The sequence below is a fragment of the Corvus cornix genome, chromosome 4, assembly GCF_000738735.6.
Source record: "Corvus cornix cornix isolate S_Up_H32 chromosome 4, ASM73873v5, whole genome shotgun sequence".
Classification (NCBI taxonomy): Eukaryota; Metazoa; Chordata; class Aves; order Passeriformes; family Corvidae; genus Corvus; species Corvus cornix.
The window spans coordinates 37520561-37664739 of record NC_046334.1 but is presented as its reverse complement, the minus strand read 5'-3'; the positions used below and the strand labels follow the sequence as shown (position 1 = coordinate 37664739).

Sequence of the window (144179 nt, the reverse complement as noted above, 5' to 3'; positions counted from 1 at the left end):
GAAATTAAAAATTAAATATATTGTGAAGACTTTTGGTAAACTTTGAAATTATGGAGTGAAGACCAGTAAAAAAGGTGAGACAGTCAATCTAGTTAAAGGCAAATCAGTACACATTCAAAAAAAAAAAAAAAAAGAGAAGGGCTATCCACTCTGAGGGCAAAACATTGAAGCTATGAGAGTGAGAATTGTATGGAAACATCAGGTCACACCTCAGGAGCAATCCCAAAAACATAATCAAAAGTTAGAAAGCAAGTAAAAGGGAGCACATTCACTATATGCTCCAGTACAGGATCAGGGAATATTGATTAAATTGTCAGGAAGCAGGTGACTTTTTCACTTATCATTTGGAATGTCAAAATTTTGTGGAGGTTCAAAAAGCAAAGAGATGCATTAATGAAAGAATATGTATTAATTGAATAGGAAATCTGACATATTAGCTTTGCAGCAGTTCCAGTTGTGTGATGAGGTCTTTTAGTAGAGTCCTTCTGCAAGGACTGAAGTGTCATGGATTCTGCTTGGACACTGTGCTGAAGACCAATCAGTAGTTCTTTATTATATTTGCCTTATTTTTTTTCTTCTCTATCCTATCCAAATGACCACTCAGGACAGAAGGAATTCAAATGCCTCTCACCTCTGATATTTGAACTTTGTATCTTAAATATGAGACAAAAATGCAGTCACACAGAGGTAAGTTAAAATTAGATATGTATTATCAAAATACTCTAAGTTTTGCTTCACCCAGTAAGAAAGTTGGTAAAAAATTTATTTCAGCTAATGAGTTCTTGGCTAAGTTAGAGGCCAAGTTAAAGCTTTTTCAGCTCTTTATCTTTTACTGCTTTTCAGTTAAAGAATTTAGGTGGATAATCCTGTTTTTTTTCATTTTTATATACTTTGTCAGGCTCCCAACAGTTCACTCTCACAGTCTATATATGATAGAACAACCCACAAGAGAAATAGTCCTGTATCAAATTAGTGACTTTCACTCAAAATTGATTCACAGTGGTAAGAAATATTGTGTCATTCTCTAAATATTTCTGAAATAATACTCTTAAACTTCAGCCTGTTACTTCAGCTGCTTAAGACATTCAATTTAAGTAAAAAGTTTGTCTTTGTCCTCAGCGCAAGTGCAGCTTATTGGCATGAATCATCTCTAAAACAGTTTGGGAACATGTTAATATTTTTCTCCTAAGAAAATGTCATTTTGGCAAAAATAAAACCTTTTTGGAAGAACATTTTCATTGGAAAAGTATTTCTTAGATCCAGACGACAATTTCTAGCCAAATCTGTGGAAAAATAGATCCATCTCACACTTCATAATTGTCCATAAGACTCCATTGAGGTTGGTAAAACACTGGATTTCTGCATTGTAGTAAACACCACAAATACTGAGGAGTGATCCAAGCAATGTCAGATACATTCTTCATAGGTGTGATCTACCATATGGGTCTTCAGAAGGAACTATTAACAGCACTGCAAGTAATATGAGGTCTTCAGCATATAAATATAAAATGCAAATATACATTAACAGAATCTATAAATTATTACTTAACCAATACTTGTTGGAAAAGAAGTTCCCTCTGTTATTCACTTCACTGAGATCAGAATTTCAGCTTTCTGGAGGAAATAGCTAAATCAAACATGTAATGGAATTTGTGTTCAATATTTGGTAGAAAATGTAGCTGCTTTCTTTCCTCTAAACATTGGGTTCTTTAGTAAAACTATCTTTGATTTACCATAGTTTGCTCTTGTAAAGTAATTTACTCAAAAATTAATTGTCTGAGAGCAGTGCTTTCTACATAAGGAAGAATGGTAAAAGAGGAAATTAAACTACATCTTTCATCAATCTGTACAATAGCTTATAACCACAAGAATACTCTGAAATGTATTTATTTTTAACAAAATAAAAGTTTTGTTTTTCAACAGCTCAAAGTTTCCATCAAGCAAAAATACTTTAGGAAATAATTTTGCTGTTGTCAAAATCTATTTTCCATCAACAATCAATGTTGAGAAAAATATTTAATTAATCTGTTTGTAAAAATAATATTAGAATAACCTGACATTTTAATACTAGAAGAACCTAATTTTTTTTCCCAATAGTTAATTCAGGCCTTTGTCTTTGAAAAGTTTGCTTTCAAGACATGAAAAATAATTCGGGTACTTGTATCAATACAGTGTTTCATGTCACAAGATTCAACAGGTTAATGTATTTCAACCAACTACTTGAACAGAAACAGTCTATGTATAGCAGTAGAGTAGCAGCTGCTCTTCTATATATTTTCTATCTTTTTCATCCTTTCTTTAATGAATCGCTGTCTGTAAACCTTCAGTTTTTAAAAATGTGTCCTAATGATTACTTATCCCAGTATGAGCACCTACATTCATAGTTACTGGGTTGCTTAGTTATCTTAATAACTTGCTATGCTAAAGAGAAGTGTTCAGTTTGGCCTTGATCCTGCTTCCTGATTCTTTTATTTTGCCTAATATCCTCATGATATGCAAAAAAATGATAAAAGGGGAATTTTCATATAGCCTTTAATGTTTGCCTCCTGCTTGAACTAGAATATTTCTACAAAACATAAAATAATCATTTATACTGAAAGTATTTATGCCAGTTAAAATAAAATACACAGCTGCCGTGGCAAAGAAACCTATTTTCATAGAACTTGGAATCTACAGGTCTTCTCAGTCAGAATATTAATTTCAGTGTTTCTGTTTAGCTTCACTGCTTCTGCTAGGAGACTTTTCAGTGAAGTACAAAGGATCAGTGATAAACTATAAAATCACCATTGGTTTCAACCTGTGCAAAGTGAGACAAAACTCAAACAGATCACTGATCAGCCTTTTAGTGACCAGGCAGCTGGGGTTTATTTTGTAAGCTTTATTCAATCAGTGCCAAACGTGGGATCAGTACAAATAATAATCCCTCCCACGTGAATGTTGCTTCCACTGGCATTCTCATCAAGGTCTGTGTTGAAACTTGTCCTTGGAGTATCTCTAGTTCAAACTACCAAATCATAATTTAGAAATATAGAATCATATAATTATCAGAATTGTAGATAACACTTGACAGTGTAAAAGAATGGATTGCTGATATTTTCCAAAGGGAAGCAGAAAAAGAATGTATAACTATGTGAACTGTTCCATATAAAATATACTGGAAAAAAAATTGTCGACATGGCAACCTTTTTCCATTGACAGGAAGGAAAGATGAGGATGAGAAACATATGCAGAAAAAGATACAAGACTTAGAGTAGGTACAACAGAAATGTAAAAATGGCCAGGATGTTTCACACAACTAATCAGGAAAGTTGCCAGGTTAATATTTCTTTCCCTATTTGTGCCTTAATGAAATCTCATTTGTTTTTGGGAGAAAATAGCTTTATAAAACAGTTTCACATCCAGACAGAAACAAAGCCAAGGGTGAATACAAAGCTTTAGACATAAAATACAGATGAAGGAAAGTTCTGTTTTAGAAATTCCAGCCAACATCCTTCTCGCCAACCTTCTCCCTTCAGTCTTGCTCTATGACTTTCATATTGTCTGGAAAGAAAAGTAACATTTTGTCTTTATTCTTTCTGTTCATACTGAGTCAGGGTTACCAAGCATCTGTTGCAGAAGTGGGGCACATTTCTAGAATTGAGAGATGTTTCTAACTTGTTAGAATTTCTGACGGTGTTGCCTTCAGTTAAGTTGTGAAATCTGTGACTTTATGCCTTTCCAGTCTCACTGAGTTTCACCTTGATGAAGTTTCACATAAACCTCAGTTGAAAATCTATTGTGTCATTTTAGGGCACTTACTAGTAAATAAGACCAGGCATTCTCACACTTGATACAAACATAACTAATAAATTGGAGAAATATATGGTAATTTAAGGCATATTCAGCATTAAAAATATCTATATTAAAATGAGAATAAATGTTTTCCCACTTGAGGAGCTGAGGTTATTTAATTACTCTCTGTTTTTTTGGAAAGAAATGAAAAGAAGTTACTTATAAGACTTTTGCCTCTACCTAACTACATAATGTGCAAAACAGGAAAGACTTGTCATTGAAGTTGTTAAAGCTGTTGTTGAAGCACTGGGCTGGGATTAAGCACATAGACTACTTATCCATAGCTCAGATGGCCTCTGATCAACACCCTAACTGTTCTGAATTCCATTCTAATTCTTCCTAGACTATATTTAAGTGTATACACTTGGCTTGCTAATTAATGGCTGCAGTGTTTGCATGGAATTTTAAAAGCCAAGTGTTGCATCTCAAAAATGCAATGTGTCTGTGTATGCAATCTGTAGATTCTGTCTTTTAAAAAAGGGGATTAATAATGATATCTACTTCAAAGGTATGTTGGAAGAGTGAATACAATAAAGATGAAGAAATGTCCAGACATTTACTATCATTGGATTCATACATAAACCTGACCTGTACAGGTTGTTTTAAAATAATTGCTGTAGTTGAATTAGCACTAGACATGTTCTAAAAATGAGCAAGTGCAAAGAACAGTTTAGGTTAAAGAGTTGGGTAGCTGTACCAAACAGACACAAGTCCCTTTCTTTTTTTTTTTTTAATTACTTAGATGGAGACTGAAAAAGGTCATATATGGACATAAAAAATTATTTATTTATCATTTCCTGACCTACTTCGTGAGGGGTGCCTGAAAGAGATCGATGGTGCTAGTGACAGGTTAATGTGAACAAAACTGCAGTGCTATTATTGTTAAAATAATAAGCAGCTGTAAGCTGCTGAACTCCTCCAGACTCTACTCGTTGGGGTTTTTTCTTACTGTTGAAAAGCTCAAGAAAAATGTCAGAAACCAAGAATTCATAATCCTGTGATCAAGAATTGCAAAGTGTAATGGTAGTGTTGGAACATGAATAAGACAGAAATAGAAGTTACATAAACAGAGCTGACCTCTTTTTATCAGCGCTTACTAGAACAAATACCATGCCTGAGAAAAGAACAGATAAAGTCAAAATATGACCAAAATAAAACTGCTATGCTTTAGTTAGAAGATACCTGGAGATAGACCTATGGTTGGATTTTCACTCAGGTTCCTCAAAAGTACTTTAGTGATAATGCAGACCACTTTAGGCACTTAAGTACCCATTTAGGCTACACTGATAGCACAGACTGCCACCTTTCTCCAAAGCCCAGTACATTCTCTCTGTATTTCAGTTTCTGTCTATGAATTTGTGTTCACATCAGTTCTCATTGCAGCCCGCTATTGTCTTAGCTGAAGTTCAGTCCCAAAGGAAGACTCCTAACCTAAGCTTAGTAGACTCAATTTTGAAGGCATGTTCTGACCACAAATATGAAAACAGATTAGAATAAAATTGTTCTAGGTATTGATCAACAATTTTTACTTTTAGCCATACTGCATGTGCGGGACACCTAGAAAGTTTTACAGTAAAAACACTTTCTGTAGGATAAGTGACGTCAGATGAAATTCCTTTGTCAAATTAGGCAAAGTATGGATTTGAAGCTATGTCCTGAGTATTTAATCTCATCCATTTGTTACACAAGAGCTCTATGTTTCTGCTTATTCCCTGCCTTGGGTTCCCCTTCTGCCTATATAAACAAGTAAAACTGTAATCTATCACCTTGCTTCCAGGGAAGGAGTATATGGTTTAGGACTGCATCATAGTTCTTGGTCAGTCCAAGAGACAATTTTTATGATCCTTCTTTATGCGTATAATTAGGTAAAATGTAGCTGTTATTGATTTCACTAGGTAATATTTGCATCAAAGTTAGTGGACAACTGTATAAGTATTTCAGAGCAACTTTAAATTAAAATAATCAGATTTGTATCTGTCTGCTTTTAGAAGCAAATATAATAGATCAAGATTAAAGATAGACATGGTGAATTAGTAAGGGAATGTGAGAGGAATGAGAAAGCAAGATGAGCATAGATATTGGATTCAAAGCCATCAGCTCATTCCTTATAGGACCAGAACTAAAATTAGAATTAGCTATGCTGTGTTTTGATGGATGCCTCTCTTGATGAATATTAAAAAGATAATGACCATGCTTTCAAAAATGACTAATTTTCAAATAATTTTGGTTAAAATACTATGGGAATGGTTTGGGTACCTAAACAGAGATGTCTGCTGCCACTGACACTATTCTTGTCCTTGTCTATAAGGGCATTCACCAGTTAGCCATAGCCTCCATATCAAATCTAGTCACCTTTTAGAGACCACACTCTTCCAAAGTTAATAACTCTATGTAGTGATGGGCACATTTTCCTTCAATTATCTCTGTGGTGTTTCCCTCTCCCTCCATATACCACTCCCTCAATCTGGACATATTTCTCTTTGATGCTCTCTCAACTGTAATAGTAGTTTAGTATTAATCTGGAAATTAGAAACATTGCTTTCTAGAAATTGCACATGTTGATAATTTGTTCTGTTTATAACTTCTACATTTCAATTTTTTAATTTTTTTTTTTCCTTATTCTCTGTCCAGTGTGTTCTATAATGAAGCCTTCATTCATAAATAGATATTTTGGTGTTAGATAGTAATAAATAACCAGGCTATGCACCCATAGTGCTGTCACATATATTATCTATTATAATAAAGTTATTCTTAAATACTGAAGAATAATTTGAATAATATGCATCTCCTGGAGCTGCTCTAAACTAGGATTCCAGGGAGAGCAGAGAATGGCACTTAACACCATTTGCCTGGCATCAAGCATAGTTTAAATCCACTGAAATCACACTTCCACAAAGTTCAATCTCTCGATGACCTTCTTTCTATCTAATGTCTTTCCTCTTCAGGTCACCCTCCTTCCTTCAGGAGGGGATGAGCTCCAACAAAACAAACAGCTTCTCAGAGCAGCTCACAGAGAAAACCACTTATAGTGACCTTTTCCGGACTTTACTAGTATTCACTGGAAATACAAAATATCTGGAGAGAAACTTGATGTGAGATTTTTCTCTGTTTAGGATAGAATTTTGGCTAGAAGAGCTCCCAAACTTTGTAAGGGAAGATCCTGTAACATTGCCCGAAGTACTGAAAAAAACTGGCTTTGCATTTACTACCCAGACAGAAAGAAAAAAATCATTAAAAAATGTCATGCTGAGTAAAAATTTGAAGTACTTCATATTTCTGTCATTAACTTTTATGTCATTTCTGGTATTGTCCTATTCTAACAACATGCAGAATACCTCCTAACACAGACTGAAGTTTAGTATGTCTGCATTTCCCAGCTGATAACCAAATTCCATACTGGTGTACTGGTAAGAGTCAGATATGGATGTGACAGGAAATTATTTAGATGTCCTTGAGAAGATCTTATTTTAGAAACAGCTGATGCTTTGGAAGGAGCATGGACATAGGCTAGACTATAGGAAAAGGCTCTTATTTTGTTTAAAATCACTAAATATTCAGATATTTAGACATGCTAAACAGAAGTGTTTTAAGACAGCAGTATCTACTCTAAAATAATTTTCTGAATTCTAATGCCCAGATCCCACAAGTGATTCCTGAAGTAAAATGAAAAAGCCATTTTTTAATGGAAAAATGCAAACCATGCATTTGCATTGCCTAATGGAGGACAGTGTGAAGGACAAATGAGGCACATGGAGTCTTATGTGTTACTGCATTTACAGTTCAAAGAAACATTTGAATTTTTTTCCTTTTTTTTTTTTTTTTTAAGGTACTGTTGGCTGTTGCATTAACATCAAGACACAGTTTCAGCCTTACTTACAATTTGTTATAGTGTTGGACACAAGCCTTGTTCCACCACATTTCATGTATTACATTGTTTCAGAGAGCATGGACATGTTTTGATATTCTGTGACAAGTTTCAATGATTCAGTAATATTTGCTAGAGATAAATACAAAATTAATTTTCAGTCCAGTTTTTATTACTAATCCACAAATAATGGAGATATGTTGGCTAATCCAAGCAGCTCTCGTTCAGATTCAGATACCTTTGGAAAAGGAATTCTTTTCCATTTTTAGCTTAGTATTATGTTCTCTAAACTGATTATTTTCCATGGAAAATATTCATCGATTAGCACAATGACTGAAAAACACACATAGCTGTTCTCTGATGTTCTCTTTAGTGAATGAGGGCAAAACAGCATTTTAGGTCAAACAAAACATGCTGACATCAAAATCTCTCTGCAAAAAATTTTACAGCAATACTTTTCATTAGTTGAGATTATCAGCTATTTACTTTGGGTTTTATCCACAAAATCTCTCCATTAGTATTTGAAGAAGCAAATTGGCTACTGCAAAATGCTGCCAAAGACTTCTTATTGCAGAAGTTGGTTTGAAATTAAAGGCAGGAAATGAGATAAAAAAACCTTTGAAACATGCCAAGTACTAACACAAGTTTTATTTGTGAAAGTTATACTTCAAACCCTCATGTAAAATGAAGAAAATGGAAGAAAAATTAAAACACAATTTTAAAAGATATAACTTCCAAATATAATTGTGATTTAATTTTCTCAACTAGAAATAGCATGAGTTCTTCCATGAGAAGTAGTCCAACAATAGTTACTTTGTTTAGACTTTTATTGGTCTTTTCAATAAAATAACAAATATCTTGTTAGAAAACGAAGTGTTTTAATATAATCTAGAAATATAATATATTTTAAAGAAAAATCTGTTTGAAGAGGCAATAGTTGTTTCTTTTTCTCATTCAACTTCTCTACTCCAAAGTTAAAAATGTATTAAATACAAGCAATGTTATTATCTGTCAAAAGAAATTCCCTTGTGTCTAAAAAACCCTAACTACAGCTAATTGCACGGGCTTTGTGCCACTGATAGATCTTGACTTCAACATTTTTATAAAGTGGACATTGAGCAAAATGACAGAAACCTCATCCTAATGATGTGCAAACTTGGTCAGACACAGAATTACAAGAACACTGATAGAGCTGAGCTAGAAGTCCTAGAAGGTTTTTTCTGTCTGTAATACTGGGGACCTCCTGCTGAGAGGTGAGATTTTTTTCTGGCTCCAAGAAAAGTAAGTGAGGTCTCTGGAAGCTAACCCGTTTTGTAAATTAAATACTATTATGAAATATCTGATCCTTTAACACTTTAATTCCTACTTTAGGATTTTTGTGTAGTTAATTTGGAGTATCTTTGTCTAAAATAATTACTGAAGCACACCAGAGCTTCCTTATTTCTGTCTTTTTCTCCTCATTTCATTCAGTACCCAGTAAATACAGTGTTAACTTAGAGATAATCCCCTTTGCACTGGATCTTTTATATCCAGTATTCAAAAATCACTTATATATATATTCTTTTGCTATAAAATGGCTTCACTCTGTTTTAGAAGCCCAGTATTTGTAACCTCTCCTTCTGTACACTCCTCTGAAAATTGAAAAACTTGTGGCATTTTGCACCCAAGGAAACTCCCATACATGTGGAAAGTGCCTTAGCAGTTTTGTTAACCACAATGAGCAAATAAAGGCAGGTGAAAACAAACCCAAAACTTAAAAAAGAGATAGGCAAATAGAAGATTATACTTTCTGAAGAGTCAGCTTTCACTTTCCCTAACTCCATGAGTTGTCTGTATGTATGTGAATAGTAGTATCCAATATAGAGTATATAGATTATTGCTGTAGACAGCTGTATATCTATAATTAATAGGCACATTTTGAAGTTTGACCATAATAATTTACAAGTAGATACTCATCATATTGTGCTAAATAACACTAAGCCTAAATTTATTATATTTCTTGCAGAAAAGCAACATGTAGTAAGTAATATTAAAATTGATAAGCAGCAAAAAATCCCCAATCTGATATCAAAATAAAATTAGCAAAAAAAAGTTGTAGTCCTTAATTTTTGTAATGTCAACTGATCTCAGTAAGGACCATGAACTACAGTACAGAAAGACACTCCAGCCTTTTTCCTGAGATAGCAGTAATGTAAACAGGCCCATATACAGCCTTGGGAAAAAAGTAAATGCCAACTTCCCACTGAATACCTGGCAAGAACTGCCAGCAACAGTGTCACTTAGCCTTTCAAAATGTACAGCTATGAAAACATCTCCAAGCCATCCCCAAAATATTGTAAACTTAAGGATTTTCAGTGATTACACATCTAGAATTAGACTCTCAATCTCCACTGGATACTAGTAGAAATTAAAATATGAATTGAATTGGGCTTTTGGATGAAAAAACCCACACTTTGGCATCAATTTTGGAAGGTATGTGTTTATACCCATTCATGTTTTCATACTGTATCAAAAACCAAAAAAGAACTCTGTACTTGCTTCTGTTTCAACAGCTACCTTAAGATGAGACATAATATTATGCTCAAACTCTTCTAATTTTTGCTTAAAGAGAATCTCTCTTCCCAGCATGTAGCAGGCATCTTGTTTCTAGAGAAAGATGATTTTTCAGACCATCTTGTCAAATCCAGTCTTTTCATGAGGCAGAATAAAGACCCATTCATTACTTTCAAGACTTTATAGTTCACTCTTGAAAACTTTAGAACAGTAGAATTGTCTGAATTTAGGGATTACTAATATATGGATTAAGCAATTTTGTCTTTCTTTTCCAGAAATGATAAGTATTATGCATTAAAATAAAATAAACATTATTTTACAATATTGACACCATTAAAAATTACTGTACTAAATGACAAATAACTGTACTATGTTAAAAATATCACAAGATATAAAATTCAATCTGGAGGTTCCTAGAAACTTTAAAATCACTACAGTCTTTAAAAATAAGTTTTATATGAAGTATTCTTTTCCGAGATGAATTAGGTATAGAATTATACCTAGCTTATATAGTCTTTCATATGAAAGAATACTTCTCTGTCTGATTAAATGCACCACTGTCATCTTGGAATGCCTAACACACAAGAAATTGTTCCTCATATCTAAGTTTTCTGATAGATGTGTCATAGAAGATTCATAATTTAGGGAAATTGGGATGTTGTCTTATATTAGCAACTTTGCTTTAGTGAAATGAGAGTTATGAGTGGTGTAAAATCTTTGGAACTATCATTTAGCTTTTTCTCATACTCTTCACATGTTTTGTTGTCATGTAATATTTACATAAATAACAAGGTAGTTTTAGCAGAATGTTCAAGATTCATCAGTACAGTTAATGGTTAAATTTAAGCAGTAATTTTAAGCACACACAGGAAAGATCTGGAGGGTTTTTTTGTAAAAATATATTGCTATGTTTGTCTTTTAGGGAAATACTTTTATCAAAAATTATGAGTGCAATTTCAGTTGCACATGAAGATACTTAGTTTACATATAATTTGTCACTTTATGTTAATTAAGATTTTATTCCAGTTTTAAAATTCTCTTTAGCATCAGATCACATACTCTAAGATAGCTAAAATGGAGCGTGTACTTGCTCCTGTTTTAACAGATACCATGGACTGGGTCATTATGTCATACTAGTCAGAGTTATTCTAATTTTTGCTTAAAGAAAATCAGTCTTCCCAGGAGGATTTTCTTAGGTGACAGACATCTTGTTGTTTATCTAGAGAAAGCTAATTCTTCAGGTCATTTTGCCAAATCCAGTCCTTTCATGAGACATAAGGAGACAAACTGTTAAATTTTATAAATAAACTTCTGGACTACTTCTAGCTTCTGAAAAAAAGCCAAAAGGCAATGCACTCAGACATTAAAATATTTTGAGAGAAAAAATAAGTAGATACAGGAAGTAATTAGAGTGTCTGATAAACTTCAATATCTGCAAAAATATCCAGCCTGTTCAGGTTGATATTTTCAAGAGTAGGTGATTAAAGAACTTGTCAGTCTTCAATACTAACAGCATTCAGTCAAGTCCCTTTTCTTTGTGTATTAAATATATTCAGCAAATTTGTTTACTGATCCCGACGTTTTATTTTATATGCATATAGATGTCATGTCAAGTATGAAGTGGACAACCCTTTGTAAGTAACATAAGAGAGAGATGATGAATCAACTCTCTGAACAGACTGAGGTTTCTAAACAGGCCAGTGGATAATTATGTGGGATATGCATCACATAATTAATGTGAAGCTCACAGATTTGGCACCCTAACAGTCACACTATCAAAAATACCCATTTTGCTTTCAGGAAAGTAATCATTAAGATACATTTTGTCCAGATTCAGAGTCTGATAAAATGTGCATTAATATTAACAAAATCTGTCAGTTGACTTAACTGATTGTCTATCAGGTTGCTAAGTTAGAGTTTGCATCTACAGTAGTGAAAGTCGGGTTTGAGGTGCAATCTCACCCTATAAAACATTCTATTTGCTTTGTTCATCACCATGTACATGACCTAATATAGCAGAAGCTGCTTGATTTCCTCCAAGAAAATTCTCCTTGTTGGAAAGTAGAAAATGACAGGTATACTGAAAAGGAATCACTGCAACACTGTGCGTTCTTACTCACTTAACACAATGGTTGGGTTTGCAGCAGTAACAAAACATTTTGGAGTTCCCCCCACTACAGAATGTTTTTTAGATGGAATGATGTAGTGATGTTAAACCAGGCCAGATAATGTTTCTAAGAAATAGTGATTCTTTCTCAGAATAAGAAGAGCTGATATTTTCAGCACTAAAATTTAAGAGAATAATTTTCAGGAAGTTCCTTATCTAGAAGTAATAATTTAGATTCTGCTTTCCCTTTTTTTAATTTGCGATTTGATTAACTGAGATTTGGATGACTTTGGTATAATTGAGAGTAGAGTTTGACCTAGCTGGTTTTTTTCTACATTGCTGAAATTTTGGCTAGTCTCTTATAAACAACAAGAAAAATCTAGGGAGTAATAATACAGATAGGAACACTGAAAGTTTCATAAATCATGCAACTTCAGTCTGTATTTTAAATTTGTTACTTCAGATACTGCTTCTCACTCAGATAAATTGTTCTCTTCCCACAAAGTTAAATTTAAAAATTATGGTTAGTACAATATACAGTCATTATCAAAAAAGCGCATACTATAATGAGATCTAGAGGTCCAAGAAATTATGTCATCAAATTACTGAAGATATTAAACATCTGTGTTAGCTATGCAAAGTTTATCAAGAAGCAGTCTCTAAATAGAAAATGGAAATAGATCGGATTCAGGAGAACATGTACAGAAAACTTTTAAAACCTATGTTCCCAATAGGAAGGTAAGATATTTAGGCACATTGCTAAAAAGCAAATTATGTGTCTAGATAGGATTTAGGTACCTAATTAATTCTGAGAATCTAAATATTCTTCTGTGGAAATAAATCATAAGGCTAAAGATACAGACATTTTTAATTTAAAATATTAAAATCCCATGGTGTTTAAGTTAAATGAGTCATAATCTGTATACTGTTTTGGGGAATCTTGGTAAAATAATATGAAATTTTTGGGCACTGTCAGGATGAGAAGTATGTCAGAGTTTAAACAAAATTAGGCCATAATCTTTGGAAGTAAGCTTAGACTTTGTTTTTTCCTTCATTCCTCCATCTCTTTTTACAGTTTATTAGTATACTGCATTCCTGGTGTGTATTGGGCTGAAAAAAATTTTAGTGCTAGATCTTACAGATCTTTTTCAACTTCAGAATGTTTCCTTTTCTCATGATGAAGTAATATCTACTTACAGATCGATCAAAGACCACTCTGTTTTCCATCACTACACTGGTTTAGCTGACTGCTCCCTTTTTATGTGTGGAGCACATATTGCTTCTAGTGCCTGTTTTTCTTTTATCATAAATCCAAGTCCCTATAGGATAGGAAGATATTTGTTCACATTACTTATGTTTTCAAGTAGGAACATGAAGTTCAAATTCTGAAATATGTTTGAAAAGAAAAGTCAGAGCTGTTGTTTTTAGAAGGAATTCAAACTTCTTGTAACACTGACATGAAACATTGCACTGATTGTTATGGGAGAAGGTCAGTAGTTCAGATAGAATCTGTATTACAGACATTTCCAAAAATGAAACTAAAGGAGCACTGATAATATACTTCTAAAGCACCTTTCCCTATGCTCACTTACATGTTATTCATAAAAGCGTGGTGGCCTTGCATCACAGAGACAATCAAGGCAATGATTTATAGAACATCCTTATCATAACATGTATTAAGGAGTGAGACGAATATGTAGTCCAAGATTTCATGTCACTCCTGGTTTTTTAGGAAGTGTGTAAAACAGAAAGCGGCTATTAATGGAGGCATATTTTTCTTTTAATGGATGGGGTCCTAACAGGAGAGGATGGGCACTTACTGAAAAGCACTCAAGTGTTACAGACAAAATTATACCAATGGAATCCTAGTAACAAGAGAGTGTGCAATATCTCTGCAGTGACTGGATTACAAATGTGATTTGATCATATTATTAAATAATAAAATGAATTAATGATGGTTGGCCTTTCTTCTTAGGAATATGAAACAACTGTTAAAGTTATAAGATCATTGCAGTTCTTGAACCAACAGAGAATATTTGAATTTTTCATTCTCAAAGGCCATATGAATTTTTAAATATCTACACTAGGTTAAATGTTTTGTCTTCTATTTGCCAGGGAATTATTTTGAACAAGAAGAGTAATGCATATTGCAGTGTGCTCGACACAGGCAATTGCTATAATGTTTTGTTGATTTAGGGTATTCATCACATGTGAACATTTAATTATGCCTGATGTAAACGTCTCTGTCATAACGAGTGGTGAGACAGAGGCCAAGATTTCCTAAACAGTCAAGCCAAACAGCTCTTGTTTGCTTACCTGACATTATGACATCATAACATACATCATAGGCTGCCCTCCGGTGCGTGTGCAGTGATGTGGTGCACTGTCAGTTTTCTGAGTACCAGCCAGTCACCTCCCCTTGGGTAAAATTATTGTGTTGGCAACATTTTTTGTCAAACAATAAAAAGATATTATGTTTGATATCATGCTATAAAATAGTAACTATTTTTATGAGAGCTGTAATTCATGTTACATCAACCAACATAATTGTGTGGACATGTAGTTGAGGTACAGTAATTGTATACATGACTAAGCTAGTTTTAGTAGCAGCTGAAAAGTCATATTAATTACTACCAAGAACCAAACTGGTGGATAACATAAGTATGACATTAATGTCTCTATGTTCCAAGATTAATTTAAACAGAAAGATTATCACTCACATTCTTTAAAACCCCACTACAAAACTTGAACCCAATTACCCAAGCATCAGACAGCTCTAGGCTCATGTTTTCATTTCTGTATACTAAATGTTGAATTCTTTTACTGATAAAATACATTCATTGTAATTTATCAAAATCCTAAGTTCACAATATTTTTATTAATTTTTGGCAAGTGGATAAAACAAAATGAAATTTAACTAAGAAGCTTTTACACTAGTTAAATGTGACTAACCAGTCACTAGGAAGTGACTGGGTTTTTTGTCTTGAAATTGATGAAATGGATCTCACTGCTAAACACTGATTGCTTGGATTTACATGTGGCTTGGAATGTTTGATGGTGCACACTCAGTGCATGAGCAACACAGTCGTGGAGCTAAGTCAGGATCCAGAAAATTTTAAGCATTTCTTCCTTTACTGTCAAAAGACCCAGCTGTTACAGACTCTGTTACACATCCAATATTACTTAATGATGCAGAATTGGGTGAAAAACTGTAGGCAGATAGTTGAATGAAGTTGGGGAGATACTCTATCATATCTAGCTACTGTGACTAGCAATAACAGTAAAGAGAGAGCAGCATATGCTTCTTCTTATTCCAGCAGCCATTGTACACTCTTTTCAGAGCCTTAGTTTGCTGGTTTCTTGCATGTCCTACAGCTTGAGTTGCTGGTGTTTTGTGTTCTGCTACCTCTATGAGGCTAGCTCAGATGTATATCAGAGTCATGACATCCCATGGTCTTGTAGATGCCATAACAGGCCTGTTATAGCACATTCACTGGATAGGGGACTACAGAACGCAGAATGGCTACACCAGAGACCCCTCCATCAGGCTGCTTTCACCCTGAAAGCGTTTTCTCCCGGATGTAGACTCATACCTGAAGGAGGATATTCATTTCAGTCCCATAATTTACCCAAAAATCCAAACTAATTAAGTCAGGTTCTGAGCTAGTCCCAACACTATACTGTTGCTTCTGACATGCAAATTAATAACTCTGCAAGGCACTGCACATTCATACATGCAAAGCCTAGAAGACATCTCTCTCTTATCCTGTCAATAATTTAGGTGCTGGTTTAGAAGAGAGTCCAGAGCCCTGCAGTTAGGTGGGCCTGAGCTTTTCTCAGTTAAAAGGGAATTTGTGCCTAATGCTCAAAAACTCAGTGAGATTACGCATCAGAGACTTAACAGTGAAGTCAAAACATGCTCACAAACTTCTTTTTCAACTGCTTGTTAGCCAAAGAAGGTCTTTCCTGGAGATTAAATACATGTTTACTGATATCTTTTCCCAGCTCCTAAGATATGGCTTCCTCAATTAAATTTTGGCCATTTCTCAGTTTCCCAAAGCCCTAATTTCCCACTGCATAACTATCTTCATTCACGGAAGCTTAAATAGTCAGTGATTTTAGGCACCCTCAGGGTTAGGCCCTGAGACTGAAATTTTGGAGTAAAATTCAGCCAAAAGAAGTTTAAATACACAGCTAGGTCATCTGTGATCTTTTTGTATCCTTTCTGTGAATCTAGCCCATAAATAACATTTTATCTTTCCGTAATTAATAAATCTCATAATGAGTTGGAAGCTACTGACCTCACTCTAGTTATTTCTTTTACTGTTTTGCTTATTTATCTTTTTCCAATTAGTCTTAAGTGCAGGAAAGAGTAGGAGCATTGAAAATCCATAAGCTTTCATTCATTTGGGCCATTTCATTACCAATCGTAGTTGTCAAAGCCATTTTCTTTGTTATTGGTAGAATGATTTTTTTCAGATTAGAGTTTGCTTTCTATTTTATTAAGAATTTTCTTGTATTCTAAAGCAAGTACCAGAAATATTCAGCTAAGGTATGAAATTTATTAAAAATTTATGTGGTATTAAATGACCTTTACTCAAAGATAATACATGACCAGATTAACAGGCCTTTAGAAGGTGACATTGGGAGTTGCACATTTGCTTCCTGCTACTGCAGGACTCTGACCAGCAGAGGTCATAGTGAGTCAGTGGGATTTATATTCCCACTTTCCTGAATATCTCTGAAGGTAAAGTTTCCAGTAGAAACCGAAATAATGCTTCCAACAAAAATATCTCATGGCTGTGAGAATATTCCTAGCATGAACTGAACACTTCCACAGCTGCACGTTGCCAGTTATTAGTCTGCATTCTGACAGTAGTACCTTGTGATTGTGGCAAAATCCATTTGTTAGTCTTTGCTTGACTCCATTATTAATGTCAAGCTCTTCTCCATAGCTGTCCATCCACGCAGCTCAAATGACCTCACTGGCAGGTGCCAGTCCTACAGCTCGCAGAACACAAGTCCATGGCAATGAAGACTTTCTCATGGCAACACAAAGGCAAGAGACACAACCAGGAGTAGAACTTTGCCTGTTGAACCATAAATGGACATGTAAATCACCTACCCATACAAGTTTTCATCAGACTGCACAGCCTGGGTAGTTTGCCTCAAGCGCCCAAAGAAAGAAATAATCTGGGACTGCACAGGCATTAGAAGCTGTTATTCCTTTCACAGCAATAGCAGAGAATGCACTGGGGGAGGGATGGATTGATCAAATGCATGGAACTGTACCAAAACCAAAACACTTATGCAAATTATTTCACAGTGGAGCAAAGGCAGGGATAGTGTTATTGCAAATTTCTCTTCACAATTCTAGAGCAGCACTCAGGAGACAAGGCCAAAGCAAAGGTACCTGCTAGATCATTAATTCCAAGAGGCAGCTAGCAGGAGCTATGTCAGAAACTGAGAGAAAAGATGAGTACATGAGCTGATAAAAGAAAAGGAAAAAGAGGCATCTGTGACCACTCCTGACTGGTAATCAGGGGAAAATCACCTGGAGGTATTTTGGACAGCAAAGTAAGAAACAAATAAAGGCTGGAATGGAGGGGCAGACGTGTCTCCTACTTGTTTTTAAAAGTAAATCAGTAGATACTATACTTATTTGTCCAATCACATTTAAATCTTGCTACTTATATTAGGTGCTGCACCATCTCTGAAGACTCAAAATGTTTTTTTGAATATATGCAACAGCAAGCTTTATTGTGGTTAACTTAGCTCACCAGGCTGACTTGTGGCTGCAAGATGTGTTTACTATTTCTTCAACCTGTGAGAGAATTCACATGGCAGTAGAGCAGCCTAGTTACTCAGAAACAGGCAATGAAGGATGAAGAAGTTTTAAATTGTTATGGTTCTAATTCTCTTTGATAGAATGCATTGTGTATACAGGAAAAGAGAAAAACTACTTTTTCTACCCGATTTCTGATTTTTTAAACTTTTTTTTTAAATTGTTTTTGGAGAACCTTTGCTTTCATTCCTTCCCTGCTGCCTAATGTTAATAATATTTTTGCTCTCTTTTCTTGCACGTCACATGTGGGCTATAGCATGCGTTAAATACTTCTGGATTTTGACTAATATAAAAGATATGGATCTCAGAAAATGTCATTTATGGTTGGAATTTAGTCTGGTATTAACTGGTTGAAACCCATACCAATATCAAGGATTTCTTATGAACATGAAGTCCCCCCTTTCCTCTCATCTGTTGACCCTCAAAGCATCATTCACACCTTGTCTATCTAAGACCTTGAATCAAGTTTGTTTACAGAAGCTTCATTTAGGAACTATTACCTTCAAGTGATATGAACCAACCTATATACTATTTATTCTTACTATATGGTCTATATACTATTTATTCTTACTATATGGTCTATATACTATATACTGTGCACTGTAAACTATATACTGTATTCTGTACACTTTATGTCACATACACATTATGCAGTTAATAATTAAACTTTTATATATGTATCTGTAGTGTTAATGACATACACAGTATGTCAATAAAACAGTGGCTTTTTGGTATTAGAAATTTAGAAATGCATGTGAATCATCTTGCATGCAAAGGCTTCCATTGAGTGCTGTAATCAACAGAATCCAGACTTAGGCTCCCCCAGCAAAGAAATCACTTTCTCCAGTGTAGAATTTTCACTGTAAGAACCTGCTAGGTTCAGAACATAACGCCAAGGGATGACATTTTATATCCTGGTTTTTTTTATACTATAGGACATATTCTCTTATTACAAGAAAAGAAAATACACAAACTTATATTTAAAGAACATAAATCTGTAAATGGATAACACAATCAATTCAACAAATAACAGTCCAGTACAAATTGTTTCATGTTTGGTGTACAGCCAAAATACGCTGAAAGTATGTACATTATTTTTGGCAAAGCTTGAATTCAACTTGGAGCATGCTACTGGTTGCTTACTTTTCCCTTACCACAGTTCACATAACTACTGCTTGCACTGAGTATAGTAGATAACATAATGAACTGTAAACTGTATTACTTGCTTGTGCCCCTGCTAGAGAAAAAAAAAGGGATCTGAGAGCACTTGGAATGTGTGGGGTTTAAACTTCTCAGTCATTTTTGTGCAGTGCTGGCCTTTGTGGTATTCTGGGACATGTTAGGGTTCAATTTACAGGAGTCTGCTTTGTTTTCATTTTTAATATAATGCAGAAGCATGACGCTATCTAAATAAAAATTTAGTAAAAAAATAACCTCTTTCATAGTCAAATGCTATGAACATTGGAGAAGAGTAAACAAAAGGAAAGAAAGGAAAGGATACTGAACATACAGAATAACTTCAGGATACTCACTTCTACAGTATGGAATCATTTTTGTTTCTATTGTGCATATTAGGTCACTTCTGAAATGTGTGTTCTTTTCCTCTGGATAGTAAAATTATTTGAAGTAGAGAAAATACACTTTATTTCTACAGATGGCATTGTACATCAGAGCCCTGCTCAGACTGGGACTGAAAAATATTTCTGAAACAAAAAAATGGATTTCTACTGAGGATGACTTCTAACTATATAGAAACTAATTATCTTTAAGTAGTCTTTTGGATTTCCTTCTTGAAAAACAGACATTTATTTGTAGCCTGAAACATCATTTGAGTAGCAAGCTCTTGGATAGATTTTTAAATTTCACTAAACTTATTTTCCATGTTTCATTTCCTTCTGAGATTCAATATGGTCTTTACTAGAAGAAATTACGAGGCATTTGAGGGTAATCTCTAAAGTGTTTTTAAAGAGGTACCAGTGTACCTTTGTATCAGTTTGACCTACCACAGTTTTTAGTATCATTAGTCAGCAATGATTCTAAAGCAATCAGGAAAAATAAAAGGGCAAAAGGACAGGCTTCTCTGGCACTTCTTGTAGATTACATAGCTGTAAAGACATTCCATTAAAGATTACTGATAATATGTAAGAGCCACTTAAAAATTCCTGCTTTGGTTAGCAAGAGAATTAAAGATGTTTGCTTACAAGCAAACTCAATTAACTCAGAATATATTTTCAGTATGGACTATACTCAGCTGTGTTTCTACTGTGCTAAAAGTGCCTAGTGGTCAGCTATCTCTACTTATAAAAACACCCATTTCCCAACAGTTACCACATTGTGGGGCGTAAGATAATGCCTTTTACCCTTTCATTATTTCAGATACCACTGTGTACTGACTTGGTAAACTCAGACTTTTGGTGTTCAGCTGAGCTGTCCAAATATTTAACTGATCAAAAATTCATGTCTGTTTTCTTAGTTTAGTGGGGACTCTCAGTGGTGTTTATGTGGTACTAATAAATGAGCACCTAGGAAATTTCTCCAAGAATTTTGTGTTTGGAAAACCTGCCATCTTCAAAATGGGAAGAAAAATTACAAACTGTAGAGCATAGTTGTCAGCATCAGTAAATGAACAAAACATGTATTCATTTTGGGTCACTGATAACTTGTCTAACTTGTGAGATGCAGACTTCAGAAGTCACTTCATCTAGCCAAACTGTATGCATGCTGTAAGTATTCAACATCTATTTTAAAAACATTTTAAAAATAGTATTCTTGCAAAAGGCTACTCGCATCTATATGCTTTATGAAATATTGGTAATATTTTTGAAATATCGTAATGATGAAGTTTAAAGGTTAACATAAGAAATGTAAGAAATTGCTTTGTTTATTTCTGGATGTGCTATATACAATTTATAAGAAATATCTTTTTCTTGAAATAGAACTTTTCTAGCAGCTTCACTGAAACAAACAAAATTAAGGAAAAGACATAAGCTGAATATAAAAAATTATTCAAAAGTAAAAATTAGCATAAGTACAATGTGACAATTATTAAATGAGAAGGTAAAACGTTACTTTGCAGTACCACAGTCACAGTGACTCATGTCTGTTGTAGCTCCTCACTAGGAACGTTGGTCTTGTGGTTATGGTAGGGAACTGTGACTCAGCAGATACACATTCTTTCTCTGGTGCTACTAGTTATCCTGTGTAATATCTAGAATGGAATGTAAGGCTAGATTAACAAAACCAGGAAAACACAAACACACTTGATGCTGCAGTGCTGAGCAGCTTTGTGCTTGACTCACTTCATTGCCCCCAGTTTCTACACCGTGCACAGGAAATGTTCAGCCGCACTTTGAGCAGAGGCACTTCTTGCAGGCCCAGCATAATCCTGAAAACAGGAATGTGGTTTAATTTAAACCTTTATCCTGTATTTAGATGTTTTTCTTATTATTGCAAAGAGATTCCTCCTCCCATTCCAACATTACAGTCCAAATTCTACTCTTCAGATAGCTCCCTGTAGCCTTTCTTTCAAAACCTGCGTACAGGTGGTGATAGTGATGCCCTCTCTTTTGCTTTTATACAGTACCTTACCAGTTAAAGCACTCTCTTAAGATAACAAAGACCCAGAATCAATACACTACTTTGACTGAGCAAATTAAAACAAAGTTCCTTTAGCCTTTCAATCTCCCTCCTAATGGCCAACATAAAATTCATGAAAAGATAAGTACAGTTGCTACCCCACATGTTTTAACTATTCTGTTGTGGGGGAAAAAAGAAAAAGTTGTTAACTAGATCAGAGAACATCACTAAGGCAAGCAGGCCTTCTAGCCTAGTGGTAAAGGTCTTTAGCTAAAGGCAGCAAGATAATAAAAGCCTTTATATTAAGACTTGATCCCTTGTTCTGTTGTCTGTGAAGAGATTTCTTTCCCTATTTCCATTAAACTGACCAATTTTGACAGGAAAGTCTACTGCCTATAATGGGAGCGCAGAGGCTACAGTAGTGCACAGCGCAAGCTACTGGGCTTATCACAGTTCTGCAGTCACATGTGCCCCTACAGAATATGGGTAGAAATCACAGATAGAAACTGCATTTACATTGCATCTTGAAAATAAGTCAGAATACATGATTCTTGATAGATTCAAACTGTCTCTTCAGGGTCTAGTGACAATGCTTTATCAAATTGTTATGGATCTCTTAAGTTTATTCTACAAAACATATGAGCTCATCAATGAGAAGCTTAAGGGTGGAAAAACAGAAAATTTTTCAGACAGCAGTCTTAAGGTAAAAAGATAAGAACGTCAAATTCTTACTCCTTAAGTCTTTCTAACTTGGAAATATTTGGTACTTTATATTAGATGTTTCTTAAAAGCTTGCAAAATATCTTTTAATCACATTATTTTGATTCATGCTGTCTTTAGCATGGAGCAGTATTTATATTTCTATGTTTTTTCTCTTCTTTCTCTACTAATATTTTTTCAATAAATGCTCGCTTACTTTGTACTGATAACTAATAATCTTCAGTTGAGCATATCTTTGCTGTTAGCAACAGTGAATTAATCTGACAGATAAAGAGTGCTATCAATAATACTTCATTAGCAGCATGGGAATAGACTTAAGTGTCTTAAGTCTTTTACCAAAAGAATTTTGACAATTCTTTATTGAATCTGAATTCTTCCATCAGAGACTCAATTTCAAAAGGTAGGTTTGAGTAATGAAGGACACTCCACAGAACTGAACTATATCTGGTCCATAAAACTGAAAATTTATTATATCCATTGACACATCTGTGTTTTCTTTCCTAAGGACAATTTTTCTGACATTGTGCATTAAGCTGTCTGCCACACTTCTTTCCTTATGTCTTAGTCAAATAACTGAATATCCTTAGACACCACAGGAGCCAGTGGGAATGGGGATTGTGTTCTTTGAACTTCACAGAATTGCATCAGATTCTTTTAAAACTGAGCTCATTGTTTTCATTGTTTATTACATCCAACTTAAGTGCAAAGTGAAGTGCAAAAAAAAAAAAAGAATAAATATAACCTATTTATTTATTTTGAAGTTTCCAAAGGTTGTTATTGATGAAGGGAAGAGGTGGCTGCAACACTGAGTTTATTGAACCTCTGTATTTTACTTCTCTATACTTTTTTTACATGATAACATTGTATATAAACTCCAACTTTACTAAATTTACCTATGCTTATGGTTGTATGTTTCCTTCTTTGCTGCAAAACAAGCTTTTTTTTCCCCAAGCTGTTAATTTGTAGATTTTTATCTCCACTCAGCATTATCTCACACATGTATCTTTTTTAAAAAAACAAACCACCTTTGTCATGAGAGCTATGCTATATCTAACAGTGATAAGCTTCTTGTTGTTTAACACATGATCTGTTAATGAGGAAGTACAGGTCTATAGATGACAGACAGAAAGGATCTGCAACTTTATTTAAGTATTGAAGACATGGGAAAGCATAATAATCTTATCCAGTACTGTGGAGCTGTTACTGTATTAAAAGTTTCCTTGCTACCCAGATTATTCAATCTGTTCTTATCTTTTTTGGGTTGTTTCAGGCACACACCTTATAATTTGGAGGGGGGAAAAGGGCATTTTTGTTCCCACTTCTTTCTATATATCTATCAAAGTAAGAATGCCACAAAGACAGAGATATGTTTTCTGCTATTGCAAACAAACATTGCAAGGTTTAAAGATTCAAGACAGCTCTTTTTGTCCAACTGAATACTGTTCCCATCTAGGCCATGGTTTATAAGAGTACAGTAAAACACAAAGAACATATTTCTCCTTAAAAATCTACTTGGCAAATTAATACTTTTATAATTTTATATCAGCATTTAAAGTATTATGAAAACCTAAACCCCAAATAATATGAAACAAAATAATACCATGCAGTTTGTTGACTCTTCATAGCATTTATCATTTTCACAGGCGGTTGCTTTGCATTGCATTTGAAAACTGAACACCAAAAAGTTCTTGTAAAGCTTGAAGGTTAATGGCATTAGTCTGCCCCTTGACTATAGGAAGCTGTCTATCTAATTTAAACTGACAGATGTGCTTTTACAGCTGGAGCAATACAGAGATCTTTGAGTTTTGGCCTTCTGGGAGAAAGCAGTGGGTAAAATAGCAAGAAATGCCACTGAGCAATTTTTCCAGAAAAGATTGATCAAAGTTTGGAATGTGTCCTGTCCTGAGAAGCCCCAAGAAATCACAGGAGTCTCTCTAAAACAACCTTTTTTGTTGACTGAAAACTCAGTTAAACCAAAAAGAGTAGTGGAACTTTATGATTATTGTAGTATATTAATTCATCCAAACAATAATTATTAGTTTGATGGCTTTAGTGTATTTGACAAACCCAGTGAATAATTTCATCCCTATATAATCTTTTTCAAAATTTTTTTCTTAATTTAGAATGGTTAAATATATGGGCAAAGCTTTCTTTTATGAAATTTTTATGTTAGTAGAAGGGTAAGCAATACGCAAGTTTTGTTGGGAAGAATTTGAAGTCTCAAGAAATGTCAAAGCATGCATTTTTCTGTCCAAGTTTGTTTCCATGAAAGAGCTGTTATTTCTGCAAGGCTTTCTAATTGTGTTTCTTCTAAGAATCCTGAGATGAGTTTTATCTGATAATGGCTCACATGAATTAAGAAAATGACTATTTAAAAACCACTTTTAAGAAATAATTTCTTACATTTTTGAAAGAAATTATACAAGAGAAATGGTCTTGGTGACCCAGAAAATCTATTTCAGTCCCATCATATCCTAAATATGCACAAAACTGGCTCTGGCTTCAGAATTATTCATATCATAATTACTGAAATATTGCACATTTTATCTTCTCAAAAATAATTGTCAATATAGAATTTATTTCTAACTAGGGCTATTCTGAGAGAACCAATGATTACAACATACTTGGAACTTAATGGATTTGAGAGTCATTTCCTCATTCTCTGTAGAAAGTGAAGAAAGTGGTACAAAAAGTGCTACTGTTGATCTCTAAGGGCTAGCACTGAATTCCCCAGAGATAATACATAGATAGCATCTAAAAGTTTGTTTGGAGTAGAATTGCACTGAGGTCACTGTTCAAGACAACAAACTGTCTGCTGCATTCTCTGACCCTGAAAGGTTAGAGTTTAGGAATTTCCTGGAGAGATTCTGTTTGGTCTAACATTTTTATGAAAGTATCAAGGGGATAGTTAAGAGCAATAGTGAGGTTATTTTCCCCAGAGCTGTAAAACTCTTTTATCTAGCCAAAAATACTTTCAAGGAGATGCCTGTTAGGTCTGTGTGGATGCAGAGGAGAAATCAGAAAAAGGAAACTGTTTTTTGCAGGAGTCTAAGAACACACTAATTTTTTAAAAAATAGTTTTATGTTTACTTTAAGTAAATATATTAAGTATATTTACTTCAGTAACATAGCAGTCTTTTATGTTTATGTTCCGTAACACATGGAAAAAAAGTTATTTAACACTTATTCTTTTTTTTAACCTATTTTCATGTACAAAACTCTTTAAAACATGGAAGAAAACGGATACATTTTTTCATTGATGTAATGAATTTGCTAATGATGTGTCCTGAAGAAACAGCTGGACACAGCTGACTGGACCCTTGAAGATACAACTATATTCGCGATAACTAAGAGGAAGTCAGAGGAAAGTTAACTTTGTCATAATTGCATTTGTTCAGTTTTCTTCTACTTGATTTGTGGAATATTTCAGTTTGAAATGTGTACTGCACATCATGCCATGATGATAGAAAAACATCTTAGTGAAGAAAGGAAATTAGCGTAACTTTGTACAGCCCATAACACTGGTAGTTTTACAGCAGAAAAACTAATTTTGTCTTCCAAAGCATCCAAAAAGATACATTTTCAGCAAACTCAACATGTGTTCTTCATCAGGGTCTAATTTAGGGTGTCTGTAATAGCTCATTAGTACATCTCCAGGCAGAAAGTCAGTGCAAATACTGACAAGTCGAGGCAGACAAGTCCTCTGGAACAGGACAGTGCTGGAGCCAAATACCAGCATGGTGGCTAACAGTTGATAGTGTGACTGCTGGTAGCACTGTATAGACAACACTCTGGAGTTTCACATGGACACACCACAGGTGAGCTGGTGATAAACAGGGATGCAGCATGGACTTTCAAAGAGCAAGCTGGCAGTAGATCCTTTAATGGGGACAGCTATTCAGGAGCATCCTAATAACAAAGTCAGGATAGGTGATACCATGTTGTCTATTACATTGACTGTGACTGTTAGTCACCAGTCACCTAACCTATCCCACTGCTACATTCTCCATCTCCACTTCACTGAGGCACCTATGGCTTGAGTTATACTCACATTTAATGCTCACTTATTGATTAACTTGCAGCATGCTCTTGTTTTCTTTGATAACTTATTCTTTATTGCTAAGGGTCCATTCAAGGTTAGCTCAATATGTAACTCTATTCTTGTTCACCTGTGTGCTTCCTTGTCACCCTCATTCCATCAACCAGTTTTCTTTTTTCCATCCCTTTCTCTCACACTTCACCTTTCAGGGCCTTACTGAAGGCTGTTCTTAGAACTGGAATAGTTTCTTCAACCTTACTGTTTCATATGAATTCTCACATTTTGATTTTTTATGAGTCCTAGAAATACAAAAAATTAACAGCAATAGGGTTATCCTCCATATAGGTTTAACACTGAATATTAATGAAATTGCCTTTCATATAGGTTTATTATTATTTCATTGCTTTCTTGTGAGGGTTTCATAGGAGGTCACTTTCAATAAAAATTTTCTTTGGAGGAGGAGGACTGCTTTATTTTTCAGTATCTTGGAGATATCTATAAGAAGATCTTCAAGACAGACACTATGTCTGCTTTCTGTGTTTTCAAGCAAATTATAATAACCTCAATCTTACAGCCATGCAAAAAGCAGTCCAGATTTCATACAACATATCAGAAAGAACATTTTGCTAGTTAGATCCAATTTTGGTCATCAGAACTAAAACCAAAACAAATGGTTTTGGTCCATCATGATTCTTCTCATTCCCTGTGAACAAGGGGTGATTAGATCAAACACATCTGAATGTGACACAACCCAAAGGAGTCAGTTAAGGCAACACTGAAGATCTAAGGTGTATCTTACACAAGGAGAATCACTAAGCTTGAGCAATAGGTTCATTTATGTGTCTGTTTATTCCAAATAATACACTCATATCTTACTATCTTACTATAAATGTAACAGATCTTCTTGATATTTCTAGGCTTCTTATGTTAACAGTATAATACAGCTTTCAGCTCACCAGTTGTAAGATGTTTGTGTAGCTTCTAATAACGTGCTATTTACTGGCAAAACCTAATAGTAAAATTTAGCACTTTGTGTGCAGTTCGGATCTTTATATACAGAAAGTCAAGGTCTGGATTCTGTATTTTCACTCAACTGCTAAATTAATTAGTTTTATAAACCTTTTTCAGAACCCTTTTTTGTATAAACCTGTTTGTAGAAGCAGCATGTATCCTGAAAATGAGTTCACTGATTCAGAAAAGAATCAAGAATTTGTGAAAATAAGATCTGATACTGAATTTCCAAAACTAATTTACTTTGGAATAAATTTTTTGTAGATTTTTTTTTTCTCTCACCATTGTGTATCTACCAGAAAGGAGAATATTTATGCTAGCCACTTGTATTGATGAGCTCGTTAGAGTAGAGTTAGGTAAAAACTTTTAATTTGCAGAAAGAAGAAAATACAATAGCTCCCTAAGTGTTTACTAGTTGGGTTTGGGAGATGGTTACTAAGAGGCAGATGAAGGTAACCCTTAAAAATAGTAACAGGCAGGGTGAAAATTATGACAGTCTTCTTACTAAGGACTGTTCATGAATTTTCTTCTAGCCCCAGTGCCTCTTGAGAGCTGGATGAGTGTTACTGTCTGCTAGCAACTGCTCAATGAAATCAGACATTTTCTGCAATTGTGATTAAAAATTGAGGTAATTGCCACTTGTGTACCCAACTAAATTTGGTAAGAAGGGAATCGTGGCCTGTTACAGAGTTCTCAGAGGAACTGATGAATTTGAGTAATTGAATCATCAATTCTGAATTTTAGAAAATCATGTTCTTTCTACTCTTACCATATTGCTTTTCTGTCTGTCATTGAGATTCCATTGTGCCATTAAATCAATACTAACACACTAAATTTTGGGGTTTGGCTGCTGCCTCTAAGATGTCATGGCTCTTAAAACACATTTTTAAAGATACCTTTCCCAACAGGAGGCACAACAACTAACTGGGAAATTTCAGGTTTTCCTAATGACCTTGCACTTGAATAGCTACCTTTATCCCTAGAGGGTTTAGTGGCTCTTAAACTTAATTGCAAAGTGCTTTAGAACAAGATGAAAAGAATCCTTCACCAGTTGAAACTGCATGGTAGAAAAAGCAGTTAAGTTCTGTTATTTAATTATTCTCATTATTCATTATTTCAACAATTTGGAGAGGCATTCTATAAAGTAAATGGAACAGAAAAGGAGACTTTTTGTGTTCCTAAAATGTGCCTGAGGAACTATGAATTTTAGCTGTAGTTGTCAATATATGTTTTGTAACTGAGGTTTTGTAACTGATCCTTGCTTAGGTGAATTTTTATTCTAAAGAAAATAAAAACAATCTGCTAAATTCAAAATCATCAGCCTCAAAGACATAAATTAAAATTTTAAAATTTTGTCTTCAAAAATATGTACTATGAGATCATAAATCTGAAATAGGTATGAACATCTTTCCCACGCTGCATATCCAATCAGAACGAGCACTAGATTTTCAGTTAGAAGGATTATATGTACATTCTCTGTGAAATAAAAAGAAGTTCCTTTTAAACCTGAAATTTGACTTCCAGCAGTACACACATAGATGAAAAGTCTTCACTTTTCTGATGCTGCTGAATAGCCATTTAATGGGCAATAAAGCTTGGTCCCTAAATGCACTGTACTGTGTAGTTTGTCCTTGAACTCTCAAGTGTTGCATTGGCCTCCAGGTGTTGGCAATGCACCACACTAATATTAGTAAGAGGTATCATTAGTACTTCCAAATGTGAAGAGTATTTAAGTTACCATGATCTGGAACATAAATAAACTGTTACTTTGTATCCTCTATTCAACTACTCTCTGTGGCAGTGTTTGCATCTTCCTGCTGGGACGTATTATGGCATGCACTACAGTCCAAATTAGACATGTGTTCAGGGATTGTCATGGTTCTCATCCAAATCAGAAGTCTGTGAAGAATAAAAACCAGGTCATGAGAAAAAAAAAGAAAAATCAATCTTCTTGGATGTTTCTTCAAAAACCATGGCTGCAGTAACTCATAGGCATCCCAGTTCCTAAATTCTCTTATCTTTTTATTTCTTTTTTACTTCAGTACTTTGAGAAATAACAATTCTACATCATTTTAATTTTTTTGTCATGGAAAAAATAATTCTAATTTAAAAAATTACTATAATTTTATTTGCACCAAAAATGTAACTTTTTACATAGCATAAATTAAGAAATGTGTTTATTCTCTTTATTATTTATTAATCAATCTACTCATTATCTCATAACTTTTTTAAAAATTTTGCAATAGGAGCTTAATGTAGCAAGAGGGAAGACAGACTTTATTTTTGAACACTCCCTGGTTCCAAGAAGCAGTCTTGCACTCTGTATCTTTGTCTGCTTTGAGCTATGGCTGTTAAGTGAAAGTTATGATACGCTGCCTGATTTCACTGTTCCCACCAATATGGCATAACTCTGGAAACTTGGGAAAGAAAGAAGACGTGGATAAAAAGTCTTGCATTCCAGAATAAGGGAGTATACTCAAGAAGGAGGGGAGCAGTAGGGAGAGGAAAACTAGGGCTTTGTCTTCCAAAGCATAACAGCATGTTTATAATAGAGGAAACACATACCCTTTAAAAACTGACTTGACTGGAAGAAAATTACTTTTCACCAGCTACTGAAATCCCTTAGAACATGCTGCTTTGTTTAATGGGAACCGATTTTGAAAGCATTTATGGAATGTATAGAGGGATCCTGTCTGAAAACATATACAAGGAAGGCATACCAGCTGCAGTTATTCCCTTCATCCTCTCTGACATTAGCAATTTAAGATTTAGCCAAGCACAAAACACCCATGACCTTCTGAGCCATGCACTCCCAAAGAAAGCAGTCGAGCTCTGCAGTTAGGCAAGCCATCATGAAGAAACATCACTGTACCACAGAAGACCTAAAATAAATCAGCAGCAGTATTGGGAACTGTGGGACAGTCAAATAAGAAAAGTCATAAATCTGTGTTGTCCCTTGTCTGTTGCAATACTCTGTACTCAGGATCTTTATCCCTGTAAAGCTAGCCAGAGAACAAGACTGAAGAGGACTATAACTCAGCATGTTTGGTTCCTATTGTTTTCCCTGACATCAATTTTTCTAGCTTTAAAAGTCATCCAAAAGCAAATGTTGAATCATGCTTCTACCTGGCTTCTGCCTTAAAAAATAATCCATGATTTACAGAGAAATCTTTCTGCCGTATGAATCTGAATACTGCGTGATGTAAATACTAGATAGTTCCTTACGTGGCCAATCAGAAACTTGGAAAAGTAGTGCCATTGCCATTCCAGCCTTCTAGGCTGCCCATTTTTGAGAAGTATCTGCTCATTATAGAAAAATGTATTTGCCTGAGTATAGTACTTTTTTCTCCAAATTTAGAGCAGAATAACTCAAAATATACATAAAGGAGGGGGTTTTATTACTGAATTAAAGTTCCTTTTTAGTAGTTATCTTTGTTGTTGTTAATCAGAGCTTTTTCAGTGATCTAGTTTACAGCATGACTCTCCAAGCAGGGGCATCAGCATTTAATGAGGGTAGAAGTGAACAGAGCAAGGGAGAAAATGAGCTGGTGGAGACAAAATGGGTGTGGGAAATTTCTAAGTTAAATCAGTAATTTACAGTTCTAAAACCTACTCTAAACACATTAGAGTGGGACATTTCATTACAACTTGCTTAGTTATTTTCTCAGATCATCTCAGAAGGATGTCAACAGAAGAAATTGAGAAAAACTCCCAAAGGAGATTTTGGCCTTTTACTTTTGAAAGGGAAAGCACCGTCTAGGAAGAGAGCATTCCTATGGGCTCCTAGGTCCCAGATAAATTACTTTCTCCCTCAGATATCCCAAGGAATATCACAACATGCCAAAATGTTGACTTAGGGTATAAAGTACTCACCTATTCCAATTACAAGTAAAAAAACCACCTTTGGAATTAATGAAATTATTGTTCACAACAGAGAAAAGAAAAATATCCACCTAAACACTTGAATTAAAATTTCTAGACAAAGATTGCCTCATGGAAATAAAAAATTTGTATGCTTTGCAAATATAGACTGGGGGGTGAAAATAGCTTTATGATACTTAAAGCCCTGCAAAAGTTCTAGGCAACATCCATGTTCATAATAAAAAGAAATTTTTTCCTGAAAAAAAAAAAGGATGGGAACTTGCCCAAATAGTTCTTGTGAGCCCTCAGAATATTTTTTCTGTCCTTCAATAGGTAAAGTAGAAGGAATAATGATTAATGTTGCCAGCATTCTTTGCAGAATTGTAACATATATTTAGCCACTGAGTTCACAGTTCTAAATAATATAACAAATGTGCTTCATTAGTGCTGTACATAAAGTTATAAGACCTTTGCAGGCATTACAAAAGTTCAAAAATGCCCAAGGCACACTGAACATGGGGGATTGGGGGATGATTTTTCACTCTTATTTTAACAAGAAGTGTTCTTAATTAATATATAATGAAAAACTCTTTCTCACAACATTATTAAATGCATTTTAATTGATTGACTGCTACAGTTTTAAGTTAATTCTCTTAGTGTGATTAAATTCACATCCCTTGCACTACATTACATATTTATTTATTATTTCCCTAATTTTCTAAGGCATGACTGAGAAATAAAGACTTCTAGCCTTTTGCTATTGGCTTAAATATTTAAGTATTTTACAACTTCATAGCCTGAGAAAATTGTATTTCAGACGGAGAATGGGAAAAAAACCCTGTCATTAATAAAAATACCATGCCCCCTCCTATCATCTCTCTAGTAGACAATCATGTTCTATGTTGATAACTTCTAATACAAAGGTTTCTTCGTGCTCCTAGCCATTCTCCTGGGCTTTGACTAACTCTATCCTGTGATTTTACTGTTTTTAATTTGAGTAAGTGAGGCTTTATCTTAGCTAAGCAGCAGATCAGTCAGGTCTTATTTTGTACCCTTATTCCAGAACTAAATTGATACATATTCTCTAACATGTTGCTAATAAGAAAAGCATTCTACTGTGGTTGACGTATTAGAACAGCAGTAATTTCCCTTAGCAAATCTCTTTCACTGAATGAAAAGCAATCTTACTATAGGTATTGCTTCAGAAATGATTTCAGATGATCTCTCAGCCGTGTGGTTAGGTCAATCTAAAGCTAAGGTTTTGTAAGCACAGGTAAAGCCCACCTCCAAGGAGGATCAGCAGAGATTACAGTTATCTAACTCAAAGTACACAAAATAATAAAATGCTCTGTTGAATAGTTTTGGTCTGATAGCTGGTATTCATTGAGTAGAAGTTTTCTCTGAATCTTCCATTATTATCTTTGTAATCATCTTTCTTCCCTGAAGGATTAGCTACTTCAGATCACATATAATGTGGACAACATATGGTACAATATAAACAGAAAAAACCAATCTAAACAGAAAATTCCTGAATGCGAAAATAAAATAGCAAAAAGCTGGAACTTTTAGGGAATATGGAGAATATTCAAAAATTGCCTTTATTTTTCATAGTAACTGACTAAGGTGAATAACTTAAGGTGTTTATCCAATTTACCGAAAACTGTTAGAGTAAGGCACAGGTATGGAAGCAATGGACCTTAGAAGCTCACCAGGCTCAACCACTCTCCATAAACAGGGTCAGCTAATCCTGTGTGATTCCTGAGTGGTGCTTGTCTAGCCTTAAACATCCCCAGACAGGTACACCATATATCTTCACATTCCAACCTGTTTCAGTCCTTAATTATGACCTACCACTGGATTCTTCTAATGACAAATGAAAATCTCTACTTTCTTCCTTGTTTTTTGACTACATTGGGAATATATTAATCCCTTCCTCTTTTATGTATCTAAATACTGTTTCCATGCCCACCATTGTTTTTCTCCTCTTCAGCCTAACAATCACATTTTTGCAGTTCTTTCTTTCAAGTCATGTTTCCAAAGTATCTGATAGACTCCTGCTGCAGCAAGAGTTATGTACAGAAAGCTGCATTGTACATTACTCCCCATGTAAATAAAATAGGCAATCCATTGCATTTTCAAGCAGCTACCACAGCAAGATAAAAATAAGGAAGAACTTAAGCTTTTTCTAGATGAAGCTACTATACACTATCCTTATAAAATGCTAATTCTGTTATGTCAGGGGGGCAGGCAAAATGGTCAAAAGTACCCATTTTTACATTAAAAACTTGTCCATTTCATGAATTCAATAGGAATTGCATGTGCTGCTCAGATAGAAGACAGGAAACATTTATAATGAGGCTCTAAAGAAAGCTGAAGGAGTCTGAGTGCCCCCAGGAAAGCTGCTTTTGACCTATGACAGAGGCTGAGCAATTTTATTGCCCTTTAAATTATAGATTGGCTAGAAGAACATAAAGAGCAGATATGCTAGCTGGTTGCTTTAAAGAAACATGAAAAACATTTCTGTTGTATGGGCCCAGAGACATTTATGAAGCAGTCAACAACTTTTTTGACTAATTGAGAATTAAGAAGAGAGATGTACTGGAGAGTTATGTTGCCAAACGTTTTTCACCACTTGACATGTCAGCAGCAGGATTTGGGCAGGTGCTATGAGAAAAACAAAGTACGTGTTTATGCACATTCAACACCCTTCTGGAGGCACTCTTGCCTCACACTGTCACACTGGGCTGCTTTCAGCACTTAATGTGCTTCACAGGGGTAAAAATAGCACAGATACATGATTTTGCAGAACACAGCAATGTTTAACAGGGAAAACGGAATAGTTTTGGAAAGAGCTATGATACCTGGGCTAATGATCAGAGAACGGGAGGAGATGAATATCCATCCTCTACAACTGAGAGAGCTCTTTTCCTAGGTCTGCCAATATGAAGGTAAATTACTCTATGGTGTATGCTATTGCCGGTATGTCTGCTTCAACAAACAAGAAATAGATTAAAAATATTTAAAGAGCAAATACCCATAAAGAAATTGATTTTTAGGTGCTCAGCAGTAGCTGAAGCAGCAGTTCTGAGATTTTATAATAAGACATTTGAGAGTTTTTCTACAGGTCTCAAGGAAAATTTGCTTTTTCCTAACTGAATTTTAAATAAAACTCATGTTTCCCAAAAGGAATTGGCAAATATATATGTGAGATTACGATTCATCTCTTTGTTTGTTATTTGGTCCCATTTTGGTTTTGTTGTTTTGAGGGGTGGATTTGGGTTGTTTTTTGTTTGGGTTGGTTTTTGTTTGTTGGGGGTTTTTTTTGGGTTTTTGCTTTGGGGGTTTTTTGTTTGGTTGGTTCTTGGGGGGAGTTGGGGTTTTTTTGGGTGGGTTACTTTTTTGGTTTTGGGTGTTTTTTTGGTGGTGGCGGTGGTATTTTGTTTTAATTCTGTAACAGCATCATTTGCAAACTGAAGGAAGTAGATGTGATTTTACACTCACTCCATGCAGTTAAGGAAAATACAGAGATATCCAAACCTAGACACAGACCAATTTATTTACTAAAAAGCTTTCTAAATCAGAAGTGATAGTCAGCTCCATTGCAAAACCTGAAACCACAGAGAAATTAAGAAAGGCTATTGATACAAGAACTGTCAGCATACCCTTCCTTTTGGAATCTAATGTTATTTCTATAGTGCTAACAGATATATAAGGTCACTACTTCAAGAAAGAAAGACCTAAAAAATAAAAGTATTACCAAGGTCCTTTCTCAAATGAAGGAGGGGCAATTTGATTATGTGATTTATCAAAAGATCTCAGGAACACGTTGAAATACGTGTTTAACCTTATACAAGTAAATTATCAGGGACTGAAAAAGTATGCACTTGGTGATCTTAAATAAAAAGTGACACTGAAGATACTACTGGTTCTTGCCATCCATGCTGAAGATTGAAGTCCAATCAAGTAAAAGAGTCCAACTAATTAAAAAGCAATGATGGAGGTGTTTATTGGTGCCTACATAAATATGAATATACTCTTTTTGTAGACTGGTCTTAATTCCTTAGTATAACTTTAATAGAAATAATAAAAAAAAAAAAAAGCAAGGCCATGGTATTTTTAGTGGCAAGAACCCTTCTGTTTTTTACTTAAAGTTTGGACCTATCTCCACAAAAATATGATTACATATGTCTTCTTTATCACCTCCTGACTCTCCAGCAGATAAAGGCAAACAAATGTTACTCATTAGAAACTAATCTGCAATTACTCTGCTCAGATAAGGGAAGAGATAAAGAAAAGTATCAATGTTTGCATCTTGGATATGTAAAAGATTAAGAGAAAAATACCAACATGTTATAGTCATTACTAACAGACACATAACAGTACAAGGTCACTACCCTAAGAAAGATACCTCAAAATATTTAGATGTTATTGATGGGTTTAGGTCAGCTCCTTTTTTGCCTTGACTCCTCAAAAGGCTCCCAGTTTCCTTATTGATTGTGCAAAGTTTTGTGTGCAAGTTGCTCAGGGGCTTAAATTTTTTAAGTCCATGTGAAATATGCCAAGAGCATGAAACCAAGGCTGAAGGTCTTTCCATGGAAGAGGGAAAGTTTTGCGCTTTGCATATTTTTTTTTCCAGGTAATGAAATTTAGAAAATCACCATCAGATGACGGGCAATAGTTCCAAGGAAAAAAAACCCAATGAAACAATTAGAAAATCAAAGTAAGAAAACCATAAATATGTGTGCCAAAAAAATTCTGCTGAAGTGTCACGTAAAAATACATAGCTGATCTGCAGAAAACCACTGTATCTGGTATTGACCAAGGTATTAATTGTCTTGTGTCACAAGTCTCATATTAACTTTGAAGGAGGGAAAGCTGTGCAGAAACTCTGGAGCTACCCAAAACTGAGAAGCTAATTAACATGACTGGGGCAAGGACAGTGACTGCTCCTTTTGTGACTTGGTCTCATAGCTTCAGTTTGAACCTTGTAGATTCATACAGACTTAGCCTGAGGGTTTAGATAAAATTTACTGGACTTTACTGCAAAGCTGCTGAAACACAGTTCTGTAGCCCTTTTAAGTCATCTAACGAGAAGTCCAAGTTGACTTTTTTGGTCTTTAATATGTACTAATCACTTACAAAAAGCTTTTTTTTTTTTTTTTTGCTAAGGTGACAGGTCTCTGTTTGAACAGGAAGGGTAATGTAATAAAGCAGCATTGTAAAGTACATTATTTTTATTTAACCTAGAAAAGCTGGCGATCAAGTTGCTGAAGGTTTATAGTTTTGAGGTAGAAATATTCAAGTTTCATTGCTGGACAGCCATACTCAGCCAGACTCCAGTCCAGCCTAGTTCCTAGGTATGACTGCAATTTACTAGAATATATCTAGTAAAGCAAACAACACTAGATAACTGATAAAGTTATGTATGTGCTTACACGTCTTTTGAAGCAAAACCCAGTGAAATACTGCTTGTGGCTTGCTGGGGGATAGAGTTACTCTCCTAATGAAAAAAGTGCATTATAGAGAGGATCTAATACAGCATGGGAAGAACTCTCCCCACATCATGGAAATTGGACCCTCACTATTTTGGCATAAATTTTTCTGTTAGGAAATTCCTCAGCATTATCAAACAGTATAGGAAGTCCTTATACTCCTCCAGCTTAATAAAAAGAAAATAGTAGCTTTGATGATATGTATTATTCAACCTTGTTTCAATGCAGAGTTATTAGCTTCATTGCATTCTGGAAGGAATTAAGAACCATCTGTCTTTAATCTTCTCTCCTGTTCTAGTCAATCACGGTTCTCCTGGGCAGCAGGGAAAGGCAGATTCAGGTGTTGACACTTGCTCCTGATTCCTGTGTGCTGATGAAGCACAGCTGCACAGAGGAGGTGCAAGTAAAGTGCTTCTTCAAGTTTGTGTTTTTCTGTTGGGTATCATATCCATTGGTTAGTTTCTTGATTAGTACAACAAGCTTGGTGTCGGTTTGCTTGTTTCTGACAGTCTATACATGTGTAAGGATAGATTAATATCTATCTAAGGCTGGATTAAAGGATTATTGCTTTGTATAAAAGCTTGTTGGTGTTGTTTGACCTCAAGAATAGTAGTCACATAGGTGAATTTATATTTCCTGAAAACCAGCTTAATTTAGCAGCGCCTTTTGTCACTGTGTTCAGTTAAAATTCACTTCCTTTTATATTACAGTGCTACATAGAAGCTGTAGGGAGTAAGTAGAAGTGAGGTAAGGAAGTAAAGAATTTTAGTAGCTGTTTCACTTTAAATGTGCTTCAGTATTGGCATTCTCATATCTCTGTAGTAGAGGAATTTGAATGACAGAATCTCTTTTATTGTAATGGTTTAATGTTTCAGTACTCTAGGAAAAAAGATTGAGATTAAAGGTAACAAGTCAACACTCTCTGTGAGACAAATTATGGTGCCAGAAATGGCTGACATTTATACTAGTTTTAAATTAAAATACAGCCAGAAAACATGGATTAAACTCTGGGGACAAAAACAAAAGAAGTTTGGGCAGTATTTTCTTTTTTCCAAAAGGAACTTGATTTGGTCCTTGGAAGAATATCAAATTGTACTCAATCTATATTAAACTGTTTTAAACTAGATGACTTTTAATCATTAATGTAATATTACTTAATGTTATAAACAAATGTGGATAATATTTCTTTTGATGACACAATTTCTACTGTAATGAGTATGAAGGGAGTTTAGAAAAGCTTACAAGGAATTAGTCCATGGGTTGTTAAGGAAGTACTTCCTCACATATGCTTGTGCTTTTAGCACCTGATTTTTATTATCCTCTTTGGTAAAGCTCTTATTTGACTAGGAGTAACTCTTAGGATGTAAAATACATTATTGAATACTTGTTTTCTCATTTAAGTGCTTTGTTGCCTTCATATAACCTTTAGGTGGGGAAGTAAGGGAACAGCATGAAATAGAAAAATCAAGGAAAAAAATAGCATTAAGATCACAAACAAGAAATATGTTTATGTTAAAAAGAAATTAACTCAGTATTTCTGAAGAAATAATGTTTCAGTAATATCAAAGAGATCAACATGAGTAAATATGTTGTTATTTATATACCACAAATTGCAAGCAAAATCAGTACAGCTCTGCTGTTGTTATGACAAGTGCTCTGTTTTACAGTCTGGCCTATGTTTTTTCTTCCTAACTATTGAAATCAGTCAAGCTTATTACCTTGTCTAGCTTCTTAGCCAGGCAGCTGTTACTGAAACCACCTCAGTGAATGAGTCTTCCTATTTTCTTGTGTCTAGCCCTACATAATTTACTAATGGGGTTTGTTCTCACAGAAATAAGATTTTACAAATGGAAACCAGTTTTAAATAGGTGCCATACAGAGACTGTGAAAGTAATTTTTTAGTTGCCTTTTGATGAATTTTTAATTGATGGATATATTTCTGAAATTAGGAGGGAGATAGAATGAGATCCAGGGTAATTTCTGGAAGTGTGAAAAGTTATGTTAATCCTTTGGGATTTGATGATTGGGTCAAAATGCAGGCAATCATACTACTTTGATACTCTTTTTCTTTTAAAGCACTTCTTATAGGTGTAGCAGATGTTTTCCAATGCAATCTGAGTGCCCCAATTAGTTTTAGTTAGTGGGTTGCTTTTTTTAAAGTGAGACAAATTGGATGGGCAAATGAAAGAAACTATACCTCAGCAGACAATCCATAACTGAGGGAAAACTAATGGAGTAAGTGAAGGGAAAAAATTAAATGAAATGAGATCTTCCTGTGAAAACTGTTCTTTTTTTCTTCTCAGAGTAGAAATATGGCATTAGAAAGGTGTTTTTCTTCTTTGAGATTGTAGTGTTGATAATTCATTTTAGGTTGTTATCATGTTTTCTACTCTTACTAAAAATTTGTGACAAATTTAAATGTGTAAAACGTACTAATTTGTAACCTGTAATTTGACTTTTCTCTTTCTTTTCTCGTGAGTAAAGTTTAAACATAGGGAAAGAATACACAGATATGAGTACTTTGATTTCCCTCCCCACCCCTTCACCACATCTGGCTGGTTAGCATCTAATTAATAAACATCACTGGGGCTGTTAAACTTTTATTTTTAATCTATTTTGATGTGCCATTTTATACTGAATTTTCTTCTGTGCAATCAGATTTCTGATAAGTAACTATTCCTGATTGCTGGAAAAGCTCAATGGAAGAGATCACAAGACCCAAAAATGTTATATCTTACTTCATCAGGCTTTGTGCTGTTTTTATTGGATCCTGTACAGCCCTGTAGTCTGGGATGTGTATGTGTAGGCAAAATTTTGGCCAAAAACATTAACCAGAAAAAAGTTACCAAAACAGTTGGTCCAAATGTATTTGCACTTGCATTTAGGAGAGAGGAACTTGGTATTAAATACAATAAAGAGGAAGCTGTTTCTCAATCTTAAAATGTTGTTATATCATTAAGCTGTTCTGATATTCTCCAAAAAAAAAAAAAAGTCAAGTGTTTTTTAAGTAAGAATTAATGGTAACTTAACTAATTTTGTATTACCTGTCCAAGGAGAAGACAGGGTTTCTGTTGTCTAAACCTTGAAAATAAGAAAATTATGCCAGTTTCCCACCTCCTAAATGAGTTTTCCATTTGGTACATCTTAAATGTGTTTTTAAATTCTGTTCCCTGTTTTTGATACAATAAACATTTAGTTGCTGTTGCAGGAGCTCTTTCGGCTGTAGACAAACAGTTAAAAATAAAGTCTGAATTTGGTTACTTACTACTGTCCTGAGGGGAAGGACAAATCTTGTGACTTTTGCATCTCGGGTAAGTGACCACAACTCTACATATATCGATGTGCTTAATATGGCTGGAGCATACCTAAATGTTTGTTATTGCTAGTGGTCTAACAGCCTGGATCACATACCAAGCATTAAAACAGCAGAAGAAAAGGAAAATTCTCACTCTTTCTAAGTCACCAAAGCGAAGTGGTAACTTTGAGAAAAGTGCTACTGAATCATGGGCAGTTGTGCTCTGACTTAATTCTGCGTATCCCACTGAATATAGAGTACTGGATGTTGACATATCTCTTAATTCTTGGGGCTTTAAGGTGTTTCCTAAAGAAGCTGAATTGAAGGAGAAATAAATAAGAGATAATGCAACTTACAGGGTGAAAGTCATCATTCCAACAGGAATGATCGCATTTCTCACTCTAACATCTACTGCAACATAACAAAGTTATATATGGATGTTTTTTGTTGGAGAAAAGTGAAATAATTAGAACTTCTCTTCCTTTCTTGTGGTGGAAATGTGGGCATCTAGTTGCCCCTTAAAAAATGGGATTTTTTTGGTTTACGCTCCAAATACATAAAACTAAGAAATGGTATGGAACTCGCTGGCAACATGAATTGGACATACCTAGAAAAACTGCTATTCTAATTTGCATTTTTCTGCTGTTTCCACATCATATCTTAAGTACTTATTTATGAAGATATAAGGGAAAGCAGTAAAATACTGAATTCATCTAAAGCAAAAATCATTCAAATAAATTAGAAATTGATAACGGAAGTATTTTCCTTTTCATCTATTGTGTAATATTTCTAATTTAAAAAAAATCGGAATTGAATATTTATGCTGACTCATATCAGCTAAGTTCCTAAAATAGTAAAGCAGCATCATTATCTACAATTCTAAAACTAAATTGCCACGCCATTGATCAGGCATTATTTAAAAGGCTTAAGCAGACTTCCCAGGGAGGCTCATTTCCATCCAAATCAAATCTATCTCGAGTGTAACCCCACCTTATTTGTAATGCCTGGTGGGACACATGGGGCTTCTGTTGTTTATGAAGTATTGCAGTGTAAGTAATTTGCCTGCGTAAGAGATCTATAGCTTGAAGGTCAAAGGTCTTGATCGCCTGCGACCCAGAAACAAGAAATGTTTAGCCTTTCTGTGTACATAAAGTTTGGCCACTTCAAAACCTTTTGAATGTGCCTGTGCTGTGCCCCTGCAGCTTTATGTGACTCTTCTCTCAACAGTAATTGTTTCAAAAATTCTTTAAAAAATCGTACCTTGCAGGAACTGCTTGGCCTCCCAGACTGTGAATAAAAAATACATTTGCTGTCACATTTGAGCTCTTGGGAGTGAATGATATACTTTACTAAATATTTGTTGCCTTAGGTTACTGTGCAAACAGTAGCTTAAATTGTGATTTCAAAGACAGTATTTATCTCCATGGTTTCAACTACCTGTGCAGCTCTGGGTATGATTATTAACCTTGTTGGTTTTTTCATGTTCCATAAAATCTCAGTTTACAATAATGCATTAGGTATAAATAACACGTTAGCTAAGAAAAGAACTTAGTTTGGTCAATTTCAGGTATCTCTCCGATGAAGAAAGGATTTTGCCAAATGATCTGGAATTTATCACTGCAGCTGCTGGATCTGGCAGCAAGGGAAATGAATCCAAAAATATGATAAAAATTTGAACAAAATCAGGGATTTTAGTGCAGTCTCTCTCCCAGTCTTCAGCAACATTTTACCTCTTTTTATTTAAAGTTAGCTAGCCACAGTGTGATGGTCTCTTCAGGGCCTTGACAATGAGATTTTTATAGTGAGTTGAATGTCCCTCCAGCCTTGGGCTGAGTGTTTTCAAAACATTCCTTTTTTTGGTTTAGTACTCCTATGCCACTAAGAGTCCTGTTAGAAATAGCCTAAATCTATTTTTGGGCAAAATATTTCTGACCATCAATCAAATATCCATAGGTCTCCAATTTATAGATCTTTTCACTAATAAATGGAGGCTGGTAACAAAGTAGGGTTTTAAGAGCAAAAACCTGATTAATCTGTAGAGTAGCAAATTGTGGGTTAATGTGAAGAGCAAGGCTCTTTATTCAACAATTGTTCAGGATACAAATTTACTTTCAGTGCTGAGTAGAAATGTTGTCCCTGACATTACCCCAGCAAAGAGCTTCTCTTACGCAGCTGTACTGGTCTCTAGCTATGTGCAGGTGAAACATCGGACATGCAGTCGGCAAGTGGTGGCAGAGTGCAAGTAGGATGAGAGTTTACACCTGAGAGCTTGTAGCAAGCCTAGATTAAGTCACCCAGACTTGGTGGTTAATAGATATTTTGCTGGGATAGTGTCTATATTGCTTCAGTTACATGCTTATTTAGCTGATTTAAGGTATAAGCCAGTTAAATTATTCAGTTTGACTTAAGTTTTCATGTAGGTTTAATCTCTGAGCTACTGCTTCCTCAAATTTTCACATGCTTCCCTTTTTTTTTTTTTGCAACCATTTCTTATGGAAAGAATGACTAGAGAAAAACATGTTTTGACTATTTAAGCTTCTACGGTTTCTTCTCAGGGGCTGGGGCAGGAGTAGAGAGAAAAAGCATCACTATTAAATTTGTCTGTAAACAATTAACAGTAGTCTATGTAAAGCAAATATGTTGAATTCTTGACTAAACCTTGTAAATTAGTTATTAGTGGTTCAGTTCTTTTTTTGCTCCTGTTATCTCAAGTAAACTTTAGAAAAAATATTCCAATTAATTTCATTATTCTAATTATCTTTTCTTATTGTGTAAAGACCTGTGATTGGACAGATGTTTATGAAGTTAAACAACTAATTCAAACAGTGGGATTGAATGTACTTTTTTAGGGTGTTTTAAAAGATCTCTGTCCCCTTGAAGCGTTTGTTATGTCTGAGATGGTTAAATGTAGGATGACAACAGAAAACTAGATGGACAGAAAAACTAGGATACAGTTCTGTATGCGGTTTATAAATATTTGCATTGCAATTTCATTTGTTTTCATTATATCATTAAGAAAACTGCTGAAAGTAGGAATATAATATGTCTTTTTAACTACATCTCTTTTGCATCTCATATCACATTTTGGCAGTGGATACCAGTGTGGTCTTACATTGAAAATATAAGTTATTCAGGATAAGCAGGGTGAGATATGGCATTCCTGCCTTTACTGATTGTCACAACTTTAATTTTTATAGCTGACAATGTTTTATTTCTTTTATACATGGGTCTCTGTCCCTCACAGATTAGATCCCACTATTAATTTTCCTTGAAGGAATGGGGACTTACAGGTCAGTGTGGACTTTAAATTACCATTTATTTTTAAAGGAACTCAAGTAGTCAGTAGACCACATGGGCTGCTTTTCACTTCGGAAGATACCCATTTTTGTAATGCTATTTGTCATTGTAAGACTAGGAATACGACCTAAATTCCCAGGCCCACACAGCAAATAAACACTCCTTGTCTCCTGGGAGAAGTACTATTGCTCTACTACTAACTTGGGCTCATTATACTGAGCTGAACATTTAGCCCTCTCAATGTACTGTGTATGTGATATATGAGAATGAGTGAGTGGGTGTTGCTGCTTGCAAATGTCCTCTGTTCATCCATAATATAAACAGGCCATCCTTACTGGTCTTTAGGTAACCAGTTTCTGGCTCAGTGTTTAAGCTGCAGTCTCCTGGAAAGATTGTGTCTTGGACCTGGTTCTGTTTGTATTAGAAAATTATCTAGGGTTTGTAGAAATTCTAATGATTTACTGTAAATGATTCTAGCACATATAAACTAATTTGAATGCCCTGATAACTCCTTTACACTATATATCATAGATGCTTGAGTAATAAATCATTCTAATCCTTGGGTTTGACCCCTACAACATCTTTTCTTTGTCTTTTAAAGGTTATAGCCAGCAAACTGAAGTTCATTAACTCATGGCCTAACAGTGCCATCTCCTTGATGTTGTTACCATCACTTTTAAAAATTTTATTAATGATTCATATAGAGTAAATAAACTCACTATAATAATTTGAAAAATGTTTCTTCCTATTTTCTTATCTGAGATGCCTAGCATTAGAAAACAGAAAATGAGAAGGGAATATGAGAGTCTGTGCTTCACTAACTGTAATTTTGTCATTATGCTTACTTGTATTGCACTTACCACCTCTTGCACTGAGGTTGTGACTTGTTTCTAGCTGTTCTCCTTTGTATCCAAATGACAAATTATCACTCTTAGTACAATGGAGCTTTCATCTTACACTTTCTTTTCCATGAGAATTTGGAAAAAATGGTCAAGCACTCAGGAGAAACCAATTCCTATTTGATTAGGATTTTTTGGTTTGATTTGGGTTTTTTTTGGCATTTGCAGAAAGAAGATTTTCAAGATGAATTTTAGGACTTCCCTCTTACACTAAGTTCTTAAGGTGTCTTCATCTGTAAAGTCCCTCTAGCTGATGCGTGTGATGTGCTCCAGCAGAGATGTGGCAGGCAACTTCAGAGTCTCGGAGTCTTGTCTACTCTTGTAGTCAGTTCTCTCTTCTATTTTATTTACTGCAGACCGTACGCTGCAGTAACCAGCTGCAGTGGTGTTTATCAAACAAAAGCATTCTTTTCACCATGGAATCAACCATGACAGTTGCTTTCCTCTCTTACAGTTGCAATATTGTCTTTTGTATTAGACCAGTGCTTCATCCATTAAAAAAACAATACCATAATTTCCTATCCTGCTCTAGCAGAGATAGATGATTTTCTGAATATAGTTGTGTAATGTTTCCTTATTTTTAGTAGGAGTGAATACCTCCTGTTTCTCTGCACCCCAGCCACCCCGTGAGCACCATGTTGCACCAGCAATCACATCCCTGTAACAGGAATTCCTCTGGAGCAACACTTAACAATGTGCAAGCAGAATGCAATGCACAGTAATCTGGGATTTGGTTGTGACATGAATTTTTGGAAGACCACACTACTCAGACATTTTCATTCTATAACAGCTGTTCATTACTCTTACATGGTTATATTAGAATAAATGAGTGGAAAAAAACTTAATAAATTTCAGCCATGACCACAGATATAATTACTATCATAAAACATTTTACATAGCGGTCAATATGGCATAAGGTATAGTTCAACATATGTTAACATGTATTAGCACCTTATGCCACAGTACTCCAAAAAGCTAATAGAACTTCTTGACTCTTCTTTTTAATTATATTTCATTTCTATAAAATTCACAGTTTTAGTATTTATTTCAGAACTCTTCTTGCTAGGTAGTGCCTCAGAGGCACTTCAAATACTAACCAAGAAGTAAAAAATTGCAAAAAGTGAGGCTTATGACTTGCTTTTTGGCTACTATTCACTTGGACAAATTAGCTTGTGAGTTCACCAGTGCATATGGATCCATTTATGTCATTTGAACTGCACTCATATGGATGTTCCATGCTGGGAAACTGAAAAGGAGAAGCAGAGAAGTGGAAATACAGGAAGCCACAACTGGCAGTTTGATAATTCACATCACAGGAGCTCTTACCTGAAATGCACAGGACTTGTAAGATAAACACAGTTAAAAGCATACTGATATTTCAGAGACCTTACTACTTACAAATTTCAGTGCTGTGAGCTTGAACAGTAACAAGTGTTTTCTGGTTTATAGCCTCTCTTGCCAAGTATTTCTGATGCCAAACAGTACTAATAAATACGACATATTCATACCTATACCTTCTGAAAAAAGGCTAACAGGCCTTTTAGATCCTTGCCACACATTTTGTATTTTGTGTGCTAGGAGAGAAAGGTCATCTGATTAAAAAATGCACACAGCACTGATGTGCAAATACTCTGTTTTACTAGGAAGCATTACTGGGAGTTGGAAGAGGGAAAGGAATAAAATAAATTTTTTGGTTTTCCACATTTAAAGCTGATCAGACCAGCATAACACCATACGTAAGAATTTTTTATCTTGAGTTTTGTAACCTTGAACATGTCTTCAAAAATATCTAGATCTAACTACAGGACTTGTAGTAATGGTTTGTTTTGATGAGTGCCAAGTTCACTGATTGCAAATTGATCTCTTATTTTTATTAGTACTTGCTTTAGTTTGTAGGTTGTCTTATATTTCTGCTACATTAAATGTTCTCATTTCTACCACTGGTTTTTCATTAGTTTTAAGCTTTCTGGACCCAAAAGTCTGAAGTAAAGGCAACATTGGGCTTGCAACAAGACTCCATTTTACTTGGCCTCTTAGGATTTTCTGCTCTTTAACTAGCCCTAAATTCAAAGTAAAGACCACTTAAAATTATCTTTTATGGTATAATAGAAAACCCAAACTGAAAACTGTAAGTCTTTTGAGAGCTGGCAGCAGGAAACATCTTGACCACAACCCAACTGAATATTTTATCTCCTATATACACATCTTTTCCTATGAATGTAATTCTCCAGCAGTGACTGTCACTTGAATGACTGTGGCAGATGGCACTGCCAGCTGCTCTTTGGGCAAAACGGCCTCTGAAACACTGACTGATACAACAACAGCAGCCCTTGCAGAAGATGACTCTGCTGCTGCAAGCCTTGGCTCTTACAGGGCATTAATATAAGTTACTCTCCATTACACAGCAAAATGCTACAGGGTCCATGTGGGGTGACAGTAACAGCAGTGCCTGATCCTAGTCTAGCAGCAATAGAACTGGTAGTCCCTTTCAGGTGCTACAGTGCATTGTTGAGCCTTTTCTTGTCCACAGAATGAAAGCCTAAAGTATTAGTGTGAATTTATTTCTGAAGAAGATTCTGGATGGTCTGTATGAATCAGATAAGACTTTAGGGAGAGCAAGCTATTGCAGCATTTGTATCCTGTCCTGGAAATACCAACACTACTTCTTAGCAAGGGCAGATTTTGTGATATTAGCAAACAGTACTTTTTTCAAACATTGCTTGATTTCTACTTTAGATCTTTAGTAAAGCATCTGTAACTTTAAAATTGAGTCATAGGCTTGGCACAAAGAGCCAATCAACTAGCAATATCATATTTAATATCAACATCATTAATATCTATATAATATATATTTAATATCAATACCAAACTTTTGTTTGTTTATATTTCTCTTCAGGAGCAAATTTTAGCAACTATATAGGGAATATTTCTTGACTTAATGATTACTAATAAAGGAAGAAATCAATGTTAAAAATTATTAGGAATGTAATAAAGAAATTAGATAGAAAACACCACTGTGATTATTTTTATCTGTAACAAACATACAAGAACTGTATAGAATTCTTTTTTATTAATTTCAGTTATGCATGAAAAAAGGTTTAGAGAAGGATGACAAAGGTGATAAAATGTATTAAAACATCATCTGCATGAGCAAAAAGCATACTGACTAGGACCCTTCTCAAAAAAGAAAACTAAAGAATATATGTAAAGAATTTTACGAAATGAGGTGTGGAGGAAAAGGTGGATATGGATTTATTTCAGTTCCTTTATAAGAATAAGTGGTGTAAAATAAAACTAATAGTATTCAGAGCAAACCAAGGAAGCTGTTTCTTCACACAACTTTTTGAGCTGCCACATGGTGTTATGGATAGTAAAAATCTACATGATCTCAAAGTATGACAGTTCAGATTCCTGGAAGAAAACTAAGAACTGTTCCATAAAAAAATAGATAATGCTTCTGCTCAAGAACTTTTTAAGCTGCATCTTTCTGAGGTTTAGATAATATTCTGAGAAAGCATAGCTCTGTGCTTGCTTTCAGCTTCCTCAGGTTCCTGCTGTTGGTCACTGTATGGGTCAAGATAGCAGGCTAGAGAGACCGACTTTCCCCAGTATTTCCACTCAACATACAAGCTGCATCTGTTCCAGAGATATCTGAGGGTACCTAACAAGGAAACTGAAAGTAGGAAAGTATTTTGTATAATATGTCAGAGTTTACCTCTAGAAAAATGTCTTACTTCCCTGAAAAAGAAACACTTCTGTGAGGATACAGCTGCCTGAAAAAGTCTTTATGATTTTCATTTTTATTGCTTCTCAGTCACTTTTGGTTCAAATAAGTTATTTCTCACTTAACCCATACAAACAATACATTGCATCAGAGAGAATTTTGCATCTTCTAAAAAATTTGTGTTCGGATTCTTTCAGGTCCTCTCTGGTTTCCTTTATTGGTATTTTACATAGTTTTTATAGTTATTCTGGTTGGACAACAATATATTTCATATTCAGTAGTTTAAAGTAGAAAATAAAAAAGAAAATTCTGGTACTGTCTGTTACACATGAGCAAAATAATTCATCTAATTTGATACATGCTGCCTAATCCAGTACTGTTATTATTCTTGTCTCTTGATTACTTATTTCTCATTCTGTAGTTATTTAAGTTAAAATACTATGGTAATAAGAGAGGTAAAAGAGCTGCTTTATTTATTTTTAATGGGGAAAGTAAAGATATTTTCATCTGTTAACTGCTTGGGTTTTTCTATTTACTTTTTTTTGTCTTAACTGAGATCACTATTTATTTAGTAGTTTATTAGGTCTCTTTATTCTGATGAATGCTTTTGTTTGTTTGTTTGTTTCTGGCATTTTCCCTATTTTCACAGCCAGAAAGTTGGGATTTTTTTTCCCAAATGCAAATTCCTTTCAAATAATTCAATTTCAGAGTCACACAAAAAAGTCCTTGGCGAGGATTGCATTTTCTTTGCAACACTAAATGGTACATTTCACAATTTTTCTCTGCCTGGTCAAAGCAATGTTTTTAAAATGACTTAATACGCAATCTTAAAATTAAATGTTCAGTCTTGTAAACTTCTGTACCTTCAGTTTATGGGCTGAGGTAGTACACTGTCCATTAACCCTGAAAATAATAGACTCCCATCTTTCTCAATTTGTACTTATTACATTTTATGTGATACCAAGGAAAAGAAACTTGGTAATATGTGGTTTTGGTTTTTGGCTCATGCTCTATCGTGGTTTGCTGTGGGTTCCCAGTAGTCATCTTTAACAGTATTGTTGGAGTTTTACAGAGGCTGGCAAGAATTCCCTGCTTCTGATGGACTTTTATGGTTTTGCAAACCCTGCTAAATCACTTTTACAATTTTTATTCATATGAAGTTCAAAAAGGAATAATTACATTTCTTTTAACAGAAAAAAAATATCTAATGCTAGGTATCTGAACAGAAAAATCCTGAGGTTTTTAGCAAATTTCCCATATTGTATAGTGTTTGTTTTTACTATTCCTCCTCTTTGAAATTGCAAAACATTAATTTACATGTTTTATTTAAGGGAGGAGGAATATTTTGGTGGTTTTCTTATTTTACTTTCAGAACTAGGTAGAAATATGTCCAGAGGCATACAGTGGTATATGAGGAATTCCCTGCTCCATCGATTGGGACTGTGGGGGGAAAATATAGAAAAAAAGTCCTTTTTTAAGAGAAGGAAAACAACCAGTTAAGCCTTGCCTTCCACTTCTGAATGCACGCACCTGTAAGTTTCCACAGTTAAAAAAGAAATATTTTTGTGGGAGCTGTTGGTTAAAATAGTAATAATTGTCAAGATTCTTGGCTTGTTTTCTTCTTCAAAATAAGTACTAATTTTAAAATGGGAAAGAAAGCACTTTTGTAATGGCAGAATCAGCTTACTTTAAGCCTCCTCTTGTCCTTAAATTACATTTTCATTCGTATAGAATGAAGAAATAGAAAGGTATGTTGCTGAGTATGCCAAGTTGGAAAAGGAGCACTTCCCTTGCTTTCAATACAGGACCAAACTTGATGGAGAATCAGAGACTGGTTTTGCAACACAAAACACCAGTGCTATGTTGCTATCAATTTAGTCAAGGCCAACACATTTGTAAAACCAAAATGTCTCTAGATTTCTTCATCATGCACTGTTCTGCCTAAAAAGCAAAACACTAGGCATGAAACTTTCTCACTGAGGATAGTGGAAAATTTTGTTATTAATTTGTAGTAAATTTTGGATTTTATTATTATGGGAATATTGCCTTCCCCCTCATCCCCATCCTCAAGGCAAATAATGAACACAGGGCTCTAAATTATATCCAAAGTGTAACATATAAACACTGTGACTTGGGTCAGATTTGCAGGTAAATACTTGATAAATTTTTCTGCTAATTAAGTACAACATAGGTCTTACTTCCTTTTAACACTTTGGTCTTTGAATTGAAAATGAAATCTTACTGAAGGGAAATGGGAAAAATCATGGAAATGGACACTGCAAATCTTTAGGGTAGAACAAAGCAAGTCTTTGGGAGTTAAATACTGGATGCCAAAATGGAAAATCCCTATTTAAATCCCATATTTGCAGGATCTTTACAGTTTTTCTGTAGGTAACAAATCTTAAGCAACACTTTAGCTGCATGGTTTATTCATCTCATTTTAACTATTATGGTAGCATGCATGTGACTGAGCAGCAGGATATCTTTCATGTACAAAACACCAAGTATGAGTAAATTGCATTCCTGTCAATCTATTATTTAAACAAAAGCAAAAAGAAGTTAAAGGCCCTAGAAAAAAACTATTAAAGGTTTGTGTTGCTTTCTACCAATACAGGATGATTACAAGTGTGGGAAATATCAAGTTGAAAACTTCTGATATGCAAGTATAAATAATTATTTTAATAAAATATAAATGTACTGTAAGAGTGTTAGCAACATGCTTTCTACTTTCCATAGATGTCTTGTGGCCCTCTGCCTGATGTTTGGAAACAATAACTGTGACACTGATGTATTCAGTGCTATTGTGCCTGTTGTATTAGGAAAAAAAAACCCACTTCAGAATAAGATATTCTGATTTAGGCACATTTGGATGAACCTTGGGTAAATCTGCCTGGGAAAATGGGATTTAAGTGTCTAGAAAACAAGATTAGCCTTTTCCATTTGATCTTTGGTGAAATCATGTTGAACTGAGATGTTTTAGAGCTGACAGCTCCTAGTGAATTCACTTTTTCTTCACATTATGGAATTGGAGAGCAGAGGCCACAGGCCCTGCTGCCCTTTATTGTCTTATTGCTCTGTTGTGTCAATTCTCATGCAAGAACTTGTGTTGTACGTATTGAGTAGCTAAAGCTTCACTAATAGTATTTGACATTCTAATAGATGTCTAGCCAAAATTATAGAAAAAGATTAGATGGATTCAAATCTCTGTGATTAATAGGATATGTTACTTCACGCAATTTTTTCTTCTTTGAAGTAAGAATACAAAATGAATGTCATAACGTAATTATAAATTTCACAACTTCCTAGAATTGTTACCTCAAATAGGTGGCAAAGAAAGGTAAAGATAACGACCTCTTCCTTGTTTTAATAAAAGTCAAGCAGAAGCCTCTGTAGTTAATAAAAGAGAAAGTTATGTGCTACTTTTTTTTTAAATTATGTAATGCTGAAGGCTATATACATGGTACCATTTAAAAAAAAAATACTATGTGGCAGACCAGCTGGGTTCAGGAGAAAAATTGCAGTGGAATTATTATCTGTTCACAATTTTGAAAAAGACAATCAGCACTCTATATAAGAGATAAAAAGTACAGTGCTTCTGAAGAACAGATCTCTCGTGGAAATCATACTTTGGTTGTCACTCTCTTTCTAGTCTGCTATTAATTCAGTTGAGAAGTTTGGATTTATTGCACAAGCTTACTGTGAATAAGTATAGAATTTCCTCATTCCTAGGTAAGCATTTACCATTTGCAATGAGAGTGCCTATAGAGGTATTGGGCACAATTTTCTGAGTCTCAAATATTAGAGACACCAAGTGTTGTATTCAGATAAACCAAATTTAGTAGTTCATAAAACATGATACTTCTGAAAATCAGACCACTTATATAGAATGATTGATATTTAGCTATAAATAAGAGAATACCTGAATAACTGGAACACAGTTGTCTTGTTTCCATTGATCTGGACATATCATCAGTCCTGCAGAACTGGATGAGGATCTCTTATGATCAGAGCTATGCTTTGAATCAGAGGAGTTCCTTTGTAATGAGATAGACAAAGGTCAGCAGTTTTTCTCAGGTTCTCTCTAATTCAGAAGATTACATAATTATAGGTAATAATTCATGTTTCTCCCCTTCTCAAATAGGGTTGGGGGTTTTTTTTCAGTTTTGGGGGTTTTTAACCTTTCTCATTTGTTTTGGGATAAGAATTCTAAATCTAGTCTGGAAGAGAGGAAATGAAGTGATGTTGGATTTTAATGCTTAATATTAGGTACGTTAGTTATCCATGATAAAATCTAAGAGACTTTGTGGGGGATTTTGTTAAATGGCGTTTTTTATCTACAATAAAATCAGACTTTTAAAATACCTGCCCACTTTTTTACATGGCAAGGTTAGTATGTTTTGTATATATTATGTGATGCACATAGCAATTCCAGGAATTAACGTACTCTATAAAAACATAAAAGTTCTATAGAAGTCTCTCCAGGTTCACTACCAAAAAAAAAAAAAAATCAATATGCTTATTATCATACAGAGTCCAGGAAGGCACTTTGCTGTGTTAAATTAAAATCCTCATAAAGTGCTGATTATCAATAATACTTGTTGTAAAAACTTGTAGTTGCAGTGCAATGAAAAAAGGGAAGAAAAATGGTGTGCTCTCTCTAACGGCAAAAAACAATGAATCTATAAATATTGTTTCTCTGTGCTAAAATTGTAACCTTTACTTGTTGAGCTGTATCTGTTCGCTCTTCTAACCAGAGTACTTTGAATGCATTACTCCTGAAATACCAAAGGAGCCCTGAAAGGGCCAGTTCCACCTATGTATAACAGATTAATCAGATCACCAAAACTGTTAACAAGTTTGTCTCACAAGGTAGACTTTTATAAGAGATGTTCTTTAACTAGAAAGAGACAAATTGGTTTTTAGTTTCCAGAGTTTACAAGATTGACAGGAAGAAAATGTGGAGGGGGAGATGTCAGGGTTTTCTGAGCCTAGGGGTATTAAATGAGCAGCTTTTGACTCAGTGAAATTATTACTCTAGTTAGGGCTACTTTAAAAAGATTTCATACTGAGCAGATGAAATATAGGGTTTTTTTCTTTTTGGACCTGGAATTTTCTTAATCTGTATTTTGCTCTACTTCAACTTTTTAAGCTTTTTCCACGCCTGCTATGTCTCAAATGCAGTTTCCTTCATTTAATCTGTAGTCTGCTTTCACACTTTGTAGATCACATAGCCTTTTTTATGGCATATTTCCCAAGAGATTACTGCATCCCAAAATTCAATCAGAATGTCAGATCATCTAGCAATATCCTGTTTCGATATGGCTTGATTTTGACAGTCCAAATGTCTCAGATAGAAATCAAAGTACTTTAATAGAAATCATTCCATGAGCAAGATGAGGGCATTAAGGACCTAACAACTTTTTAGACTGACTTAATCAATTGCAATGTGAATTTTTTTCATTCACTCATTTGATAATTCTCCAGTAAAACCTACTGACGTGTCTAATCACCTTTTGTCACACCTTCCAATTTTTGTTCAATAGAGAGCTAAAAAGATGAGCAATACGCTAATTTTAATGAGAAAGCATTATCAGTCAACAATCAAATACTCCTCTTATCAATTAATCCACTATAATGTTTGCTCCATTTTGATAATCAAATGGCCATGTTGGAGACTAAGTTCCTGTCCCTCTTTCCACCTGTATTTATTGGGCATCCCCTTATGTCATTGGATCTCCCCAGGGTCAGATATTCTAATGTAGATTCTCTACATGAGATTTCTTTTCTGTAACTTTAGGGATCTCAAAGTCTCCTTCTGTCACTAACTGAGAGAAAACATATTTTAGCACATATCCCAAAGAAAGTGTCAAAGAAAGGGAGAACTACTTCCTCCTTGGAAGGAGCCTGTTTTGTTTTTCAATGACTGTAATGGGCCATCAGACACTTGGCTTTAGGCTAGAGCCTTAATTCTGGGATGACAGAAGGGGCATGAGATCCTCTCCTATTTGTTTTACTATTTCTGTGTACAGCTAGTTTTGATGAGTATCTGCCCACACATGACTACTGTTGAAAATAATTGTAGTTCTCCGTTTGGATTTCACATTCTTTGGTCAGTAAATGTTGGCATGATGCAAGAGGAATATCAAGGCAACAATGCCCTTGAGGCATCCTGGCATTTGCATGGATTTGAAGATCTCTATGTATTCTAAATGCTAGAACAAATACTGTTCAACTGATGACCTAAAGAAAAAGTCAAGAAAGCAGAAACATTTTTTTTTTATCCTTGCATGATAAAAATTAGTAGAAATAGCCTGTAAATGTCTATTTTAAAGATAAACTATCTTTTTAATGAAAGAAAGCATTTAAACATGCTTTGAAATGTCAAACTGACAGCTCTGTTTTGTTAAAACCAAATGGTTTGGCTTTGCATCTTAGGAAGGGGGGGAGAAAGGAGTTTGCTTATAAGGTCAAGTGTTCAAGCCAACCTGAAAAAACGAGTTGTGTTACAATTACTCCCACTGCTGCGCAAACATGAAGCTGACTGATGAAATGAGTCTTCTTAATTATGAACTTTGATATTGTATATTTAGGGTAAGCTTTTGAAAACTCACTGAGTTTGATCCCAGCTCTTTTTGACCTTGACTGAGAGTAGATTGAACTCAAAATTGTTTTATTCCTACTGGCACTCAGCATTATTATTTAACAAGGGATATGCTACACAGTTTAACTAAACAATAGCTCACACAATGTGCAGAAAATCCTTTGAAACTACTGTATATCTAGACTTTGAAGTTCTGTTTAAAAAAAAAGGGAATACACTTTTCTCATATCGTTTTAAAAATCAAATGACTTTTCAAGATCTCCTATGAATATTAACAGCCTTGCTGTGAATATCACTACACGAATACATCTCTTTCTCATTTGAGTCTTACACCTTTTGGCATAGATGATCAACATATGTGGATAAGGTCAAGAAAAAGAATAGGGACTTAGAAAATCAGATGTGATTTGAAAGAAAGCTATTACAGTGTAAAAGGATATTATTACAATTAATTATGGCTCCTAATTCCCTCTGGTTGCCTTAAAGATTTCAGTGCAAAACTGGGCTATAAACATTAGCCTGTCAGGTGAATAGCTTCAGAATTGTGTGGAGACAAACATTCCTTTGGACTGTTTTGATTTTGATACTGTTTTACCAACTAGAATACTAGAACTCTAGAGATCCACTAATAAACACCTATTTCATTATAAAGTATTAGAAGCTTGCTAGGAGTAACCCAAGAACAAAAAGGGTGTGGTGAAGCCATCTACCATCTGCAATGCTTTGGAAGCAGAAAAATGCTTTTAAAACTATAGCATGACTTGTCTCATCTCTTTTGTGTCTGTCTTCGTAGTCTCAGCAGCAGCACCATGTAGTTAGGGCTCTCTGAGCTTCACCAGGTTACTTACCTGACATGGCCAGTTCCCAGAAAAAAAATCCTGTCTCTCTTGTTTCTTCTCTTTTCTGTATCTGAGCTCATGGGCTTGGAGAGGTTGTCCTTGACTAGTCCATAAAAGAGATTAAAGTTAACATCAGGTTGTCTGACAGTCCGACCTCCTCTGCAGCTCCTCAGCTGGGGCAACCCAGAACCCGGTACCACACTGGCATGTTCCCTCATCCCACAGCCCTTCCACAGTAGCGGGGCTGCCCCTGACTGGTCACATCTCAAGGGAGCCGAAAAATAAGATGGAAGGATGACCACCTCTACCCTGCTTAAGTGAGATATCTGATGGCCATACAGTTACATAAAAGGTAATTTTTAACCACTCAGAATTATAAGGCAGAAAAAGTAAGCAAAGGTAATGTCTGTGCATCTCTAAAAATTATTTTAATGTAATAATCCGTGGTTGGGAACATATCTTTTTTTTTTTTTTTAATAAAATATTAGCAATTTTTAGCTTTTTTAAATTTACATGCTTGGATCTCTACCTCCTCCTTCTCTCTCCAGATCAGCTGGTTACCCTGGGAAGATGCCATCACTGCAGGGAGTCTTACTAAGAAGCTGGGGTTAGTTTTAGTTTTGAATACACTCGGGCTTATATTCATTATCAATAGAGAAGATTAGGTTGAGTTCCACAGTTGGAACCTGCTCCTGAAAGTGGTCTGTTGATCCACCCTTTGCACTTAAGAATTTATGCTGGGACAGATTAGTTGAAGAGTCCCTGTGGAGTATAGCTGTAGGTTCATGATGGGATAGGAATTCAAAAAATAGATTAGGCCCAGCATGCTACCTGCTTTTTAGGTCAGTAGTAGCTGCTTAAATTCAAGTTAGAAAGAGACAAGCTACCAGAAGCACTATGGCTGTGCTCTACTGCAGCCTGCTTTGCCCAGTGTACCATGTTGCATGCATCAGTTGCCTAGTTTAGCCTGAGGTGTTGAACACCAAGACACTGCAGAGACAGATTAACAGGTTGTACTGAAAATAAGAAGCAGTCAAGAGATGGTCTAAGCGTGTCTCTTATTACATAAATTCATTAATGATAATGGGGGGAATTAGCATGGCATACACTATATCACAGGGAACTAGGACCTCTGCCACCCAGTGTTGAGTGTATAGGAAAATGATATTTTCTGGCAAGACAGTGAAGGAAGGAATTATTTGTGGCCTCTGATGCAATCTCCATATCAGTGCATCTTTGTTCTTTAATTTGTTTTCATTGCTTTTTTTGTTTGTTTGTTTCTTATCAGCTTTTGAAAAGTGAAAAGTCAGGGATTGAACTTTGAATACTTAGAGGTGGTGTTTCCTCATCCTTCTAGGTCTGTGTCCAGGATGTATCCTGAGGTCTGATAGCAACAATAACACTCTTGATTCAGCACAAAACATACAACTTTTTGAAGGGAACATGTTAATGGGTTTTGTTAACCATTTGTTTAACAGAGAACAAAACCTTTTTAGTAATCAAGTTAAGCATGCTGCAAATTCAAAATGTTAGTAATGGTAACTTCCTGACTGGAAGTTGGTATGCAAGTTTCTTGTTTTGCTTTGTCTTATTTATTGTTTAAAAAAAACCCAAACAACCCAAAAGAGATAAAATATCTGAAACTGCTGCATTATTGTTTTTCTGTGAGATGTAGCCAAAAAGCTGATACATGGGGTTTGGTTCAGGTTTTTTGCACTCTTTATTCATTTCATTGAAAATTATAAAGACTATTTTACACATTTGATTTCCTGTGTACTTCCTTTCAGCCATATCTGTTGGACTGACTTTTGGTGAAATAATGATGTGCAAAAAAAAGTATTTTTGTTATGACTAAGTATAGTGGTCTGAACATGAGACTATAAGACAAGAATAAACTTACTCTGTGGTTTGGACCTGAATCAGTGAGAAATTGATTCAGTTTCCCTCAAAAAATAAGATATGTCCTATTGGCTCAGACAAACCATCTGTCTAGACTGTTTATCTATTTTTTTTGTCTCCACCAGTTGCAACTGAATATGCTATTTACGGAGAGCACACAGAGTGTCTGCTACTGCAGTCCATTTTCTTCACACTTTTCCAGCATCTGTATTCATTGAATAAAGTATCCGACATTGGACTACTCCTATATTTCACCCCTCCAACTCTCTTTTATTTAAAAAATCATTTTATGGTCCTGCTCCCCAGAATTATGCCTGATCCATTTTTAGACCTCACAGTTTAAACCTCTTGTAACAACAAATTCCAGAGGTTCACTACCTGGTGTATCAAGGAAAAAAACAAAACCTCAACAAACCCAAACCAGGACTCAACCCAAACCACAAATCTCTTTCATAATTTTTAAATTTATCTCCCAACTATTTTCAGCTATGTGAAAAATGAAGTTTGACCTAAGCAAGAACCTCAGACCTAAAGTTTCCCCCATTTTTGAATTCTGAATCAGTATGATGGGCTGAAGCAAACCCTGCAGTCTGGATCAGCAAGTCAGGAGGGAATTTTCAATCTTTAACTAAACTTTGCAATAGATCAATAATACCATTCTGACCACAAGTAAGCAAGGGCAGCACAGGTGCAATACAACTCTACTTTGTTATATGTACAGATGAGACCTAGGGAACAAGGACAGCAAAGACAGATAGACTTACAATCGGAAATAACTTTCATAAAGTGAAAAAATTACTAGAAAAAAATAAATAATGGACACCTTTCTCTTGGGAAATGCGAGTATTCCACTTAAGTTGGAAGAGTCAGCTCTACAGGAAAGGGAACGTCTGGCTGGATAGAGAATCCTCAAAAATATACAGGAATTACACCCTATTGCAAACTTAAAATTAATCTGCCTAAAAGGCAAATACCACATGGGGATGTACATGCAGAAGAATGGGTTGGGGTATTTTCCTCTGCACAACACAGGTCAGTTTTGAGGTACCTTTTTTCAGTGTTGAGCATCATCTTTCAATGAACCCCTGAATAAATGTTATTCAAATTATAGTTGCACTTATAACTTTGCAAAACAAAAATTTATAAAGACTTTGAAAACACTGATCTTATTTAGCTTAAAACAAGAAGATTAAGTAAGGAAGGGTAAGTGTTTAAATATGTAAAAGGCCATTTGAAGTAGGAGAAAAGAATTTACTTTGGCAAAGAAAACCTATTAAGAAAAAATGAAGATCATTGCAATAATGCATTTACACTAATCTGGGTTTGGAAGTGAATTTGTCTCAATACTGTTTGACCATTTTTTTAAGGTTTTAATACTTCATCATTTTATATTTGTAGGGTTAACATACTCCTAATTTCTAAAATAGGCAAAATATTGAACAGAAAGTTTGAAGCACTGAAGAGAAGGAATGCAGCAGACAGATGAGTGGAGAGGAGGTATGCAGGAGCAAAGTTAGGGAAAAACTGCATTTCTTTAAAGAAATAATTATTTCTGCCATGGTTTTAGCAATTACATAGAAATGTCTCTTGGATTGATTTGGAACTGTTTCGCCCTGTTATATTACCAAATTTTGTAAGTATAACTGGGGAAAAAAAGACTTTTAATATGCTATCTCATAGCTTGTCACTAGGAAAACTACTGCAGGAAGATGGTAAGTGTTTGTATATTTTGTGGTCATGTGCTGTTAGCTCCTAATATTTTTTTGTTGAATCTAAGATTGTTTATTTAGTGACATGGCTTCAGCTAAACACAGTTTAGATTGTGCACAGCTTTCAGTTAAGAGGCAGCATAAATTTGCAATCAGTCATTTTATTGTTTATAGTCAGAGGTTATAACGATGAACAACACCAGTTTACAGGATGTTAAATTAACATGATAACTATGCATACCTGTTGTTTTGTGAGACCTTACATCACAAGAGGGAAGAAAAACTACAGTAAAGAGAAGAATCCTCATGTAAGTCAGCTGAATAAAATGTGTGCTAGGGTTTTCTCCATCCTAAGTTTAGGACAACTTTAGAGATACGTAATTTACTTTGGGTAATACAAACACTTTTCTTGAGATGCAGCCTGGTGCTGTCCATTTTTACATCATACTAACTCCTTATTTTAGCAAATTGGAAGGATTTTACATTATTGCAGTCATTTAGTCTGTAGCACAGAGAAATTCTAATGTTAGACGCCAATGGTTTTGATTTTAACAGTTTAAAAAGGGAATCCCTGAGAACAAAGAAATCCCAATAATCCTGTAATCCTTGAATATCAAGTGGTGTCAAAAAGCTGAATTCTAAGGATTCTTGTCCTGTTAATTAATTTTCAAAAGGGACCAACTTTTATACTAAACAAAAGAGAAATATCTAGATAGAAAAGTGCAGGCTGCTAGGTCAAGCATTGCAGAAAATGATTTTGCAGCAATGATGTCTTTCTCATTGAACTGAAGTTATTTGTCCTGGCAATAATGCAAATGAATGGATAAAACTACATTTCAGGAGTCCTAGCTGGAAGTTTGGTGCAGAACACTTTCCCATGGGGTAAGTTTTACCTGATCAAAGTCAAGGAAAATATTTCAGTGGCTATTGATGATCTCCAAGCCACCATGCTTAGATCTTTTTCTAGGATTATAAAAGGAAATACTAAATGAGGGCCCGTACCAAGAAAAAGATAGGTTTTTAAATGTGCTTTCAATGAGTGAGGAAGGACATTACTCTCATAATCAGTAAAACTTGCAGTACTCCTAATTATTTCCATGAAATTATGTTTCATAAAAATAAGAAATTTAGAGAAGTGGACTACAGCCTCAAACCCACTGTACCCCCCTTTTTCAGTAGCTAAATATTTTGTAAATAAGCAATATGATAAGAAAAGTGTAATAAAACTTTAGATTGAATGATTCAATGGCAGAAAACGCATCAGCGAGCTGTTCTGTTTGACACTGAATCTGAATTACCTTTTCTTTTTATTTTCGTTTTTTCCCTAAACATTTACAGCTAATTTGTGATATCTACACCAGACATTGATATTTTAGACATTGATCAATACCCAATTTATATTTTTTAAGCCTGAGAGGAAGTATGATAGAGTCCTATCTGTAAAGGAACTAAGGAAACTTGCTTAGTGCCTTCATCTTTTGGGATGACTCCAGAATGGCACTTCCACAGTCTTTTGAGTTGCTGCACAGAAGGAGCAGAGTTTTCTACCTTTGAGATTTACATTAAACATAAGTTCCACTGAAATTTACCAGTAAGACTATGCATTTTAAAACAAAACCAAACTATGGTATCCGATTTTAACTCTTGGGTATGCCTCTGTCTGTTTAATAGGAGAATGAAAAGGACATTGCTTTGAACCAAGCACAATAATTTAAATATAAAGAGAATGGAAATTACATTCTGTGAAAAGAAAACATTTGTTAGCATTTAATTCTTCATTAAGCAAGTAGACCTCATTACAAAAGAATGTTGCAGATTTTTCTTGCTGCTTTTAACTCTCTTCTATTTCCAAGTCTCAGCTCACATTTCTTGTAGTGAGTTTTCATACTGCTAACAAATGGATAGGAAAGAGGCACTGAAATGCATCAGTGTTTCAGAAGCAGAATGTATCTGAAAGAAAGACTTCAGGTATGTCTACATACAGGAGAGGAGTGTGCTTGGCAGATGTATGTTACACCAACTTGAACAAGGAATTGGGGCCTGTATTTTTAAAACTCATTCCTAAAACAATATCAAAAGAATTCATTTGGAGGAATCTTCTGGCATAAAAAAAAATTCTTCATTTTTCAACAGTAGCTATTGTTGTCATGGAAGCACATAGGACAGTAAGACCCAGACCTGTGTCTTTACACTATTAGGATATCTCTTTAGTCATTTGTGTAAGGTCAGCTCACTGTTAGTGTACTCAGTGTCACTTAGAATTTTAAATTAATTGTCCTGTAGGCTGATTTCTACTTAATTTGAAGAAAAGAGGAGAAATATTAGCCATTAAGTGGTGTAGAAAGGACAAAAATATATTTCCATTTGTAAACCTTTAAATTAGCCATCTTTTATGGGATGGAGAGAAGTACAGTCTAGATTGAGGAAAACTTTGGTGTCCCAGAGCCAATGGAATATTTATATGTTTGTGCTCAGAATATATAAAGTATCATAGATTTCAACCACTTTCTTTTTAGAACTTTCTGGTTAGACTGAGGCTTGAGCCACCATGACTATGATTACTAGCTTTCAATTATGATGCTTTAAACTTGCTATACAGGGCAGTTGGTGGAAATGCTCTATTCCATAAAAGCCTTTGATCCCATGATGGATGTTCTATGAATTGTGGGGGAAAGAATAAAAGTGCAGGAGAACTGGGAAAATAAATAATGAAGCCAGCTGATATTATGATGGCACAGCGGGAGTGGTATGTTTCATCCTGTTTTGTGATTTAGTTACGCAGCTTCTCCTTGCATGGCACTCGGTTATTGAAATAATATTATCTGTGCATGATTAGACTGGGAGGTTTTAATAAAGGGCTGCAAAAGGTCTTTCTTTCTATACCAGTCTCTGGTACTTTTGAGAGATTTTAATATGTTTAAACTGAAACTGGTAATGCTGTATTTCTATTTAGGTGGATTTTGCATCCTGGACTATGCTCTCTTTAGGCTTTAATCCTATGCTTTGATCTGGAGCGCTGTAAGGGTCCAGTGAAGAACAATGGGCTTTTTAATTTATGAATGCTATTTTGTATCTTCATAGCTGTTCTACTTAACTTCTACCCCATCTTAATTTCATTGCTTTACTCCATTGTGAAGGTATTTAAAAAATTAGTTCTTCAGTAATTTTCTAATTACTATACAACCTCTTAAAATACAGCTCTATTTAAACTTTAGATTTCATTCTGATTGCAAATTAAGTGATTACTTTTTAGAATCAAAATATTTGTGTGCATGCTGAAATACCATCTTGGAAATAATAAAAAATAAATTAAAAATAAAACCCCAAACCAAAACAAACAAAAAAACCCCAACAGAGTTACCTGAGAGCCTGCTAGAGACACCTTTATGTATGACTCCCAGAATAGTAACATAATGGGATTCCCAAAGAATAAGAGCAGGGTAAAGTGAGCAGACTACCAGCATCCAGTCAAGGCAGTCAGGGATCTGCCCCCACAGTTGGTTCTTATACAGTCTGATTACCAAAAGATGTACACAAGTGATGCAGAAGGCAAATTAAAAGCTTTTAAAATATTTACATAAGATTCAATAATCAAGAAAAAAATAAGAGTATAGAGAATATAACATTTTCCTTTTGCATAGCTGAGATTTGAGCAGGCTGTAATGTGTTACTTTGATAGCAATGTACATTTTTAAAAAACTTTTAATCACAGTGTAGCTGCAACACAGGATCTGTGCTCAGTTTTATTTAGGACTCTGAATGGGGTGTTACTTCTCTTCGAAGACAGCTCCAAGATGTGCTTGATAGGAAGGCTACAAATAATTATGGTGCTCTTTGGATTACTGTTTCTAACATGGCAAAATCTTTTTTTCTCCTGCCAAAAATAACTGCATACTGTCTTAAGTGAAGCTGCCAACGCTGCTCAACAAGTAAGTGATTAGGATTCACAAACATTTTCTTGCATGATTTCTCTGTGTGAGTTTTACAGAACTTCACCCCTTGGCTTCCGAGCCAAATGAAACGAGCCGGACACTTTGCTTTGTCCTCGGGGCTGGAACCTACCGCGGGCTTCATCTTCCCGGAGCCGAAGCTCGGGGCCGGACGCGGCCAGCTCTGCGGGACCGGGAGCGCTAGCCGCCCCTTCCCGGCAGAGCCGTGCCGCGCCCCGGGCGGCCTCTTGCCCGCGGTGCGGGGCGCTCGCTGCCCGGGGCGCCAGCGGCCGGCGGCGCCGCCGGGGTGCAGAAGCGGCTGGAGGAGGAGGCAGCGGCGGTGGAGGAGGAGGAGGAAGGCGGCCGCCGGCCCCTCTCGGCGCGCAGAGGCGCAGGCAGAGGGCGCTTTCGCCATGCGCGGCCGCCGCCGCCGCGCAGCCCCAGGCGCCGCGCACCCCCCGGCCGCGCCGCCGCTGACAGGCGTCCGCACAGCGCGGCGGGCGGAGCGGAGCGCAGCGCAGCGGAGAGGGGCCCCTCGGCACCGAGCCCCCGGCCCGGCCCGGCCCGGCCCGGCCCGCGTGAAAGGATCTCCCCGGGAGCGACCGGCCGCTCGGTCCCGCTCTGCTGCTCCCTGGCTCTCTCCCTCCTTCCCTTCCCTTCCCTCCTCCTCCTCCTCTCTGAGCTTTCCACCTCCCCTGATCCTGAGTGAGCGCAGCCTCGGATGTCCGGTTTCCTGGTGGGTTTTTTACCTGGCAAACTCTGGATAACTTTGGTGAGAATTTGCAAAGCGCCTGGGAAAGTCGGGAACTCCCCTGCAGGCGCATAGGAGCTGCTGCTACCGCATCTTTTCCATCCCACGGATTTTACTGCCTTGGATATTGTGAGGGGAGGGAGGGGGGGAGAGGACAGCGAAAGAAGGGAGGGAGAGGAAAAGAAGGAGCCTCATAATTTCGGCTGCATTCCTCCGACTGCCCAGCCGTCCCGCTCCGCGCCCGCTCTGCCATCCCTGCACCATGCACTTGCTGGAGGTGCTCTCCCTGAGCTGCTGCCTGGCTGCCGGTGCCGTGCTCCTGGGACCCCGGCAGCCGGCAGCTGCCGCCGCCTACGAGTCCGGCCAGGGCTACTACGAGGAGGAGCCCGACGCGGGGGAGGCAAAGGTAAGCCCGTGCCCCCGCTGTAGATGCCAGTTCGCTCCTCTGGGCATGTGGCTGCGAGTCCTTTTGAACGGACAGCTTGGGGATTCCACCAAGGAAGAGATGTGGGAGAAGCCTTTTGAAAAGGGGGGTTCCTTAAAAGTGGGGGAAGGAATTTTTTTAAGTGTCTTAAGAGTTTTCAGGGTTGCTGGAGGGCGGGTTGCACGGGGGACAACTGCATTTACAGAGAGACGCGAAACACCTGATGAGCAGAGGCAGCCCACGGGCTGCGCTCCTGCCGTGGAGCGGGGACCGGCCGGCGGGAAGCGGTCCCGGCTCCGGCTCAGCCGCTGGAGCGGCGCTGGGACGGGGCAGCGGCCCTTGGGCCGCGGCTGATGCCGGCTCTGGCGGCGGGGGCGCGCCCCGCAGGAGCCTCCGAGCGGTGTCCTGCTCTGGGAAGCGCGGACGGGGGGCGGGCTGAGAAACGCTCAGGGAAGCAGCTGGGCACAGGAACGAAACGGCGAGGGAGGCGTGGGGGGACGATGACAACAAAACCCTAGACTTTGCATTTGTTGAAAAGTCTCTCGGAGTTACGCTTTGGGTGAGCTGCTGCTGCGTGACAGAGTTGACGGGAGATGTAAGGTGACACTCCAGTCTGAAAATCTTAGTTCTGCCCAGACGCATGGTGAAGGTTGGGCTTAAACTCTCGAGTTCCAAACACAAATACTTACAGTTCTCGGTTAATTTTTGTTTGCATATGAAGTTTCGTAACATAAAACTCAAGTACCTTTGGTACTTTGGTACTTGTGGTTATGCAGTTCCTGGTAAGCTGATGCATAAAAAAGATGCATAGTATGTGGTTGTATAAGCATGTGGCATTGTTAGAAAGACCTTTGATGTCTGCCTTACCCTCATCTCATTGTTTTGAAGATTTCTGACATACTTATTGAAAGCAATCATGACCTAGCTCATTCATTATTCATTTCAGTATGGGGCAGGGAGGGAATCGTGTGGATTAAAATTTAAACTAATATTCTGATTTTTTTTTTCCCCCTATGCTGTTTACTTTACTGATTAAAAGTTGGGGAGATTTTACTGTAACTACATGGGAAGTTAAGTTTTGATAGTATACATTAGCTGCACTTCAGGTATTCAAACTCTTGTAGACCATACATTGAACACAGAAGTCATACTTTTCAAATAATAATCTGCATGGAAAAGTTTACTGATTATACTGTAGTCTCTCTTAAAATATGTTGACTACAGCTGAATGCCTACATTGCAATATTCTGAGTGCTAGTATGCTATCAGTGATCATAAAGAGTTTTTCACGCTTAAGTATTTAAAAGTAGGAACGCAAAATCAATTCAGCGAGCCACTCTTGCCACTTAGACTATTTATAAAAATTAAAAAAAAAATCAAGACTTAGTGGAGGGTAAAAATACCTCAACTCCTTCCAACCCATGACTGTAAGTCAGTTATTTACTGGGTGAAACTGGCATTTGAGTTGTAAAGTCTCCGAATAGCTTATGCTGGAAAGGTAGAAAGAATCCAAACTGGAGCACAGCACGTATTTTGTATACTTAAACTGCTGAGGTAGAACAGCTGATAGTGAAGGTACTCTCCTCAGTGATACTTTGTGTTCCCCTTAATATGGTGTGGAAAGTTACTCTGTTTCTTGAAGAAACCTCCATGTCTTTGGGAGCTGCCGCTGTAGCGCACAGTGTGTAAGTGCAAGTGCTCCCTGGAAAAAGAGGAACTGTCAGTAAACCAAAGGAAGGAAAGGTCAAGAGACCGGGAAGTGAGCGGGATAGCATGTGTTCAGCGATTACGTTAATAGGAAAACATTTTTGTGCCTGACTACTGCTGAGTAGTAAGTAGGGAAAGATTCTGGATCCAAGCAGACTTAGTCATGCTGGAAGGCTTTAGCTGTGAGTTGCTTTTGCTGGAACTGTTTGAGTGAGTACAGCACGTGTTTGTTTCTGTGAATGTTGAGATGAATATCTGAAGTAATTATGAAAGGATTAAATAAGTAAACTGCAAATAATTGTTTCAAGGAAAATATGATTGTGTTGTCAGTATAAAGTCATCTGCCTCCTGAACTTTGTTAACTTCAAAGAAGTTCATAGATGTTATGTTTTTACTTCCCATCAAGATGCCATGCTGCTGCATGTTAAACTGATGTCTAAGTACAGGTCATACAGGCCTTTGGGTCAACTCTTTACGCAATATATTTCTTTCTCTCCACTCCAATTTTAAGAGCTTTAGCTTTAGAAAACACTTTAAAAAGTGTGAATGAAGTTGAAATTCCTCCAACATAAGAGGAAGAACTGGCCAGAAAATAAGGGTATTGTGTTTCTAAGCAGGTAATTTTCACGTATTAAACTTATCTAGTGATTTGCAGCAACTTGAAAGTGTTACAGATATAAATAGTATTAGTTCTTCATACACAGCTCTTGCAAGGGCGTGTTCTGCAGCAAGTGGGCACTGATAAGCTTGTGCAACACTGCCTCATCCCCCTCCTAGCCCCCACCCCTGCCTTTTTTTCTGGGTTGGTTTTTTTTTTGTTTTTGTTTTTTTTTTTTTTGTTTTGGTTTAGTTTAGGGTTTTTTTTTTTTTTCGGCCTAAGGGTAAAGTTCGTTATTTAACTAGCTTTCAGGGCTCAGAATAATACTTTTCAAGCTGAACTGTCAGCTCAGTGGGATGGGAATGAACCCTGCCCGTAAATCACCTCTTGCGGATTTCCTGCAGCACAGGGGGTTGTCCCGACGAGCTGACCCCCTCGCAGCCACACCCCGCCCCTCCCGGCGGGGCAGGAGGGCGGCCCTGGCCCCCTCTCTCCTGGGGTGGCTTGCTGCGAAAGGCAACCTGGTGCTTCAGTTCCCTCTCTGCTCAGGGCGGGCCCGGGGGAATCAGCCCTCCTGCCCCAAATTTCACGCCGTATGACAGGGACCCGCCGCCCCGCAGGGATGCTCGGAGCAGCTGCAGCAAGGGGAGGGTGAGCTGTTTAGCCACGCCGGTGGCTTGAAACTTTAGCTCCTTGTACTGTCTTTGAGTGTTTTATTAACTCTTATAACGTGTTTAGTCTCTGGATTTTGTTCTTTAGGTAATTTTGAATAGGAAAATGGAGTGAGTATACACTGTCTATCTGGGAGAGTGCTATGTATAGAAATAAATAGCTCTTTATTGTTTGTTTGCTGAAAGTTTAAAAATGAACTGAAGGAACTACATGGGCATTCTGTGCAGGAATGAAACTTCTTAGATTATTGAAATGAAGGTGCAGCATGTACCTGGACTTCATTAATGGCAATGAAGTAACAATAGCAGGAATAGTTTATTACGGTAACAGTAACTGGAACGAAACCACACAGCTGTGAGGGTTTGCCATAGCTGCACCATCATTTTGTTGTGTAGTCTAACCTTTAGAGTTATGTGTCTATGCAAAAGCAATATTGGTCAATTGTCCCATGTAGTTTGAAAAGGTTTGAAACTATATCTATGCAAAGGTTCTTAGTTTTGTGTTAAAACGGGAATAGCAAATGAAAATGTATTTGCCTGTTCTAAAGCTTATCCCTGAAAATTTTATTGGGGCCTCTTTACACAGACAGCAATAAAGTACAGAACAGTTTGTGCTGTGATTCTGTGATTTGTGTTTTTTGCAATGAAAATACATGTGCATACTTGAGCTGCATTTTTCTTGGATGCTACCTGAGATACACCTATTTAGTTTTATTATTATAAAATTATTTAAAATCTGACCTAATTGTACAGTGCCACCCATTGACAGCTAACAGAGTTTAAATACTGTTAGCTAGTGGGAGGTAAAGCAGTGTGTCAGTTTCCAGGGTTTCCTGCTGTCACTGTATCTCCATGGGCTAACCTCAAACCCATCAGTTTCATGGTCACCCATAAGTTTATGAAGTGCCTTACTCTATGTTACATGCACAGGTGAGAGGTGAGGCTGCATTGTCTGTTCTGAAAACAAGCTTACACCTCACTCCCAATACTTAAGCAGTGCTAAATCGAGCATGTAGGGAGAATGTTATTTTTTCCTGCTGCTGTTTAGTCTGCTGCAAATTTTCTTTTATGTGTGTGTGTGCGTAGCCACTCTCTTTCCAGACACATGCACACAAAAAGATGCTGGCTTTTTTTAGAAGCATGATTTGTAGCAGAGGGAATGGGATGAACACTGCTGGTAGGACCTGTTTTAAAGACTAAGCAATGCTTCTGCAAACGTAGATATTAAACCTTGGTCTAGCCTTTTGCGTGAGTACAGTACTAGCTCGAAGAGCCCACTGCGCTTTCTAGTGCTTGAAGTGCATTCCTGGGTGTCTAGTGTAAGCATGCTGGAGGGCCTGGGAGGGACTTCAGCTGTTTGTCAGCAGCAATCCCATGCATTTATGAAGGTCATAAAAAAAGCTTTGGAGGTCATTTTAACTGCAGTGTTTAGAGGCATACAGAAGCAGTCCATCAAAAACATTATTTTTATGCTCACATAGGTTCTGTGTGTATTCAAACTCTTGCCTGTTTTTCAAGGGTGTGTGTCCGCTTATTTTAGTAGAAATAAACCAGGGTTTATACTTCAGACCATTGTAGCTGAGGGTGATGGCAATAATACCCTCCCATTGATACCCTGCATCCAGGATAGAAAGTCTGTCGAGAACCTTGTGTTCAGCTGCTGCTTTTTTGAATGTGGCCAGTGATTCATTAAAAGAAAATCCTTGGAACAAAGGGAATCCAACTAAAGTCACACTGGTTTCCTATCAAATGTAATATCCTGTTTAATGTAAAAAAAAAATACGTTACAGCTGTTTGTAGAATGAATTATAAGAAATTCCAAGCAAGATTGTCACTTGAAAGTTGCAAGGTCCTCCAAAATCTAAGTCATGTCTTAAGAGTTTTGTTTGGTAAAGTACTGAATTTTGCTTAGTGAGTAGGATAGGTATGATTGCTTTCCTTATATATTATAAATATTCATTACATTTAAATTTCACCTTGCTTCTATTCAGAATGATAATGTAATACCAAATTCCCCTCCATGTAAATGTGTATCCACTTTAAAGACACTAATGGCTGCATGAAGTGCACCAGAATTTTAAACATTGATAACTTACAAGAGCATGGACAATTGTTTTTTGAATTCCTATTATGTATCAATTTGTCAACTTGTTTGTCTTGTTTTGTGTTTATCTATCTCCAGAAGTTCTTTTGGTGACAGTTTTTGTGTTGCTCTCCCTCTTTGTTGCATTTCTAACTTTGTTGCATTTTCCTAACTTTAGTTAGGAAATAGCTACACTGTAAGTCATTTATTCTTCTCTTCTTCCACTCTAATCATCATAAATCAATCCCTTTAGCTCTGTAGTAGTTTGTGGGGTTTTTTCTTTTTACATTTCTTGACTTGTCTAAGATAGCTATAACTCTTAACAAGTATTTAGAGACAGCAGTTGCCAGTGGAAGGAGTCAATACTATGGTAAGAAGCTCCTTTTTAGCAAAGTAACCAAGAGAACGGTGTTCTTTGGGGGAGGAGGAGAAAACACAGGGTAAAACTTGTGATAAGGAGAAGGAAAAAAATAGCAGTTGGTGTATTTTGACTATATTGTAGTCTTTACTGAGTATAGACGAGCATGTAATCCTCTTACATGGAGTTACTAAGGCCATATATCTGCAGCAAACTTTTGGGATCATAATTACGGTTAACTTCAATGAAAAATGATTGGTTGCTTGGGGAAGTTAATAGCATTAGTTACCTGATACTGCTGTCACCCTGAACTCTGTAGTACTCCATACTGTTCACATAATGACTTCACCTACTCAGTGATAGTTTTCCGATAGCTTGACCTTGAGAATGCATCTTAAAAACTGTGGAAGGCATTTTATATCCTGTTCATTACTGAATTAAGCAGGAGTTTTTATATTGGACAAGGGAAAATTCTGGCAAAGAAATGGACAGTTCTTGGAAGAAGATGCCAGAAGGCTGCTGGGGAACAAATGGCACATGTTTTTCTGTCTAGTGTCAAGTGTGACATCACCTGTGTTGCTCCTCCTACCTTCTTGTGGCAGCACTGAGAAATAAGTCATTTCAGGAATCATATAGAACAAAATCTTTTACACTATTATATGGTTTAATTCTTTGACTTTCCTTACTTAATAATTGTATTCTCTTGAGAAAGAGAGGAGAGGAATTCAGCAGAAGGGTTAACTTCTCACAGAACAGATGCAACAATTGGCTGTTTCCTAATATTTTTCCCCAAAGGTGACCCACAGTAACTCCTCCAACACCCCACATGCATGTGTGAAAATTTCTAGTATTTCTAAAGATTTTTAGAAACAGTAGGTACCCTGCTCTCCTGCTGTATTTAGCATTGTGGTGGCCTCACCCTGAGTTCTGTGTGCAGTTCTGAGCCCCAGAATTCAAGAAGGATGTGAAGGTCCCTGGATGCAGCCAGAGGAGGGCAACAAAGCTGGTGACAGGGCTGAAAGGAATGCCCTATGAAGAGCAGCTCAGGACTCTGTCCATCTAGCTTGCAGAGAAGAAGTCTTGAGGGGTAACTTCACTCCTCGCTCCTGCTTTCTGGGGAGAGGAAGTGGAGAGAGACGTGCTGATCTCTTCTCCCTCAGGTCCAGTGGTTGGATGCATGGGAGCAGTTAAAACTGCACAAGTGGAACTTTAGACTGGACATTAAGGAGCATTTCTTTACTGAGAGGATGATCAAACACTGGAACAATCTTCTTAGAGGGGTGGTTGATGCCCCAAGCCTGTCAATATTTTGGAGGCATTTGGACAATGCCTGTTAACAACGTGCTCTAGGTTTTGGTCAGCCCTGAAGTGGTCAGGCAGCTGGACAAGATGATTGGTGGAGGTCTCTTCAAACCAAAATATTATGTTCTATTTGAGATTGTTTAAAAGAAGCAAAACTACTATTGTTGTCCTTCAACTTACTTCAACTGCCAAATTCAGCTGGCCAAATGTATTTGTGGTGAACTGCTCCAGCTGTCCAGAATGTACTTGTGGCATCCGTTACAATATTTAGAGCCAAGAGAAAAACTGGCCAAGCAAAGCTTTGCACCTTATCTGCTCTTGACTTATTCATGTTTGTGTAGACAAAGAAATGTTTGGAGGGCTAGTAAGTTTGTTTCATGGGTGTATTTTTTTCAGAGGGGGAGAGAGAAGGTTACAGCTGGTGAATAAACTCTCCAGTCTGCTTAAGGAAAAGTCCCTTTGGTTTTGTTTGTTCCCTAAGAAGAAAGAGAAGGGAAAGCATTTCTTGCCTCAAGTGTTGGAATTCATCCTGAGAGGGTTTTCATTTTATTGTTTTGGTTTTTTTTGTTTGTTTGTTTTTGTTTTTTGGGGTTTTTTTAAATAATCTATTTTCTTTGAAAGTGTTGCCTTTGGAGCCCTGTGAATTTACCAGTCTTGACCTGTCATTCTTCTTGACTAACAGCTGCTAGGTGTTGCAGATTATGTGACAGCTTTGCGACTGCTGTGAATTGGAGACTATGGGAATACCGTAATAGTAGGTTTCACTGGAAGTCAAAGACAGTGCTTGTATTTTTTACCTCTAAAAGGATCACTCTTCATTTGGTGTGCTGCTGAGGAGAGAATCTCTGCTTAGTTGCACACTCACTATTACTTAGAATACACCCCTCCTATTTCTTCTTAGAAATAAGGAACTTCAGTCATTCCAGTTCTATGTATTTGTAACTGCCCACAGATACTCTTGATAGAAACATAATTTGCATGTAAAAGTAATAGTATCGAGAGTCTTGGTGGAGATAATTGTATAATGTTTATAGAATTGCTACTTATGGTTGGATCAGCAGTGCAATTAACCATGAAAAGGAAATACAAAATAAGCTTGAGATGATGCCTTATTGATGTTTTTCCCTTCCCTAGGGAGACAGATGTTTCCAAATTAAAACAGAGCCTAGGACTTCCTCTTCACCCCACCCCACGCTCCAGCACATCTTGCTTAATGGGGAGAGTGCTGCTGCAGTACAAATATGAGCATTTACTTTGTTTCATTTGATTTATAAATGTCAAAATATTCATGTTAAGTGTTCAGTATCTCTTTGCCAAAAGTATATTTTTTAATTTTACTTCCTTTAAATCATTAGTACTGAAATATTCTGTGATTTGGAGGAAATGAGATGATCTTGATAATAAGCAGGCTTGCACAGTAGGTTCAGTAAATATGGAGAATTGTTTTTTCCAGGAAGGACAATTACTTTGAGTTTCCAGTTGGATGTTTTTCTGGCTGGTTAGAGAAGGGCAAAATATTGGTTCGTTTAAAAATACCAAGAATCCTGTTGTGCAGCCCACAGGGCACAGTTTCAGGAGAACATTAACAGCCGCTAGAAGTCTCACTGATGTGAGGCTCAATATAGTGGGTATTGGCCTGTCTCCTTTGTAAAGCTGCATGGCAGCTTCATCTGACGTGCCAGACAACAGAAGCAAGAGCCCAGACTCAAAATCAAATTCTCCGAGGGTTTCCTTGCTTGCTGGAGTGTCAGTGATGCTGAGTTTGTGCCTTCTGCCTTGTGTTTCCAGGCACACCCTGAGGAATGAGAACATACTTTTTTGAACACATGGTTTGGAGTGGTCTGGGCTGCTTTTGTGGCTCAGCAGAGCCCAGCAGGTGGGCAGCTCCTGGTTACCTCCGTGCAATGTGTTTCAGCTGCCAGGAATGCCACGTTAATAGTACTGGATATGTGAGAATGTCCCCTCTTAGGAGGGGTTCAATGTGTGTGTGCTGAGAGAGGTAGTTTAAATGAACAGCTGGACTCAGACTGAGATCAGACCACCTTAGAGTGGCAAATGAGTTGATAAAGGGCTGTCTATGGTTACGGTTCCCTCTAAGATTGTGGTGCTCAAGTCGGATGAAAGGCAGCCTGTACAGCTAAAAGTTGTAAAGTGTTTTGTGATAAAAAGTTTTATTTTTCTTATCCAAGAAGAGCTGCTGAATTCTCTCTGATTATCATCTATGAAAATGATGAAGATCTTTAATGATTTTTTTTTTTTCCCCTCCATGTGGCTGGGCCAGCAGGTGATCAAATCACTAAAAAAAATAAAGGAGTAAAAATCTGTAGGGGAGCTCTGAAGTACTTTCCTTTTTGAAATGTCTGTGGATGGGCTGTAAAGCAGTAAAAGCACAATGAACCATGAGTTTGGAACAGGAAGTAGGGTAAGGAGCAGAGGAGAATTTTCAGAGCGCAGGCCATGCTTCAAAGGAAGGAAAAATTAGGCTGCTCTATTGCATCAGGTAGAACTAAAGATTTAGGCAAACTCTGAATTGAACAGTCACTACTAATCTGGATTAACAGCATAAAAAGGCTCTTTGTAGTAATGAAACTCTTTGAATATCTTAGCTAGCAGTTTCAGAAAATTAATGAAATTTTCAAATCCTCATCTCATATGACAGATGGATGATCTCTATTTTTCCTTTGAGCCTGTAAGTTGTTGCTTTACTCCATGATTAGTTGGCTTATGCTATATATTTATGGAGTGTTGAGGTCATGTAAGAGTAGAAGAATATCTGTAGTTGGTCAGATAAAATGTTTGATTAGCCCTATATGCCATTCTCAACAATCTCGTTGGAGAGCCCCTGCTGCATAGCCACTGAACCTGCACCCTGTGCTCCACTGATGCAGCAGAGGATGATTGGAGAGTGATGTTGGAAACCTCATGCACAGTACACGATGAGAAATGATCTATCACATCTTCCCCCTGATACCCCTTTTTCTCCAGTTCCTTCCAGGTGAAATCTGCCCTTTGGCCATGGCCATGCCTATTCCTGCAAGAAGACAGTACCCAAAAAGTTTCTCTTTTTATCCTTGATCATGTGAGCTGCCCTGATTGATTCACCTGTAGGGAGCTTGTTGCACAACATCCAGCTGATTTGTCCTCAAAACACCTAATGGAGATGGCTTGGGAGATTTCTATTCTGCTTTGTTCTTTCACCTTTGCATTCCACAGACCATACTCAGGAGAAATCCTGATAATCTGGTATGTCAACATGCTGCTTGCCCCTTGGCCAGCTGGGGACTTCAGTTAGAAAACCCAGCAGTAGGCACTTGCAGGATCCCCAGACTCATCATGTTTGCGCAAGGGCAACCATGGCAACATGCACCTGGCTACAGGCACTCTTCTGGTCTTCCAGTACCTCTTAGTTTTTTGTGGCTGGCCTTCTTTTCTTTTTATTTATGCCCTCACCATCCAAGGCTCTGCCAAATTACAGGACCTATTTGACAACCTCCTTCTGAGCAAAGAAATGGAAAGTGTCACTACAAGGTGACAGGCTGTTGGCAGCAGCTTGTGAACTTCCTTGCCTTAAATGATGGTGTGTGTGTGTTATTTAGTTTCCTTTAATAGCTTTCAGTAGACTTTTCTCCAGGTGCTTATTGAGCCCAATAATTGAGAAGCTTGTCACATCAACACTTCTCTGTATCAACAAGTATGCCTTAAAGTGGATGTTCTGTTTACTATACATAATAGTAGATTAAAAAAAAAAACAAACAACAAAGGCTCGAGACAAGCAAAAGGAATTGTTCTGACACCTGCTGACTAACTATGAAACTTCCAGAGTTCCTGCTCTGGACAAGGCAGGGAGCAATTCTGTCCATGCCACTTGTGATTTTATTGAGCTTCCCTCTCCACTGTTCTTTTTCAGGCTAAAAATCTTTCACTTGTGTAACCTGCTTTTTGAAATGAAACTGTTCTTTACCTTTGATCAGCTGACCTCATACCTTTCTTAATCCTCTTTAAGAGTGCAGAACAAGGAGAGGGGAGAGCCGTGAGTGCACACAAGATTCCATATGTGGAACACGACAGATGTGTGTAGGGACACAATGATGTTTTGTTCTCTTTCCTAAGAATTCCACTTGTGTATGTGTTTTAAAAGTGTGTCTTGATATGCCAGTGTTTTGTAACATGTCAGACATGAGTATGATTAAAATGACTCCTTTAAAGAACTACCCATATTTATACTGAAGAACAGGATGGGGAAGGCATTTCATAGTTATTACTACTTCCTCAAAATTCACATAAAAGCTGTTCTTAGGCGTCTGTTTCAAGATGATGGATGATTATTTAAACTTTTGTGTTCATTATGCTTTTAATGTGTTTTTCTGCCTGCCACATGTGCACAGTGAGAGATTTAAAGTAACTAGCTATCTTTTGAGTTATAAACCATGAGCCATATATATAATGTCCTTAATGATTTTTATTTAAAAATGAGTTGTGGTCTCAGTGTGAGAGAGACATATTCTGTGAAATATGTCAGCAGTCTTGCAAAGGCTGTTTCTGCCTGCTAACCACAAGATGTTACTGTCAGGCAAGACTTGCAAGGGCTTGGTTATGTGCACTAACTAGGTGCATATGACCAAGCAATTTTAAAACCTCCCCATGCTTGCAAATTTTTAGATACGTGTCAAGCCTAGCCTAAAGCATAAAAATATAGGAAACACCCCACTGGAGCAAACTAATGGTTTGCCTAGGTAAGTGGCCTCTGTCATGTCAGCAGCTTGTGCTCTTCTGCTTAAGGAGAATATTTAGACTTAATCAGTTTCTGCAGCTCCCTCCCCTCATACCCACCTAACATCCTCAGTTGTTGGACTGAGGATATTAGAGGACATGGCTCTGCCTCTTTAGTATCTCTTTAAAGATGTCTTGTCCATGGGTTTGGTCTGTTTTCATACTGAAGATGCTATGAGCAGGTAGTAGATTCTGAGCTACTTCATACCAGGAGGTTTGGGGGCAGTGGAGTTTCTTTGATTTTGTTGACTTGCAATATGTGTAAAGACTTATTCTAAAGTTAATGTTAATGTTATTAACATTTATAATTTGAACCTTTTGTGTTACATAGGTACAAAGGTTATTTTCAGCACTTGGGGGAAAAAAAAAAGTCATTTAATTCAAGGATCTGGGACATTTGTCCTTAAATTTTTGAAGACCAACCTAAAGAAAAAAAATAAATGTGTCATTTAATTATATTATTCTATATTTCAATCAAATACAAATTTGATTGGTTTTTATATTTTGGCCAGTCAGAGTGACTGGGTGCATTGTCAGATTTCCCTCACCCTCTTGGTTAAGAATCTGATTTTATTTTCATCTTTAGACCTTTATTACATTCATGGTGTCTCTTTAGTTGCTGTCTGCCTCTGACTTCTCCAGCTTGGAGAAATATTTTCCCTCTAGTTCAGAATTAAAATCTGTAGCTCTTTTGAGGTGTTTATGGTGCTTGAGACCCTTATTATGGATTTATTTGTAGGAAATTCCATCTTCCAAATGCCATTTGATGAACAGTAGTGCAGTGCTGAGTACAGGGGCAGTCCAGGCGATCCTTTCTTGCACTTGATGCCCTACTCTGTAGAAAAGCACAGGAACAGTTGCAAGGATATTTAGAGAAAGGTGGTGGGGTTGGGTCACAAATTTCCCTTAATTCCCTATTCTCCTCTTCTAGGAGGAGGGAGAAGATAAGGGAATTAAGGAAAGCCCTTCAGATAAGGATTATGTAATGTGAGCTTTAGCAGACATGGAGTGTTAGCCCCTTAGAAACATCTGTAGTCTTCTGAAGAAGACTATGACATCTAGGGTTAGGATTTTTTTTTTAATCCTTGCATTGGCTGTTCCTTCTGCTTTGTGGTATTTGGACATTTTTTCTTCTCCCTCACTAGGAAAGTACCATGTCCTGCTGTATTTGAGGAATTTATGCATCTTGCCAATATGCCATTGAGGTATATTTGTTTAAATACTTTTTGTTATAATAGAGATATTATCTAACAAGTATATATTGAATAAAATTGAAGTTCTTTTGGATAATCATAACATTTCTAAATTCTAAAAATTTTTTTTATATTTGTGCCAACCTATTGATTTATTTTATTGTTCTGCATATTTTTTATTACAATTGTGGAAACAATTACATTTGTATTTAACTTCAATTTTGTTCTTTCCTTTCTCAAAATCCTTGGTACATGCATTATCATAAAGCCCCTAACTTAGACTATTTAACATGTGTTCTTGTGAAGACTTAAATTTTTGTCATCACTATACATATATTTTTTGACCTTCAAACTGCCTATTCTGAGTCAGAGAGGGTTGTGTTCATTAGCTAATTAGTTTAATCAGAATGGGAATTTCCTTTTCACTTTGAGTTAATGCAGTATTGAAGAATTTAAAGTAAATGCAAAGTCTTACTAAGATGTGAAATTAATTCCTTATCTTAGAAAACTTGCACTGATACCTCAGTAGCAATCTTAAAAGAAAAATTGAATTAATAAATGAAAGAGAAATTGAATTAGTGATTTTGGTAATCATTAAAGTAGCTGAATTTCATGCAGAACTGCTCGAATCCACTGCTTACGAATTTTCCCATCTCCTTTCTTAAAATCAGAATTAGCTTGCAACTAGCATCCTGATGCTGTGGTATGTAAGCGCTTTAGCTGGGCTGCAGTATTGGCATCAAAGTCTTCTAGGAAATTGAAAGAAAACAAAGAAGAAAGCCTCCCAACCTCTCTGACTCTACTTAGTGAAGAACACAACAGTTTGAAAGGTTTCTACCACCCTCTTCAAGATCACTATATTCCATTCCAAGCTCTGACAGAGCTGTACCTGGGAAGGACAATTTTTTAAATTTAAAATGGTTTTATTTAATTTTTTTTTCTGAGTTTGCAGTGTTTTTACTTGATTTATCTGAAATACATTAATTTTCTAGTATAATTACGCTCTGTAAGCAAAACTGATAGAAAGTTGTAATACTTGTCTGGATCCAGCCCTAGTAGTTGAAGAAGGTTACTATCTATGAGTAACAAGTAACTGTTGCACCTGGGTTATGGTAAATAAGACTGTACTTAATTTGATAGTAAAATTCTTTTGGTAGCAGCATAGATTTATGCTGGATTTACAGTAACTGGGCAACAGTTTACTTATGAGTACTTCATGTAAATAACTTCTAGTGGCTGACCTTGTTTTACTGTGTAGCAAAATTGAGTAAGAGTAGTCATGTACTTGGATTCAGTGGTTCATAAGCACAACCTCATGAACAGATTGAACAGATGTGTGTGAACAGATTATTCTAATAAAATTATCTTTTTAATTTAATCTTTACAGGTAATAAGGTTCTTATTAACCAAACCAATTTTGCTTTTTTGGCTTTTTTTTTTTTTTTTCTCCTTACATACACATAAGATTCAGCAATGTTAAAGTGGAGGGCTACTAATACTGGACCACATTGCTAATTTAACAAGTCAGCTATGCTTCCTGCCGAACATAGCTCAGGATCAACTATTAAGCTCCAACTCATTTTTCTTTGTGATTAGATATTACTGTGGGTGTGTTCTGTGTAGTGAGAAAGTGATCTGGTTAATGCCGTATTTGTAAACAGGTTAATTTTGCAACAAATTCCATGTAGTTCATGAGCAACTAAACTTGCACTGACCAGTTGCAAGACTGTCCATTGGTGAACGTAGTTGTCCAAAATTATTTCTGTAGAAATAACTAAACTACTAGAAGGACGTATAAATATTGTTTATCTTCTGCTTTGTACTTGGACTTTCAGTGACACAAGTTTGGTGTCTGGAAATCTTGCTCTTGCCATTTAATTGAAGATTTATTATCAATGCCTCGCTGTCATTCCACATAAATAATATGTTAGCTTAGAGCCAAGATAAATCTAGTAGTGCTGACAAGCATTGCAACCACGGATGTATGAAGTATATGAGTATATACACTAGTGCTTGTTACTTCAGCAAAATTAAAACATTCAGAAGTTGCACAATGTTCATGTTAAAAACTTACTTTTTTTCAGATGTTCTTCTGATATTCTGCAGAGTTACCTGACGTTTAGGGACTTCAAAAAGATAAACAAAAATGCCTACTGTATTGTCCAAATCTAGAGAACAGCCTACAGTACTTTACAGAATGGGGCTGGGTATGGGGAATTGGGAAGCAGCCCCAGCCTAAGTGCTTCCACTTACCTTGTGTACTGCAGCCTGTGAATTACATGCTGAACCTAATTCGAGGACTGTAGATTGATACATAAACTCATCCAGCTGAGGAGATAGAAGCCTGCATGTCTTAAGACCTTTCCGTGTTTTTTGCTCGTTCAAGGCTGCTCTGTGTGAATAGTAAAATAGCCGAGGGGGCAGCAGGCTTCTGTCCTTTAGGCTTCTGCTTCACCCGGATTCTTGAGCAGTTCCTGTGTTTTAAATCTGTCTCTAGTTTCTCACTGTGTTTTCTCTAGACCTTGTTTCTCTTCTTCATCAAACTGATCTCTCCCGTCCCGTCTTTGTATCCACTATCATAATTTTTTGTTGCCCTTTCTCATGTGAATAAATGGCAACGAGGTTGCACCAGGCTGTCACAGATCTTTGATTCCTTTTCCACTTTTTCTCTGCACAGGAAATTACTGCCAAACCAGGTCCCTCTTCAGTGTGTGTCTCTTCCCCATCTCCCTCACTAGCTTCAGATCACAGCTTTCTTTCTTTTCCTGTTACCCCCATTCTCTTCTCTGAGATCCAGATTTCATCTGCAGACTCCAGATCTCTTCCCTCTCTGTGTCCTTTCTTTTCCCATTTTATTCTCAGGGCAGACTGAGCCTTTTTCTGCTTTGTGTTTCTTTACACTGAAGTTTATTCTTCTCACTGCTGTTGCTTCATGACCTGCTGCAGACCAAAGCTGTACCTGCACAGCAGGTTTTGTTCAGCAGCTGCAGGGAACATATACTGATTGTTCCTTAAACATTTTAGTATTTTAGCAGAGCAATCTGCCAAAGTCTACTGGAAATTCATAAGTTGTGGTGCTTATTTGTTAGCTAAGTTTTGCTGGAGATGTTAAAAATATGCCCCTGAGGCACCCTCCGTTTTTTCTTTCTCTTCTCATGACTCGAAATCGTATGTCCCTGCCAGTTTAAGGTTCTGCAAATCTTCGGTGAGGAGGCTGCATTATATTAATGTGGACAAGAAACAGACATTAAGACAGTTCCTCAGTGGAAAATCAAGCTTCAGGTTAGTCTGTCAAAACCTTTGAATAAACACCTAGAAACAAGGTCTTACAAGTGGAAAAACTGAAGAAGTTCCAGCTGAAGTTAACTGCCAGAGCCTGCACAGTTTGGTGCTGCTAGCCCAAATGGTATTCCCATTGCCCACTTGCTTGTTTGTCACCTGCATTGTCTCTTCATGAGTGTCAGCAGGAGTACATGGGGAACTGAATAGAGAACATGATCGGAGTGACAGCTTGCCTGGGAGGAAGGTGCGAGGGTTGAGGAGTACTTGGTTGAATTGATTTTTTTAGTCCGGTTTAGTTCTTGGCTTCACATGTGCCTGTTTTTACACAGGAGGCAAGAATTTGTGGGAGGGCATGAATAAGCAGTTGGGAATAGAAAGAGTGGATGTGGGGATTTTTTGTGACAGTCTAGGACATTTGTTGATCAGTAACTTCGATCACAGTGGCACTGTTAACCCAGCTGTGGGGGCCTGTTTTCTTTTCACTTTGCAATGTCCTGTGAAAAAGTAGCCTTAGAGCAGAATATGCCTTGAAGGAGGCAGGAATTCTTTGAAAAACATCTGTGATTGTTGCGCCTTAACTGCTCAAAGTTTAAGCAGCTGAGTCACGCTGTCTGGTCTCTTGTTGTGGCTAGGAGACAGAGACTGGCAGCTATGAGGAATGCATGGTGTGGCCTCATTAACCACAGTTTTAAGGTATATTCACAAATTTCAGTTTTCAAAAGTTACCTCATTTAAATAGCCAGGCTGCTTGAGGGGGAGTTAAGTGAAATAAGTGTGCACTTGCACATTTATCCTGTGTAACTAGAGCAACTCTATTCAGTTGCATTTGGTGTTTTCCATAGTCTCTGGTGAAATTGCTGAGGGATTTTTCCAAAGTATATGAAACTTTTGACCTCAGATCAAGCTCAGGTTTCTGCAGTACTGAACCTTTGCTCAATGTTTTAATCCCATTGAGTGATGCTGTTTTAAGTAGGAAGTAGCTGAAGGTGAAAGGGATAAAGAAAAGCAGCAATGAAGAGATGGGAACCACTCTCCAATTTATTCCTACTGCTCCAGTAACATGTGTGCAGAAACTAAGGTTAGTAGGAACACTATATAACATACTTTATGCTGAGAGAGTCTAAAGCATATTTGAATTTTTTAAAAAATAAAACTGTGTACAGATCAATGCATCTGATACCTAGCACCAGCTGTTGTCTTGATTCCCATTCAGTGCTAGTACAGTGGAATTAAAGGAGAGATAATTTTAGTATGGAATTTCCTGAGATCATATAGTTTTATTTTAAGGTATTGTTCTGTATCCGGATGCTGTTGCTTAATTTAGGTCTAGCTATAGAATATAATCATGCTGTTTCCACCCTTTTATGTATAAACATACAAACACACACATGCACATTTGCAGTATGTGTCTATATCTATATATACACATAGGTTATTTAAATTACTTGAAATTAAGAATACGTATTTAAATGTGTATTTAAAACTGTCAGCTAACAATTCTGCTATAGCTGAAGTAAAATTACTCTAAGTTTTTCCATGAATTAATCTCTTCTAGTTTTATGGTTTTGTTTCCAGTAGGACGGTTGAAATTTGAAAATACAGAACACAAGGGAAAACAAATTTAAAATTAAAATATTCTGAAAAAAAGGTAATTTTTTTCCAATTAAATTTAACTTCCAATTAAAAAAATTTTTAACTGCCTATTTTTACACAGTGCCTAACACTTTCATACTGATTTTCATGACTTAGCCCCAGCTGCCAACTAATTACCACACAGCTACTCGCTCCCCACTGCCCCCAACTCCTGGTGGCATGGGGAGGAGAATCTGGAAAAAGAAAGGTAAAATTCATGGGTTGAGAAAAGAATAGTTTAATAGCTGAACCATAGTAAAAGATAATAATTATAATACCAACAATAATTCTAATGGAAAGGAGAAAGAAAGAGAGGACTAAAACCGAAGAGAAGCAAGTGATGCACAACACAGTTGCTTCCTGTCTGCTGCCTGATGCCCAGCCCATCCCCGAGCAGTGACTGGCTCCTCCCAGTTTCTATACTGTTTGTGATGTTTTCTGGTATGGAATATCCCTTTGGCCACTTCGGGTCAGCTCTTGGCGCTGTGCTCCCTCCCAGCCTCTTGTGCACCTGTTCCTGGCAGAGCAAGGGAAACTAGAAAGTCCTCGGCTTAGGCTAAGCATGGCCCAGCAACACAGTGTGTTTTCCATGTCGATCTCATACTAAATCTGAAACACAACCTTGTACCAGCTACTAAGGTGAAATGAACTCTGTCTCAGCTGAAAGTAGCATGCTGACTCTTAAATGAGAGGAGAGACTCAAATTGCAGATCAATAAGCTGGTTTTCAGGACCTGGTGGTTATACTCGTTGCAATCTTGGTGTATCTTACCTAGGTGTATGTTGAGACTCCAGGATATTTACTTCTTATGTTTGCCAATACTTTATTGTCAAAAGATTTGAAGTCTGTGTACTCATTGACAGTTGGAATTTCAGGGTAGTAGAATGCAGCAAATCTGCATTATCAGGAGAACTGTTTTTATTTAGAATTAAACATTTTTTTCAAGCCAAAACCACATCTTTGTCTGGAAAAGATTTTGTAATTGTTAGCTGCCTGACAGCATACAGTTAAATAACAGTGTGCACACTATCTGATGTGGATGAATAGAAAGCTGGCTGCTTTCACTTAAAGTATTGTACTGTATTCTGTATCACTTCATATAAAAGGTGATAAAGATATGCACAAGACAGAAGCAACTGACTTAATAACCTTCCTTTTATAAATGAGGTAATTTTAAGTAGTTTTCCAGGTCTTTATTCCCCGATCTGCATGGAGTGAGGCACATGCATGACTATAACTTATTTCATATCTAAATGTGACTGTCCACAAGCGTACCTTTAGATAAATTCAGAGGCCCTTGTGGCAGCGCCAATGAAACAGTTACCTGTGCTGTCAAATGCCAAAGGTGGGGTCTCTTTCACTCCTTCTCCTGCCTTCTTGCTTCATTTTCATCCTTTTTTATTAGTTTTATTCTTAGTGGGGAAGTGAGACTGAGTCGCCTCTCTCACACTCATTTCATCTGAGTCAAAAGTGTTTCATAGTTACCTCATCTTTTTGTCATATTTGCCCCAAACTGTGAAGTGTAATATGCATGTAATATGCATCTCTCTGCTTTAAATAGAAAAAAAAAAGTTGCTTTTAGTAGACTGTGATTACAATAAAAAACCCCAGGTGATTTGTAGTTGAAGTGCAGTTCTTTGCCTCAGCACACCAGGTGATAGTTTCATAGAAAATATGACCGATGAGGAACGCTGAATGCAGTTCACTGTATTTCCCATTCATGTTTTTACGGCAAAAGGCTGTTTGATTTCATTAGAAAGGAAAGTGAAAATGAATCAGTTAAAACCTTTACCTCAAAGCCAGTGGAGTACCTGGATTTTTTTCAACTTGATAATCCTGTCCTGACCCTGTCAATCTCATATTTATGATTGCTAATGTGCACTGACAGGAAACAAAGCATTGGAGAAAATGTCTTCTTGAATGCCTGGAAACTGTAATTTGAAGAATGTTTCAACTGTCCTACCATGCTAGTTTAAATGGCCTTACTAATAAATTGCAAGTGTTTTATACGGTCTGTAAAATAACAACCTATAAAGGTAGGGAGTGTGATAAACAAATGCACATTACTGCTGCAGAAGTGCTTCCTATATCATTGTTATCTGCTGCACCACACAGTGAACCCTTTTCTACCTGCTGTAGTAAAGTGCCAGTACTCATTCCCAAATGTGAAAAATTGCAACGTCAGCAGAGCAAAATAATGAAACTTTGAACTTATAATAGTTGAAATGAAACTATCATAAGTTAATAAAACTATGTGATTTGTCTTCTAGTATTTAGGATTGAATATACTTGTAAGTATATTTGGGTACTGAACTACTGTACTGGGTTGGGGGAAAGAGATGTATAATAAAAGAGGGAAATAACTTCTATTAAGAGCTTAAAGAGTTTCAGATCAAAAGGCGACTGGGTAAACCATATAGAAGTCCTTGAAAAAGAGAAAATGTAGGATGGCAGAAGGCATAAAACTGAAGCCAAAGACATTGGTATGGGGTTTTTTCTTCTGAACTGTGAGAATGACTAATCTTTAGAAAAAACTGTCAAGGGAAATGGTGAATTTAACATCCATTCTGGTCCTTAAGTTTATATGCTCTAAGATAGGAGTCTTTATGTTTCAAGACCTTTGATTCAGTGCTGAGGTAACACAGATGAAAATGTCCATTTCAAGCAAGAGGTTGGAGTAGACTTCCTTTGGTGTATCTGGCTCTCCAAGCAGAAGACCTTTGTACTAACATATATAGTAGGGCATGCCAAAATTCTCCCTGGTATGATAAGTACAAAAAAGCCTTGGAAATACCATGATGACCAGTATTTCATCTGATTGTGATGTTAATACTGAAGGACAATATCTGAAGATGAACTTTTTCCAGTTTTATCCTTTGGCTTCCATCAGGCAGCAGATAAGGCCTGAGCCAGGGTAATTAGCCCACCAAGTTTGTTATCCAGTTATACATACACACCCCCCCCAAGTCTGCTGAATTCCTTTGTTGCAGTTGCTTGTAGCTGTTGCCTCCAGAGCAATGAGTTTGTTGCATCATGTAATTGAGTCTTGGAAGGGAGGTGGAACTCTCCACTCCCTTTACTCTGTTATTTGATTGCTTTTCTAGATTTCAATCAGTTCTGGTTTTGGAATAAATAATATACAGTTATTTGTGTATTGCTATTATGATATTTTTATTTTACAGCTCTCATACAGAAACACCTTGGGGTTGTGCCTTGTTTTTCTTGTCTTTTACTGTCAGATCCTCCTTGCATTTTGAAGTGGGGTGATATGATTAGTGTGATTTGTGAAGGGAGAGTGGGCAGTTAATGAGATACGATCATACAAGACCAAAACATGGCCATTTCTTGTTGAAGCAGCCGGTAATAACATTCCATTTTATTCAAGTGATGCACCCGAATGTGATTTCATCCCTATCACGCTCATCAGTGAGTAACATATGGGTGTCTCTCTTCATTTTAATGATTATATATCTAATAATGTGATTGGAGATTAGGTGCTGCCTCTTACATGTCCTTTGTGTCCTTAGCTGTCCTCTTACAAGCACACATACTGCTTTTATGTGAGTGTACATTCATCCATCACAGATAAGCAAACCAGAGCAGGTATCATCATGGCATTCCTGTTTCTATTTAAGTGAAGAGAGAAGAGCTGTGATCTTTCCATAAATGTTATGACAGGGAGTAATTCATGCAGCCCCAGCTTGCCCTTATTTACATCTTGAAGTATCTGAAAAAGAGCACTGGATGGATGAAGCTGTAGCTACGTGCAGAAGGAATTATTCTAGTGAGCCAAATACAGTCAGTAATTTTGGGCATCTCAGTCCAAATGACCCCTCTGGCTTTGGAAGAAATATTTAATTTTTTAGAGTTTCTTGTCATTGCTGGGTTTTGTATAGAAACATATGTGAAAGTTTGAATTGTGCCTCCAGAAGCTTAAATAAAACAGTAAGAGTTCGGTTTGAAGATGGAAATAAGATTTGGCAATATTGCTAACAGGAAAAGAAACACTTTCAAGCAGTGTATTTAGGGAACAAAGATAATTCATTTTATAATTAAATATAAATGCACTTTTCCTCAGATGAGCATGCTAAACAACCTGGAATACACTTTGCATATCAATAATATGTGGCTGTTCTGATTTGTTAAGGAGTTTAAAAGTCATAAACTAAAGAAGTTAAATCTATAAATCTAAGAGTTATTTTGGCTTAAGTTCTCTCATTTACTCAGTTTTATATCCCAAATAAATGTTTTAAGTCAGTAGTTACTCTGGGCTTGCACTTATGTGGAAACAGAATGCAATCCATGTTTTTGTCCCAATCTGCAGACTTATGTCAGATCCACACGTAGAAAGAAACAAAATATGGAGCCAACATCTCCAGTACAAACCTCGAGTGTTTACTCTTGGTTATACTTTTGGGTAAAGATCAAGGATCTGATCTTTGTGGCAACAAAGTGGGGGAAAAGGGCAACAAGCTGCTAAGGGCCAGATCCTGTGATCCAGAGTGCCTGCATTCAGGGTATCCATGGCTGGCCTCTTGGCACTGAGATGCTGGGTGGCAGCCCAGTGTGAAGCAAGACACCCTGATGAATTGGGTGGCTTTTAAGACTCGCTGGGTGGCTTTGAACTTCTGATATAAACTATACTGAGATAATAGATCCCCATTTCCAAGGAAAGCGTTCAGGATACCAGACCATACGTAGAGAGTGGTCACTGACTCTCTCTACTAAGTGCGTTTTTTAGATGGAAGCACCTGTTACACTTTGCACAAAACTCAAGCTTGTGAAATGCTTTCAGAGTGTGCCAAAGAGATCAGCTTCCTGGGGAGATTCTCAACGGTGACCCTCCTTTGTGAGTCCCAAATAAGTACCTGTGTGCTGTGGTGCTTGGACATGCTTTTGTTTCAAATTGGTAAGCAGGTGTGGGTAAGTGTGGTGAAAAGCCCTAGGGTACTGAGCATGGCTAGACAGAACTTGCAACTTCAGTTTATTTTGTTGCCCCTGTAAGTGTAGCCAGATGGAATGCTGTTTTGTGTGGCATGTAACAGAATGTGTAAGGTGCATCTTTCAAGTACATTGTTTTCTGTCATAGGCCAGAAGAAGACTCTTAGGAGGGATTTTTAGTTTTCATCTTCTGCGAAGCACAGAGATGGTGTAGGTGGGTGCAGGGTAATGGCCAGCTTTAAGACCCTCTACCTCTAATTCACTCTACCACACTGCGCAGCAGCCTGCTGAGTAAATTAGAGCTGCTTCAGAATTTCAGGACACAGTAACTGAGGCATGGAAGTTCTTCTGTGGGCATTTGTCCTCTTCATTTCATTCCCTCACTAAGAGGCTCTACTTAGAAAAACCTGTAGCACTTCATATAAAACACTTCTGCTCAAGAAAATGCTCCTCAGAGCCACTGAGTCCCCTTCCCAGCCTGTGAATGCAGCTGCAGTGTCATGTACAGAGGGCAGACCAGGTCAGACTAATTCCCTCTTTGGGAAACATGGGCACCAGCCAGAGACTTGAAATATGCAAGAAGTTAGTTTTGGAGAAGTCATGGACATGGTAGTGAGAGTTGGTGTAATTCTCTTCTTATTTATGGAAAACAAACAAAAAACCACAAACCCCAGAACTGCTGCATTGCTCAATGTGTATATATAAAGCCATAATAATTGCTACAGAAAGTGGAGACACAAAGAAACTGCTTTTGTTTTGCTTCTGTAATTTCCAGCGTTTTAGTTAAGGATCACAGTGGGAAGGGAAGTTTAGAAAGCAATATCTTGAATTTATCAGAGGACACCTGTTCTTGAACCTCTGTTTAAGATAACTAATGGGTTATTTCTAGGCTTGTAGCTGGAGCAGGATGGATCTCTGGGAGAGCCTGCATGAAGTTTCTTGGAAGGATTTTATCCATGCTTAGTTCTGTGTTGCAACAGCCACTTTGCTGTTAGTGCTTCACCTGTTGGTGCCTTCACTAAGTAACTAATATTCTGTTAACTCGTGCACCATCACAAACTACCTTCATTTTCTGTTTGAACTTAAGTTCTGTGATTGAATGTGTGGTAGGTACCATGAAGATAGTGACAGGCTGTCTTGATTCTCACTACTCGTTTGAAGACCTACTTTGGATATTCAGGCATTGAAGAACAGCTGTAGTATATGCTTGGAATTCTAGTTCCAAAAAAAAATTTAGCATAAATGCAGAAGTATACTTCTTATCTCTGTGTATGTAGCATTGGTTATGAAAACTGCAAACTGGCAATTTCAGGTTTTTTCTGCTATCAGTTGTAATTTTGAGATCTATATCCCCACTTTGAGTTCACTAGCTACATTTCTGTGTTGAATATTTTTTGAACTGATGTCCCTGCACATGAAGATTATGAGCTCTCTGATAGTTATGAGGTTCAGGATTTGATTCAGAGTTTCTAACGTTGGCAAAAGACAATGGATTTAGTAGGCTGTGAGTTAGTCCTAGTGTGCCTAAATAGTTATTTTAGTGAGAATAAAGTGTGTACTTCAAGATCTTATAAAAATTAAAAATTATTGTCAAGAAGTTCTTTTGCCATTACTTACAAGACCCAATTAAAGATTGAAATACATTTATATTATTAGACAACTACACAGGGATATGTGAAAGTATATTAAGTTACTTGTTTTCTTTTTAGTATCTTTTTTTTAGAAGGCACTGTAGAATAATTTCAAGTGAGTGGTGTCAACTTTTTTTCCACAGTCTAAAAAAACTCAGTAATCTTTGGAAAATGAGGGATTTTCAAGTTTGTGAGCAAAGGAGTAGTTATTACCATTTGAGGATTGCAGTGTGCTTGTTAACTGAATTGCATTTTGAGCACAGTCCAGCATCTATGGGCATTTAGCCATGTGCTGTATTAGAAACTTGGTCACCCAAAGCTGTTGTGAGAGATCAGGGAGCTTCAAAGGATAAACCCATGCAAATTCTAAATTAGCCCCTGGAAGTTCTCTCTGCATGAACTAAGGCATTGGGAAATTTGAGATTACTTAGTGACTGAAGTGGAATATATGTATATGTTGGACTTTTTTTTTTCTTCTGAAACTCGTTACAAAATGTTCCTTTTTATGATAATAAAGATCAAGTTTATTTCATACATTGTTTCTATTGAGGCAGATTTAAAAATATTGACCTTTTTGGTTCATGACTTGAATCAGTTTTTCATTTGTTTGGGTTTCCAGAGGTTTGGAGGTTTTTTACTTTTTGTTTAAGAATGCCCTACTCATGGGTTTGATGCGCCTGGATTTCACTAGGATGAGTCTGCATAGGTTTCTATTAATCAAGGTAGGCTGAAGAAACACTGTATCTTGCCATGGTGTATCTCTCATCTCTTAGAGCAGGACTTTGAGACATTCTGGGCATCCAGTAGCTTAAACATCTGCTTTCACAGGGGTTTCTTCACTTGACCTGAGATCAATGAGTCAATGAACAACTTGGGGCTTTACAGAGGTTTCTAAGACCTTTGGGTTCCAAACAAAAAAAAGATAAGTTGAAGCACTGTTAGAGAGCACTCACCATGTTCTTTTCTGCTTTAGCTCTTCCCCACCACACAAGTTTTAGAGGGCAGCCAAGAGTTCTCTGCTTCCAGGTGGCTGCTGAGATGGAAGTTCCTTCTTCCTCGAGTGGAGCTGTAGTTGTCTAAAAACCGTTCTGCTATGAAACTATGTTCCTTCACTCTTCTCTGTTCCTTGATGACATCCTGAGAAGTGGGTAAACCAGACTGCAATATGGACTTATCACGCTATATCTAATGCAACCATTCATTTAACCTTAGTATTTCACTAAACCAGCTTTAGGTAATGTATTTTATCAGATTTTTATCCATATATTTGTTTCTGTGATTTTGATCGCTATTCTTTTGAGGGTTTTTTTTTTTTTGTAGATAGCTAGCTGATCCAACTGCATTTTATGTTCTTTGAAATTCTCGTATCTCTACTTTTTTAAAAAAGAAGGCTTTAGAAGATTAAAACTTCTGAGAGCTCATCGCCCCTACAATCTCAGTCATACCATATCGTGAGTTATGTAACAAATTTCAGCTTCTCCAAAATAAAAACAATAATATCAGAGATTAGTTTAAAAATTAGTATGTATGCCAAGTAAATGTCCACAAACAACTGATGTACATCGCACATTTTAATTGACTTAAATTTCTTCTCTTTCTAACAAAGCTTTCTTTTCTGCTAGTCAAAACTTAGGTAGGTTTTTATGAGTGGAATTAATAGAAAGGAAAATAGCTGTTGCTCAGCTGTTGGAGTATGCACCTTTAAAGAATAAGAGTTTGATACTTTTTGCAGTGGAATCTTTCACATGAAGTAAATAAGATTAGTCTTTGGAGCTTCATCTTTTAATTTATTTAGAAATTAGCTAGAGTTAAGATTCAATATGGAGCTATTTCAGAGATAATTTAAAATTGTGTCTAAGAGTTCAAGGTGTTAAAAATTTTTGGCAATTGCTTTGAATTACAATTCGATTGTTTTTAAAGTGGGACCAATAGTAATTTTCTTTTTTATTCTCCCTAAAACTATGTAGTTTAAAACAGAAAAACATTTGAGCTGAGTTACATAAATAACCTCAACCAGAGATGCAGTCCTAATGCCTTTATTATAGGGGGAAATGCTTTCTGAAAAACCAAATGTTGCAGCTTTTTATGACTTCATGATTATAAAAGGTTCTTACTGTAAATTGTCACGCAATTCAAATAGACTGATTTGATTTCCATAGCCCTGCTTTAGATTAAAGCCATAATATGGTACTGAGTAGGTTTTGGTGGGATTCATTCATGCTCATATAATTTTTAGAACTTTAAAGCCATTTTTCTGATTAGAAAATTATGGTTTAAAAAAAGGGTCTTATTTAAATGCAGTGTTTAGTTTTTTGTCTGATTCACTTTTCAACTCTTGAGATACAAGTGGACTGTTTCTGATATTATGGTTTAAACCACTGATGTAGTTAAATGTTAAGTTGCTTAAAAAATTATTTTGAATGAAAGCTTTACAGTTCCCACTGATGTCTTTCTCATAATTAGCAATCTAAAATTAGCACTCTGTTTTCAAATTACTAAAATAGTTAATTTTTAAGAATTTTTACCAATCTTACAATTGGTGTTTATCTTGGTTTTGGTTACATTTTTTGCTTACAGTGATGACATGTAAGAAAGAAAAATTGTAGCCACAAACATATGCTAAGTGTCAATACCAATTATCACTACATTATGGGCTTTTAAACAACTCAGGTCTATACAAAAGACTCGTTTGAGTGCTCCTGTAAACGGCCTTGAGGAGATGACTAACTCTGGATTTGGCTGCATGAATTATTGCAAATGGCAGCAAGGCTGAAGGAGTTTGGTTAATACTCCTTGTGTTATTTCCTCTTCTTCTATCTTCCACTTCAGATAGTTTTCTGTATAAACAGCAAGATGGACAATATTGGAGGATGGTAAGTCAGGAAGGCAGCAGTCATGTTTACTATGCTTACTCAAATCTAGTTCTGTAGATTTAGGCATCCCTTATATGTGTGGTTATTGTCCACCAAAAATTGGTGGATATTTCGTTATTGATTTCAGGGGGGTTGGACCAAGATTCTGCATTAGCACAGTAATCTCTTTCCTTGAAAATTGGTCTCTTTTTACTTATAAGCTTTACTTGTATAAGTATGGTTTGTGAGCTTCTGCATTGTTTAGAGTGAGATACCAACTTTATGGGTTTTTGGTTTTCAGAGGAGGAGATGCGCTTTCTGTTTTTTTGTGCCTTAAACTACCTTAGTTTGTGTGAAAACAAAATGTAATTTTATATTACATCAGTGAAATACAAAGTAAATTATAATATAAACTAATAAAATCCACATTTTTCGTTGCTTCAGTATAGCTCATTATCATAGAATATTTTATTAAACAAAATGGAAAAATAATTTTTAAAATAATGCCATAAGTTCTTTCTATCTGTTTAGTAAGTTATCGTAATTCTAAATTCAAATCTTCAACTTAAGAATGATCCCCAGGGTTATATATATGAGACTTAGAAAAGTTGATGTTGGGGTGCATATGTTATTTCAAGACTACATTTTTTTCTCCTTCTGAACAAACTTAAAAAACCCAAAAGTCTTAAGATCTTTGCACTGGATCAATAAATCGACCATGTCAAGTAAATCAAGTGTCTCTTACACGAAGAACTGGCTTCTGGTGAATGTCTGCATGATACAACCTAGAAAGGAGGGTCATTTTGTACCTAAACTATAGATCCATTTTTATGTAGATCCAGTGCAGGGATGGGTGGTTTATATCTGAATTCATGAATGGGAAAGGTAGGGAGCAATGTCAGTGTGTTCTGCTCATTGAAAGATGCCACTGCTGTGGCTCCCCTTGTGTTTTGTCTTCTTAAACCTAATTAGATTTTTGCCTTTTTTATGTTTGCTTTTATATATGTTTATATATGTGGCCTTATAAGATTGAAGTGTATTTTGTCTGAAAGTCATCATAAGTTTTGCACAGCTACTGAGAAAACAAAAGAAAAAAGAAAGACCTCCTAAAATTCAAATTGTTTGGAACTGATCCATTAGTCAGAAAAAGATATGATTTTACTCCCTTCCTCTCCCCCATCCTCTTAAAGTACGGGGTGGCAGTATGCTAGAGAGAGCCCTGATTTTGGAACAGGCATCCAAACAACATTTGTTAGGCTGTTTTGTAACTGCAACACAAGGTAATAGTTTAGAAGTACTTTATGTATTTCTACAAGCCGATTTTTTTGGCTGGTTAACATCTTTAAGGAAAAATCAGTCTACTGGATTATTTCTTGGGCATTTTTAACCAACTGTGCTTTCCTTCTAATATATATAATTACAAAAAAAGGACATTTTTCTTGGAATCAGATTCACACGTAGAGCTCCACATGTTGTGAAGGAGTTACTTGATCCACTCAATCCAGCAGAAACTTCACAGTAAAAGAAATTTCGAACCAACATGTCCTTATTTTGTTGCATATACTTGGAATATTTACAACAATTTCTAATAAGATATGCTCATCTGCTTCCTTTAGAGAAGTTTGTCTGGATTGCTTTCTCTGACTTCAGCTGTGGCAGTACTGTTTTATGACAAAACTGGCAGAAAGCAAGATGGTAGCTAGATTCAAAGTAAACAAAAAAGCCTCAATAAATGTTTGTGTGGCTCAGCAAAGGGAGACCATTAACAGACAAAAGGGGAAGTTGGTTAATATAGTTTCCCATATAGATCTCTAGAAAAAAGAAGTTGATTCAACAGAATTCTTTTTCCTAATATCCAGTGTAAATAGCATGTCCTGTAAATATAAATCTGTTACTCTTTGTCCAAGATAATGTGGATATAGAACATTACTTATTTCTTCCTTCCTTGTATTTAGCTCTTAACTTCCCTTAAGCTCCTCTTCTTTAGACTAAATACTGGTCTCTTCAGTGTATTCTTTTTAGTTTTTAACTCAAGTTCAACTTGTGACTCATAGATGGCTTTACTGGAGAGCTGCTACAAAGTTAGGATTTCTTCAATTGTGTTTGTTCAGTTGAGTATTCTTGCTTGAAGGACAGAATTTAAAAGATTCTGAAGAGTAGCCGTGTCCTAAAAAAATCTCATAATCTTTCTTTTTTACCTGTGAGTATTTCTCATATTGACAAAGTTTCTTTTGAAATCTGATCCTGTCATCCAAACTTTTTACAGCCTAAAAAGTCTAAACAGCTTTTTACAGCCTAATGTCTTTTACAGACTAAGCAGTCAGAAGTGTATTTTGGTAAGCATGTCCCTCTTCAGCCTCCCAAATCCAGAAAGAGTTTCTACTGCACAGCAACAAGTGTGTTAACTTTGACAGTGAACACAGCTGTGTTCACTTTGACAGTGAAACATTGACAAACAATGTAGGGTACAGTTTTCCGGCAGTTTTGCTTCCCCCTTTGTAGTAACTTCCTCTAGGCCATATTTCCTGCATCTTAGAATATCAAGGAAAAAGCCTTACTAAAGTCAAAATAAATTACAGAGTGGACAAGATGAGGCTTGTAATTCACACTGAGGTCACAAGCTTTCCAAGAAAACTGAGCTGGCAGAAAAAATTACACAGATTTTTTTCTCAAGAATAATTATAAGAGGAAGTGCAGCTCCATGACAACTGTTTGCATTTCTTGTAGTCCTTAACCAGTCCAACACATTGGAAAAAGGGCCAAGTTTGCTAATCAGTATCTTTTAGTGGGTCCCTTTGACCACAGAATCTCACAAAATCATTCATGGGGCAGGAACATGGGGGCAGGGGTTGGGGAAGCTGTTACACAAATATCACGTGCAGCTGTATCAGGTTTTGGTTTCCGACTTTATTTAGGCTGCAGAAATAGTGAGTTTCAAAGTACGTATGATCTGTCTTGCAGCAGAGGCTATCTGGATCTGACTTGTGGCTGCATTGCACGCAGAGATCGTGCAAGGTTGGGAGAAGGGTGTTGGGAGCAGTGAGGCTGGGTCTCAGGCAAGCAGAGAGAAAGCATGGCTCTACCCCATGTGACAATGCTACAATGCTGCTTATTGCCATGTAGAAGGCTTATCCTAACTCATCTAATCCATATTGCTCCTTCCTTATCAGAAAACCATTTCTCTGCCATAACAGGAAAAGATAATGATACTAATTTGACATGACTGGTGTGTTACACACAGCTGTAACAGATGTTTACAATCTCTTGGGGGGTAAAGGATAAGGATGATTCTTCATTTTCCTCCCTAAGAACTTGCAAATAGGTTGTTTGTTTATCATTTACTCTAGTGTTTGTGCAATTGGAATTGAGCCTGGGGTAGGAACTCTGGTTTTCTTTTCTAGTCTCCCAAAACCACCCGTTGTCCAGACTTGTCCTCAAAGATGGCAAGTAATAGCTCTGTCAATCCTTCTGTCAAAAACGACTTTCTCCTTCACAGGAGGATTAAGTCCTCCTATGTAGTTTGAGTAGACTTTAGAAGTGCTTGCTCTCTAGTGGTTTGCTCTATGCTCTGCACTGAAAATTGTGATAAGCACTTAACAGAAGCTTGCTGGACAATCTGTTCTGCTTCATTCTTTCATCATCAGATCATCAGACGGAAAAGTTAAAGCACGTTCGTTTCTCAGTACTGATGTCCCATACATTGGGTGGTCGGATCGTGAGAGGCCAGGTCCTACTCATCTTTCTGTGGTTAATGTTCTTTCCACTGCCTTTATTATTTTTATTCTTGTCACTATCCATTTGCAGTACATTGTCTGTTTAAAAACAGCACATACTGTAGCAGAGATAATGATGCACAAATTGGCATCTATTGCAGATAGAGCTTTGACAAAAACCCCAACAGTACTTGCCGATACTCTGATTTACTGGTACTGTGTCGCATGTAAGAGTGTTCTGTGTGGAAGTCAATCACTTGGTTAAAAAAAAGAAACAAACAAAACCCTCATAAAACAACAGCAACAACAAGACCAAAATCCACCCCCATCTGTAAAAGCTAAGCTAGAGAAATTTGTATCTGGTACATTACTTGAACTGATTAGGACATAGAGGGCTGGATTTAAATGCTGTACCATTTTACATAAGCTAACAATCTGGTCTAGGAAAGGAAAAACAGCTTTATATTTATAAGGACATAAGGTAGATTTATTGGAGTTTGTGTTTTTGGTGATTGATGTAGTACATAGACATAATACATGCCAGCTGGTACTCCTCCGTAAATCACAAACAATAATATTTCCTTTTATTTCAGTGTGAACTCTCTGACTTGCTTGAATTCCTTTTTAATTCAAAATACTTTGTATTTGCAGTTACAAATTAGAAATATATCTGCACGAACAAATTAGAAACATTGCACAATGTTACTATAGTGGAACCTGAGAGCATTATCCAAAATGTGTATTGTCAGGGTTTATTATCCCTCATGAGCTAGATCAAAAGCATTTTTCCATTTCTGCCCATGTTTCAGAATACGTATTTCTGTCTTTCTCCATTAAAACTGATGTGTTTTTGGCTGCACATCATTTGGTACTCTAGCTGTATATGGAAGCATCATGTTTTGTTAATGGATCACAAACAGATTTGACTATTCTATTCCTTTTTATCTCCACTTTGAAAGTTCTTCCTTGCTTTGTTAGCAACTGTAAAATAACAGATTTACATATTTGGCATGAAAAAAATCAGAATTTTGATGTACTGTAGGATAAATCTAGTGACCTACATGCTACAAGTAGTCTTAAACTCATGATTTATCTGGTCTCTTTAGCCTTTAAGGAGACTGCATCTCCGTACTCTTTCTTTTCAGTTTTCTGTAACTAATTGACCTGTTGATAAATGTAATGTGTGATGTAACAGGATCTAAATATAAAATGCTGTGTTTTCAGAGTGTAAAGGGTTGTGAACTATGCAAAATGGAGGAAAGTAAAGTTGCAACAAAACAATTGTTCAATATGCATAGTCATGTAATGCAACAAGCACATTCCTGCAGCTTGCTAATAAATTCAATAAATGGGAGTTATCAACGGTTGGTATCTGCCTTTGTTGTTATCCAAATGAACAAATGGTCCATGGTGACCTTTGATAGTTTATTTTAATTATATTTTAGTGGCTGTTTAGGGCTCTCAGACAGGTTTAGTCAATAAAAAAATATATTCTCCCTGGCATTCTTACAGATAATGAGTGTCTTATAGTGTTTCTCAACCTTCAAGTTACATAACTTTAGCCTTTTTAAACGAAACCATGCTGCTGCTTGTAAAAGAAGACACTGCTACTCAGTTCATGTGTATGAAAAGTGGCATCAGTTTCCTTAAACAGCTCGCTCTTGTCCACTGACATTTAATGTTTAGGCCCACTCCTGCTAACTTGTGTGTGCTTCATATGGTGGAAGTTTTACTGAACCTTAAACTCCAGATGAGGAATGGTTACAGATAGTACAAAGTAGACAATACTTACTTTTTGTTTGTATCTGAATTCTTCTTTTTTAGAATATATGAATAAAAATCGTACTTTTGTGTTTGTTTGTATCTTCATGATGTTCTGAATTTTAAATAGAAATTAACTAAAGCATTTTTGTTTCTGGAAACACACAAAACTACCATTTGCTTTTAAATATGACATTCCATCATTTCAGATGTATTTTATTCTGTCATTTGCATCTGTTCACTCTTTAAAAAGATTATTAGAAGTCAAAATACAGAGGTGCTACCACTTAGAAATGTGAGCTGAAGATTTGTTATTCCAGGACCTGTGCTTTTCAGAAATATGTTTCCCTAATTTGACCCTCAGTAACCCTTGAAAGACCCAAGCACAAGTTACAAACTAATTACATGAATTGCTTTACTGGAACTTGTTAGGCATTTTCTGTTTATACATTAAAGTAATATAAATATATCTCAGGCAACAAAAGCCCTTGGGGCAAATTTATGTCCCGAGTAACCCTGTTCTAGTGACCTCAACAGAATTATTCAAAGTCAAGACAGAATTTAAATTGGAAGACCAGATCTTCAGCTGCTGTTAATAGTCTCAACTCCACTACAGTCAGTGTAGCTCTGTTCACAACAGCCAGAAAGACAGAATGCCTCCTTCAAGTATGTTTTTTTGATTTGCAGGCACTTCTAGCAAGGGGGTTGGGCTGCCTTTTCTTTCCAGGTTTAAAAATGAGCAGAACTTATCTATAGAAACAATTTTGATTTTAATCTAGCAATTTTATAATGTATACAACCTTCTTTTGTCTTCATTTTGAAAAAAGGCTTCATGGAATAGTGAGGAGTCCTACATCTTTGGGTTTTCTATGCCATTTTCTGTGCTATGATCTAGCTTCTAAAAAAATTTCTCTAACCAAGCAATATATAGGAAGTTATACTTAACAGTTATATGGTGTTGCCTAAGAGTCTGTATAAATATAGGAATAGTCACCTAGGAATAGACAGTCTTTGTTTGTGTTTTATAACAGCTTTTTTCAAAAATAAATTTAAAATTAAGGCTAATCTGTGTTCCATCCCTACAGACATGTATATCACTTTATTTTTACCTTGGGGATTATCTCCTTGGTTTAATTCAAAAAAGATGTGCCCAGAAATAAGTCTGGATGAGAGAAGCTTCTCAATTGGAAATTTGGATTGTGAGTATTTTGTTTAGGAGGAGCTGCTAGTGATCTGCAGTCTTTTACAATATTATAGCAATAACCCATCAGTGAGAGTTGTTTGATAGAGTTTTCATTCAGTAGTCAACATTAACACTTTTTTTTCCAGCACATTGAAATGTGTGTCTATTCCTCTTCTTAGAGGTTTTTTGAACTAACTATAGGGGTCAATACCATCTTTTTTTTTTTTTTTATGTGACCTCTATTTGCTAAACAAGTATTAAGTTACCATCAGTAACTTAATAAGTAAGTAAGCAGTCAGCTGACATGCTGGAAGAGAAACTGCATAAACTCTTATAAATGGTAGCCTGTAATGAGCCTGTATTATTGTTCTCTAAAGCTCCTCTGCAGGCTTAGCCAAGGAAGTGGAATTGTAGTTCAAGATGCGAGGCCGGCGATCCTCACTGTTGATTAATGTTTCAATGTCTTGCTGGTCAATATCCTCAGCAGAACTGAGGCCCTGCTGATTTTTTCTGGCTTAGGAAATGTTTTCTGTCAAGGCCTCTTGTCCATCAAGAGAGTCAACTGCACCTCCCAGCTAGGGAGCCTGTGTTCTGATCCAGAGTGTATCCTGTGCCAAGTGAAATCAAGTCCGGCAATCTCAGTACTGCAATCTGTAGATATTCCTAGGTTAACTTTTAAAGGAGGTGGCTGGAATACCAGTGCAGGATAGCTATACTTATGTGGCTGTTTGGTCAGTTCCAGATAATATTTTCAGTATTTGGCTCTGGTCTTTAAATCTCATCACTGTGTTAGATGAGATTTTATCCTTGCTTGGCTGGGATAAAACCTTTCCTTCTATTGCCTACATATGTGATACTAATTGAACATGTTATTGCATAGACTTCTACAGGTTTTCATAATTTTAATTTAAAATTTTAATTTTAAGCAGTCCAGCTTCTCCCAAAGTAGCAGTGCTAATTTGAAAGTGTGATAGCTGACAGACAAACTTTGTGAGATTGTCTGTACATGCTTTTTAATTAATGTTTTGTTACTGGAGTCGAGAGGGATGGAAACAGATTTTAAAGAGAAGGAAAAAAAAAATTGTTGGAAGAAAAGAATCAATATTTCTATGACAGACAGAAAGGTAGTATCAGCAGATGGTCAAATCTGAGGAAGAACAACTCCAAAGCAAAACATAAATCTTCTGGTTTATAGACTGTCAGGGAAGAATTGCCTGCAGAGAGATGCACACAACCTAGGAATCAATCAGGAGGAGACAGACCTCTGCATCCAGACCCATCAATAAGGCCTTGTTGGAACAACTATGATGGATGGATGTAGGAAGACTGGCAGGGAAGAAAGGGGTGGGAGTTTTCCTTTACAAGAAGAAGCAGTTTGAGTGGGCAGGTTTCTTGTTGATTAGGATCAGAGGAGGGGCTGGCATGGGTGACATAACGGTGAGTGTATTTTAGGGATCACTTGCTTAGTCTGAGAATAGGACATCATCATATTTAAGCAACTCTTGAGACCCTTGTTCTTGGGATAGACTTTATCTTCCCTCCTGCCTGCTGGAAAAGCAATGCATAAAAGCAGCCCAGGATGTTTCTGGAGACTGTCAAAAGGACACTAATGAGGGTGCTATATATCTGAGTGAGAGAGTCCTCACAAATAAAGAGCTGGCCAAGAAGGCAGTAATCAAAGACAGCCTTGGCTGGTAGCAACCATGAATTACTGAAGCTCATGTGAGGAATTCAAGTAGCAGAGTATCATCCTGCCCTTGAAAAGAGCCAACTTTGTGTTTAATTAGAGAACCGATAAATGGGATATTTTTGAAGTCAGACGGTGAATGCCAAGGGTAAATCATGCTTGACTGATCTGATCACAGTCTCTGATGAAATTACTAGGTTTGTGGATGAGAGCCCTCTCCTGGGAAGTGTCCTGTTTTGCTACAGTCACAGATTCATCTGTTATTCTGAGTTGGAAGGGACCCACAAGGATTGTTGTGTCCAACTTTTAAGTGAATGACCCATACAGGGATCAAATCCACAACTTTGGTGTTACTGTTCCCTAACCACCTTTTTTATATCTTTGAGAGTTACAGGAGAAGAGGGTACATGGTGGTGAGACAGAGAACACCTTCATGGCTTTTGGATAGCAACAAACTGCACGTGTGGAGGCAGTGAAGCTGATAGACTTCCTTGCGGGTTTACCATTCAAAGGTACACTGGAGAAATGGACTGACTGGAATCTGATGAGTTTCAATAGAGATTAATGCAGTCTTTAACTTGGGATGGAAGAGCTCCTTGCAATGATAGAGGCTGAGGCTCAGTGGCTGGGGAGCAGCTATGTGGAAAAGCACTTAGGGGTCCTGGCAGATGGTTAAGATGAACATGAGCCAGTATTATGCCCTGCCAGCCATGCAGACTGACAGCATCCTGGGCTCTGTCAAGAGGAACATGGCTGGTAAATTGAGCAACGTGGTTGTCCTCTGCTTGACTGTTAAACCACATGTGGAGTACTGTGCTTGGTTTTCAGGAAAAAGGAAAAAAAATACAAGAAAGATGTTAAACTTGACTGAGTCGAGCTGTGGGCCACCAAGATGGATTGAAACACCTGCCCTATGAGAAGAGTCTGAGAGGACTGGACCAAATAGTGGTCTTCCACTTTGAGGTTACTTCAAATATAGAACCAGGCTTTTCACTGAGGTGCACAGGCTTAGAACAAGACACAAGGATAATGTGCTGAAACAGGAGAGGCCTCCAAAGGATATAAGGGGGAAAATATATTTTCTTTGGGGATAACTAAGCATTAGAACTAGTTTTGTGAACATTTTGTCTTTGGAAATTTTATTGGGATGTTGGACTAGATAGCTATTGGGGACCTTTCCAATCTGTTATTCTAGGAGAATTAGAAAGTAATAAGTTCTAGTTGTCCATAAGCAAGCAAACAAAACAAGAAGAAGAGAAAAAAACCCCAAAACCAAAACCCCCATACACTCCCCTCTCCTAACCAGGCTCATAAATCTGCATTTGGGAGATTCTTTTCATGAAAATTATATTTCAAAGTTCTTTAACTCTTCCCTTACTTATCAAAAATATTACCATGTGACCAGCTAATATATCTGAAATAATGAAAATGGGACTCACTAGTATATCTGTGATAAATCTGAAGTCATGAAAGAGCACATATATAACTATATATTAATTTATACCATTTATACCATTGCTGGATTTGACTATACTATGTTTTCTATTTAGATTTTGTTTGAAAAAATCATAAGCAAGCTATTTTTTAGAATAATGTGCCATATTTTCTGATTGACAATGTATTTTCTGACATCTGTTTTTATCTAGAACAGCTCATGCTTTCTGAAAACCAGATAAAGTATAAAACCTGAGGCAATCACTTTGAATATAATGGCAAATCAACATCTTGTTGATATACTATACCTTCTGATTCAGGATATGGTAGCAAGTGCAACTTCTACCTTTTATTAGCAGATGTAAGGCCTTTTGTCAGGAATATTGGTATAGTCAAAGACCACTTTCTGTTAGTTTTTCTCATAAGTTCTGTGGCTTTAAATTTAGAGCTACCACTAAATAGGTATATTTTTGCCCGCTAGTGATGTCTACCTGACATGACCATCTCAGTCAATTGATATGTGGTTTTAGTGTGTGTGGTCTTTTGTACTGACAGTGGGTAAAGCTGTAGGAACTGAAGACACCGAGTATTGCTCTCTTTCCCATCTATTTCCTGCAGTTACTATGTGATTTTGTTCTAATGTGATTACTGTGCGATTTTTTACCATGGGAGAGCATCATGAAATATCGTTGCTCATATAAGGAATGTCTGCGTGCTCTTCAAAAATGCCTTCAAGTGTGTTTAGCCCTAAGAAGGGTTACTTAGCCTTACCCCAAAAAGGGTGCTGAGTTTGGCAGCACTGGTCTATCTGTGGGCAGAATCAATAAGCAGAAGAAGCTTTGTTGTATCAACAGTAGGAGCTGGGAGACTCCAATGCACATGTCGTTTAATCTCAAAGATGGTGGTGAGGAGTTTTAGGCAAGTCATGTAAGGTATGCTCTGAGGAAATGTTGGCATTGAGCTCAGGAAGCCAACCACATGTGGTTGCAGGGAACGGGGATCCATCCTTAAATGCCAAGTATTTATTGAAAGTCTGAAAAAGGCTGAGAATGGAAAGTATGTATCTGGACACTTCAGAGAATTATTTTCTGTTCTGAGTGCAGGCTGCAAAGTACCATGGCTTAGTGCAGGCTTTACTGAAAGAAAGTCAAAATAAGACACACAAGAATATCAATTCACAGAAAAAAACATGGTTTTGAGTTCAGTTTAAAACCATGTGCTTTTTGGCAGAGCTAGTGCCTTCCAAAATTTGGATTGTCCAGGTCTAATTCATACTCTCCATGTGTGTGCTTCATGTTGCTTACAGAGAGGATAGTGAGATAACAAGCCTTTCATTTAAATTACAGTAGTCTAGAGTTTGAATTTCATCAGACTGCTGGTTCTGTTATCCAACCTCCCTTATTTGATGGGACAGAGTACCACAACACTGAAGGAGACTAAGAGCTCCTTATGCAAAGCCCAGACAAGCATGTACTGATCTGTACCTCATCTGGCAATCAGCTGTGCTCCTTACTGAGACTGTATATGCCGGGGCGAAAAGAGTATGATGGTCAGGCTGGTGCTTGAGCCCCAAAAGTTAACTACTGTTTCTGCATATTGTCTAATAACTACTGTCTAGAAGCTGTTTACTGTAGCCTTGTAGCAGTGTCCTAAACTTACCGAGTTTGCATCCCTTTTTTATCAGTGGGAGTTAAGTGCTCTTTTGCATTTAAAGTAAATAGCTGATAAAATCTTCTGACTAGCATGTGCCTTTCAAGCATGAAAAATACCAGTTTGTATGTCATGTGGCAGTGACTCTTTCGAACTCTACTGGAACAAAAGGTAACCTTGAAAGTGGACCCCATTAAATAGTATTCTTATCACTCACATAGTGATGTCACAGAAACTGCAAACCTTGAGCAGCAATTATATATTTGCTGCTGCTTGCCACTCACTAGAGAGTTTTTAACTGAATATGCTTTACCCAGTGTGTCACTTCAGTTTATGCTTCTGATCCTCATGTAAGCAATTCTTCATCTTTTATCTGCTGCTCAAGAAATTTTGTTCAAATTGCAGTAAAATGCTATTAAAAACAGTTGACGTGTTGCTCACAAGTCAGAAATTAATAGTTAGAATTGAGGCTAACAGAAACATTTGAAGTTACCCAAAGACCCACATGAGCTAAAGACCACAAGCCTGGGTAGAAACAAAGTCTATAAGGTTTAAAAATCTAAATGTTTAACATAATCAAAATGTTGAGTGCTCACCAGCGCATCTTTCTAATCAATAGAAAAAAGAAGTTAAACTTTTCTTGACAATGCCTTAAGGAGGCATGTATTCCTCTAACATAAGATTTTATTTTTCTACATCTCTATCAAAAGTATTGTGCTACAAAAATGGAGAAGATATCACTGAGAACAAAAGTATAGATAGTGTGACCTGAGGTGGGATGACAAGTGTGAGGGAGTTCAGGGGGTGTGGGACACTCAAGTAATGGTTTCCTGTGCTTGGCTTTCTACCTGGACAGCTTTGTTTGGGTTATTTCTGGTATTTTGCTTGAAATGTTTGAAATAGCAGAGGCTACGTTAGTGATGTATAAAGTCTTCCAGCATTAATGCTTTTCTGTTTAATCCAGCAGACAGTTTAGAATACAGGGGTCAGAGAGCTTGAGGCAGTTACATTTTCACAAAGACCTTGCTTGGGGAGTGAGCGTGGAGAAAAGCCCATTTCCTAAAAAAATTATCTGGTAAATATAGAAATACAATGGGGATTTAATATATGCCAATAAAGTTGATTAGACTAAACTGTAGCACCCTGGAGGTGCTTGGCTTCCTTGTGATACAACTTGCATGGGGAGTTACTGTGTTGTAAATTACATGTGCTGTCCTGTAGTTTCACTGCTCTGTTTTCACTTTCCAGGGAGTCCATGTGCCAGGCTTTACTTTGGGAGGTGTTAGGAGTTAATCAAGATTTTGACAAGAATTGCACCAAATGTGTCTCGTGTTCATGCCATTTCTTAAAGAAAGAAAGACTCCATCCAGGTGGGCTTTGTGCACTGTAGTAGAGAGCAAACTCAAGCTCTCAGGCCCCTTGGTTATAGGCCCACCGAATGTCAATGCTGCCCAGAGCAGGATGAGAACACGTACTTGACAGAGCATTGTGTCAGTACCCTCAGTTCCCATTTAATGTCTCTGAGGCATAATTACTGGTTTTGTTGCTTTGGAGGGTCCATTAGTTCAGAGGAATTTGGTTTTGTTGGGGTTTTTCAGTACATTTTGGATTTTAAATAGTCAAAGTATGTGTTTTAGCCCCTTGGAAAGGTGTTAGCGTAGTGTGATACTGCAGGTGCCTGTTGCATGCCCTGGGAGGTGACAAAGGGGGTTTTTTGTTGCTAGAGCAGCTGCAATGTGCTGGGGACAAGCTCATGGAGTTTTGTTTTCTGCTGTTAGAATCAGGCGCTTGAGTGAACTGTCTTGTCAGCTGTGTCTGGGTTTCCTCATGTGTTCAGTTTGGATGAGGAAGAGACCAACAGGCCTGAACTGACAACATAGAAACACCCTTGTCTTTGAGTTGTACGGCTGGTCTGATAAAAAATGATGGTGTGCACTCTGTCTAGATTGTAGTGTTTGCATAATGATGAAAAAAATATTTCATGAACATATGTTGTGTGGTAAACTAGGAAGACTGCAGGCAATCTGATGTAAACACGTAAAAAAATGGAATTGAGAATTAATCATACAAACATGCTGTGCCAAGCAAAAATGTTTAGAGAAGTCAACAAAAGCTATTATGGGCATTGGTAAGACCATGTAAAAATCACCAGATTGCTTTAATAAGGACCTGAAATGTAACCAAGAATTTAAGAGAAATACTTTGGAGTAGGAAACTTACTGTCTTTGTGTTTTAATGGCTGATGTAGTAGTTAGGTCAGTAGGTTTAGAAAGCAAATTAGCATGCCTGAAATGAAAAGTATAGCAGCAGTAAGAGAAATATGGGCTTCCAGGTAACTATTTTTTAAAGTCTCCATGGAAGAGACAGAGAAAGAAAAGGATAGAAAAAGGAAACTGCATTTTAAGGCTTTGGGATGATAAAAGTCTTAAAAAGCTCAACATGATATTTAGGGCTAGTAAAACTACGGATACTGTAACTGTAGGGACTGGAACATATTACACACAGTGATGTATAGATGCAGTAGTTAAGCTAGGAGGCTGAATCCTGTAATCCTCACTAAACAAAAATCCCATTGAAGTCAGTAGAAGATTTGCGTGAACGAGGAATGCATAACCGGGCAATTAGAGACAAAGTTGCAGCCTGACCTTGACTGGGCCTTTGTGCCTGTGATTAGCTGTACCCAGAGCATCTGGGTACATTTGTTTAAAGGCACAGTCAATTTTAATGACATCTCAAAAAAGAAATACAATTATGCCATAGTTTAAGTTCTAATGGATCCAAATGACAAATGCAAATAATTGCAAAGAAACATATTAAGGCAACACTTCTATAAAGTTAGTCTTTTGAAATAGCAAATTCTGTGTTCTTTATTCTTTTCCTTCTCAGGAAAAACAGGAGTTTAATAGATACTGTTCAAGTTTTGCCACTTGTAATTGAGAGTGGCAACTATCTGACTTTTCTTAAATGTAAGAGAGCATGGGAAATTATTGCGAGGTGTCAGAAATAGCCTCTAGTTAAACTAATAAAAATATGTCGTAGCATCTGCTATACACATTTATAAAGCTAAATAAATAATTGCTCTCCAAATTGTTTAAGAACTATTCCAATATGAAACAAAATGTCCTTTAAAATCATTCATTTATGTTTTTCCTTCTTTTGCAATCCTAGTGCAAATAAATTTGAAAATAAACAAAACACTTTCTTTTGAAGCAAAATTTAATTCAGCATACCAGAAATGTCATTCTCACTGCCAGTTACTCTAATGAGACATGCGCTCCTTGTGTCTGAATCTTTGTTTGAAAAGAGCTGCTGTTAAAGCATTGAGGAAATAGCAGTTCTCTGTAAAAGAAATGTTAGAAACATGCAAGAACAAACAGTTGTTTCATGGTCTGGTCCTGTAAATGGTGACCTCAGTGATTATAATGGGCTCTTGCTATTACTAAGTGTGTGTCCAAAATTCCTTTGTCCAGGACTGCAATCCTGTAAAGACATATGTGTGCTTTGTGGTACCTGCAATAATCTACTGGGGAAAATAATAAAAGGAATCCTTCTACTGCATTGTTTTTGTGTGCATATAACTCCATCACGGTTTTATATGAAAACCATTATGAGTAATCTTTCCAGATTGTCTTTAGGAAGTGGTTTCCTATGGCTGGAAAAGCACTTCCTGAGAGGTTGCCAGCTGGAGAATTTGAAATTTCTCTCTGCATAAATTCTCCTGTTTTGACACTTTGTCCTGCTAAAACCCAAGAAAACTTCTAGAACCTTTGATTTTGAAGATGATGATGAAAATAACAGGATCTATTTTTTTTCAGAAAGTTGAGAGCCTTTTGTTGTTTTGTTGGTTTTTTTTCTTCTTTTTGTATTAGAATCTGTCATCTCAAGATGTGTACCTTTACTGCTGAAGAATAAAATCTCAGGATGCTCCTGGTTGGAGACTGGGTATTGCATAGTCATAGTACTAACCCACTTTTACTCCCTTGTCTCTTCTCCCATTCCTGTTTTCATGTCAAAAACCTCACTGGGTTTCTTTACCTAAAGTTCTGTTCAAGACTCTGTGACCAAGTGACTACAAAATGCAATGATACAAACCCATTTTTTACTTCTAAGAGCAGATAAAAAGCTTAACATGAGTAAATATTTCAATGTAACAGTAAGGTTTATGCCTATGCTTAGCTTAATTTTAAGTGTATTCCTTACATCTCTCCACAGACTTGGAATAACTAGACCTCTTTCTCCCTTTCACCTGCTCTCTGTATGTCTCCTTTTAATTTATATAATCCATATAAGTCTGGTTTTTTTTCATTAGTTTCTGGGCCTGGATAAGAATGGAGGCAGCTCAGCAAGGTGGTATAGGACAAGTTTCAACAACTAATGGTAATTATAATCTATTTCAAGATGTAATGTATCTTCTGTCAGGGGTCATACGGGTTCTTGCCATTCAATGGAAGCACATACCTCAGGGCTGCTTCTTGCAGTAACTTCATTCTGCAGTCAAACCTCATTCAAAAACTCTTCTGATAGCATACTGTGTTCAGCATTGGATTACTCTGTCCTGTCAGTGTAAATTAGCATCTATTTTAATACTGCTGATGTTCCCTGATCCTTTCTAAGTAACATTGCTGTACAATACGCTATTCAGAATAATTTAAGCCAAAAATAATGGGCAACATACATTTCTCCTGATTTAGTTGCATGAAAGGGAGTTGTGACCAAGTCTCAATTTAGTTCTTGGATTTGCCATTCTTAAGGTTTCATTTGCCTTTCCCTATCTCTCATGGCTTGCTGGCAAATCTCTTAATACCTGTCAGGTTTTACATGGTACAATAAGCTTTCTCCTTTAGTGATACACAAGCATTATTTCTTGTTTTGTGATCAAAGACCCTCATTTTTTTATCATTTTTTGCTCCTCATAGTTCAGAACAAATGTGACAACTCCACAGAACTACTGATCTTTTATACTGCAGTTTGCAATGAAGTTAGCCAATCATGGAAAGCAAAAATGAAAAAAAAAAAAGTATTACAGGCTGAATGTCTAAACAAATGGATTTTTCTCTGTATAACTTATCTGTAACAGGTGTCAAACTGTGGTCCAGAGGATGTTCCACACAGAATTCAGAGTGGAACAAATTTCCACCATAAATTATCAGGACAGGCACAAGCAGGTTGTGGGTAGCAGGTCCTCTTAATTGTATATCTACTGAGGATAAAAATTCAGATGACCTCTTTCTTTTGCCTGGATTAGCAAAGATCCTTTACATAAAATATTTAAGTAGTAGCTTGATAGCAAAAATAAAAGCTTCTTCTGGTACATTTTTCATTAATGAAATATCACAATTTAATACCTTAGTTTCCAAAACCTGTCTGATCTGTTAGCCTGGTGTGTTACTTTGGCTTATTAAATAGACTTGTGTCAAATAAACTGAAAAAATATGATGCCAAATAACATAAACCAATAATGTAATTTTAATGGCATATACTTAGAAACCCTAAAATTTAATAAAATGCACAGGTTTCTGAGGACCTTTAAGTGTTTCCTCTTTCATATATATAAAACTTGTTTGTAATAATTTAAAACTAAGAGTTTACAACTAAAATTGCTGTGTTATAACTTATTCATTACTCTTTAGTTTTTTTTGAATTTTAAATAGTGTGTTGTGTTTATGGCTGGAATATTTTTTGAAATAGTGACAAAGTAGGTGGTCTAGTAATTAATATTTCTGTACAGATCTGTAAACTGTGCAAGATTTGTTTAAAAAAACAGAAATCATGTCCTTTTAGATTAAGACATTTGTTTAGGAATAAAGTTCAAGTTTGTCTTTGAAATTCAATGATCTAGTTTCACTGCCTGTGAAATTATTTGTTTTATGAACCATTTTAAAAGTATAATTAATTCAAGAAGTTTCTGTGACCTGTTGCTAAATATTTAGACCATAGATTAACTATATTTGTTCAGTGTTTCAAATAGTGATTTTAAAAACTTGGTGAAAAGGAAAGTTACTTAGTAGTGAGGGAAATTATTCAACAATGATACGATAAAACATGTTCATGTAATCTTTCTCCCTTATAAATTTCAAAAATTCAAGAATAAGCAAAAGTGTTGAATTGAGAACTGAATACTCTCATCACAGTGAGAACCTATGTGTTCAGTATAACTCAGAAATGTTCTTACAAATGCGCAATTTATTATTCCTACTCTTACTGAAACCTCTTTTTACCAACAATTGACCTGTAAATAGAAAACATGACGTAAAAACTACCTACTGCCTTCTTGAAGCCACTCACTTGATAGGAAGCCAGAACTCCTACTCACTGACTGATTAGGGTCTGGGATGCACTCGTGTAGCTCAGGTACTGTGCTCAAGCAGTGTCTCAGAATTGAAATCAAAATGAAGGAGCTGCCCCTTACCTCTCCACTCAGTAACTGTCAACTTGATACTGAGAAAGTTTTTAATTCTCACTGCCTGTGTTACACTTGCTCAAGTGATGACAGTTCATTGCAGTGCTATGTTAATAATTTTCTTCAGAAAAAGACTATATTTGTCTGATTTTTTTCTGACAAAGCTAAGGGTAGTTGTTAATAATGGTAATGCCAATGAAAGCTAAGCAAAGATTGAGAATAAGCAATCTTATTTGAAAGTCCTGATAGTTTATTCTTTTGTGCTGATTTTGATAGGATACATGTGGCTGCTGAAAGGAAAACAAGAGGTTGCAGGGTATTTTGAAAAAACAGCCATATTCAGACCATATTAAATAAAAAGCCTAACTGGCATTTTATCCTTTTCTGAGAGAGTAAAGTCTTATAATGAGGAGGATTTCTAGTAGGACTGCAAGTTTTTCTTTTCAGAATTGTGTGGTTTGCTTTTGTCAGTGTTAATTAAAAGTTGCTTAAAAGTATTCAAAATGAACGTATTGTTTTTATAATGTGTCAAATTCTACAGAACTGCCATGTGGCCTCAACCCAGATGTCTTGTAGATGGAGTGCATGCAGTCAGCACCAGAACCTTGCTGGCTGTGGTGGCTGCATTGCAGAGGGCACTGGCATTCTCATTCCGTTAGCTGTCTCCTTTCTGCCGGGATTCTGTGCCTGTTAATCACCTTGACATCTCAGCAGTTATCACAGTGTTGTCCTTTATTTTCACTTTACAAATGTTTTTTACTTACAAGGGGTTTTCCCTTTCTTCTAGTCATGCATCTGGTCATGCATGGCGATCCACACATTTGTCAACACTGGTCACTGGAGCTGCTGATGACCAACAAAATAATACACAAATCTCATCTGGTACAGATTGCACTGCCTGATGTCTTCAAGATTTAATCAGATGTAAGCCTTTCAGCAGCAATAATCCAAATCCTTATTGATTTCAAGTCTGTCTGTAATGCTAGCTGGAAGCTTCAGTACAAGGCTTTGAACATTAAACAATCCAGATGCAGCTGCACTTAGCAAATGGTTATCCCACATATTTGCAGCCTTTGACCTTTTTGTGGGCTTACCTAGTGAAAGCTCCTGAATAGTGAATTAAGCCTATTGATAATGGGTTTGATTTCTGTACTTTATTTTTCAATTACAATTTGCTGTACTCCTAGAAACACTCTGCATGGGTTTAGGAATACAGGTTAAACATGGCTGCTTTGGAACAACACAGATTTTTAAAGATCAGGCCGAAGTGTGTGAGAACAAAACCTTTCCTGTTACTATAATTTGTTGTGAAATTGCTTCCAAAAAGAGTCTAGCTAAGGTGCCACAAATCCTCTTTCTCAAAACTGCTCTCTGTTATAGTCAGGAATGGTATTAATTCCCCAAGTTTGTAGAAACCTGTGAGAACTGGCTGTCCAAAATGAGGTTTTAAAGCAATTAGGCAGCAGACTACAGAGTTGCTTTAGAAAGTAACTAATTTTTTTTTCTCTCTGTTTCCCAGGGAATTCAAATTCAGATTAAAAAAAAAAAGGTATTTTCATAACTAATTCCCGTTGAATATATGAAAGTACTGGCATTTTTTTAGTGAAGGTTGAGAACCACTGAGGAATGCAGGTACTTGAAGAATAAGTACCAGCCAAGAGCTATGTTTCAGAACCTCAGCAGGAGCTAAATATTTCACTAAAGGACTTAATGCTAAGTACCTTTGCGCAAATCTATGAACTTAGATTTTCCAGCATTGTCTAACAATATCTAAGTAAAATATCACCCTAAAAATGCTGGCATGCAAAAAATTAAATTTCCCTTAACATGGGAATTTTACATTACCTACCTCAGCTCAAATACTTGTACTTATAAACAGGAGGAGCAATATTAAATAGTATAAACCTAGGATGATTTTCTTGCAGTTTATGCATTTTGCTCTCAAAAAATGGCCCAAACAAGAGAAAAAAGATGTGATATATAATATAGAAGTGAAACTTCTGTATTCTTAAGCTTATCCTTATAGTCAATGTCTTTTTCTTCCTTAGCAAATTCTCTTTTTAATTTCTTCCCAAATAATTTATTTTTCCTTGCCTATCTACTTTGTACATTCTCTCCCCTCACTCCTGCCATTTATTTGTTTTCTTTCCCTGATGTTATCCTTAGTATTTAAAATGCCATGGTGAATAGAAGTCACTTAAAGCATAATATAGTTCAGACTGTTTCATTTATTTATTTTGTACTTTGATTCTTACTTTTTAGGTTTGTCTGGTGTGCTTTGTAGGCTCTTTGGATCAGAGACTGATTCTAATCTCTCGGCCGTTCTCATGATGTTTTGATTTGTTCATATTAACTGCAGTGGTCTTTCTACTTATATGAAGTGATGTGAAATAAAATTTATGTTCACTGTTTGGCTTCTGTAAGGCACTGTTTTGTTGCTGTATTGAATGGTAACTTTAGTTTGAACTGCAGTCATCCAAGTTTGCTGGTGGCAAATGGGTGCATGGGAGATCGAAATCAGGGCTTTTCTAGTAAGACCATAGAAGTGGGCATAAAAGTTGAATTTAATTCTTACTATAATTACAATTTTCAATTAGAATTTTTTTTTACTGGCATCAACTTCCAAAAAACCTAGCACTGAAATACATGAAAATTGCAATAAATTATTATGCAAGTGAAGTGTTTACAAATACTCCTCTACTGCAATATTTCCATTTGCTTACAAATCATTTCAACATTCAGATTTAAATACTTGATTTTTAATCCATTTCAGTCAATCAATAAATACAGATTATAAGTATCTTAAAATGGAGGGGGTTATAGACAGCATTTTCCTATTAAGAATTGTCAACAAAATCCTTGAAAATGAAATGAGCTGACAATTGTAGTCAGAGCAGATACATAAAGTACCATTATAGCATATTGCACCATCAATTATGTGTCAAGCACGCTGCCAAATATTAAGTGTTCTGACCTTTGTTATTAATAATAGAGGCAAACACTGGGGACATATGAAAGATAAGTAATGTAATGCATGGAAAATCTATTATATGTTTGACTTTGTTAATGGCTATAGAGCCTATTTGGTATCCTGCCCTTTCCCTTGCAAGCCATAATTTTATGAAAAACTGGACATACCATGTAATGGAAAGCCACATGGTGAAAAAATACTTTGATAGAACAAAATGCTCTGAAGTTAAATAAGTTAGTAAGCAAGAGATCGTGTGTCATCAAGCTTTACTCCTTTATTTATATGTATTTGTCATTTCCCCTGCCCTTCATGAAAAATGTGAAATTAATGAAATGGAGAAGTGTATCTTTTTTGTATTCTCCATTCTTTCTCGTATTTTTAGGTTGTTATTTTGCTTAATACCACCTATCATCTTGTAGAGTTTGGCTAGTTGAAGGTTTAATCAGTGTCTTTCATTAGAATATACCTGCTAGTGATTTTAGGTGTTCATGCAGGACAACACTGATAATAGGTAAAAATGACAAAAATAGTAGAATGGTCAACCAAAGGATGGAGATAAACACTTATGAAGGGAGTGGTGGTGATTAAAAAAAAAAAGAAAGTTCAAACCCCAATCTCTTAACTGACTTGAAAACGCAAAGAAAATAGAAAGCACAGGATAGAGAAAACTCCTTCCTGTGCAATCACTCTTGGCATTATTTCCTGCTTCCTTCTTAATGTATAAGATAAATTCCAGAATGCATTACCAGTAAAACATTAAGCAGTTGGTCCACGATTCCATCAGGAGTGCTCTGTAATTATATGAAAATCAACTGACTGTTTACATTTATCAAAAAGCTTTCTTCTGTCCTAGAAGTCACAGAATATCTCTTCTTACAAACGATGTTAATGTTCTATTATTTTTTTTTCCTCCCTTTGAACTTAACATTTGGGAATAACTAGCTTGGTGACAGTAATTACAGCTACAAACCATATTTCTTTCTGAACTTCACTAATCTGCACTTGCATAAGACTGAAAAATGAGAGCTTCTCTGATCTCTAGGACATTTTTGTTGATGTTACTTTGTCTCATTGTATATTCTAAATAGGCATTTAAGTCTCAAAATTGTTTTGCAATGTAAATCCAGTGTCCTACACTACAAGCCAATGCATAATTAAGAAAGAGCAAAGAATAAAAGATTTGGACCAAGACAGTATATTTTTGTGAGCTTACCAGTTTGCACAAAATCAAAAATGTTGCCAGACTAATATTATATTTACAGAAGCAGATTCATTCTTCTCTTAAAAATTAGGAAACTCTTTCTAATGATCCTTAATGATCTGATGCTTATCCTATATGCAGGACACACTCTTGTAATCATCCAGAACTTAAGATTTCATTTGATGTTCATGTCAACAAGATGTTTGGCTGTTCTACAAAATTAAATCACAAGTTCCTTAAACAAATGTTCCTCTAAACAATTTTTCATACATGAGAGTAATTTGCTGCAGTTAAAAAATACATAGATGTACAGGAAGAGATCATTGATCTTTGTGTCAAGGTAACACTGTAAGCATGTTGAAAAATCAACATATATTTTCTATGCTTTTTTTGTTCCCTACCTCTGGACGCTAGGTGTAGTGTATTTAGTACAGATATATGTATTTCCTTCTCTTTTCTTTCTAAATTGGAAGAGGGAGAGAACAAAAGTTTTCCATGGTGTAAATTTCAATGGAAGCCATCTTTACAAACAAATAACTTTATTAAAACAAGCAGAAAATAATTCAAATGCAATAACGATGATTTTTTTAAAGTAATTTTATATATCTACTCCAGAAATTGTTTTCCTTTTGTTCACATTAAATGAGTACTTCAGAGAATCATAGAATAAGCTGAGTTGGAAAGGATCCACAAGGATCATCAAGTCCAACTCCTGGCTCTGCACAGGACAGCCCCAAGAGTCACACCATGTGCCTGAGAGTACTGTCCAAACAGTCCTTGAACTCAGAAAGGGTTAGTGCTGTGACCACTTCCCTGGGGAGCCTGTTCCAGTGCTCAACCATCCTCTGGGTGAAGAACCTATTCCTGAGATCCAACCTAAACCTCCCCTGACACAGCTTCACGCCATTTCCTCAAATCCTGTCACTGGTCTCGTGATGAGATCAATGTCTGCCCCTCTGCTTCCCCTTGTGAGGATGTTGAAGACCACAGTGAGGTCTCCCCTCAGTCTCCTTTAGGCTGAACAAACCAAGTATCCTCACTCACTTCAGAACCTTCCCCAACCTCATGGCTCTCCTTCGGATACTCTCTAATAGCTTGATGTATTTTTTATATTGTGGCACCCATAACTTCTCACAGCACTTGAGGTGAGGGTGCCCCACTGCAGAGTGGGACAATCCCTCCCTTGCCCAGCTGGCAATGCTGTGCTGATGCACTTCAGGACAGCACTGCTGGCTCATGTTCAGCTTGCCATTGACCAGGACGCCCAGGTCCCTTTCCTCAGTGCTGCTCTGCAGCCTCTCCTTCCTTAATCTCACAACCCAGGCTGCCATGTCTCAGGTTGTAGGCACATGGCACTATGGCCCATGGAATATGAGTAAAACAATTCTATATTACATTTGATAAAATGCTTAATTAAAGCCATTAATTTCTTCATATTTTGAGTTTTATTCATGCATATTTAATATGTATAACAAATTCCATCTCCAGCTGAAAATACATGAGTTGATTGCCTGACTAAAGAGGAATTCATCGACATACTTTATTTCTAACAATTTTACTCTTTCCTGCTCCATGCCCAGCCTACCAACAAAGTAATATTGAGTTTCATTACTTTTTTTCCTGATGCTCTAGGCCTGTACTTTGAATGTCTGCAACAGCAATAGCCAACATTTTGTCTACTGTAGTCTGCACTACAGACTTTTAAGGATTCATCAAAGGTGGCAAAGTTTTGATTGAATTCTCTTTCCATGTTATCCCCATGATCTGCTAGGACTTCCTAGGATCAACTACTGGATGGCTAACCACAGGTTTTTTTCCTGTGCCTTTTGCATAATAGACTGGCTCCCAGCCTTGTGACAGTGTATACACACTGTGCCATGCATATTCCCATCACGTGGCAGACATGCATTTGCAACGCTGGCATTGTGCTGGTGCAGCAACTTGTTTCCCATTACTCAAGGGCCATGTGCTGCAGCACCCTCAGGAAACATTCTGGCCGGAGTGAGGCTGCTCAAACCCTGCACTTCTCACTTCTCAGGAGCTGCAAGCAGTGAGTAGCCAAATTAGTTGTTTGTTAAGCTCGGATTTTGGTCTCTGACCCACTGATTGGGACTCTGAGTGGCATTCTGCAAGGAGAGCAGGCGTGATGGGGAGAGAAATTCTCTGTGTTACCAGTAAATTTGAAGGAAAAGCCCCCAGAAACTGATGATGCATGGTTTGGGTCAGGAATGGCCATTCCTGTGGTGGCAAGGAAAGAGATGAAGACCTGCATGGGCACATTTTTGAGACAATAGCTTGGTTGTTGAAACCTCCCAGGACAAAGTCATCTGCAAGGACACTGTGGTTAGCAAGGCTTCAGTGAAAACATTTTTTTAAATTTCATAACACTTCATCATATAAAATGAATTTAAAATTGGTATTAGAATCCTAGAATCACAGAATGGCCTGAGTTGGGAGGGACCTTAAAGATCATCTAACTCCAGCTCCCCTGCCATGGACAGGTACACCTTTCACTACACCAGGTTGCTCAGAGCTACATCCAGCCTGCCCTTGAACAATTCCAGGGATGGGATGTCCATAACTTCTCTGGGTCACCTATTCCAATGCCTCACCACCTTACAGTTCTGTATATAAGTGTGTTTACAGAAATGAGTTTTGTGAATTTCCCTTATCCTGAGGTGTTTCAGCTGTATTTGACACTGGATAAGGAAGTAGATGCAACCATACATGCCATTTTGTACCCTGGTAGTTGTTTGTGAGACAAGGAACAGTTTTGACTCAGGTGAGCTAGTTCTGACTAACTGTTTTACTCACATAATGTTCAAAATCATTGAACTGAAAGGGGTTTTTTTGTTAGTTGGGGAGTCAGATAAGAATTTGTCAATTTCAGTTTATATAGTTTTGTATTTCTGCATTTAAGCATGTTTTACACTCTTACAGCCTGGTGGTTTTTTGACTAGAGCAACAGTTTTGTAGTAAACTAGAGTCTCCAGCCAGTTGATGCATTTTGGACAAAGTGTACCTCTATATTTTGTGTCTCATACTGCCATCTAAGGGCCATGTAGGCTGAGAAGGTAGCTAAAGGTTCTTCAATACTCTTTTTTCTCCTACTGCCTTTCTCATTGGGAAGTCAGCAATTCATGAATGAGAAAGGTGGGCAGGGGATAACACCAGTCCTTTGATGCAATATGTTTCATCTGAGAGAAACAGAGGAATCTTCCTGATAAGTGATAAATTGGAATGTAAATTTCAGTCATTTGGAAAACTGTAATTGCAATAATTTTGTGTAAAGGCCAGCAATACAAGAAAGCAAGATTACAGGATTTGAGGCTACTCCTGAAACAGCAAGGGAGTGTGAGGTTTAGATTCTTCAGGGTACCAAAGTCCTCGTGTCCTACTGATTTAAAGATTAGTGCTTTATAATAGAATTTGCTTATTAAGATTCTAGTACCCTAGAAAGATATTAAATAACAGTAATTAGTTTCTTGGTTTGGTGTTTTTTGGGGTTTTTTTTAACTGGTTTTGCATTTCTGGGTGTTTTGACTTTCCGCGACTAAGGGAACATGGGAAAAACTTGGTGTTACTGTAAGAGTATGTGATATTAAATAACATGAACATCATTTAAATGTTTGGAGGTTTAAGCATTCAAAATTTTATCACAAAAACTTATCTTTCCAGGATAAAAAAGCTTTTTTTTTTTTTATAATCTGCAAGCTGTGTTTGTATAGACTTAATTCTATAGCTCCTTTCTCACACAGATGTTTTGAACTACAAGGGTGATAAAGAAGCGGTGGAAGAAGCAAAAGGTTTATTTGTCAATATACTACTGTTGGCACTGACTGACAGAAGCAGTTTTTATAATGAGGACCCCTTTGAGCACAACTTTATTTTACAATGTATGAGTTGCTTTTCAGGCTAGTTTCCAGCAAACCTTGTGTACTAGAGAAAGTAATTAATCTTGCATGTTACTTTGACAGGCTCATGCAAGCAAAGACCTGGAAGAGCAGTTGCGGTCTGTGTCCAGTGTGGATGAACTCATGACAGTACTTTATCCAGAATACTGGAAAATGTTCAAATGTCAGTTGAGGAGAGGAGGTTGGCAACACAACAGGGAACACTCCAGCTTTGACACAAGATCAGATGATTCCCTGAAATTTGCCGCAGCACACTATAATGCAGAGATCCTGAAAAGTAAGTACAGGACACAATCCACGTTCCAACACACAATAAATTAAAATCTGAAGGCTTTTCAGTTGTGTCAAAAATATTTTAAAAGCTAAGCATTGTCAGTAAACCAACCTCAGCAGTTTGATAGGATGTGTTGTCTATAATATAAAATCTTTGATAGTCAGCCTTTCAATGGAACAAATCACTGAGCAGACATATTCTAGGTATGTCCATTGTAAGAAAGTTGCTTTCTCAGCTCAGTAAATAGGGAAAGTGAAGTGCTTGTCTTCAAGTATAAGGAATCCTACTTTGTAGAGGCTGTAACAATTTTGCAGAAAGAAAAGAGGATGCTAATAGTTGGACTCATTGAACTGTTTCTTCTCATTTTCTGCAATTGCATCATGGCTGGTAATGCTTTCTTCTCTTACGAATTATGGCTCTGTAATGCCAAATAATCCACTTGTAACTTTTTCCTGTTACAAGAGGATAGTTGTAATGGAGTTATGATAAAACAAGCAAAACAGCTTTCAAACCAATGTGTTTGAATACCTTTCAGTGTTTCAGATAACTTGGGCAAAAATATATTAGCTTACAATTTAAGCAAATTCTTGTAGGCAGAGAAATGCAGGATTTATAGCAGGAGGTGTATTTTTTGACATGATATTGGAAATTGTGTACCTTAATGGAGACTTCAAAGTACACATAGGGCAGGATTTCCATTTTTGTTGAATAGCCTACCAAATTCTAGTGCCAAAAGGGAATAAAGGGACCTGTACAGCCACAAGTCCCAGGGCTGTTTAGCTCAATATTATATTTGGTAAGAGGCTGTATAACATGATACAAAGTCTTTGGCCCAATTTATGTGGATAATCTGGGCACAAAAATCATCCATCAGATTAAATAACATGCTGTACATAATTGCTAAGTAGTAATCTTTTCTGTTAAATTATACCCTTCTAGTTAACAAACTTAACATGTATTCAAATGAATTTCACAGTAAGTGTATAAAATCTAACATTTCTAATATATCACATCCAAGTGAAGTACTTTGTAGGGCTGGTTAAAATAACTTTGCAGAGGTGTGCAGTACTAAAGTGCAGACTTTACTCACGATAAGACTTGCCCCAGGCAAAGGAGAAAGGTAATAATTTTAAACTAAAGAAAATAGATTCACAACAGATAAAAGGAAGAAATTTTTTACTATAAGCATGGTGAACTACTGGAACAGGTTGCCCAGTAAGGTGGCAGATGCTCCATCCCTGGAAACATTCAAGGTCCTTCAAGTTTGAATGGGGCTCTGAGCAGCCTGATCTGGTTGAAGATGTCCTTGCTCATTACAAGGGGGTTGGACTAGATGACAGGTGAACTTTAAAGGTCCTTTCCAACACAAGCCAGGCTATGATTCTGTACTCTGAGGTCTCCCCCTGCCTGTTAGGTTCCATTTTAGCTCCACTGTGACTTTTCCTCTGCTCCATAACAGTATGTCATGTCCCTATGAAGAAGAAAATTCAGCTAGAAGGTAACATAGAGAGATGTGTATTTCACTGACTGAAGGGTGTGACTCTAGCAGTTCATATTCTGGTTTTGAAGTTTAAAAAGGAATCCTAAATTACTGCAGGACAGTTTTGGTTTTAAACAGTTACTTTATAACATATGAAATTCCCTGTAACTTGGCAGGTATTGATACTGAATGGAGAAAAACTCAGTGCATGCCACGTGAAGTGTGTGTGGATGTGGGAAAAGAGTTTGGAGCAACTACAAACACCTTCTTTAAACCCCCATGTGTATCAATCTACAGATGTGGAGGTTGCTGCAATAGTGAAGGACTTCAGTGTATGAATATCAGCACAAATTACATCAGCAAGACAGTAAGTTCTCACTCTTTTATTACAGTTAACATCCTCCTTGCAAATACATTTGTGTTCATGCATATTTTAAACCTTCTTATTGCTACTGTGACAAAGGAAATAGTTGATTCCAGAATACATGGGTAAAACAGATGAAGAGACTACTGCCTGGAAAAAATGTATTTAGCACTCTTTCCCCCAGAATAATTTTATTTTTTAGGGAAGAAAAATGGGTCATTATTATGTCCCATTCTCAGTTTTGACATTATCCATGAAACTTAATTCCCTCTCTTTTTTTTTCATCTACCATATGCCTGTATGAGGCAAGTACTTTATGGAAAAGTAGCCTGTAATCTTATTGGTGTAGACTGCTGTAGGACATGTGCAGGAAGTTGCATGTTTTAAATAAAGTCTTTTAGGAACTGCATTTTACTATATTAAGAGATATTAGCATTATGTAACCATTTGTTTTGTTGTAATGCATCTTCTTCAAGTCCAGGGCTAGTGATCAGGTAGGAGTGTGCAGAGATCATGCATTGAGCCTGTGAGCTGCCTTCAAAGAAGGATATGCTGCATTATTCTAAGAAGATACAGGAATTCTCACAACTGTCTTTCAACATTTCCCTCAAAAATCCTGTAAAAATAGTCATACTTACAAGAATTTCCTAGGGTATTTTCCTATTATAGTATTTGGTAGGGGATTTTTTTTTTTTTCATTGGGGGCTTTTTCACTTTTTAGTGTAAATTTTGCTTCCTTTTTCAACAGGATGCATCTAGCTGAAGATGCAGTACATATTTATAATGAAGACCAAAACTGCATAGCCAGTTATAAAATTGTAGCCCTTAGAAATGTCACTCCTTTATCATAAAACTTCTTAGTGCTCTGAGCCTTTTTAGGGGGGAATTAGGAAAAGGGAATGTAAAGAAAACAGCAAAACCCACTAATTTTTAGAGTGCATTTAGAATTCTGCCCTCATTTCTCAACAGATCTGTCTATCCGAAATGGTATATCCTTCCAAGAGTTTTCAAAACTAAATTTAGTCTAGTGGTAGACAAACACACAGCACAGGGGTAATGTAACTCAAATAGCTTAAATGAGGACAAGTACGACACTGACTTTGTTAAAGCCCTATTGTTTTTCTCATTATTAGGTGAAACCATTGTCTCAACTCCAGTTGCTTGAAAGATGCAAATATCATTTTCATTTTAAAACCCAAGAAATAAAACTTTTTTTTTTTTACATGTATTGGTAAAGCTTAGCTTACCGAAATAAAGGATTGTCTAGTCACAGAGAGAATTGTTCCATGTAACACAGATTTCCTAGTTTTTGAGTGCTATGTCAGTTTGGAGTAAATCATATCTTTCTTTTCATCTTAGTGTTCACATCCATTGGGTGAAGTAATTTTTTTACCCAGTAGAAAATGTTTAGCACTGAGTTTCCTTTTGGAGTTCTTGGTGTTATTGGTGATGATATGACGTAAGAGTAGTTAAAGATTTGAGAGACTCTGAAAAGGAAAATCTTAAAGGTCTTCTTAAAAGGAAAAAGGAAGCAATGACACTGCTTTATTTTCTTACTTATTCTGTAAAAGCAAGCAATTTTATCTCTGAGTTTTGTCTTGCTTCTGCTTTCCAGTTTTATCTGGTCCTTGACAGAATGCAGTTTTAAAAAACCCTTAATAAAGGAACAGACTTATAGCTATATCTCTTCATCTGTCACTATCTCAAATTTTTTAAAATTATGTGACCACAGTATACCCCATATCAAATGAGAATTAGGAAGAAAAAAAGTATTGGATTCAAGACCTTCTGTGGCATTTAGGTACCCTACACATCTATTTTCACCACAGTTTCTTTATTTTCTGAAGGAAATGAGAACAAATAGGTTTTTTTCATAATTCACCAATTTTTAGCTTTATTTTTTGTGGATAAACTCTGTAAGATAACTTCATACTGTTCACCCTGCAGAAAAAGTGCTTAATGGGAAACTAATTTTTCAGCTGGAGTTCTTACTGTGAGGGCAAGCTCTAGCATTGGTTCCAGACATTAAAATATAAAGAAAGCTGATATCAGCTTTCATCAAAATTAATTAAAAATAAAAGAACTCAGCACAGAAATTATTTTTATAGGGGGAAATCATTGATTTCTAGGAGGAGGGACCAGGTCAGATGTTCCCAGATTGCTTTGTGGAACGCAGTGGTGGTCCAGAGTGAGGTCAATAGTTCTCTAGTTCAGGCTGTGTTCATCCTTTCTAGGTACTAAACTTTATTGAGAGAAAAGTAGAAAAGTATTCTGCTTTGTTTTTAATACAATTTTTTCCCCAAAACCTGTTTTTGTAGTTGCTAAGGGATGTTTATACAACCAGAGATCTGAGACAACTTCTTAATTAAGATACAGTACAAGGTCTATGACTTTGAAGACTCCCTAGGCTAATTCACAAACTGCAGTAGATCTTCTCCTGAGTGCAGTAGCCAAGTCTGTAGGTGGTGACTTGTCTAGTGAGGATCTGTGGGAAATGTGGCTGGTTGGCTTTTTGTTTTGTGGTGTGGTTGTGTTGGGTTTTTTCTCTAATTCGTTATTAAACAGCTGTTCTCTGTTTCCATGGCACAAATAATTCAACAGTGGTTACAAAGATTATGGAACCACCTGGTGCTGCTCTAGCCTGTCCCTGAGCAGCACTTTTTTATGCCCCACCTATAGCCACTTGCTTATAGGTTGAAGGGAAGTAGAAAGCAGATGTCAAAGAGCTCTCATCCCATTCTCCCTCTTGGCTGTCAGAAAGGACATTTTTTTGGCTTCTTTCAGATCATTTGTTGTAAAGGTCCTAAATCATCTTGTTTCACAGTTACAGTTACAGTCCCTCAAGGGAAAACATCTATCCAAGCAGATCAAAATTAGATTTAGAGGAGATTTTCTCACAGGAAATAAGTTAACAGCTTGAAATTTGCCCAGTTTGGGATGTGCATGGTGTTCTTTTTCACAATTCAGAGATATGCCACAAGAATATTCAGTTGTTTTGAACATTACCATTTCTACCTTTTCCCATGCATTTTTCTGTTAGACTGATTATTGTAGTGATATAGTAGGTACTATTAATAGTGGGAGATACATAAGTTCCAAATGTTTTTTGTTAATATTTCTGGGAAAAGAAAGGGATTAAAATAGAAAAAAATAGAAAAAGGAACACAAGCAGATTAAATAAATATGAATTTATTATATCAAATACCTGTTGTTATATCCCACGCAAGCTTTGAAAGTTAGATAGTAAAATAATGATGATGTTCCATTTCTCAAATAGTTTATTTTCATTCTTTTCAATATAGGATGTTTAGTTTTAAAATCAGTCTCATGTCCTTAGCTTAAAAACCTCTCTAGACACACTGTACTCTGTTACACTGGTTATATTTGGCTGGCCTTACTGGCACTTTCTAAAGTGCAAAGATCACAAGTGATGGAAACTTAGACTCAATCAATTTAAGGGAAACATGCCAAAATAAACCACAGTCCATCAGAAGAACATAGTGTAGTTAATGTAAATCTTGGGAAAAAAACATACATAAATCCTGCATTTGAAAAGTATCTAGAATGATGGCCTTCCCACGTAACAACAGTTTTGATATATTTCAGAAGTCAGTGAGCATAATAATAATTTTATGTGTGCTGATACAATGGATACTGGCACATATGGTGACAGTGCTGAATAAATTAATTTAGCCACTGAAGCAAATAAATCCTCTGTATAAAAATCTGCAGTTTTCTGGAAAGTATGGCATGAGGTCCTTCTAGTATAAAGAAGAAGCTATCAATGCCACGGATCTAAATTACATGCCTTTTGGGGCTTAAAGTGACCTGGTCTAGGGAAAGGTGTCCCTGCCTGTGGCAGAGGGGTTCTACTTAAATGATCTCTAAGGTCCTTTCCAACCCAAACAATTCTATGATTCTAAGGATCAGTGAGAAGGAATATATGGAAAATTGCATTTTCAGGAGTTCTGATAGTGCTTTTTGTCAACACATTCAGAGATTCCCATGTTCTGTCAGATTTTTTTTTTTTTTTTTTTTTTTTTTTTTTTTAAAGTTTAAAAACATACTAAGTTGTAGGTTGTGGACAGTACTTGAAAGAGAAATCCTAGAAAGGGTGAGAAAGACTGGAAGACCTGCCATCTGGCTTTCTATGGCAAAACAGCCTTAGACTGGCTGAATGGAAGGTGTTGAATTCTTATTCAATGCATTATTTATTTATGGCTTTCAACTGTTCTTCATCTACACAGAGCTTCTGTTAGTATGTGTTGCACTCTGATCAGTAACAGTGTGTTACTGATTTATGTTTACAGTTAGCAGCTTCTCTGGAGGAGGACAGAGCTTTGTGATTTTGTATGGGGTTTTTTTGTTTTTTCTTATATATAATACTCTTTAGTTATACAATCACTTATTGCTTCTGTTGTTGCTTTCCACTGTTTTCCTGACAATGCAGTGTTGGTGGCAGAAAGGTACAGAACAGCAAGTTGAATTTATTTTTTTATTTGCCTCTGACTGGAGTAATACTCATTTAATGTATTTTAATTTGCTGTTTCATTTATTATAATAGCATTTTTCAGAACAATAAAAGCTCTACACTTTGAAAAACTGCTCTAATCCCTACTGCTATCAGATCTTATGTTCTTCTGGGGACTGAAGCTCATTCTTTGTAGTCTTTGGGACTGGATGTCTGTCTTTAGGCATTGGTACGTGAAGGAAATGGCTTTTCCCTTTTGCCTGTAGAGTGAATTAGTCTGGTTTTTATTATAATTTAAAGTTGGAAAGGAAGAGAAGATTTGGGCTTCTAAGAATGCAGTAAAACCAATCTTTTAGAGAATGAGGGATCAAACAGAAATATAAGCCATTTGGTCTCCAGGAAGTGTTACCCATTTGGGCCATGTGGGTACCAGCAACAGTAGCCATAGTAGCCAGAATGTTGCCAGAAAAAGAATTGAGAACCAACCTCGTACTGGTTATGAGGCATTTTTCACAGACATATCCTTTCTAGGTACTGACATTTGGCTGTTAAATGTTGCCAAACATGCCCCATAGTGAAAGCAGATGTTGAGTTTATTGTTCTGTTGGATGAGGAAGGTGAGCAAAAAAAAATTGTAGATGTTATCAAAACCATAAAGCATTGTTTATGGTCAGGTTTTACCTAATCTGAAATGTTTTCTTTAGATGACGATTCAAACACAACTGTTGCGTGTTAAGAGTTTACACTTAAATAGCTTCATTGAATTTAGAGATGCTGCTATCACATCTGAGAGCAGAATATAGATTTTCTTTAGGATGAGTCTTATTTTCAACTGATAGAGATAATTTAAACTGAACTATTCGCAGCACTAAATACCTTTTCTGTAACAGACTACTTTTCAATAATTTGAAACCTCTTGTGAAACCTCTTTATATATTTTCGTTATTGGAAGAGAGGAATAAATATTCATATAGTATCCCAACAACATGTGCTGGCAAAAGTGAAGGAAGAACAAATCAATAATTCCAACACCAGTATTTAAATTCCAGCACTTCCATTAATGAAGATGGGTCTGTTTTCTATTCTTTTTCAAAATGTTAGTTCATGTCTTGTCTTAAGTACTTTACAAGAGTGGGGACTAGGAATATAACACTATGTATAATATAATCTCTAATACAAATAGTTGAGTTATAGATATAATGTATATAGATAAAAATACAATAGTTGGCTTAGTTTTTTTGACTTTATGTATCAACAATAGCAACTCTCAGGTGATGTAAAATACATTATTATTAAGAGAATTTATTTGAACAACTGAAGGTAATTCAAGGAGGTCAAGGAAACTACCTTTACATTGTTTAACTAGACCTTTTTCTCATCGTACCACTGAAGTGTTGATGGGAATAGTTGTTAGCAATATTTGTCTCCAAACCTTTCACAGTTTTAATGGAAGGATAAATGTAAATTAAGATTAATTCATGTTCACCATCACTTCCACCCGTGATTGATCCATCTCAGCTGTTTTTGTGAAATTTCCCTCAGTGATCTCCTGAAGCTGAACAGGACAGTTGGGCAGGGACCTACCTCTTTTAGGTGGTTTGGAAATGTAGCAATAGTCCTATGCTGCCATCTTCAGTGGTCTGGAGTCTGCTATGCTTTGCAGCATAGCAAACTGGCCTACTGCAAGAATAGACAAAGAATATGCACTTGTTTTCCAGCTGCAGTTAGGCTCATTCAAAGACTCATGCTTATTCTATTTTCTGAGATTTATCAGTTCTTGCTGCAGTGGGTTTTTGTTTCAGCTTCAGAAAAGCAAGTTCATACTGTCGTGAGAGAACAGAAAAACAGGATTTTCTTTACATGTGTAATATTGTAATTAAGTTCATACTCTTTGTTCTGTCCATCAATTCATATATATCTTCTAAGAATCAGCTTTCTAAGCAGGTATTTAAGATAGTAAAAGCTTGTCCATTTGTAGGTTTCTGGCTGTCCAGGTTGTCAGAGGTCTCAACAGCAGTGCAGAAAAGTACAACTTGTTTAAAAAAAAAAAAAAAAAAGTCTTGCATATGTAGGTGAGTTTTGTCCTCTGATTAAAGATAAGTAGTAAAAAACATATTCAAAGAACTCAAGCATGTATTTGTCTTAAGTATATACTGTATGCAGAAATTAAAGCTATTTTCATAAACACAGTCCTTTTTGTCTTTATCTACAACACCACCTTCCTCCTCTCCAATTTCCTAGCTTGTGCATTATAATTTATGATGGCCTTCAAATAGATGGATATTTTTAAAAGAAATAAGTACATAAAGCTATTGTCATATATCAGTACAAAAATGAAACCTCTGTGTTATGATTATTGCTCTTCTTGCCAGAGGCATCTCGGCATTTTGTGATTAATTTAAAGGGAATTTTATAATACATCAGGGAAATGGAGCCACATTGGTGTAAAAGGCAAAAGGGATTGTAAGTATAATCAAAAAGTTGATTAGAAAGTCTCTTTCCAGAAGACTGTGTTGAACTTAGTGAAAACTCAGTAGATATGCCTGGTGGCAATTAGGCATTAATTTTTTCGGTTACCCCAGGACAGTACCAAACTTCAAACTAGACATGGACTTGTGGCCTTATCATATTAATGACTCAAGACCAAAATTTTAAGAAGTGCTACTTGTTTTGCAGCTGGAACAAGAATCCAAAACAAAAAATCTGAACTTAAACTCGTGATAGGTTTTTCATATGTCCTTATATTTTGCTTAGTTGGACCATTAGTGATCTTTGTAAGAAGATTCTTGCTTTGCCTTTTGTAGCTGTTTGAGATCACGGTGCCTCTGTCTCACGGCCCCAAGCCCGTCACAGTCAGTTTTGCCAACCACACGTCCTGCCGGTGCATGTCCAAGCTGGATGTTTACAGACAAGTCCACTCTATCATAAGACGTTCCTTGCCAGCAGCACAAACTCAGTAAGTATAAGGCTTGTCTTTCCTTTCACGTTATGAGCAAGCCTATATAATCAGATTTAAAATACTGCTGGGAAGGTTGCACAGTTAGGATAGGTGATCTATACATAGCAGTAGCAGAACGCATTCTGCAAGGGAGCTGCCATTATTTTACACAAAGAGAATGTTACTAAATTACCTTTTTACCCATTAGATAAACTGAAGTGAGATGATTTAAAACTGAAGAACAATGTGTGTGGGATTTTCTTGATGTATAAATATTTAGGAGGTCAAAAATACATAATAGACTAACAGTTGCTTTAAGGAAGAATCAATAACTAGAAGCTGGACTGGAATTAATTGTTGACATTTTTAATAAGGTGAGTGAATAGAGCAAATTTCTCTGAGGTGTTAAGCATTTTCCTCAGTGGTTTCATTCAGTTTAAGTCTGGATGTTTTCTGACACATAGATTATATTCTATTTGAGTTCAACTGATTTAATTTGTTTGTCAAAGCATGGATCATAAACAGTGGCTTGGAAGTAAATCTATTGATAATTAGTTTAATTACATAATTAACAGATTATAAAGAGTCAATAAAAACCCAAGAGTTAATAATAAAATCAGAGGATGTTGGCTCTCTCTAGCTTCTCAGTATTTCTAGACTAAGAGCTGTTGTAATGACCAGGGCAAGAGTTTATTCTAGCCAGGAAACAGCTACCTGTAGTTGAGGGAGGTGAGAGTACAGACACCACACTTGAACCAGCATTCACAGGTCGCTATTTCTCCTGTGACTAAGGAATCATGCTTCAACAAAGGTAAGACAACACAGTAATAGATCAGAATATATAAAGGTCTCCTCTACTGTTACATACTGTCTTTAAGTTCAGAATCTATGGCTTTGTACAATAAAACAAGCAGGAGGCTTTGGTTTGTTGTTGTGTAGCTTGACTTGGTTGGTTTGGGTTTTTTTAACAGAACACAATAATATGTCTGTAAATTATCCATACTATTTCTCAAATAGAATCAGGAGGCAGGCTAAAGGAAACATATGCCAAGTGAGGCAGCAAGAGTGAGACCATTAGTGGAATGAAATCAGGAAACACAAGTTTGATAAAACATGAGGGGAAGCAGGGTGATGTTAAACTACAGCAGTCTGTACAAGCAGAGTGATTTAGTGTGCTGAAGGGGAGGAGTGTACTTGAATGATGATCATGGAAGAATGTCCCAGCACCTGCATTTTTGAATGTGTGAGTAATGGTGCTCAGGGGAATGAAAAGTGCATCAAATGAGTAATGTAGGTGTTGTCTTAACAGATTAGTAGGATTTTAGAAATACTACAGAAACGATGAATAAATGACACAGCCCGGATACAAGAAGTTAGGCTTGACTTGTTCAAAGATGTAATGTCAGCTGTGGTGATAAAGAAATTGCAAGAGATGAAGATGAGATAATACACATAAATATTCTATCAGTGATTCACCAGATAGCTCAGTTCACTCATTCTTTAAAAAGGCAACAGCTGCTGCCTTTGGATTTTTTTGCTTTCTTTGGTTTCCACTACCTTGGCTACAAACTGTAGCAGAAAAAGAGGACTAAAGTGTTAACTTGTTTATTGCCTTTATTTTTAAAGGCAGCGCTGCTAAAGTTCAAATCTTTAGGTTCAAGAAAGCTCACCAGAATCTGAGTGACTAATGAGAAAGTGTCAGCTAATGGCACATAAATTTCACATAAACTGGAATGGAATCTGATAAACTGATTTTTTTTTTTAAGTTTTGTCTACAGCATTCATTATAAAATTTATCTGCTGTCTTTTGATATCCTAAGTTTGAAAACATTTTTGTACTTAACACATAAAATGATGCGTTACATGCAGTATTTGGCATGCAAAAATGTTTTATACTCCTGTTTTCTACCTGAGGCTTATGTTCTAGGGCTGTTTCCAAACTACATTAGCAAAGTACAAATAGAAGTTTCTAGAAGTTAGAGCTGAAACTTGAAATGTGAGAAAGTTTCTTCAATAAATGGTTGAAAATCTCTGTAGTGGGGAGAACCTTTAGTAACAGATTTGACAGGAATAAAAAAAAAGATTATGAATGAACTGACATTCTTAGAAAGATATTTGCAATGGAGAGAAACTAAAGCAATCAACAGCTAGAATTGATTTATTTTTTTTCTCCTTGAGTTCTTATGGTAGTAAATCAACAGCATTTTTTAATTTCACAGGTGTCATGTGGCAAACAAGACCTGTCCAAAAAATCATATTTGGAATAATCAAATTTGCAGATGTTTGTCACAGCATGATTTTGGTTTCTCTTCTCACCTTGGAGATTCTGGTAAGCACTTTTTCTTAAAGGATTTAGTGTAGTTCTATGTTTAGATTCACCTAAAGACAAAGAAGTAGTAGCAATTATTTGTGTCTTTTTCTGTATCAATACTACTACTGGTTGTTGCCTGTCTTTTTACATATGCTTGTTTTTGAAACACCGTAAAAGGTATGGATTTGCTCATTTCTTCCCATAAAAATAGGTGTGAGAGTAGACACAAAATTCTGGTAATAGTGTGATTTCTCTGCTGCTTTTGTAGACACATCTGAAGGATTCCATATTTGTGGACCAAATAAAGAGCTGGATGAAGAAACCTGTCAATGTGTCTGCAAAGGAGGCGTGCGGCCCTCAAGCTGTGGACCTCACAAAGAATTGGACAGATCATCATGTCAGTGCACGTGCAAAAACAAACTTATCCCTGCTTCCTGTGGGCCCAACAAGGAATTTGATGAAGAAAAGTGCCAATGTGTATGTAAAAAGAGCTGTCCTAGACATCAGCCACTAAATCCTGCAAAATGCGTCTGTGAATGTATAGAATCTCCCAATAAATGCTTCTTGAAAGGAAAAAGGTTCCATCACCAGACATGCAGGTAAAACCTCAGTTCTAATTTCTTTTAGTGTGTTCAAGGCATAAAATTTTGGGTTGTGACATTAGCTGTCTTGTTGAATTGCTTTGTAACAGTCTTAAGTAAACAGTAAGTCTGTCTTCAGTTCAGTTTTATCTTCTGTGACGTCGATAATCTCTAAGAGGAAGCTACTAGGCGTAATAAGTATTTAAACCATGTTTAGTTTTTAGTACTCTTACTACTACTTCATGGGACTTATTTCCTTTTGGTGAAAATGAACCCTAAGTTCAATCTCCCTATATCTTATGGTATTTAAAATCCTACTCTGTTTTTCCCCATGAACTGAATATTGCAATTCAAGTAACTCAAATATTGAAATAACTCAAATATTCCTAATTAGATTTCAGGGTGTAATTCTGGAGATAACATCATTCATTTCCACTTCCTAAATTTTGGAGTCACCTAGCTCTGGGTGATTTTTGTGAAAAGTAGACATGTATAACTATAAAACAGACTTCCCAGATCACCATTTAAAATAAAACTTAGGAAGAAAAGTCTGCAGTTTCTTTATATATCATAGGGCCTTTTCTTTCCATGACTGCTACACCCATAGCATTAGCAGTCTATATACATAAATGTGAATGACTTTAGGTTCTGAGAAACAACTAGCATTATTTCTGCTTTGTATATTATGTGAGGAAAGCTTTCCTGTAAAATTCTCTTGTAAATTTCTTAAATTCATTAATTAAATTAATTTAAAAAATACTTAAGCAATGCCATTTGGAGAAGAAGGATCACTTATTTCTACTATAGGGGAATTATTTCTATTACATGAATGACAACAATTCATGCACTGCAAATGGAAAATAGCAAATTAGGACATTTAAATGTCTGTAGTAACCTGATGCTTTATCAAAAATAACACTTATTTAATTTAACATGTAATTATTTGGGATAAATATATTTCTAGATATATAGACATCATTTCATCTTTATAATGAAAAAATGTCACATATAAGTAGTGACATTTCCACTGAAGTCTTTGAAATGGGGGAAAAGATGACTGGCATTACTTGTTTTCCAATATATGGCCTTTGAAGTGAAATAGAAGAGCTGTTAGAAACATCAGAAACTAATTTTTCTCTATAATTCAACTCACATCATTTCAATTTTATGTTTGCAGAGGAAAAGAAACCAGCCTGGTTACATAAGCTCTACATTTTACAAAGCCTTTACACTATAGGTGTCACTTCCAGCAGTGCTACAAATATAAACCACATACATTTTAAAAGAACATGCACAACTGGAGAAGTTAAGAAATGTCATAATAAATATCCAGTGTTGATTTCAATGTCTCTGTTGATTTAAAGACTCAGTATTTGAAGGAGGAAATTGAGTTCAGCCTTTCTCTGTTGTGGTTGAATACAGTAAAAAGTTTGAATCACTTTCTCACTTCCAAGGACAGTATGATATAGGGTGCTTCTACCTTTTTCTCTTTTCTGAGCTGTTTTTCTTTTGATTTTGTGTGGGGAAAACCTTTATACCTCTGGAACAAATAGTCCTGTAGATTTTAGCACTGCCAAGGAAAACAGAGGGAGCAACCTCTTCTCCTTAAGAAAAGACTTAGAGTAGGTTTCTCACATTTTGTCTCTGTCCAGCACAAGCTGTCTCTAAAAGGAAAAAATCCCTGCAACACCCTTTTTATCTCTGAAAGATCTCTTGCTGGTTTATAACAGCATCAATTATACAATTGAATTTATATAATAAATATATGAATTTTATAAATTTATAAAACATAAATAAATTTATAAAACAACTCTGCCTAGCTTTGTGCTAGATGTGTGAGCCCTAGACATGAACATAATCCTGTTGTCATGTCCTAGACAGCTCCTTGTAGAGACAAGTAATCCTTGTAGCTTCTGGTTTTGAAGCACTAATATCTTTATGCACTGTACCTAAAATGCCTCTACCTCTAGTGTTACACCCTGCTTCAGATGAAAGTAATAATCATTTACAAAGCAGAAGATGGGATGGAAAAAAAAAAACCCTCAGGATACTGGCTTTTCAGGTGATTTATGCTGTTTATCAGCCCAAGACTTGTTTCATCTGTGGCCTTGCTAGGCTGCCCACAGTGACTACATGGGCATTCTGCAGCAAAAAAATCACAATTATTGACCATAATGAGAAAGTTGCTTCTGATTTGCCCAGCACTAGGACTAGTGAGAGAACATCTGTCTGAGCTCCGGCGTGCTCAGATTATGCTCATTGAAACAGATCTCTGTCACATGAAAACACTCCATAAACAGCATTCAGACCAAATCTTTTGAAAGACCTTGTCTATTGTTCAGCAGTTTCCTAAGGAAACCACGTTTATGTAGTTACAATGAGTGCTGCTATTCACCCTGTGCTACCAGCTCTAAAATTTATTTTGGCCAGTTTTGGCTGGGCCAGATTACTAGGAACTTCATCTGCTAAGCACTTAAGAGGAGGAGAGGGACTTTCTTGCTCTTTTGAAATGTCCCAAATTAGGATAAGACTGAAGTAACCTGAGCTTGACTGCTGCTGGACACAAACTCACGTGGGAGAGGTGCTGCATAGCAATCTCAGCTGCAAGTTGAAGTTCACAAGGAGGCATGAATCCTAAACAAAGTGAGCTCCTCATGCTTAGTGTTTACACGACTGCTTTTCGTTGTGTACAGTCATAGGTGTGTGGAAGAGTTTAGCTTTGCATCTTTTTCTTCTTATTTCATTTTACTGTCATTCAGTACCTGAAATGGTCTGAACTTTCATGGCAGAGACAGCAAAAAGGTGAGTTCAGTGTTTCATCCACTGAATCTCTGTGGAGTACCTTTTGCCCAGAACAGACCTACTGCTGGTTGCCTATTCACTCACAAACCTTTTTGTTGCCTTTTACCACCGTGTCCAAACTTTAGGGGGAAAAGACAAGTAGGACTTTGAGAGATTCCCATGAGCTGCTACACTGATTTCAAATATCTATTAAGTGGCACAAAATAATGTTACTCCCTTAATTACAGAGATCACAGTGGTGAACTAATCAATGATAAATGACATTGAAAACACTGAACAAGATGTGACACTAGTTAATAAATGTCACATTTGCAGTCTTCCTCATTCCTTGTTGCTTTCCTCATAGCCAGATTCATTGGCTGAACTAGATGGTGTGAATTAGTGTAACTGTAGTGCAGACCTCATATCATAAATTATTGCAAAGTAGTAACTTAGTATCCAAAACAAGCACACTACATACTAACTTATTTGAATCAACAGTAAGAGTAGCCACAAGCCTGAAATAAGAATTACCTAGGGCGGAGGAGAGTGACATTGTGCAATTTAGCGTGCTGTATATATGTTAGTAACAGTTATCGTAACAGACCATAATATCAGTGTTTCAAAAACAGGTGCACATTATTTAAGTGCACATTATACAAGTTTTAAGTATAACTATGGTGAAATTTAAGACATACACTTTTGTCTTTTGACTCCTTGCCAGTGTCTGAAAAAAATCCCAGACTTGTACTTTGTCTCCATTATACACCAGAAAGTATTTAGCATTGTTATTGTAAGGTTATTTTGGGTCAAGTCCTTGTTTTAATAGAAAAATTAAATAGGAAAAGGAAGGGTTCAGGGACAACCAGAGATATTATCTTTGTATAAGTTGTATTTTTCAGTCAAGGAATTGGTGAAGAAAAATTCTGGTGCTGCATAGGTAGATGTGATTTGTGGTTCAATGCTGTATTTCTGCAAAACTTATTTTAATCAGGTAGGCACTAATTCTGTCCTTTTTCCATTAAGTTTTATCAGAAACATGATAAATAGGCTCTGATTTTTCTTCAGAATGCACGCAGATGCAATATGAATGTAAATATATTCCCACTGGCCTCAGAGACTGGCTGTGGGAATTTGCAACTTGAAAGGAAGTATGTTCTCATTTTCAAGACCAGAGTCACAGTGTAACATATGTAGACAAACCTCTCTCAGGCTTATTGCAGTAACCAGTAAGGTGAGAAACAGTCCTGGGTAGGAGGATGATAGATTTGATTAACACCTAATTCTAGATTACCACCTCCAATTTGCAGCATGCAGTAGGTTATAACAAGCCAATTTGAGTACAGAAATATATCCTATTTTCAAAACAAAATTTAAAAACATATTACTCAAGATTAGAATGTGGCTGTAACCAACAGTGTGGTAAAAAAGATCCATGTGTATCCATTGCAATAGAATAATTTCTCTTCAGTATAATTAATTATTATTTCATTGTATTTTGTGAAGATTAGTCTGACTAAAATTGTTGCAAGAACATAAAAAGTTAAAACATATATACTTGTAGGAATTAAATATCCCATTGAGAAATGGCAAAGTGAAGGCACACGGATTTCTGCCCCAGGTAAATATAAATGATTGTGTTATATTAATGTCCACTTTTTGTTTTCCTTTCTTTAGTTGTTACAGACCTCCATGTACAGTGCGAACGAAACGCTGCGATGCTGGATTTTACTTCAGTGAAGAAGTGTGCCGCTGTGTACCTACATATTGGAAAAGACCACTTATGAATTAGTGAAGAGAGCACTACTTGCTATGTTGGTGTACATTTTTCCATTAGAACAAAAGAACAACAGAAACTTTGATAATATTTGGAATTAAATGTTCACCAGAGACCCTGTGGGGCTTTCAGAGACAGACTTGTGCTTTTCTCAAGATGTGGAAAGCAAATGTAGAAAACAACTGTGGTTCATGTTTTGTAAAGAACTCAATAAGGACTTATTTTCTGTCAATGACCAAACAGCCTAGGTTCTCCTTCTTGTGATTTTTTTTTTTTAAGAGATAATGACTATATAATTTATTTCCACTAAAACCATCGTGCAGCATTTCTGTTTATAGCAGTAACAATTGTTAAAGCTCACTGTGATCAATATTTTTATATCATGCAAAGTATGTTTAAAATAAAATGGAAATTGTATTATATAATGGTGAGAATGTTTAATCATCTGCCTAAAAAGGAACTCAGATTCAACTCTATTTTCAGGGTTCTTAACAGGGGAAAAAGGCAATAAGGAGAAAGCACTTTTATGAGGGAAGACTGCAGACATTTTCTCATACCTGTTGTGTTTTCCATTTGGAATAGAGTTGTACTGAGGGTTTTGTGAGCCAGTGGTATTTCTGGCTCTAGAATGACAGTAGCAAAGAAGGTATAATTAATGACAGTGGGAACATTGGAGATTCTGTACATTGCCCAAGTATAAGGACTATGTTTAAAGCACAGTAGCAACTACTCACATTCCAATATATTCATCTCCTATTTTATTTCTTAGCAGCACTCCCAAGGAAAAGTATAAAATAATGTCTATTCAAGGTTATTGGTATGAAAGTGGAAATTCCAACACTGCTTTTTATTTAGTGTTATAGGCTACGTTATAAATTTTACAGTTAAATCATTCAAAATGCTTTGATGAGCTTAACTGAGTCAATCAGATCTCTTCATCAATGTATACAGATGCAAATATATTTTGAAGGGGAAAAAGTATGTATTCCAATGGGGACATGAAAGGATCAGTCTGCTGTGGATTGACACAGTCTCTACATTAAAAAAGTCTCTTTCAGAAAATGTGAGATCAAACACCTACAATTTTAAAAAAAGGTAAGATTTTTAACTTGGATGGGAAGAGCAATCTATTCAAAATTAAAATGTATCAGAAGTTGGAAGGAATTTCTTTACTTACGGAAACTTTATTGGGTGCAGAAGTGGAACAAGCAAAGCTGCAAAGCAAGATTTTTGTGACAGGGATGGTCAGATCTGTAAAAATAATTGTAGACATCAGTGCTGGATCTAAGCAGCTGTTCTTTAAAGAGTTATTAATGAAATATCATAGAAAGTTTGCCAGGAGGGGTTGCTTTTCTAGATTTTTTGTATTTCATAGTTCCTAAAACTGAGTGAAAATTCCTGTTGATTACTCCATCCCCATCATGAGTTGATGCAGTCTAACAGGAGGAGAGATACTTTGAGACTTCACACTTTCCACTGTATGCCTGCTATGCTCAGTGTTCTTCCAAGAGGCCAGATATTTATTATCCAAATAGGATAACAGGGTAAAGTTTAGGTATGCAAATACTGAACAATGTCTTTATTACTATATTGCTTCAGCAATCAAATGTAGGTAGACATTTGGACAACAGTTTAACATTGATGCACAACTATAACAACTCACACTTCCCATCCAGTGGCATTATGTCATGCAAATTATGTCCAGTCATGCAAGTCATCAGTGTCTAAATTGGCAATGTCAACATAATAGCAAGAGGCTAATGATCAAACTTAATTCAGCATTCAAAAAAATCCAAACATCCTCTTCTGTAATTTAACTGCTTAAAGGAACTGTAGGTGAAGATTTTAAATTTCTATCCCAGCCCAATACAGAAGAGAGTCAGTGAAGAGAAGACAAACCAAATCTGGTACCAGGAACAGAGCCTAAGTAAGCAGGTATCTAACAGATAAAAAATATACTTGTGGTTACAAAGGAGGAGGGCATGAGTGAAGGCAGAAGAAAACCTACTTTCCATCAAATAATTCCATGTAGATTATAAAAAGTGCATGTTAAAATACTATGCAAATTAAAAAACCCAAACCTTATTAAACTGAGCAATGATCACATGTCTAAATTTTTTTAAAGGATTCATGAAAACAGCTAATAAACCCACTGTGGCTACTTGCATTTCTACCGAATGAGCATACCACACTCCAAGATGGTAAAACCCATCTGAATAGGGAAGGGCAGACAGGAAGCTCGAAAATGAGACCAATGAACAAGAAGCTTCAACTTTATCACAAACATCAGCATTTAATAAGACTTACTTTCTTGAATGCATGCTTTTTCTGTTTCTTAACTTTCCAAGCATTGAGACTTTTGGGCATAAATTATGCTAATCTCTAAGTAAAACTTAGATTTATAGAGAGCAAATTCCTGACTTGTAAAAGTAGCCACAAATCAGGTTTATGTCTGAGCAAAGTGACTAGTTAACCATTCTCAAAATTATGTTGAAAATATGCATAGAATAATACATACAAGCAGTTGGTAGCATTTTCTGATAATCAGGCTCTCCAGTTCTACATTCCATGAGAATAGAGCTATAAAAATGCATTATAAACTGTGGAGGGCTGGGAGCCCTCGGCACAAGAGCCCTCTGCACTCCCTTGGAGGAGAGAGGTCTGAGGACAAAAAGACTTTTTCCAGAGATAAGCAACCTTCCTCTGGGTCATGGTGACAAAGTGAACCACCCCCAGCGTGCCTTGTTTCTATATGGTAATAGCCTGGACCCAGTTGGCTAATAGGTTTCTACCCCACTCCCTGCCTTTCCCATAAAAAGCCCATTTCTGTCCCTGATCAAGGGGCCTTTGTCCCTGGCCTCCCCTTCACAGGGGCTGCTGGACAATAAAAGCTGCCTCTGTGGAACAGCCAGATGAGGCTCCTGTCTCTCTATCCCCGAGTCCACCTTGGGTGGTTTCACAAAGAGCTGAATCACAGGAGCTGGAATCACTTGTAGCTGAGAAGTTGCTACACTTGCTGGAATCACCTGCTGCCCAGGGAGGCCTGCCACCACCCCTGGAAGAGTTATTCTTTGCAGGACACTCTCTCTAGGAATGTCGCCGCACACCGGTGCTGGCCAGCATCAGACCCCCTGCGATAACAAACAAGAGCACAGACATCAGAATTATTATCATTAGTACTGGATATAGACTCTACAGATTCTATGTGATATAATGGATTCCCTTTATCTCCATACTGTCATGAAATAATCTGTAGAGTAGGTCCTTCTTGCATCTATTGCATAAAGAAGCTTATAGGTCTACATCATTGTCAGTTTTGAAGAGATATTTGATAATGATCTCGAAATTTTCATCTTCACTTCAAATCTTAATGTTCTTTAAAAAATATAAAAATAAAAGAGATTTGAAAAGATAGATGATAATTCTATATGTGAGTTATTCTGCACTAAGTCCAAATAAAAAGCTTTTATTGTTATTTGTCTAAAATCCCTGTACCTTGTGCAAAAATTACAAGGTGGTTGGGAGAGGGAGAGTGCATGTAACTGCACTAAATCACATTTAATAGTAAACAGATTTATGCTTGCATTTCATCAGGAATTTACAGCAGTTTCTGTACTCTTTAAATACTCTCTAGGGAGACCATAAATTATGCAGAGTAAGCCCTCTTTACCTGCACTACCAGAGGGACATGCTATTTACAGTATGAGCGCTGTTGGTCAGCTGACAGGGTTGTTTAATTCATGCTGAACAAGTTGATAGTAAATCAGTTCTCTCAGCTCTATTTGAAAGACCAGCGTGAAATCTTACATATGTACTGTATCATCTTGAAAGGCTTAGCATTAGGATTGCTTTCAGTATGCTCATTTTCAGTCTTTAGATCTCAGTTACAACTCCAGATGCCCTTGAATTTTAACATATCTCCTATTTTTTTGAAGCATAACCAGCAATCACATCCATGCCAAAAGACAGGAATGGAATAATTTATGCAGTCAGTAAGCTCATCAACAGATTAGCCTGAAGAATAGACTATATTCTTTTAAATATTATTTATTATATATTTAATTTAAGGATATATTCTTAAAATACTGTGATTTAAAAATAGAATGGATTTTGTATTATTTGGAGGTACAAAAGGTTGCTGTCAGGTAGAAAAGTTTAAAAGTGGTCAATTCAGAATTTTCAGAATTTTTTTATTTAGAAAATATTATATAGTAATAATTCTTTATATTATAAGAATTTTCCTTCCTTGAAAAAATGAAAACAATAGTTGATAATTTATTTAATAGCTTCTTTTTGTTCTCTCTTTTCATTTTGCATTGCAGATAAAACTAATGGGAAAGAACACAGAACAACCTTCTAATTGAGTAATGAAATAATAAGATGAAATGAACCAGGTATTTAATTTTTTTAAGTAATTCATATCAATTGCTAATAAGAACTGAAAAAATTAGGCCACTTAAATACAGGTTTAAGACTCCGCAATATAGTAGAGGTCTTAAAAGCTCTGGAGAGATGAAAACCTTTTTATAGAACACATATCTGGATTCATTTTATCTATACTTTCTTGTCCAAATGTTGTAATGGAATGTGGACAGTAGAAAGCATTAGGAGATCACCAATTTTGCAATCACAAGTTCTAAAATTTCAGTAATTTATCATTTAAAAATTATATTTTACCTATAGTCTGAATCTATGAATCAGGGGACTTTATTTCAGCTTGAGAATATACTGAATTACAAAGAATAGAACATACCAGGAAAACTAATAAAATCCTAAAACACAGTGCTTTGCTCTTTTGTACAAATGTTTCTACTTCTGGCAAACAACTGCAGAAACCTCTAATAATTGTGTATCACCATTTTATTCCCTTTTCTTCTCAGCAAAACCCTGTCATGAAAATAACATCTTTTAGATTCAAGTATTTCTCCTGTTCCTGGGTAAGGATATTATATCCATTCCTGACAGACACTGACCTTTCAGCTGAGTTTCAGCAAACTCTTTATCCCTTTTCTACAGTTATAATCAGACGTATGCGGTCACTGAACTCTTCCCCTTTGCCCCCATTCTCAAATTACTTCTCTTATATTTCTGGGCCATATCTCGGTCTCCCCGTAAGAATATCTGTATTTCCTTGTCAGCCTTTTTCACATATCACTGCTAACTCTAACCTTCTATTTCCCTTTTATATCCAATCTCTCACTAAAAATAGCATTGCTTTTTTCTCTATTATCATTAAGACCTCTTTCTTCTCTCTCCGTTAAATAATCAGACCAACATGGGGATTAATCTCATTTTAGCTACCTAGAGTTATTCTTCACTACACATACGTGAAAGCAAGTGTTAAAGAGAAGCCTGAAACTTCACATTCCAAGTTCGCAAATCCAATCTGTCCAAGCAAATAATAATAAAAATAATTACAGTTGAGAGCTCCCCTAAGTAAACTTGTAAAAAAAAAATCAGATGCATTGACCATCCTAGCAGATACCACTTGAAACATAAAAGACAATTTATAAACAAAACCAAAATTTATAATATCACTCTTCCTGTAAAAAAAATTCAAGCTTTAATTCTGCTGTATTCTGCATGCTACCCCTGCAGTCTAACAGTGCACTCACCCAGTCCTCGAAGTCCAGTGCAGCATTCTGGAACTTAATTCAGCCTTGTAATTGAGTTTATGTTCACATCTCATTCATGCTGGGAGGGAAAAAAATCTTGGGTTTAAGGGCAGGTAAGGAGACTTCTCATATATACCACAAAAACTCTGAGGTCTGTGCTCTTCCTTAACACAGATATGCCCACCACCTGCTTTACAGTGCTGTGTAGACAGAAAAAATGGGGTTAGGGGATCCTTCCCAGAAGGATGATGCCATTTTTAAAGACAGATACTATTTGTAAGCTCAAATCTTATACCCTATGGATGTACTTTTCACTAGCCTGCACCCTGTCCAGTAATTTGGATGTAGAGAGCTGCCAAGTCACAGAACACTTGTGGCTCAATGTAGTCCATGGGTTACCATCAGGGTAGATTCTACTGGTTTCAGCTAATCCAATCAGTTTTTGTAAACCATTTAAGAGATACTTATTTTAATATACAGAAAATAACCTCTAACTGAACCACAAAAATACTTTGGACTTGTATTGCTATCAGAAAAAAAAAAAAATCTAATCATATGTGCAGACACACTGCCTGGAAGCTTAGCTCAAAATAAACTCAAGCAAAATTAAGTTGAAAAAAACAAACATTGAAATATATTTCTGACTCTAAGTCAAGTCAGTTACGTCCACTAGAGAAAGAGCTAGTACTAACATTTAATTTCATTTCCAAACTATGAACAAAAAACAAATATATGCTTTATGTAGAGATAAAGCTTTTATCAAATGTAATTTCCAAAAATAAGAGAGTGAGTTTTCAAATACATATTGGTGTCATCTGTGAGGAAAATAGAAAGCTGTCTGGCAGCACACTCATATTTATTTCAAAGAACAGTCTGTGCAGCAATGAGATGTTTGATATTGCTGCAAATATATATATAAAAGATCAGTATTCTTTTGAAAGATTAATAATAGTAGGTTATGCTTTAGAGAATCCAAGTAGTAGAAGTTTATCTGTTCATTTAGTACATTACTGTGTTAAGTTTAAAAGCATTCAGCTCTCATAATCATAAGTCTTTATGCTTCAAAGATCTAGGAGTTAACATTTCCTTTTATTATGTCATTGTTCTTTGAAACTTGTAAGAAGTATGTCTTATATTTTTAACTGTAAGTTAATTTGAAAAACAGTTCTAAAATAACTATTTTTATTTTAGTAACTCTAACAATGATAAACAACCAGTGGGTGAATAAAACTTCACCTTTCCCAGCCTACAGCCCCAGTTCACTTATTTGCTCTATGTCCAGTCAGGGTCCTGCAGAACTGTGCACATGGATTCCTAAACCAGCATCCTCTCTCTGAGTGGTTTAAAATCAGGAATGCAGTTGCAGCCACCAGCGCCGACAGATTCTGGCTTCTTCTGTGACTTACCCATCAGACGGCTTCTAAGACCAGCTTGGAATGAAGAACATCTGTATTAGGGGGTTCCTCAGACTCCCAGCAAGAAAAATCGATACTCCAAAAAGTAAAAATAAATTAATTACTGAATAAATACATAATAATCTTGACCCCTGAGAAGGCTATCAAGAAGAGGTTAGCTCAAGGCAAGGCAATACCATACATCTGCAGGAAGAGGCTTGTTGCTGACATCACTGATTCTTCTGATTTAAATGGTATTATTCATAATTAATGGCATCACTGTAAGACTGTGATCAGTCTTCAGAGCAGCAAGGCCTGGTAAATGTCATCAAGCACTCTTGTTCTTTACAGGTTGTTCTAACATCATTGTTTACTGAAGAAGGGAAGAAATGCATATACTCAGAAGTATTTTACCTGAAAACTCCAGGTTTCGCGGATAGATAACTATAGCTGTTACAACTCATTAGCTTAAGAAAACATCATCCATAAGTTTTGTTCCTGTTTTCATGCTAAATGAAGCAGCAGATATTTACTAGATTTCTTGTTAGCTCTCCCAGAGAGCCAACAACACTGTGAAGCTCAAAGCATGCCTCGTGGAAAAAGGACTGAAAAAATAAGACAGAGAAAACTGAAAATCTCACCATTTATGAAGTGTTAATTAAGATTAAGAGCATTTGAAACAACTTCCACTGACAGCAAAACCATTTATATAAGGTTTGGGAAGTTGTGAAACAGGCAGCTTAAATGAAATTGCATTGTTCCTGCTACAAGAGTTTACAACACAGTGAAATGCCACACCAAAACACAGCTAAACTTTAAGCATACTCACCAGTCAGTGCTTAAAATTTCCTTCTCACTGAAGAATCTGTAAAGAGTAGGATGAAAGGATACATAAAGGAAAAATATACAAGGGATTAGATCCACAACTGATTATATAATCACTGTGACTGATACCTAAATCCTAAACTTACACCAAAATAATTCCTCATTAATTTACTCCCAATTTGTAGGAAGCAATTTCCGAAGCAATTTCCCTAACCTGAAGGTGCACTTTGGCAAATGCCTAGAATGCTGTATATATCCCTAAACTCTATCAAGGCATGTACACTGATAACTTCTCTATTTAATCCGTGAAGTAAAACTCAGTAGATATTCATAAATTTCAAACAGCTTTATGCCCAAAACTTAAATGAAAGGTCTTCTTCCTTCTGTTTAAGTTATTATACTTTGTATGATATAAGTAAGTAAGATTCAAGTCAGAAATGGAGAACATAATGTTGTTCTAAACTACTGTGGGTAACTTGACCACGATTCCAGTACTATTTGTTTGGCTATTATGTTCTTGTAACAGAACACTAGATGATAGAGAAGGGACAGAACTGTCCTGGATGTTACCACCTGCTATAAGCCAGTAGTTCTGGAAATTTGACAAGTATGGGAATAATTTCCTTCCATCTAGTTCCTGTGACTATTTCCCATTTTTCACTTTTGTCATGCTTCTTTTCTGTAGAATATGACATGCTTTGGGTAAGTGAGATGCAATGGTTCTTCAATGTACAAAGAAACTCCACCTCTTTTTGTATTTTTGCTGTGATTTCATTAATTTGTAGAGTAAATTGACACAGTTAGAACTTGTTTATATTTGAGTTTCCAGCTGCCTTTCCAGGTGTGCACTTTATTATTTTGGAGTATTTCTTAGTTTACAATGCTTATTTAATACTTTATATACCTCGATGAAAGCAATACATTTCCATTTCCTAAGCTGTCATCTTCATGTGTAGTGGGGTACAACCACTAAGTGGAAAAGAATTCAGAAAAGAAAACCATTTTGGATAAAAAAGCCTCTTTACTTGAACTTCAATGGTTTAAAATCTGTTAAAGATGTGAATAAGACAGTAGTAATTCAACTTATGTCAGTAATAAAAGCCTGATTTTTTTTTTCCTTCAAACAATCCAGGAAAATCAGAGATCTGAAAGGCAAAATACTACATTATTTATATACATGAACAGTCTGTCAAGCATTCATTCCAAGACTATCAGGAATTTCATGGCAAAGACTTGGGGCTAAAGTCAGGGCAAGAAGTTCCAATTTGCCATGAGCAGAGTAGCACATCTTCCCCTTTGGCTGATTGTGATAACCTGCCCCTGAGTCCTGCAGGCCCCTGCACTCCCTGCAGCAAACTGCTGCGAGCCCCTGCAGAACTCAGGGCTGCAGCTGCCGTACTTGGGGTGTTTTGGCCAACTCACACGGTGAGCTCTGTATCTCCCACTCATGTTACAAAGGATGCCTTCTTGAAACGACTTCCTTAAGGGTTTATAGATGCTCATGCAAACCAAGAACACATTTTTGTGTAGTGCTTGGTATGAAAGAATGAAACACCCTTGTGTGTTCACAGTGCTTAGCAGCGATACCAGGTCATTGACACATCACATTCTGCTGGGATGATTTGAGGTGATGAATGTTTAACCTGTTTTCAGATGTGAGAAAAAAAGCTGGAAACCCCATATTTTTACTTCTCATCACACACTTTGAATACCAAAGAAAATACAGGACACTAAGGAAAGGGCTGGATTCACAAATCTAGCAATTATCTTAGTGGGCTTCAAAAAAACCTGAATTTATGTGAGATATGAGAGATCTACACATCAACCATGAAACTATTTTACATCTTATTTGCATTGTTTCTGATGAAGCTATCTGCTAAATGAGAAAACTTTTAATTTGACATTTTCTTGCAGTAAACAACTGTCATGGAAGCAATTAGATAATGTTCTGCTTGCCTGTCTTCAAGGCCCAAATGTGTAAATTGATACTTAACACTCATAGGTCCCAATTTATCTTAGCAGGAAAAAAAAAAAAAAAAAAAGTGCCTTTCAAAGACAAAACCATTCAGAAATTGATGAGAGCTGATCTGTTCAACCTCTAAAGCCTTGAAAGTTTGCTTTTCCCCCTTGATACTGTTAATTTATCCTTATTACTTGCATTGCCTAC

General features: G+C 36.5%; 1 protein-coding gene across 1 annotated transcript; it reads left to right on the top strand.

Annotated features, from left to right (window-relative positions):
* The first annotated feature begins 63598 nt into the window (after nucleotides 1-63598).
* VEGFC (vascular endothelial growth factor C) lies at nucleotides 63599-134600 on the top strand. Its single transcript, XM_039551521.1, has 7 exons — nucleotides 63599-64249; nucleotides 117265-117478; nucleotides 119132-119322; nucleotides 126595-126746; nucleotides 128948-129057; nucleotides 129308-129638; nucleotides 134079-134600. The coding sequence occupies exons 1-7, from the start codon at nucleotides 64106-64108 to the stop codon at nucleotides 134191-134193; spliced, it is 1257 nt and encodes a 418-aa protein (XP_039407455.1). The 5' UTR covers nucleotides 63599-64105; the 3' UTR covers nucleotides 134194-134600.
* The last annotated feature ends 9579 nt before the right edge of the window (nucleotides 134601-144179 follow it).

Coding starts and splice junctions, on each gene's coding strand:
- VEGFC (XM_039551521.1), top strand. CDS start 64,106: ATGCACTTGCTGGAGGTGCTCTCCCTGAGCTGCTGCCTGGCTGCCGGT. Junction 117,479..119,131: donor TAATGCAGAGATCCTGAAAA/GTAAGTACAGGA, acceptor GTAACTTGGCAG/GTATTGATACTGAATGGAGA. Junction 126,747..128,947: donor TTGCCAGCAGCACAAACTCA/GTAAGTATAAGG, acceptor TTAATTTCACAG/GTGTCATGTGGCAAACAAGA.